This window comes from Anolis carolinensis, unplaced genomic scaffold, assembly GCF_035594765.1.
Source record: "Anolis carolinensis isolate JA03-04 unplaced genomic scaffold, rAnoCar3.1.pri scaffold_9, whole genome shotgun sequence".
NCBI classification, from domain to species: domain Eukaryota; kingdom Metazoa; phylum Chordata; class Lepidosauria; order Squamata; family Dactyloidae; genus Anolis; species Anolis carolinensis.
Genome location: NW_026943820.1, coordinates 13,963,443 through 14,107,621, shown reverse-complemented (window position 1 = coordinate 14,107,621; position 144,179 = coordinate 13,963,443).

Below are 144,179 nucleotides of genomic sequence, written 5' to 3'. Positions count from 1 at the left end.
CAAAATCCATGGAGTTGATCACTACCAGGCGATGTCCAGTTCTTGACTTTTTGCACTCGTTTGCATTTCAGTTGTTATTTCCATCAGTTCCATTTTGTTCTGTGAGAATTTTCCTTCAAACTCCTTATTATTATTATTATTATTATTATTATTATTATTATTATTATTATTAAGTTATTATTATTATTATTATTATTATTATTATTATTATTATTATTATTATTATTTGAAGAAAGTGATGTGATGCAGATAATTACATGGGAAGTCATAGAATCGGTTTGAGGCCCAGATGAATTTTATACAAACCACAAATATGCATTAAGGGCTCTCTTTTGAACACTTTTGTGGGCGTTTGTTGCCAGACCGCCACAGTTTGAAGCTAGATAGCTAGATAGCTTCAAACTGCATTAAATGGTTAGTGTAGATGTAACTCGCTTCAAGAGTTACATTCATGGGGAAAAATAACAAAGATGTCTCTTTGTGCTTGTAGTGACTAAACATACGAATATCTGCCTTCTGTATCAACATCAGTTGTGACTGAAAGTTCTTGACCCATTATGTTCTTTTATTTCAACACAGACAGAAAAGAATTCCAAAGATAGTTCATGTCAACACGATGATGAAATGTTTGCAAATCCAGCACGAACGCCACAGTTTACACGAGTGCGTTCATAATTTTTTCAGCTTGCCTTAGTGGTGGGGAATAAACAGGCTTTGGATTTGATGTCAATTTGAAAGCATGAAACCAGAGGAAATGTAACTGCTTTGATACTTATTAATTATAGATCTTCACAGGAAATGGCATCCTATTTTAGTCACCAGCGAGGTCATTGGCCATCTAGATTAGTGAAATAAAAATGAACATCATAAAAGCGACTTCATCTTTGCACGGTTTATTATCGTGTTGTCTTTGGTGCACATAAAATGGGAGCCTTGGGCAAAATTTGGGAGGATGTAATATTTGACTTTATTCAGGGTTATGTTTCATTTAAATTTATGCATGGCATGGAGAAAATGAATGGAGAAAAGTATTTCTCTCTATCCCCCAATCCCCAGGATAGTAGAACTCTGAGTCACACAAATAAAGTTTATGGCAGGAGATACTGGATAGGTTAAAACATATATTTCTTTACACAGTGCAGAGTCACAATCCAGTGTGATGGTAATGTTCGTTTTCATAAAGGAAGGTTAGATGAGCACGTACTAGGCTGAATGCTGCATTGAACTCCAATGGGAACTTGGAAGTCTGTACACACACCTATGTTGTGCCCCCGAATCACTGAAACACATCTTTCATTTCCTAGTCAGCTTCTGATTTACTCTCTGGTTATTAATCATTGATCATTTGCTCTAGGACCCATTTATTATCTTTTTTTAGCAGTCCAAAATAACTTTTTTGCAGTGCATAATGTAGGACTCTTCTCCAGCATCACATTTCAAATAAATTGATTTTCCCCCCATCAACTTTCTTCATTTTTTGTCTTTCACAGTCATGGATAGAGATTGGAAGAACAATGGCAAGGGCAAACCCAACTTCAGTATTCAGTAATATATCTTGCCTAGTTCCTTCATAGCTGTCCTTCCAAGTCCTAGCCTTATTCTGATTTCTTGACTGCAATCTCCATTCTGATTCATGACTGAGCCAAGGTATGGAAAAGCTTGAACTATTTCAATGTCTTCCTCAACTACTTTATATAAATCATCCATATCCATGATTTTAGTATTCTTAACTTTCAACTGTAAACTTGCCTTTCAACTTTCGTTCCAAGGCTCTATTTTCTGCCAGTAGAATAACATCATCTTCGGGCCCCACCTATCTTCGCGATCATATCTCCCCCTATGCCCCAGTGCGGACCCTTAGATCCTCTGTTGAGGTGCTCTTCTCAATCCCACCGCCGTCCCAAATAAGCTGGTGTGGACGAGAGAAAAGGCCTTTGGAATGCCCTACCCAAAGGGTTGAGATTAGCTCCATCAATAACATCTTTTCATAGGGACCTGAAAACTTGGTGGTTCCAACAGGTATTTGGGAATGACTAATCTGAAGCCCTAGATGCCACTTTAGCCATGAAATAGAAACTTGGGGTTTAAATTGGCTTTTAGAAGCAACTATTCTGTAATCCCTAGACGCCACCCTGGCCACTACATGACTCCTATCCTGCACTTTACCTGCTCCTTTGATTTTGTTACGGTCAGGGCCGGCCCAAGGAAATTTTCAAGTGTAAGCGAAACAGGATTTTGGTGCCCCCCCTCAAAAAAAACCCCAATCACCGAGAAATAAAAGGCAGAAGTGAATAGAATGGATAAAAGAGTTTACCTTACAACCAGAAGTTTATTAACAACATTATGTTCATATAGTAACATTACATAGAATTAACACCAATCTGGCATTTTAATAATTAAATATTTTAATAAACTTTGCAACAATTTTAATTTTTTTGTTATTTCTAGTCTACAAGTACTACACTAAGGTTTCCTGGTCATGATATCTCTTCAGAAGATTTTTCAGACTTCAGACTAGCTTCAGATCAGTTTTGTTTTGGGAGAACGCAGCCCCAGGAGAATAGACACTTCCTTTCTCAGGAAGTGAACTCTTGTCCTTCAGAAGTGCCACGCCAGCGTGGACCATTGTAATGGGAGTGGCAACATAGCCAGCCTATGGCCCCTTCACTTGAGTGGATATTTTAACATCCAGTTTTCCTTAACACAAATCCACATCTTCAGTGTCAGTCCCAGTAATGCCAATACAGGAAGGTGGAAATGGTATTGCTGAAGTCGCAGTGACAAGGTCTTGACTGGTTGATGGTCCTGGTAGAGGCTCTGAGATTGGTATCTTTCCATCATCAGCATGATCTGATTCAGTCAATTTTGTTGTCTCTGGCGTTCCTGTCTGACATGATGGTGAAGTCGTGAAAAACCTTTGCAATGCTTTAGCTTGACTCTTATCTTCTTGGCTATGCTGCAACCTCCTTTTACGATGAAATGCTCCCGATGGCTTCTTCTTGCTTGACATTTTCTGCTAAAAAACCCAACTCGTCATATAAGGAAGGGGAATGACGCAGAACAACTTTCAGCTTATGACAACACAGCAGAAATACAGCCTGCAGCTCCATCCAAGTACAGTAGAGTCTCATTTATCCCACATAAATGGGTCAGCAGAGCGTTGGATAATCAAAAAATGGTGATTAGCATTGAATAGCCTTGCTAGACATGGTTATGGACCAAGCATTTGAGCATTATTCCTAGCAGTGCTATACTTGAGGACTTTTTAAGTACAGCAGAGACTCTACAGTAGAGTCTCTACTGTAGAGTCTCACTTATCCAACATAAATGGGCCAGCAGAACGTTGGATAAGCGAATACGTTGTATAATGAGAGATTAAGAAAAAGCCTATTAAACATCAAAATAGGTTATGAGTTTACAAATTAAGCACCATGTTAGACAACAAATTTGACAGAAAAAGTAGTTCCATGCGTAGTAATGCTATGTAGTAATTACAGTAGAGTCTTACTTATCCAACACTCCCTTATCCAATGTTCAGGATTATCCAACGCATTTTTGTAGTCAATGTTTTCAATATATCGTGAGAGGGCCAGCTAACACCTCCCAACAAAGTATTCCCATCATCAAAGTCTGGTAAATCCTCTGTTTTCTCACGGCCACAGACGATAGAAGCACATACCATATCGCAAAGAACACCACCCTGAAAACAGGGGAATTCCAGACAGGAAACAATCAGGGCCAGCTAACACCTCCCAACAAAAAATTCACTTAGAGAGGAAACAGCCAGGCTGTAAAGCTGCAAGGCCATTACATCCTTATCATTTTTCCTAATTGCAGCATTCATACTTGCATCTAACAGACAAAAAAAAACAACAATTGGAAATATTGTATATTCACAACCTTTAAGAAATAATATCCCCTGATGGCACAGCATGTGAAAGCACTGAGCTGCTGAAATTCTGGACCAAAAGGCCGCAGCAGGTTTGAATTGGGGGACCAGAGTGAGCCCTCACTGTTAGCCCCAGCTTCTGCCAACCCAGACGTTCAAAAACATGCAAATTTGAGTGCATCAATAGGTACTGCTCCAGCGGGAAGGTAACGCCGCTCCATGCAGTCATCTCACATGACCTTGGAGGAGTCTACGGACAACGCTGGCTCTTTGGCTTAGAAATGGAGATGAGCACCAAACCCCAGAATCAGACATGACTGGACTTAATGTCAGGGGAAAACGTTTACCCTTTAGGGTTGTTGTATGTCTTTCGGGCTGTGTGGCCATGTTCCAGAAGTATTCTCTCCTGACGTTTCGCCCACATCTATGGCAGGCATCCTCAGAGGTTGTGAGATATCCATACCATGTCGCCCTAAATGGCTGGGCGCACGTGCGGATCGGCCAGCCGATCTGCGCCTGCGTCCAGCAACTTCAGAGCTTTGCAGTTTGGCGCGGCGGCAGCGGCGGCGCTACGGGGCGCTGTCGAGGCGTCGACAGTGCCCTCTAGTGGCGTGCACCCGAGGTGGCAGGTTAACCAGCCTCATAAGGTAAACCGGCCCTGGCAGTGAACATACCACGTTCACTGGATTGACATCCAGGAAAGCTTAGTCTCAAGGGTGTTTGTTACTGAATTCCTTTATGACTTTTCATAAAGGAATCTCTCACCTTTGACAACTCTTTCTCTGGAGGTTTTTAAGCAGAGGCTGGGTTTTTTCCATGTCAGGATCGACTTGAGAAACTGCAAGTTGCTTCTGGTGTGAAAGAATGGACGGTCTGCAAGGTTGTTGCCCAGGGGATGCCCGGATGTTTTGATGTTTTTACCATCCTTGTGGGAGGCTACTCTCAAGTCCCCACATGGGGAGCTGGAGCTGACAGAGGGAGCTCAACCACTCTCCTTGGCTTTGAACTGCCGACCTGTCAGTCAGAGGCTGGGTGACTATCTGTCATGTGTGCTTTGATTGTATTTTTCTGCATAGCAGGGAGTGTGACTGGTTGGTCCTCGTGGTTTCTTCCAAATCTAGGATTCATTGATTCCATATTTGTATGATGAAGCTTGCTTCAAAGCAACCTGGAAGATACTACATGGTACTGTATTGAGGAAATCTTGAAATAGCTTAAAACAGCACCACTTTTTGAATGCCTTCAGCCACTAAAAAAACCCCTCAAAACAAACAGGGCAGAGCTGGGCCTATCTTTTCCTGCAGTCTCACAAGACTTCAAGAAAGATACAAACCAGATCCTAACATAATTGGGACCACGTGCACAGCCCAGTCCAGCCTGAAAACAACAAGGACAAAGCGAGGGTTGTGAACGTCTGGTGGCCCTGGCCTCACATCGATTCTTCTTGCTCCCTCTTTCCAGACGCGGAGCTGTTAAAATGCTAGAATTCCGCAAGAGCCTTGAAAAGAGGGAGAGAGGCAACTGAGTACATGAAGAATAAATGGAGCCCAGAATGAACTTTAGGCTTTGGTTAAAATAAGTAGCTGTAGGTGTAATAGTTAAACTAGAAATACATGTTGATATTATAAATGTTTCTTTTTATATAACTGTAGCAGAGAAAGTATCTTTTGGCCAGTTGGAAGTGACACATAATCCGTTTTTTTGGTTTCATTTAGTGAACTTAGTGAGGGCAGGCTTTGGCACCCAAATTATGAATTTTGATATCACCTGTTGATAAGTCGAGGGTTCTTCTGTGGAGAAGGGTAAACTCCTGCTACCCGATTTTTCCAGGGAAGTATTCAGAAGCGGTGGCATGTGCAGAGAGTCGAGGGGCTGGTGCATCTTTGAGGTTATCTTGGGATGGACTAGGCTTTCACTTTTTGTCACTCCATTCAAAGTTGATGGCTCCTTATTTCGTAAGAATTAAGATACAGGACATATTGATCTGTGGATAAGTCAACCCAAGTTTTTGGGATGTATTTTTCTTACTAAAAGTACTAGACTTATACATAAGTATATAGGGTAGTTATTGTACAGTAGATCCTCAGTTAACCAGCACCCGTGCGAATTAGCTGTTGAACGAATGTAGTTTCTGGCTGCTTGAGAGTAACTCTTTAAAACAGGCCTAACACTATACCCCGTACCGTACCAAACCCAAAACTCTGTATTGACTTGGTATTACTATGGAAATATAGTAATTAAACACAAATGAAGACAAATAAAGACAAACTTTAAAGATAAAGGTTTCCCCTTGAAATTAAGTCTAGTCATGACCAAATCTAGGGGTTGGTGCTAATTTTCATTTTTAAGCTGAAAAGCCCATGTTGTACATAGATGCCTCCAAGGTCATGTGGTCGTCATGACTGCATGGAGTGGTACCTATTGATCTACTCACATTTGCATGTTTTCAAACTGCTAGGTTGGCAGAAGCTAACAGTGGGAGCTCACCCTGCTCCCTGAATTTGAACCGCCAACCTTTCGGTCAGCAAGTTCAGCAGCTCAGCTGTCAATACAGTATTATTTCTTCCAATTTTTTGCCAGTTCCTTGAGGGTTCTGGTTAACTAGGAATCTACTCTCCATACCTCTTATAAGGGTTAACCTCTGGTTTGCTTTTTTTTCGTGTCAGGAGCAACTTGAGTCGCTTCTGGAGTGAGAGAATTGGCCGTCTGCAAGGACGTTGCCCAGGGGACGCTTGGATGTTTTTGATGTTTTTACCATCCTTGTGGGAGGCTTCTCTCATGTCCCTGCATGGGGCTGGAGCTGATAGAGGGAGCTCATTCGCACTCTCCCCGGGTGGGATTCGAACCTGTCAGCTTTCAGGTCAGCAAGCCAACCTTTAGTCAACTACACCATCTGGGGCTCCTAACTGGTTTGCTAATAAAACTGTGAAAAAAAGTGAAATCCTGTACAGTAGAGTCTCACTTATCCAACATAAACGGGCTGGCAGAACGTTGGATAAGTGAATATGTTGGATAATAAGGAGGGATTAAGGAAAAGCCTATTAAAAATCAAATTAGATTAGGATTTTACAAATTAAGCACCAAAACATCATGTTATACAACAAATTTGACAGAAAAAGTAGTTCAATATACAGTAATGCTACTGTATTTAAGAATTTAGCACCAAAATATCACAATGTACTGAAAAACATTGACTACAAAAATGCGTTGGATAATCCAGAACATTGGATAAGCGAGTGTTGGATAAGTGAGACTACTTATTTGGAAAGCTCTGGTCTACTGCCTATGTATGCAGTGTTTGTAGATGTGGCATTTGTTATACACCTTGAATGTTTGAAGGTTTTATTGTGGTTCCACTTTAGGTGGAAAGAGCATGACAGGGGACCCTTGGGGGAGGGGAGTCTCCTGGGGGCTCTCCTCCTCGCAGACCTTCTTTGGAAGGCGGGCTTTTCCTCCTCGCCCCTTCAGGCACCCCTCCCCCAAGTCCCCCTCCCTTCGCTTTCTTCGTCTCTTTGGGAGCGCGCGGGGGTTTTGTTTTGCCCGGCCGAGCCCTGAGCCTTCCTTCTCTTCGCCTCTCTTTGCGGAGCTGCAGGGAGGAGGCGCCGGCCCTCCACTGGCGGGGAGACCAAGAGGGAGAGGGAACGAAAGAGGCAGAGTTGGGCTGAGGCGGCGCTGAGGAGGAAGGAGGCGCCCCGGGCTTGGCGTGTCTCTCCCCCCCCCCTTCAGCCTCTCCTTTTCTTCAGCCTCAGCGGAGAAGCCTCTTTCCGGAGCTGGAAGGTGGGGGAAGGTCCTGGGAGCCTCGCAACCTGCCAAAGTGAGAGGCAGGGAAGAGGAGAAGGACGGAGGCAGGCGCGCTTCTGGCTCCGCTCTCCACGTTTTCCATCTGTCTTTTCTTCCCTCATTTTCCGCCGCTGTGCAAGTGGTGCCAGACTCCTGAGGGAAGAAGAAGGAGGAGGATCTCGGGAGGGTTTCTTCCAGGTCCCATCTATCTCCTTCCCGGCTTTGTTTTGGAGCTGGGCCCCCGCCTTGAAGATCCTCTCGTTCTCAAAGCCCTCTTCTCCCGCCAACCCAAAGGGGAGATTTTGGGGGGCTCAGAGCCCCGTCAAGCCGCCCCTCGGGTTTGTAAAGTAGGGGGAAAGGCGCTCCCGAGGGTCTGGTTGGGCGCGTTTCCTCCTGCTCTGGTGGATCCCAGCCACTTCAGAGCTTTGTAGTTTGGCGCAGCGGCGGCGGTACGGGGCGCTGTCGAGGCGTCGACAGCGCCCCCTAGCGGCGGCGCCCGAGGCGGCAGCTTAACTGGCCTCGTAAGGTAAACCGGCCCTGGTTACGGTGTTTACTTTTATTAGTTTTACCTGATAGCTATACAGTAGGTTGAAGTGGTGTAATCCTGGCTTAGGTTCCTTGCTATTAGTCACACTTCACCCCTGGCTTATGCCTATTTATTATTATTATTATTATTATTATTATTATTATTAAATACATTAATATCCCGCTGTTCTCACCCCGAATGGGACTCAGAGCAGCTTACATATAATATTATATTATTAGCATAGCACAATACTGGCAATAAATTACCATATTGTACTATATCTATATATTGTAATATTATTAATAATATTACATGTAATATATAATATATAATTAATATTATTATATTGTATTATTAGTATTATATTGTATTACTAAATAATATTAATATTATATGCATATAAATTATTGTAAATTATATTGTAAATATATATTTTTACCACGTGAGTCATTCCCTGGCCCATATTGTCATCTTGTCCGATTTGTATATTATACCCATTGGCTGTAGAATCACCCAAGTGATTGCAATTGCTTTTATTAAGGTATTTATTGTTTAATAATGCTGGGATTTTAAATATGTTTTGCTAATTGTCGTTAATTTCGTTTTTTGGTTTTTTATATTTTATATGATGTATATGTATTGAGCCCCGGTGGCGAAGTGTGTTAAAGCACTGAGCTGCTGAACTTGCAGACCGAAAGGTTGCAGGTTCAAATCCCGGGAGCGGAATGAGCACCCGCTGTTAGCTCCAGCTTCTGCTAACCTAGCAGTTCGAAAACATGCCAATGTGAGTAGATCAATAGGTACCACTCCAGCAGGAAGGTAACGGCACTCCATGCAGTCATGCTGGCCACATGACCTTGGAGATGTCTATGGACAATGCTGGCTCTTCGGCTTAGAAATGGAGATGAGCACCAACCCCCAGAGTCGGTCAGGGGAAACCTTTACCTTTTACTATATATATTAAATGTTTTTATTATGTGTAAACCGTTCTGAGTCCCCATGGGAGATAGAGCGGTATATAAATAAAGTTTGTTGTTGTTGTTGTTGTTGTTGTTCATATTTTAAATTGTTGACATTGGTTCCTCCAATGTTCATGACCCTTTCCTCCAAGTCTAGCCCTGCTTTACATATGATATGTTCAACATACAAGTGAAAGAGATACCCCCCCCCCCCCAGATTTACATATAGTGAAAGACTAACACTTTCTATGTTTTAGAACATTATTCCCCAATCTTAAGTCTCTGATCATTGGTCATGTTGGTTTCAGCTTCTGGAAGTTGGAGTCAAACAGTATGTGGAGCCTCAAATACAAGGACACCTTATGTAGACACAGAAAACAGTTCAGATATAAATATTTGGCTTTGATGTAAAGAGCAACCAATGTACCATCTTGGGAACCAATTCCTGCTATTGCCACAAAACACTGAAGCAAGGAGAAAGCAAGGTTTTGGAAATCAGAAACATAGCATTACAGCACCAGAAATGTTCTCTGAATATTGTACAACTGGGTACTACAAGTGTTCCAGTGACTGAACATTACACATTCTTTCCAGTTCCTCGATTTGGATTGGGAGCGGAGATGCAATTAGAGTCAGAAAAGAAAAAGCTTCTAAGAATATAGTTTAAAATTTAGCAACCAAGGGAAGCAGAGGAATGAAAACCAAGGCATGACAAATTTTTATTGCCTTCATTGCTGCTACATGGAAGAAGGGCTGTAAATGTGTGTCGAAACAGGGGAATTGCATGTCCTATTTTACTGAAGGTAGTCCATTGTCAGAGAGCAGGTCTCTGAGCACATTCTCTGTTTGAATGGCTTCCAGTACAAGCCCTGCTTGAAAGTAAAGACACATAAGAAGAGCTATGAAGTTCCCAACCAACTGGATTAACTAGCAGTCTGGACATTCACCCCAGTTAACCCAGTCTCTGTGTTCTTTATCATAAAGAGATGTGTTCTGTCTCTATTTAAACTACTATATATTTCTAAGTACTTTGAAATGTTATATGCCTGCAAATATCATGCAAATCTGTGCTACTTTTGCCATTGACTATTGTGTTACTTTCCTTCCCCTTCCCTTTCTCCTCTACTTTTGACAATGTACTCTATGCATCCACTGAAAATGGATGTTGAGAAATAGGTCACCACTTTATCCAGTTCTTTGCAATGGAAAACAGAATTACAGGTTTCATTGTCCTTTGTGTGATAGGAAATCTTCACTTGCTGGAGAGTCCTTAGACTAGTATGCAAGAGAATTAATACTTTTCCAAAGGTGGGCCAGAACATACTTGTGGCTCATGCAGAAATGTGCCAGAATGCCCCCAAGGGCTTTTAAAAGACACTACAGAAAAGATGGGCTATGCAAGTAACAATATCTAATGAGAAGATGGAACTATTACATAAAGTACGAAGGTAGTGTTTGATGTGGCCTGAGCTGACCATCTTGGGCAGGGGTCCTCAAACTTTTAAAGCAGAGGGCCGGTCAACAATCCTTCAGACTGTTGAGGGGCCAAATATCATTTGAAAAAAAACAAACGAACAAATTCCTATGCATACTGCATATGTCTTATTTGTAGTGCAAAAACAACAATAACAACAACAACAATGAAAGTAAAATACAATATTTAAAAATAAAAACTATTTTAACCAACACAAACTGATCAGGATTTCAATGGGAAGTGTGGACCTACTTCTGGCCAACGAGATAGTCAAGTCAATTAGGATTGTTGTTGTTGTGTGCCTTCAAGTCATTTCAGATTTTGGGCAAGCCTAAGTCAAAATTTTATTTATTTATTATTTATTTATTTACATTTATATCCTGCCCTTCTCACCCCAAAGGGGACTCAGAGTGGCTTACAATTTATATGTACATACAATATATTATATTATTACCATAGAACAATATTAGCATTATATATTACTATATTGAACTATACCACTATATTGTAATATTATGATTAATATTACATGTAATATATAATATATAATTAATATTATTGTATGGTATTATTAGTATTATATTGTATTACATCATAATATTACCATCAATATTATATGTATATATAATTTACATATATAATTTTATATTTTATCATTGCTTGTATTTTGATTTTGCTGTAAGCCGCCCCAAGTCCCCTTTGGGGGAGATGGAGGCGGGATATAAATAAACTTATTATTATTATTATTATTATTATTATTATTATTATTATTATTATTATATACAATATTATATTATTAAAACTGATATAAAAATATTATATTATAAAACTGAGGGCGGGGCCAGATAAATGACCTTGAAGGGCTGCATCCGGCCCCCGGGCCTTAGTTTGGGGACCCCTGATTTTGGGTATTGGAGTCAACATTAGAACAGGTTCCCAGCCAACTTTGATGAACCCAATAGGGATGACAGAACAATTAGTAACACTTCAGTTTGTGGCAATCTTCCATTTCATTCCTTTTGCACATCAATGCATTGCAGCGCAGCTGATAAATCACCAGCAGTAATAAGATCTACCAACCGAAAGGTGGCCAGTTCAAAGCCCGGTTGGGGTGAGTGCTCGATATCAAGCCCAGCTCACTGTCTACCTAAGTAGTTTGAAAAGAGTTTCTAAGCTATAAGTAGAGAAATTAGGTACCGCAAATTGCGGGGGAGGTATTTTATGACACCATAAAGAACAAGACCAGAAATGTGGTGACCGAAAGGAAGGTGGAAGGAGGTAGAAGGAGGAAGTTCCGGTGGCTCTTCGTCATAGAGGATGAATCAACAGCACCTCCTGTGACTGAATCTGAGTGCAACATCAGCCTTCAAGGCACCAAAAAACTGGACTTCAAGACTACATACCCCCTTCTGTTTGTCTTATTCGTTCTGTCCTGTTTCCAAATGGCATTGAATGTTTGCTGTGTATGTGTACTGTGATCCACCCTGAGTCCCCTTGGGGAGATAGGACGGAGTATAAATAGTAATAATAATAATAATAATAATAATAATAATAATAATAATAATTGTAAAATGCTCATTCAATTGATAAACAACATGTTTTAAAAGACATTGCTAATTACTTTGAGGTGCTGATTTCTATTATCTATCTTTGAAATCTTTCTCTTTTCTAAATGGATAATAGCCTTGCATGGTGCTCTGGACATTGATGAAAATGGAGCTACAAATGTTCTGGAAATAATGGCACATGATGGCTCACCAAGGCTAGCTCCCTCCATCATGCAACAACACTCAGATGAAGGGTATATATTGCATAATGAGTTATACATTACTTTCTACAGGATCCTGGAAAATGTAGTGCACACATAAACCTGTGATATGTGAATGGATGTCACCAACAGGATTCCAGACCAAATCTCGCAGGAACATTTTAGCAGGGGATCTGTACAACAGACTAAACAGTTACTACTTTTTAAAAAAATTCCAGTGGGAATCCTCAGATCATTCTGTAGAATGAGTGAATTCTAATGAACATGATTGGTACAGTAAAATGACCAGAGTGAATTGGGGAAATCCTAACTTGAAAATGTACTCTCTAGATTCCTTGAGTAAGGAATCACTCAAATGGCCAAGGCATAGGAATAATTCAACAAATATAAAGTATAAAAGGTAAAGGTTTTCCCCTGACGTTAAGTCCAGTCATGTCTGACTCTGGGGGTTGGTGCTCATCTCCATTTCTAAGCCGAAGAGCCGGCGTTGTCCGTAGACATCTCCAAGGTCATGTGGCCGGCATGACTGCATGGAGCGCTGTTACCTTCCCGCTGGAACGGTACCTATTGATCTACTCACATTTGCATGTTTTCGAACTGATAGGTTGGCAGGAGCTGGGGCTAACAGCGGGCACTCATTCCGCTCCCGGGATTTGAACCTGGGACCTTTTGGTCCGCAAGTTCAGCAGCTTAGTGCTTTAACACACTTCGCCACCGGGGCTCCTAAATATGAAGCTATATTGATGAGGCTATAGACAATGTCTTTTCTTTCAGAGGAGAGAATAGGTCTCCTGTCTTTTTGGAAGACCCTGCCATTTCACATACCTTCAAAAGGTTCGACAGTTCACTATTAAAATACCTTTTAGTGCCCCCTTTTTTTTTTTTATAAAAACTTAACTGAAATGGTTGAAATTTTATATAAACCAAGGAGCATTTCAGAACACCTTTAACCTCTTTTTAAAGTTATTCTTTAACAGTTAGGGCCCCATCAGTGCATATCTGAGTTGAGAGAGAAAAATATCCACTATTTTTGATCAATTAATTTTACATTTTTTAACCCTGAGTTGCAGATACGGTCATGTTAGAGCAGACCTCTTGAAAGCAAAATGAATTGAAGTCCCATTTTCCAAAGAGTTTATTCCTTTAAAGCCTAAATCCAGTGTTATTCCCAACTATAATGGATTTACTGAACGCAGGTCTCGGCTGATCAAATTCGTAACAATTCAGAGTGTATTCTGTTTGGAGCAACAGCCAAGTTTGGGCCACTGGCTAGATGCAACCCATTCATTCCTTTCTGCCATTTTGTTGAATATTCATCCAATTTACAATCTGATTAGGGTTTCACCATGATTAATACTTTGATATTTTCCAGACATGACAGTTTTGATCCCAGCTTTAGTTCATTCATAAATACATTTATTTTCCTTGCAGATGTTTTAATTTACATATTTGGTTAGGTTCCATGGAAGAAAAGAGGTTAAAGAAAATAAGAACTGACTCATTGTGATAATTGGACTTGGTCTGTAATTTGTCAGAATAGACGCTGAAACCACAATGCTCCTGTGGAAATATTAGCATTTTGATGAAAATACTGAAGTTCTTTCCTGGTAGATTAAAATGCATATATTCAATTATTTAAAACTAAAGTGGTATTCTTTCAATGCCTGTTTACTTTCTGTATTAAATTTGATGTTAAGGTTAAGTCTATTTTTCAGAACTGCATTTCTTTTTTAGTAGAAAATGTTTTAAAGAATACTGAAATTGCTATTTAATGAAGGAGAAATGAATCAGAACAGACTTAACACCCCCTGACATATAAGCCTCAGTTATTAGATATATAAATCATGATTATTAGTACAGTGGGGTGCTATATATTACATATGAAAATCTGCAATGTATATAACTGTTCTTTTTATAAGAACAAGTTACGATGCAGTAGTTAGAGTCTTGAAATTGAATCTGGGGAGATTCAAAGGACTTTATCACACAAAGCTGCTATCACACAGCAATCATGCAATCATGGATAGCACAAACATGTTGGGATAATCCCCCTCACTATCACATATTTTGGCATTTGCACAACTATGCTATTTCACAGAGGAGGAGAATCTTGCCCCCTGACATCACTTCAATCCTAGCATCCTGGTGCAGAAGTATAATAGGCTCATTGCACCAAATGAGTGCGTTTTGGGGGGGGGGGGGGGGTTAACAACAGAGGATGGGATTATTATAGGATGTTGGTTGTTCAGCAATGGAATGTACATGGCATCATGCAAGAGGAACTGTCACTGGTTTGCCACCCAAGTAAGTAAGTAAATAGCTTTATTTTTCTATCCCGCCACCATCTCCCGACAGAGACTCGGGGTGGCAAACACGAGACAAGGGCCCAAAAACAAAAAAGTAGGACAACGCATATTACAATAAATAAAACACAGTAAGATCAACAAAAGAATACATTACATTAATCATAAGAACACATTAAAAGCATAAAATGAGTAAAAACAAAATAAAATGAGATAAAATGAACCACCAGGTTGATGGAGGGGGATGATATGAAGGGGACATTTGAACTAAAGTGCAGTAGTATAGAATCATAGAATAGTAGAGTTGGAAGAGAACTCATGGGCCATCCAGTCCAACCCCCTGCCAAGAAGCAGGAAATTGCATTCAAAGCACCCCCAACAGATGGCCATCCAGCCTCTGCTTAAAAGTCTCCAAAGAAGGAGCCTCCACCACAGTCCGGGGGAGAGAGTTCCACTGTCGAACAGCCCTCACAGTGAGGAAGTTCTTCCTGATGTTCAGGTGGAATCTCCTTTCCTGTAGTTTGAAGCCATTGTTCCGCGTCCTAGTCTGCAGGGCAGCAGAAAACAAGCTTGCTCCCTCCTCCCTATGACTTCCCCTCACATATTTGTACATGGCTATCATGTCTCCTCTTAGCCTTCTCTTCTGCAGGCTAAACATGCCCAGTTCTTTAAGCCTCTCCTCATAGGGCTTGTTCTCCAGACCTTTGATCATTTTAGTTGCCCTCCTCTGGACGCTTTCCAGCTTGTCAACATCTCCCTTCAACTGCGGTGCCCAGAATAGTTATTAAGTGCTTTGGGGCAAACAACACGATGGAAACATACTTGAGAGATTGATGGAGATGGACGTCCGATTATTTATGAAGAAGGGAACAGTGTGTAAAAATATATTTAATTTTGGACATGGGGTCTAAATTATTCAAATGCGCAGCAAAAAAACAACAACAACAGAGTTTTAATTGCTTTTTAAAAGATGCAAGGGTGGGAGCCTGCTACTGTGATAAAGTCCAAAACTAAATTTGTATACTGCCACATTTACTCGATGATCTTGAACAAGTCATGTCTTGAGGCTTGTCTATGCACTAGACTAGAGGTTCTCAACCTGTGGGTTCCCAGATGTTTTGGCCTTCAACTCCCAGAAATCCTAAACTGGCTGGAATGTCTGGTAGTTGTAGGCCAAAACACCTGGGGACCCACAGGTTGAGAACCACTGTCCTAGACTCACAAACCCAGCACTATATGCACGGAGATGCACAGAGACTTCCAGTGACTATCCTAGGTTTGGAGAAGGGTTAATCTGTGTTTGCCCCACTCAATTGATCCCCTTGTTCCTCCTGGTCATGAGGACACCTGTTTTGATATCAGGAAATGTACCAGGTGATAGTCATGTGATTTCACAAAGTTCTGTGGTTGGTGGTGAACAGTGGCAATGACACAAAGAATGAGATGACAGAGATGTGTTCCCTGTCCATTTGGATACCAGCCCTGGATTCAGCTCATACATGTAAATCTGGAGGCCTCTCCAGGCCAGTTTTATATCTGAGTAACCTGCCTAGTGTAGACACAGTCCTAGTAAGGTGATGGACCTGCAGCTTTTGTCAGAAAAGGCCAAAGACCTTATAAAACTTCACTTACCAGGATTCCATAGCATTGAGCCATGGCAATTGAAATTGTGTCAAACTGCATTTTACAGTGTAGCTGTACCTTCAGTTGACATTGCAAATGCACTTGAAGTTTTGCACAGAAAAATCCAGTTTCTGTGCAGACTTCAGCAAATTCTATACAATCCCAAACGGTGAATACTATTGTCCAATATTTTCAGTCCCAAACTGGACATTCTTGCCCAATATCCTCAGTCCCAGACTGTGAATATTCTTGCCCAAGATCTTTAGTCTCAAACTGAATATTCTTGCTCAATATTCACAAACTGTGAATATTCTTTCCCAATATTCTCAGGCATTCCAGAGACTTAGAAAACCTCTTTTTCATCACTCATTTGAAAATTTTCAAATATTCTTTCTACACTCGCTCTCTATATTGCGAGGATGCTACATTATGCCTGGTTGTGCATCTGTGCATTCATGTGCACGCACAATGCCTTTCTATGTTGTCTGTCCTTGATGGTACAGCCATCCATGTGCGTATTGAAAGGGAACCCTGTGGAGCTTTGAATAGCGATTGTGTGCCATTTCTTTTCCTGTTCAAGTCAAACAGGAGATCACCACCAATTCTGTGCTTTAGAGCCAGAAACTGTGATTTGCAATATTTTCATAGTAGAGCAGATTTATACACTTCGGATCTGTAATGCTGCAGTGCTGCTAAGCATAAATGAAAATACATTCTGGCAGGTGCCTAGATATGGATAAATATACACAACACTGCTGTTCCTCCCTTACAAGCAGGGAACCTTAATTCACTTTCTGTGCCATTCATTCATTCATTCCCTCCCACATGCTGCCTATAATTTTCTGCCATTTTGTTTGCATTTCTATTAAGTGGTACTTCGATTCCATTCTTACTCCTTATAAAATAGCACATTAGAAGCCTTGTATTTTTCACACTGTATTGAACAGCAGCCTCCGAAACACCTGGCAAGTCATAATTACATGACTGCTTTAGCGAGAGAGAGAGAAATCAAAGCCTTTTCAATGGAGATAAATGGTAGAGTAGAATAGGCTCTCGGTTTTGTCTGCGTAAAAGAGGTGGACTAAACTTCCAACGGGGAGGCATGGGATAAATGACGACCAAAAATATGATGTTTTTAAGTGGATGGGATGGTAAAACTTCAAAGCATAAGTGAGCAGTATTTAATATTTTGTTTGTATATGTTTGCTGTGAAATCCACAGTGGACTTCCTTTAAGATTTGTCCTATGCTTAAAAAAACAAGAGCAAATCTTATGCAGCTCAAAAAATCATTGTTAAATTATTTTATTATGTTGGAAAGAATAAACATTGGCCACACACATGCACACACACAACAGTAAATAATTTTACATTTTTGTCCCTACTGGATAAGCTTTTTGGCAATTTTTAAAATGGTTTTTACACATTTTGAGACTTTTTTTGTGAATCTTTTTGCTGTGAAATTCTCCTCTCTGCATTGAAAACCTTATAATATTCCATTTAAAAAAGCAAGGAGGATTGGTACAAAAAAAAAAACTGAAATGCAAACAAACCTATGGTGTTCCTCTTTCATCCACAACATTGACTTTCACCTGCATCAGAGTTTATAAAACCTCAAGTTCTTTTGATTCCAAACAGGACAAAACATGCAACTTGAATTAATTATTTGTGTGAAAAACAACCTGGAATGGAATTCTGCTCTGTCTGCCTGGGGCAGGTATAGCTAATTCGGGTATGGGACTAACCATGTCGTAAAACTGCATATTTTTGATCAGATTTCAGGTTACCTTATTTGGTAATTATAACCATAGATTGAATATTTTGCATTGCAATTACAATGTAACCTTTGCTACATAGACTTTTGTGTATATTAAGAGGGCAATGACTGTCCTTTTATATATTAACTAGCTGTGCTCGGCCACGCGTTGCTGTGGCGTTGTCTGGTGGTGTTGGTGAGAAATTGTTGAGGTAGTGGTGGTATTGAATGTCTGTTGTATGGTTGTGTTTATGTTTAGTGTTCATTTGGTTGTTTGTGTACTGTGAAAGTGGTGAGGATAGAGGACACTGTTTATGTTGGATTAGTGAGACTCTACTGTATATTTGTAATCTTATATTATCTGCCTGGAACTGCCCCTTCTACACAGCTGTATAAAATGCACACTGAAGTGAATTATCTGGCAGTGTGGACTCAAGATAATCCACTTCAAAGCAGATGATATAAGATTCTAAATGGGTAATATAGCTGTGTGGAAGGGCCTTCAGTCTACACTGCCATATAATCCAGTTAAAATCAGATAATCTGTATCTTATAGGCAGTGTGGAAGAGGCCTGAGGCCTAACAGTGCCTGTCCCCTGGACTGAGTAGGTTGCTAGGAGACCAAGTGGGTGGAGCTTAGCCCTCTAACTGGCAGCAATTGGATAAAAAACAATTATTCCTTTCCCTCTAATTAGGACTTTATTTTTTCTTTTCTTTTTTTTTTTGTATCAACCTAGAGCCATGGATGATAGGTTGTGTTGTCAAATTTCGAGGTTGGGGGGCCTGTAGTTTTGTTGTTTTGTCCGCTGCCCTGATGCCATCACTCTTTTATATATATAGATTGCTTGTTAACTTGTTAGCAGTTGAGTTCAAGAAGTAACATGTCTTGGGTCAGCAATTATTTTGAAATATGGCAGATATTTGTTTTCCTCCTTGCCCCATACAAGGTGGCTGAATTATTTCTCCACTACCTTTTATACATCTCAGTTGCATCTAGAGAGCAATTAATGCAACTTTATAATTGGCATCTTGCCCCTCCATTTAAGGAAAACCAAACTGTCATGAGGTTTTCATAGATTTCTGAGAACATGGAGAAGAAGAACTAAACAAGTTCCTGGACCACCTCAACAGCATCCACCCAAACATCCAATTCACCATGGAAAAGAAAGTGAAGGAAAACTGTCTTTCTAGATGTCCTAGTCATCCACAAACCCAATCAACAATTGGGCCGCACAGTTTACAGAAAACCTACACATATGGATAGATACCCACATAAAAACTCCATCATCAAAACAGAAGCACAATTGAAGCCCTGGCAGATCGTACAAAAAGAATCTGTGAACCCTATCTCCTCCAAGGTGAACTGAGCCACCTAAACTGGGCTCTACTGGTCAATGGAGACTCCACCACAAACATCAGAAGAGCTTCAAGGCCAAGAGCAAGCCATGAGAGGAAAGACAAAGATCCACCCAGAGGAAAAGTGTTTTTTACCATACATCAAGGGAACCACTGACCACATAGAGAAGCTGATTAAGAAACACAACATACAAATTATCTACAGACCCACTAAGAAAATCCAAAAAAATGCTACATTCAGCAAAGGACAAGAGGGATCCTCTCACCTCTGCAGGAGTCTACCGTATACCATGCAGCTGTGGACAAGTCTACAGAGGGACCACCAAACGCAGCAGCATTGCCCAAACACGAGTCAAAGAACATGAAAGAAACTGCGGACTAGAGAAGTCAGCCATAGCAGAGCACTTGGTGAACCAACCTGGGCACAGTATATTATTTGAGAACACAGAAATGCTAGACCACTCTCACAACCACCATGTCAGACTACACAGAAAAGCCATTGAAATCCACAAGTATTTGGACAATTTCAATAGAAAGGCGGAAACCATGAAAATGAACAAAATCTCGATACCAGTATTTTAAAAACTCTAAAATCAGGACAGTAAATAAAGAACAACACTCTGAAAACAGGGGAATTCTGGGCATGAAACAATTAGGGCCAGCTGACACCTCCCAATAAAGGATTCCCTCAGGCAAGAAGCAGCCAGGCTTTGAAGCTGCAAGGTGGCCAGTTGCAACATTCACACTTGTCTCCAACAAACAAGAGTTCTTTCTCCCACCCTGAACTTTCAACAGATATCTAAATCCCACTTGCCTAGTTTCCAACAGACCTCACAACCTCTATGGATGCCTGCCATAGACGTGGGCAAAACATTCTGGAACATGGCCATACAGGCTGGAAAACTCACAACATCCCAACATAACCTTTGTATTAAAGGGGGAATAGGCACAGAGAGATTTTAACCACCTTGTATGAAGCAAGCAACAGCATTCTTTCTCTGTACAAAATATAACCTGTACCCTCCAAAAATAATGACCAGTACAAATAATGTGACTGGTTCTAGTGAGAATGCATAATGTAACAGTTAATGTATATCAATCAGACAGGCAGGGAAGTCAAACTTTGAATTATAGAACATAAAAGTAAGATCAGAAAACAGTCTATTGGTTCTATTTTTACAAGCATTTTGAAGATATGAACCATAGCTCTGAGTCACTTTGGGTCCAGATTCAAGTTGTCACACCTTCTAAAGGTATTGATTTTCAGACCAAACTATTACATGAATCATTTTGGATTTTCACTCTCCAGACATTAAAGGTTTGAATGATACTAACTCTTATGACTGTTTTTTTATAGATTTATTGTATTTCTTTAAATGCGACTCATGAGTTAATGTTACACACTGCATTGCAGAATACCTATGTGAGATTCTTTGCTATATAAACAACAGGTTGAGCCATTTAGGCTCATATTCACAGTAGAATAAAACCTGAATGCATAGTATCACTGATTGGAAACAAAACGCTTTGTAAGTATAGGCATTAGAGATGTGTGCGAAAAAAAATTCTTCGTTTTCTTTGTGCCATCATTTCGTTTTGACCGTTCATCTACACAAACGAATGATGACATTTTTGTGGGAAATGAGAGGTGACACGAAATTGAAAGCTGCACAGTCATCGTACTTGCTTTCGTTTTGTTTCTGCCATGCAACAATAGGCAGGTATTGGCATAGGGCTTACAGCTGATGTGTACCAATGAGTATATATGAGAGAGAGAAGGATCTGGGAATCTGACCCCAGCCTGGCAGATGGAGATGCCTCCGGGTTAGATTTGATCTGTGCAAAGGGGGTTAATTTAATAATATTATTAATAATAATAGTACTCTGGGGAAGATTCAAATGTTTTAAAAGTTGGTAGTTAAAAAGAGATCAAAATGCCCTCCGTGTGTGGGGATTTCCCCCCCTCCAGCCCAAAAACGGAGGGGGGGGGATGAGCCTCGGAAACCCTCCCATTGCCGCCAATGGCACAAAAATGTTTGTGTTTTTCATTAGCCAGACAAAAATTCGTGTCATATAGGCGGCCCATATTCGTTAGCAGGACTCGAAAATGAGACCACACAAATGAAACTACTCAAAACGAACAGCAATTCCACACGATTTCACAACTCTAATAGGCATAGTATCTTTTCAATATTTATTATTTGATGTTATTCACATTGTGTTTAATGTATTAAGAGAACAACTTGTGAGCCGCTGTATGTTCCTAATAGGTTCCAGGATATCTATGAAAGATTTTACAGTTCATTAATTGTATTCTTGAATTGTTTGAACTAAATAACAACAGTAAGAAGTATGTATTAATATTAACTAATTTTACTAGGCCAGAAAACACTTTGTACAATTGTATTAATATTATCTGACATTTATATTTATTTACAGTAGAGTCTTGCTTATCCAACGTAAATGGGCTGGCAGAACGTTGGATAAGTGAATATGTTGGATAATAAGGAGAGATTAAGGAAAAGCCTATTAAACATCAAATTAGGTTATGATTTTACAAATTAAGCACCAAAACATCATGTTATACAACAAATTTGACAGAAAAAGTACAGTAGAGTCTCACTTATCCAATACTCGCTTATCCAACGTTCTGGATTATCCAACGCATTTTTGTAGTCAATATTTTCAATATATCATGATATTTTGGTGCTAAATTCATAAATACAGTAATTACTACATAGCATTACTGTGGATTGAACTACTTTTTCTGCCAAATTTGTTGTATAACATGATGTTTTGGTGCTTCATTTGTAAAATCATAACCTAATTCGATGTTTAATAGGCTTTTCCTTAAAGCCTCCTTATTATCCAACATATTCGCTTATTCAACATTCTGCCAGCCCATTTATGTTGGATAAGTGAGACTCTACTGTAGTTCAATTCGCAGTAATGCTATGCAGTAATTACTGTATTTACAAATTTAGCACCAAAATATCACAATGTATTGAAAACATTGACTACAAAAATGCATTGGATAATCCAGAACGTTGGATAAGCGAATGTTGGATAAGTGAGACTCTACTGTAGTATGTATTAATATTAGCTAATTTTACTAGGTCAGAAAACACTTTGTACAATTGTATTAATGTTACCCTACCACCACATGAAGACTATAGGTAGACGAAACCGGTTGTGGGTCAGGGGTCTAGTCATCCTTTATGAAGAATAAAAAAACCCAATAAAGTTGACTACATTGTGACTACCATTTCCATTCACCATACTGTGAATGCAACAGTTTGATTGTGATTCTGTAACCACTTATCTGACACTTATATTCATTTATTGTACATAATGTTAGGGAAGGACTCAGCTAAGGATCCTGCCAAAATGCTGGGTTTCCGATAACTGCCCAACAATACCTCATATGCCATTACTTTTTTAAAGCACTCTATGTGTTTCTTATGTTGATGTGGGTAAGCCGTGCATGAAAATTGTATATGAAAGTCATGCAATGGGCTACAAATACAATAAAAATAAAGACAGTCATGTAAGCCACAGATGGAAGAGGACATCAAAGATGCTTCTCTCTTGGTAGTCATTTGGTTTCAGGGCAGCCCCGAGCTCTCACCTTTCACAGGGCTGCATAACAGTTGCAATCTCTTTTTCTAGGTACATAATTGATTAGGGAGAAGAAGAAAAACCCCATATGCCAGTAATGAAACAGCTTCCAGGGCAAAGGTCTAGGCAGCAGCAGTCAATAAACCACTAATGGTCTGGATTGCACATTATAGACAGAGAATCAGTCGTGTTTTATGGCTCAAAAAGTGAACATAGTTGCATATTATAGCAGGGGGCAGCTGAAATCACCGAGTAAAGCAGCAGTGTTCAACAAGTATTTGAGTGCCCCTGTGGTTCCTTGGAAGGTTATCATAACTGACAAACAGTGTTCTGAAATCTTACTTGCCAATCACTACTGATCATCCCTTTTAATGGGTAATTAAAGAGTAGAGCATTTCTAGTGTAGCTTTTTTTTACGTGACAGGAGCAACCGGAATTGCTTCTGGAATGAGAGAATTGGCCGTTTGCAAGGACGTTGCCCAGGGGACCCCCGGATGTTTTGATGTTTTTACCATCCTTGTGGGAGGCTTCTCTCATGTCCCCACATGGAGCTGGAGCTGATAGAGGGAGCTCATCCGCGCTCTCCCCGGGTGGGATTCGAACCTGGCAGCCTTCAGGTCAGCAACCCAACCTTCAAGTCACAAGGCTTTTATCCCCTAGGCCACCGGAGGCTCCTCTAGTGTAGCTGAGGCTGTGTTTTCACTTTGGCAGTGATGTTCAAAAAAGGCCCGGACAGTTTTCAGCATGGTAAGATGGCGCAGAATAGTTCTCTCAAATAACAAACTCAGGCGGATGTATGACGAGCCATAGCTGGAACACAGATATCTATAACTAAGACACACAAAATATTATGTTGTTGTTATTTTTGAAACATCAAATGTGTTATCATATGATAGATTTATTGCCTATATACACAATATAAAGGTACTTATCTCTATATATATCCTACAGCAGAGCCAGTGATTGCCTAATTAAATTGCCAAGAACTTATCCCATTCTGGAATACTACCATATATACTCGAAGATAAGCTGAGTTTTTCAGCCTTTATTTATGAGCTAAAAAAGCCTCACCCAGCTTATAATCGGGTCAAGGTCAAGCCGGCAGCGGAGCCTGGGGGCCCTTGCTTGCAATATATGACATATTTATTTTTCATCTTATCCTCCCTTATCAGTGTTATCTTTCCCAAAACCTCCCTCGCTTTTAACCAAGGGAATATTTTGAAAAGCGAAAGAAGCTCTTGCAAGTCAGGAAGAAGAATACAAACACACACACACACACACACATATATATCCATTAATCTTCGAAGAGCATTTCCCCCTGAAATATTTGTTAATCTCTGCTACAGATATATAGGCATTTTCCCCTGCAAGCCTTTGCAATCCCTATGTACTTTTATATTTGTATCTATCTATCTATCTATCTATCTATCTATCTATCTATCTATCTATCTATCTATCTATCTATCTATCTATATCTTATCTATATACATTAATTTTATATATGAATTTCCCCCTCATATGTTTGCAAGTCTTTGCAAATCCTATAGACCAGGGGTCCTCAAACTTTTGAAGCAGAGGGCCGGTCCACAATTCTTCAGACTATGGAGGGGCCGAATTATCATTTGAAAAAAAATACAAACAAATTTCTATGCATACTACACATGTTTTATTTGTAGTGCAACAATAACAACAACGAAAGAACAATACAATATTTAAAAATGAAAACAATTTTAACCAACATAAACCTATCAGGATTTCAATAGAAAGTGTGGGCCTGCTACTGGCCAATGAGATAGTCAAGTTAATTAGGATTGTTGTTGTTGTGAGCCTTCAAGTCATTTCAGACTTTGGGCCTAAGTCTAAAATTATTTATTTATTCATTTACTACATTTATTTACTACATTTATATCCCGCCCTTCTCGTCCCGAAGGGGACTCAGAGCAGCTGTATGTACATACAATATATTATATTATTATCACAGCACAATATTAGCATTATATATTACTATATTGAACTATACCACTATACTGTAATATTATATGTAATATACAATTAATATTATTATATGGTATTATTATTAGTATTATATTGTATAACGTTATAATATTATTATCAATATTACATGTATATACAATATATTATATTATTTAAAATGATATAAAATATTATATTATAAAACTGAGGGCGGGGGCCAGGTAAATGACCTTGGAGGGCCACATCCGGCCCCCGGGCCTTAGTTTGGGGACCCCTGCTATAGACATATAGATATCTAGAGATTTTAATGTAGCTGTATATCTGTATCCATGTGTATACATTATTTTATATATGAATTTCGCCTCACATGTTTGCAAGTTTTTGCAAATCCTATACAGATATAATTATCTATATACAGAGAGATGTCTAGATAGATATATATGAATATAGATATGTAGGGCTTACAAATATTGCAGGGGAAATGCACACACACATACAGAGATTTCTAGATAGATATAAACATAAATAAAGGGTTTGCAAATATTGCAGGAGGGAAATGCACATATATAGAGAGAGGATTTGCAAGCGTTTCAGGGGGAAATGCATATGTGAAATTAGTATGTATAATTATAGATCTATATCTAGCTCTGCATTGTTTATGTAGGCATTGAATGTTTGCCTGTTACTATGTTGGAAGCTGGTGAAGATGGTTGGAAGCTGATCATGGGGAGTTAGAGCAAGATACAAATGAAGTTTATTATTATTATTATTATTATTATTATTATTATTATTATTATTATTATTATTTTATTGTTAATACCATATTGTTTTTGTTGACCCTACTTTTCCACTTACAGAGCTAGTTTACTGTTTTTCTTTGAAATACAGTAAATATTGAAAAACCTTTCATCTACTGATGCCTCAATATAATTTCATTGGGGTCTATTTTCATTTTGAAATTTACCAGTAGCTGCTGCATTTTCCACCCTCGGCTTATACTTGAGTCAATAAATTTCTCCAGTTTTTTGTGGTAAAATTAGGTGCCTCCGCTTATATTAGGGTCAGCTTATACTCGAGTATATATGGTAAGTTATATTTAAAGGCACAGAGAAGAATCAATCACCTGAAGAAGGTGTTTCAAACACCGAAACAAGGAATACACCCGGGATCCCTTGTTTGTACCTTGGTCACCATGTAGAACTCTCTGACACCACCCAAACTTTGGATGCCACATATGGTCCTTCAAGATCTATATAAGTGACTTTTTAAATCATCATATATTGGACTATTGTGTTTATTTAGAGGAGATTGAGGTCTCCCATTTGAAATCTATATGAAGACGGACATTTATTCAGGATAGAGATAAGTTGTACCTTTATATTGTGTAAATAAGCAATAAATCTGTCGTATGATAAAAATAACAACATAATATTTCGTGTGACTAGCCATAGCTCCAGCTTCTGCCAACATAGCAGTTCAAAAACATGCAAATGTGAGTAGATTAATAGGTACCGCTCGGGCAGGAAAATAACAATGCCCAATGGAGTCATGCCGGCCACATGACCTTGGAGGTGTCTACAGACAATGCTGGCTCTTTGGCTTAGAAATGAAGATGAGCACCAACCCTCAGAGTCGGACATGACTAGACTTAATGTCAAGGGAAACTCTTTACCTTTACCTTGGAAGTCAAATGGGATCTCCAGCAATCAGAATTGTTTCTGTAGTAGGAGTGGGAATAGGTGGTTCTCCAAATGGCTCAACTCCAACTCTTATCAGCCCTAGTCAGAATGGTGAACAGGTGCAAAGGTAGCAAAATAACATCTACTAGCTATGTCCTCTGCCTCTGATATATTCACTAAACGTGTTCCTAGAGACGATACATTCAACATCACTCTGAAGGATGTACTGAATAATGGTTATATTGTAGAAGGTCTGATTAGTTGTCTTCCATAGCTCAGAGATGGATGAAAAATCAGGAAATATAGTGTTCCGAAACCTAACAATCAGGAAATCAAATGTTCGAAAACCACAGGGAGGCATAATAACAGATCCAAGGCCATTCTATTGCATGACAACACCAGTCCCAGGGAAACATACGTTCCCATCAGCTCCAGGATGAGATCAATGCCTCTTGAAAACAGACACCCAAATAATTCATCAGAGGTTCTTGGCAAATGCATTAAACATTGCTGTGAAAATCTGTCCCTCGTTATTAGTGTTTCTCCCTGCCTAAAACAAGCTGCCATCAACACGGCATGTTTTGTAAGCAAAGTCCTTGGCACCGGAGAGAGCAGACACTCTGTGTGCCCAAAGGGTAGACTTTACCAGCTGGCCCCTTTTCCTCATCTGACCCAAACAACCGAATTTTATGATGCCTTTTTATCGCACAACTTTTCTCAAAGTCTTTCCTTGAATACCCTATGCTTTCTATGATAAAGGCAGAGAAAATGGGATTGGCGCCAGCAGCTGGTATCTTTTGGGCATCTGCTAGCATGCCTCCTGTTGATAATGGTCTAGACCCTCATCTCTCTCTCCATCTCTATCTCTCTACATAAATATAAATCTTTCAGCACTCTGAGCTGCATTATGTGGCTGTTTCTAGCTGCCATGTTAATCTCTGCACAATGCCTGTGGCACAGCATCACTAGAGGGTATGATGGAAAAATGAAAAAGCACCTAGAGACTCACTTAGTAAGTGCTGCTTGTAGTAATTCTCAGAGCATTGCTTCTACCTGCTATTACCAGGCAAGCCTGGAGATGCCCATCAACAGAGAATGAGCCAAGCTCCCTCTGCCTCTACTGCCCTGAGTCAGTCCTAATGCTGGTTGTTATATGTCCCAGTATACAAGTGCAAACACAAGGGTTGAATAAAAAGTAATGCCTCCACCTTCGTTACTTGGGTTTGGATGGGAATATTTCAATAAATCAAACACAGAAATAATCCTTAGAATGTGCTCTTTAACTACAGTAGAGTCTCGCTTATCCAACGTAAACGGGCCGGCAGAATGTTGGATAAGCGAATATGTTGGATAATAAGGAGAGATTAAGGAAAAGCTTATTAAACATCAAATTAGTTTATGATTTTACAAATTAAGCACCAAAACATCATGTTATACAACAAATTTGACAGAAAAAGTAGTTCAATACACATTAATGCTATGTAGTAATTACTGTATTTATGAATTTAACACCAAAATATCACGATGTATTGAAAACATTGACTACAAAAATGCATTGGATAATCCAGAACGTTGGATAAGCGAATGTTGGATAAGTGAGACTCTACTGTACCACTATTCACTTTTCCACATAATCACCATACAATTGGATACATTTCTGCCAATGATGAACAAGTTTTCTGAAGCCGTCACAGAAGAAGTCGACACTCTGTTTCTGCAACCAGCGTCTCACAGTGCCCATTGTGCACAAATCTTCCGATAGCGAAGCAAAGCAATAATGTGACCCACACATTCTTGTGAATTACTGATTATGCTTGAAATTTCTCTCTAAGTGATACAACAATCGTCCTGAATCAATCTGTCAACCTTTTGCTTGTGAAACTCGGTGGTTGCTGTCACAGGACATCCAGCTCTTTGTTTGTCACGCAAGTCAGAAGTTCGCACCTCAACATCTTTAAACTTACTCGCCCAACAATGCATAGAACTCACATCAACACAATCACCATAAACAGCTTGCATTCTCTGATGAATCTCCTTTGGGGTGACACCTTCTGCTGTTAAGAATTCATTGTCTGCACATTGCTTAAGTAGCATTGACCGACTGTCTGCGCAGCGTTCCATACTTCGCACTTTAACAACACAACCGTTCAATACTACGTAAGGCTTCCCGCCAAATGGAACTGTAGAGGAGAGTCTACTGAACAAGCCAGTACCTGCCGCAGACCAGAACTGCCATCTGTTGAGGAGTTACGAAGGTGGAGGCATTACTTTTCATTCAACCCTCGTATGATAGATTGCCACAATTCCTTATCAATGGCAAAGTTGCATATGCAAAATCTCCTCATTTCAATATCAGACTCTAGACCATGACAGCACAGCACAAACATCATTGTCATTTAGAGACCACTCATGTTCTTTGTAGATGGAATAGCTGAAGGACAGTTTACCCCAAAGGATGTACATTGATTTGAGACTCAGGACTTTATCACACAAGACAGCCAAACAGCATTGGGTTTTGTGCATCCTGCTTCAGTTTGGCTGTCCCCAGTGATTTTCCCATCACTACCTGTTGACAGGTAAAACAAGTCAACAGCTCCCTATCTTGCTACATTCCTATTACCAATTGTTCCTTTATGCACGACAGAAGAAAAATGACATTAGGATGTGGCATTCTCCTCCACCCCCCTCCCTTCCATTCGTAAGCTGGCTGTTTTCCTTTTTATTATATATACAGGATATGTCAAAATGATGGACCCAATTTCAAAGCAGTATATTTCACAATCTCAACATGTTATAATTACACTAAAAGCTACATACAGTTGAATGAGTTATCAAATTTTATTAATCATTTTGAGCCAAAAAACAAACCTAAAAAATAACTCTGCAAATGGAGAATATCTCATTGGGTCTTATGTTGCGTGGCAGTCCTCTTGCAAATGACTGAGCCAGGCTGTTTGTCACTGAGATGGGCATCTAGCAACAGTCATTTGAAACTCTTTGCCCATCCTTTCAAGAGGTAAGAGTTTCATTCATGGGCAGGTTGAGCTTGGAAAGATATAGCAAAATAAATAGTCCTTTCTCTATGGACTTTATCACACCACACCACTATTATTCTACAATCATGTGAGCATAAATAACACATAGATAGATAAACCCTGGTGGTGCAGTGTTTTAAAGCGCTGAGTTGCTGAACTTGCGGACCGAAAGGTTGCAGATTCAAATCCGGGGGGGGGGGGCAGAGTGAGCACCCGCTGTTAGCCCCAGCTTCTGCCAACCTAGCAGTTCGAAAACATGTAAATATGAGTAGATCAATAAGTACCTCTCCGGCAGAAAGTCATGATCTTGGAGGTGCCTATGGACAACGTGAGCTCTTCGACTTAGAAATGGAGATGAGCAAATCCCCAGAGTTGGTTACGACTGGACTTAATGTCAGGAGAAAATCTTTACCTTTACCTTTACCTTTAACCTAACAAAATTTTGTTCCTGTTTTGAACATGTTTTTTCCTGTTTAATTGTGTGCTGCTTACTTTGAAAGAAGTTTTTCTACTCCAGAAACTTGATTTTTGTGGCTGCCACAAACTTGGTTAAATTGGTTGAAACTCTATGATGAGATATTCATTGAAAAACTACAGCAAAAATGTGCTGCAGGATTTCCCTCCTGGAATAACTAAGTTTTTTGCAATATAATAAATATTTTCCATGTTTTTATGATAAAACCAATTAGGAAATGAGATTTATAACAAAAATCGTGTTATGTAGTGTAATGGATACATACTATTTTGAGCTACTTCAATATTACACCTTTCTTAAGTGGCACAATTGCATCAATCCCCAAATTCATGGTCATGCTTTTGCACACCTTTGTAACCTCACATTCCTGCACTATTGCAGCTATTTCATTTTTCTATTATTATTATTATTATTATTATTATTTGAAACACAACAAGATGAGTCCACAGCAGACACTCTGCTGGCTGTTGTATTGGATCACATGTTGGACACTTCCCAAGTGTCTAGGACTGTGTGATGTACCGGCGAATAATGTGCACAGATCCCAGTCAGGTGGCCTTCTGCAGCTGGCAGGTGGGGATTTTGTCAGCACCGATTGTGTTTAAGTGCAGGCCAAGGTCTTTAGGCACTGCATCCAGTGTGCCGATCACCACTGGGACCACCTTGACTGGCTTGTGCCAGAGTCTTTGCAATTCGATCTTTAAATCCTCATATCATGTCAGCTTTTCCAGTTGTTTCTCCTCAATCCTGCTGTCACCTGGGATTGCTACATCAACAATCCGTACTTTGTCTTTTAACACGATCGTGAGGTCAGGAGTATTGTGCTCCAACACTCTGTCTGTCTGAATTCGGAAGTCCCAGAGTAGCTTGACATGTTCATTCTCTGTCACTTTTTCCGGCTTGTGATCCCACCAGTTCTTTGTCGCAGGCAGATGGTATTTCTGGCACAAATTCCAATGAATCATCTGAGCAACAGTGTTATGCCTCTGCTTGTAGTCAGTCTGTGTGATCTTTCTGCAGCAGCTAAGGATGTGATCTATTGTTTCATCTGCTTCCTATTATTATTGTTATTATTATTATTATTATTATTATTTTATTTATGACACAGCAAACAAGATAGATATGCTGGATTTCGTATCACAAAATCACAAGTCGAACACTTCCCAAGTGTCTAGGACTGTGTGATGTATTTTTGAATGATGCATGCAGATCCCAGCAGGGTGGCCTTTTGCAGTTAGCAGATTGTGATTTTGTCAATGTCTATTGTTTCCAAATGCCGGCTGAGATCTTTTGGCATGGCACCAAATGTGCTCATCACCACTGGGACCACCTGCACTGTTTTCTGCCAGAGTCTTTGAAGTTCAATCTTGAGGTCCTGATAGCAGCTGAGTTTTTCCTGTTGTTTTTCGTCAATGCGACTGTCACCTGGGATGGCGACATCGATGATTCAAACCTTTTTCTTTTCCACAACTGTGATGTCTGGTGTGTTGTGTTCCAGAACTTTGTCAGTTTGGATACAAATTATTATTATTATTATTATTATTATTATTATTATTATTATTATTAATAATAATAATAAATTATTCAAAGAGGTTCAAATTATTATTATTATTATTATTATTATTATTATTATTATTATTATTATTTAGTCCAATTTAACCATTTCAGTTTGGACTCAAATCAATTTAGCAGAAGGATACAAGAGGAAAACAGAGGCGAGGAGAAGAATCTTGCACTTTCAGGAAATTTGGGCAAAAGCAAGCTGCTGCACCCTCTTATAGCTTGTGAATTTCCCTTCATCGATAAGTTTTGCTATCTTGACCACATTTCAGTGTTGCTTGGCTACAAGTGTCCTAGTTTCCATCTGTGAAATATTGAAGAGTATATAACAGGAAGAATCTTTCACATCAACTGATCATTTTTTAACTCAATGTCAGATGTCTGGGACTGAAACCTGACTTTTCTAAAAATAAATCAGGTATTGAGTTCACCTTGCAAGTGCGAACCAATTCAATGTATGTCAAGCGCTAGAGAGGCATGTGCAAAGTAAGCCTGAACCTCCATAATCACAAAAGAATTAGACTCAGGGAAATGTTTCCTTTGAGCGTGAGTGTTTCTGTCAGTTAGGCGGATTATAAATTTAACTTTTCTCTTTCGGTTTATGCCATAATTAATTGTATCAATTTAGAGAAAGAAACATATTTTCCAGAAATCACCATGATTTCCCAAGACTGCTTTAGGAAGCCCTTTAGAGAATGTGCCCTGTTTCAGCAAAGCTTCTACAGGTTGGATGGAACAACAGTTTTGCCAATTCTCTCTCTGTTCACAGCTTTGGTAATGGAATGAAGTAGATTGTCACTGTGCTTATCTGTAATGGAATTGAATATCGCACCTTTATTAGAATAGATACACAAATGGACTTTGATTCAGCTGCCTGTGCACAAACAAATGGGATCAATTTTTATTCCGCTTGCAGAGACAATATGATGTTGGCAGGCTGGGGGAAGACGATAGTGTTGTTGCGACGAAATGCAGAGTTAAATATGTTGGGCTGATAAATATGTGAGTTATTCAGCTGTCGCCAAAGCATACGGCACCTGCATGTTTAAAAACCTCATGAAAGTTCAAGTGAAGCAAATTAACATGGTGTGCGTGCTCTACCGTCTTTATTAATCCGGTAGCTTAGCGCCGCTTGCTCACCTAAGCTTTGCCACAACGGAAGTTGTGCTTTGGAAACAGCTAAATGTTCAAACCCTGAGCAGCCACAAATATAAATGCCAGTTCCTACATTTCATCTCTTTGTCACAGTTCGGCGTGACCAATAAAACCTAATCTGGGTGGGTGCCATAAAGATGAAGGTGAGAGTGACACTGGTAGAGCAGGCAGAACAGTTGCAAATGCTGTATTAATGGAAGTTGGGATGAACCATTCATCTTGCAGGTAGCAGCTTGCTAGTGGAACACCTTCAAAGTCCTTCCATGAAGGCTGGGCATTGGATTTTTCTGGGAAGGGCAGAGTGAAATATGTTCCGGCTCTATTTTTCTTGAGCATAAAGAGTTTTTCCCCCCGACTATGTTCTGTTCTTGCATCTTGGATTATTCTCTGTAAGACTGATTTGAACATCGTCTTCATTGTATTGTCCTCTGAAGATGCCAGCCACAGAGGCAGGTGAAATGTCAGGAGAAAATGCTGCTAGAACACAGCCATACAGTCTGGAAAGCACACAACACCACATTGGCTTCATTGTTTAATGAACACATTCTCCCTCACTTCTCAAAGTAGTAGTGAGCCTGAACCTCTTATCCAAACCATTACTAATTGTTGGAACTTAAAAAGCAGAAGAATGAGGAAGTACTCCATCAAGGACTCGGTGTCACAAATGGACAGTGAAGCGGCAGCTCCCCCTGTGGCCGGAATCGAGCATACCCTCATGAAGCCATAAGCCGGAATGTTAAATTGCCTCTGTGTCTGTCTATATATGTCATACGTCTAATGGGATTGAATGTTTGCCATGTATATGTGCATTGTGATCCGCCCTGAGTCCCCTTCGGAGTGAGAAGGGCGGAATATAAATACTGTAAATAAATAATTTTATTAGTTTCAGCTGTAGATAATTTGCCTTTTCGATAGATCTGGATCCAGACATGCTGACCAATTACAACCAGTTCACCCTTCCTCAACCCATATAGGGAGAAAACCTAGATGATAGATACAGGATCTCATATCCATGTTGGTATGTCACCAGGAAGCAGGACAGAACTATCGGCATCCTTCTCCCACTTCTCCGAAGTGAGGATTTTTTCCTTTCATTGTGTTTTCGAAGGCGTTCAGAGCTGGGATCACTGGGTTGCCTTGAGATTTTCGAGCTATTTGGTGACGTTCCAGAAGCATTCTCTCCTGACGTTTTACCCACATCTATGGCAGGCATCCTCAGTGGTTGTGAAGTCTGTTGGAAACTAGGCAAGTGGGGTTATATATCTGTGGAATGTCCAAGATGGGAGAAAGAACTCTTGTCTGTTTGAGGCGAGTGTGAATGTTGCAATTGGCCACCTTGATTAGCATTGAATGGTCTTTCAAATTCAAAGCCCAGCTGCTTCCTGCCTGGGGGGATCCTTTGTTGGGAGATGTCAGATCATGTCCTTAACTCCCCAAAGTGCTGCAATAGCCCCCCAGTCTATTTTAAAAAATATTTAATATTGTGTAGCCTGCCTGCCCTAGATCTTTCGGCTGAATGCAGGCACTACTGCCAAAGTTGTATCAGATACAATTTAAGAAAACATTATAAATCCATGTACAATATGAGGTTGGGATAGAATCATAGAATAGTAGAGTTGGAAGAGACCTCATGGGGATCCAGTCCAACCCCCTGCCAAGAAGCAGGAAATCGCATTCAAAGCACCCCTGACAGATGGCCAACAGAGGGATAGTGGACAACATTCAAAATCCGAAGGTGTGCTATATCCTGGAAGCAGATCTGTGAGGTTTTTGACTAGGTTTATTTATTTATTTATTTATTTATTTACAGTATTTATATTCCGCCCTTCTCACCCCAAAGGGGACTCAGGGCGAATCACATTGTACAAGGCATAAGGCAAACATTCAATGCCATATACATAGAACAGAGACAGAGACAGACGCAGAGGCAATTTAAACCTTCAAATCTTATCCTTCAAGTCTCTAGATGTATTCTTTGCAGATATAAGGATATCCCAGTTAGTAGCCTATGTCCATATGTATTAGTAGGAATTTTAGTTGAAAAATCAACCCCCAAAACTGATTCATCCTCAAACCATTGTGAGTTCTGTACCTTAACTCATTTCAAGAAAGAATCCAATCCCTTCTCTGGCCAGAAGTGGATCATTCCCTAAGTTGACATTCGTGTTTGTTCCTCTACGCAGAATGGCCCTTGTCTTGTATGAGGTTACCTTATACATGAGTATAAGTTGCTATAAGGTAACTTTTTTGTATAGTTCCCATCTGCTAACTTGGGCCCCTGTTGTGTCTGCCATCCACTGTAGGATGGAAATTTCAATGTCTTCTTTTGGAAGCACTGAAGATTTATTTTAAAACTGCTTTCTTATTTCCTTTTCACCTTCAGACTGCTCCACAAAAAAGTCACTCTAAAACTTTGACAGCAAAATGGAACATTCGTGTTCAGCAAAAATAACTCTCCTCTTAACTGGTCACACCTAGCACTGGTAGCAGCATATTTGGGCCATTTAAAATAGTCTACAGGGGCCCAAGTGTCCTTGGATTCATTTAAGGCAGGAATAACTATGGCTGACTAATAGGTAAGTTTCCCCAGGTCTGTTCGCAATCCCTCTCCTCTCTAGTTAATGAGCATTTTTCCAGAAGAGAAGCCTCCTTTGCAAACTGCCAATTTAAACCAGATGATCCACAGCATGGTGCAAAGCCTGATCCATCCCTCTCTCGGGTTAGTTTGCAAGCACATTGCCAAATTGACAGGGGAGGCTTTTAATCTGGTCTGCATTGGGAAAGGGAAGAAATTTGAATTCTAACTTTAAAAAAAAAACATTCATCCAACTTGTGATCTTTGGAACTATTCGTGGAAGAGCATTTGGGAAGAAACGGCTAGCAACAGATCTTACTCCCCACTTCTCTCCCCACACTTTTTTCAACTATATGTTGCATCAGTGCTCCATCATAATATCACCCCCACAGCACTTTGCCTGCTATGGGATTCATCTTAGAGAAACTAAGTTTGTGAGGCACCTAAAATTCTCTTTGTGGAAGAACTAGTGGATTCCTCTGACGTTCTTCACTGGAAGTCTTGAGCAGATAATTTAAAACCCTCACCAAACTACAAAACCAGAATATATTGGCACGCTCATGTTGAGAAACACTAGCTTTCAGCAGGTTCAAATAGCTTCATTTGGGGGGGGGAAAGTGACCCCATCACACAGTGGTTGTCAAAATGGAAAATCTTTCAGTTTCACATTAAAGCGCAAAGCAATTCACATGTTTTCATGGTCCTTCCTCCCATTCAATAACAACCCAAAACATTGTGTTTTCCCAGCTCAGTTTTCCTTCCACACACATCTGCTCATTATTCCAAGCCATGGAATGAAAAACAATTCCTCTTCCCAACATCACAGCACATCCCATCATCCAATGTTTAAAAGTATATATGGAAAAGAATTCTTGTCCTTAGCATCACTTCCCACCATCCAGTGATATGAAACATATGCAAAAACATGCCAAGTTGGAATGCCAGAAACTTGATAAATCACAGAATTCCCTATATTAGTTGTTGTTTATTCATTCAATTGCTTCCGGCTCCTTGTGACCTCATGAACCAGTCCCCATCAGAGCTCCCTGTCGGCTGTCACCACTCCCAACTCCTTCAAGGTCAAGCCAGTCACGTCAAGAATACCATCCATCCATCTTGCCCTTGGTCGGCCTCTCTTCCCTTTTCCTTCCATTTTCCCCAGCTTCATGATCTTTTCCAAGCTTTCCTGTCTTCCCATAATGTGGCCAAAATACTTCAGCTTTGCCTCTAATATCCTTCCCTCCAGTGAGCAGCCGGGCATTTTTTCCTGGAGGATGGACTGGTTGGATCTTCTTGCGGTCCAAGGCACTCTCAGGATTTTCCTCCAGCACCAGAGTTCAAAAGCATCTATCTTCCTTTGCTCAGCCTTCCTTATGGTCCAGCTCTCGCATCCATAGGTTACTATGGGGAATACCATTGCTTTAACTATGTGGACCTTTGTTGCCAGTGTGATGTCTCTACTCTTCACTATTTTGTCAAGGTTGGCCATTGCTCTCCTCCCAAGAAGTAAATGTCTTCTAATTTCCTGGCTGCAGTCAGCATCTGCAGTGATCTTTGTGCCTAGAAATATAAAGTCTGTCACTGCCTCCATGTTTTCTCCCACTATTTGCCAGTTATCAATCAGTCTGGTTGGCATCATTTTGGTTTTCTTGATATTTAACTGCAACCCAGTTTTTGCACTTTCTTCTTTCATCTTGGTTATAAGGCTCCTCAGCTCCTCCTCGCTTTTAGCTATCAAAGTGGTATCATCTGCATGTCTAAGGTTGTTAATGTTTCTTCCAGCAATTTTAACTCCAGCCTTGGATTCATCAAGTCCCGCACGCCGCATGATGTGTTCTGCGTACAAGTTGAATAGGGATGGTGAGAGGATACAGCCTTGCCGTACTCCTTTCTCAATCTTGAACCAGTCTGTTGTTCCGTGGTCTGTTCTGACTTTGGCTACTTGGCCTTTATACAGATTCTTCAGGAGACAAACAAGGTGACTTGGTATTCCCATACCACCAAGAACATGCCATAGTTTATTATGATCCACACAGTCAAAGGCTTTAGAATATAGGTATCCCCTATATTAGAGGTGCAATAATTTAAACAGTATCAAACTGTTATAATTACACTCCAATGTATATTTTGCTTGCATTTTATCCTGCTTGCATCAATTGTCGGATTTTACATTGTTTTGTATAAATGTTTGTGTGATGTTGTTTCTGTAAATGCATATGACCATTGGTCAGAGGATTAATAAATTGATTTATTGTTATAATTATTTGATGGATGAAAACATAATTTTAGGTTGTGTGCATTCAAGCTTTAACACACAAAGATTCAAAAGTCAATATCAATGAAATACATATGTCTTTAAGGACATCATTCCATTTGGGGGAGAAAGCAGGTAACAGCAGGGGGAATATTCCTCTTGACTTGCATTCTGTGCCTTTTCGTGTTGCTTAAAAATTGAGAATTTAGTCTCCTTCATCATACAGGATAGACTCCTACTGTCTGAACAGCAATCACCCACTTGAGTTGCCATCACACAGGAAAGATTGTGAAATTGTGAGATTTCATCATATAGAAAATTTATATTAAAAAAGAAAACATGACCATCAAGGGTCTGCCTTCGTAGAGTAATGGTGGTAAGAGTAGAGCTGATCACAACTTAAGATCACACACTTGAATGCCCACAAGTAAGCAAGTATCATCTGCATGTCTAAGGTTGTTAATGTTTCTTCCAGCAATTTTAATAAAATAAAATAAAATAATACCTACATGGAGAAATCCAGTAGTTGCCATCATACCTAAATGTATGCATCTTTTCCCACCTAAGCACATAGAAATGTCTGGAGTCGATAGCTAGTAGCTACCCGCCTCCAAAAATGCACCATTTCTAAACACTTTAAAAATGGATGTTAAAGTGTAGAAATGGGGTGAAGTCTGCTTGTGATGAGGTCCTTAGTCAAAATTTCTCATCTTCTCCCACAACTCTTAGAATTCATGCATATTCCTAAACACAAAATTTCTATGCAGGCGAGCATGTGGGAGGGAGGGAGAGAAGTCAAATCTTAATGAATAGGGCCACAGCTGCTTCATCCTCTCTTCATTAAATATGGCTCATGGAGACAGCCTCTTAATAGATTCCATGGTAGACTGTCTTCTGTCCAGGATGTCTTCAGTCTCTCGTTGTCTAGTGGCTAAAGATCAAGAAAATTAAACCTGAAGTGCCGTAACTGATTTGACTCGAAGCAGTTACTTCTCGAAATGCAAGAGTGATAATCTGGCAGTTTTGAGATTTACCTTTGTTCAGTATGAAAGGAATTAGTGGGATCAGATCCCAAGGAACGGGATGAAACAAAGCTATGAATATATTGATGGTGATTATTTTTTTTGCTTCTTTTTTAGTCTGTTCTCCATCCTTTGAAAAGTAACCTTTTTTTATTACTATAACCCCCAGAATACAAAATTCAGCATTACTAGTGATCTTGCTAGATGTGGGATTGTAGGATCTGTGGTTTTCAGATTAACTTTTTTCAAATTCTGTATATAGCTATGACTGCACATGGCTCCATAAATCATTTTTGACTTATGGAGACCCTAAGATGTAAGGGGTTTGGGAGGTAGGTAAAGGTAAAGGTTTTCCCCTGACATTAAGTCTAGTCGTGTCCGACTTTAGGATGTGGTGCCCGGGCTGTGGTGCAGGCGGGAGAGCAAACCAGCTGCAATTAACTGCAATGAATCACTCTGACCAGGAGATCATGAGTTCGAGCCCCGCTCGGAGCCTATGTTTGTTTGTCTTTGTTCTATGTTAAAAGGCATTGAATGTTTGCCTATATGTGTATTGTGATCTGCCCTGAGTCCCCTTCGGGGTGAGAAGGGAGGAATATAAATGCTGTAAATAAATAAATAAATGTGGTGTTCATCTCCATTTCTAAGCTGAAGAGCCAGCATTGTCCATAGACACTTCCAAGGTCATGTCACCAGCATGACTGCATGAAGCGCCGTTATCTTCCCGCCGGAGCGGTATCTATTTATCTACTCACATTGACAAGTTTTTAAACTGCTAGGTTGGCAGAAGCTGGGGCTAACAGCAGCTCAGTGGTTTAATCCGCTGTGCCACCACGGGCTCCATGTAAGGTGTCAATGGGTAGCCTTCTCTAAATTCTGTGGACATCATCATCACTAGTATCCCTATTCAGGGCAGGTTACAACAGTTAAAACAGACATTTAAACATTAAGCCATTTTGAGTCCCAGATTTGGGAGAAAGGCAGGATACAAACAAATAATTAAAATAATTAAAATTCGCAGCACATATTCACAATTTAAATTAAATTAAAGTTAAAAGTAATTGAACCAATTAAAACAAAAAAATAATTAAAACAACACTAAGGGACGCCTCTATCTCTCTGAGTGTGGTCTTCCACCCTAAATCAAATAACAGCCATGGGTGGGATTTTGTCAGGATAATGGATTGTTCACCACACCAGTCATTTATGTGTTGCTCACAGTGTCCCTTACCTCCAATGATATTCAATATTTACATACACTTTACAGATCAGTTTGTGAGTGTGACCCATAACAGCAAAGTCTGCTACTTCTTTTGACACTATTTATCCCTCCCTTCTTTCAAATAACTTGTAGTAACATGAGTGAGCACTAACTTCTTTTGATCCCCCAAATAGAGTGGGACAAGAATTAGGTTAGGATTTGAGATACGTTGGAACTCCCAGTGGCGTGGCGTGTTACAGCGCTTAGATGCTGAACTTGCGGACCAAAAGGTCGCTGGTATGAATCTGGGGAGCGGAGTGAGCACCCACTGTTAGCCCCAGCTTCTGCCAACCTAGCAATTCAAAAACATGCAAATGTGAGTAGATCAATAGATACCACTCCGGCAGGAAGGTAACGGCAGTCCATGCAGTCATGACAGCCACATGACCTTGTAGGTGTCTATGGACAACCCCGGCTCTTTGGCTTAGAAATGGAGATGAACACCAAACCCCAGAGTCGGGCATGACTGGACTTAATGTCAGGGGGAAACCTTTACATTTACCTTACCTTGAGATAGGTTAAGATGGGGGTCAATGAGGGTCACAAAGTCTCACAACAGCCTTGATGACAAATTATGAATTTGAATGCAGGATTTGCTAATCAAACTCTAGAAAGCTAGGCAGTTAAATCACGACATTTGCCAGCTAAATAATATTTTCTTATGGGGATAGGCCTTATTTGAAAGTCTCTTTCATGTATCCTAACCCAATGGCTTCCAATTAAGTATTTAAGGATCCATCTATGGTCAATATCACAGTGTAATGATCTCTAACATATGGGTTCTATGCCCTCTCCCTCCCTTTTCCTTTTGCCAGGAAACGCAGCCCTGAAATTTCATGCCTGATCTACTTTCCTTCTATTTCCTCCATCCCCCTCACTTTCTCAGACACACAGATACAGGCATCAGAGTGGAACATTGCTTTGTCACTGTTCCTCAGCTCTATGTTCCATGGAGATATAATAAACCAAACATTAATCACCAGGAACAGCTCCTATTCTAGTCTTGCTCTGGCTTTAATGAGGTTCCTATACCACTAGATTAGATAGTGTGATTTTCTATGCACTGTGAACCCTTGGAGAGCACCCAGCTTGTTTTTAATTTTGCATTGTGGTCTTTCTGTAAGCCAGGATGAATGATAAAAAGCACACAAACAAAAACAGGTCTTGGGGATCAAGTCCATCTTCGGTTCTGTTCACAAAATCTTCCACTTCCCCTCATGGAGGGGCAAGTCAAAATAGAGTTGATGTTCTCCTTGAACCAATTTTATGGTGTCAACTTAGCCTGAGTGTTTGGCTGCTGGATAAAATAAACCAAGAACAATGCTCAAGTTCAGAATCTAGTTTCCAGTAAATAACAACTCCGGATTATTGAGAGGAAGGCATGAAAACACAATCCAAGAAAGAATAAACTCTGTTTCATACAGCAAGGACAATTGCATCATATGAATTAAGTGTTACCTGGAGATAGGATCAAGAAAAAGGGAGACAAATGTTTTATGGGATTCATCAACAAAAGCATAATTGGCTCAGAATTTTGTTTTTATCAATTTGGAGGACAGAAATTCTGCATATGAGCTCTTCAGCACCGATGTTACCAAACCAGTTCTATGGCTAAAATGGGCCTAAACTATCTGTCTCAGGGTTAACTCAGAGTCTCTCCAAGCAAGAATGAAATCTGAAAGTCCAAGGGTTTAATTTGTGCACAAACTATCTTTATTTTTAAAATCTACATAACACTTTGCATGGCATGTCATGCATCTGATGAAGCAGATTTAAATTTATGGAAGTTTATCTTCTTCTCAAAGGTGTCACAAGATCTATTTGCATACCGCATACTATTATGGGGTTAATGTTACTTGTGATATTATACTTCCAGGTTTGGAAGCTGCCTTTTACTTGGTGAGAAAATCCACAAAAATAGCTGTGTATTTCTGATTTTCTAGGATTTATTGTTAAGTACCCCATCCTCACATTTGCATGTTTTTGAACTGCTAGGTTGGCAGAAGCTGGGGCTAACAGCAGGAGCTCACACCCCCCCCCCCCCCCCCCAGATCTGAACTGGCAACCTTTCAGTCAGCAAGTTCAGCAACTCAGCAGTTTAATCTGCTGCGCCAACCAGGGTCTCCATGCAGTCATGCTAGCCACATGACCTCGGAGGTGTCTACGGACAACGCCAGCTTTTCGGCTTAGAAATGGAGATGAGCACCAACCCCTAGAGTTGGACATAACTGGACTTAATGTCAGGGGAAAACCTTTATCTTTACCTATATGAATCTAGATCAGAGGTGGAGAACCCGCGCCCTTCCCATGTTGTTGAATACAATTTCCTTTTGCCACAGTGGCCAAGGATAATAGGAGTTGGAGTCCAACAGCAGACTTATTGTGTTGCATTGTTTGGAGCTCAGTTTTCTGAAGGACTATATTATTCTGTATCATCTTAGTCCTTAAACATGACCCTAGTCCCAAATGTCCTTGTGTGCAACATGCTTCTCAAAAGATGATGGAGAGGAAAGTCAGTTTCCCAGTGAGGATGTGTGGCCTGGATTAGTGTTCAGCTTCAAGAACTATTAAAAGCTATCAAAAGCATTAAAATGGAGCATTGCGTTTCCAGTGGCCTCTTCCTTGGAAACTCAGAATTTGGAGACTTATCTCCCAATGTTGAGTTCTTGACTTTTGAATAGATAAGTTTCCCCTGCCTGTCTATCTCTTCTAGACTCACAGGACTGGACACCAGGGAGTCCTTTGATGCTTTTATCTATTGAAGGAAACAATACTACTGAGACTATAATTGTTTTATCACTCCTTGTATGCTGAACTGCTACCAAATCTCTTAAACTTCAAATATCAAGGATTGACCCATGGATTTTCTATGTGCAACGTATGTGTTTCACCACTGAACTTTGTGGCAAATAATTTCCCATCAGACTCCGTAATAATATATTCCAATGGATATCTTACAACACCAAAGCAGAACTAGTCTACCTTGTGTCCTTCCCAGCATATGTCACCTTGGCACAAACACATCTCTTCTCTTGCCTTCTGAGATTTACAACTGAAATAGATAGGGAGATTGCTATATTAAACCTTAAAGGAATGGGCTGGCTGAACACTTTATTGTTTTAAGTCTGTTGCATTGGCTTTTAAGCTCCCAATAAATTTAATTTATATAAATATAGGTGTCATGGTAAGTCATAGTCTAGTGCATTAGAAAGCACTCACTAGTCTTTTAAGGACAAAGATGATTAAAATCGAGTTAGCCAGATGAATCATGAGAGTGCCTAATGCACTATGCCAAACATTAAAAGTGAAGTTTCTTGCCCACGGAAGCGCTTTGAGGGACTGCCGTCAGTGTTCCTGCAGCTTACTTGGTAATTGCTAATGGCTACGAGAAACTCTGAAGTTTTTTGCAGAGGGGGAAAGAAAGCTTCTGCTGTCAAAAATGGTAAACTTTGGTGAGCTGTATTTTGCTATGCAAGACAAGTAATGTCCCAACTTTATGACCTTTATTTGTAGCTCTGTCTTCTTCAAGACAACAACGATTCTGATTAATTCGCCCATGCCTAATGGTTACACTTATTGGCAAATTATTTTATTTAAGTCAATGTCATTCTGGATTCCATCAACAGAAGGATAGCCCCCAGAATAAGGGAAGTTGTACTGCCTCTCTATTTTGATTTGGTCAGCAAAGTGGAAGATCTTTTTTCATGTAAGAGACATTCAACAGTGGAATAGATTCCCTTGGAGTGTGGTGGTCTTTAAACCCAAGAACAGAGGTTGGATGGGCATCTTTCTGGGGTGCTTTAATAGCATATTCCTGCATGGAAAGTAGCTAGACTGCATGGTCCTTTGGGTTTCTCCCAGGACTAAGAAGCTATGATTTCACAAATCTATACTTTTCTGGGGCCGGGCTGGTTAGTAGCCAGCTGCAATAAATCACTCTGATCAAGAGGTCATGAGTTTGAAGCCAGCCTGACAATTAAAATAAAAAATAGCCCTGCTCGTTGTTGACCTAAGCAACCCGAAAAATAGTTGCACCTATCAAGTAGGAAATTTAGGTACTACTTATGTGGGGAGGCTAATTTAACTATTTTCTGACACCATAAAAATCATCCAGCAGCGTTTGGAATGAGGAAGTGTCGGCGTCACAGTGGATGATGAAGCAGCTGCTCCCCCTGTGGCCGGAATTGAGCATACCCTCAGGAAGCTGGAGAAGGTTAAATTGCTTCTGTGTCTGTCTTTGTCTCTGTCTCTATGTTCATATGGCATTGAATGTTTGCCATGTATGTGTACATTGTGATCCGCCCTGAGTCCCTTTCGGGGTGAGAAGGGCGTAATACAAATACTGTAAATAAATAAATGAATAAAAATATTTTTGGGTTCTAATTCTCATCCCACAGTTTGTTATGGCTCCATTCAAACATCTTGGTATGGAAGTCTGTTGGAAATTACAATCTTCTTCAAGCCTCCTCTAGTAATTTGTTAATCTATTACTTTGTTTGCTTACTGTTTTGTATGTATGTTCTCGTATGCAGCTTCCTTTGCTCTATGTTTCCTGAGAGGTTGTGGGAGGGGCTGCAGACCACATGATCTGATCTGAGACTGTTCAGACCTCAGACTCCATTTCAGATTCTTCTTAGACTTTGGACTGCTAAGAGAAAACACTTGTTTGATGTTTGCCCTGTGCCATCTGCACACAGAGATTATTTGAAACATATCAGAACCTGGACTGATAAACTATGTACCTGTGTTATGCTGAACACATGAAGGTTGTGAGTAAACCAAATATGTCACAGTACTGTCAAATTATGTTAATTCTTCAATGTAGATGCACCCTGAATAATCAGCAGCAAAAAAACCCATTTTTTTGTGTCTGGAGTGACTTGAGAAACTGCAAGTCGCTTCTGGTGTGAGAGAATTGGCTGTCTGCAAGGACGTTGCCCAGGGGACGCCTGGATGTTCTTTGATGTTTGTACCATCCTTGTGGGAGGCTTCTTTCATTTCCCCACATGGAGAGCTGGAGCTGACAGAGGGAGCTCATCTGTGCTCTCCCCAGATTCGAACCAGCAACCTTCAGGCCAGCAACTCAACCTTTAAATTAGCAGTCCTGCAGGCACAAGGCTTTAACCCATTGTGTTACCAGGGGCAAAAACTAATTATATTCTTCTTTGCTATATTATAAACTGGAACGTATGTGAAAATGTGTTTTGACTCTTGTTTGATCAACTGAAGACATTTCTTTCACACTGTTCAAAATAGGATGTCTTTGAAACTCATAGTTAATTTCTTAACTCTTTTTTCCTTCCCACTACTGAAGTTGCTCACTTTTCTCACGGAGAAAAAAAATCAATGCTTCCTTGTATTTTCTATAGTTTGACAAATGTGTTTTTTTCCTATTTCATACTTGATAACCAGAAGCAACCTTGCCCGAACCCTTATAAAAGCACCTTAGCTGGTATTAAATATAATGTTAGCAGCTCAGAGAGCCATGGAGGCCAAAGGGAGGTCATGCAGAAAGAAAATATGAGCTTTTTACGTGTGACTCTCTTTAAGCACTAACGCCTTTTCAAGACGATTTGGTCTTGGAGGTCAAAACAGAGACGGGCTACATTCAGGGAGTTTCTATGGTATTCTTTCTCTCTTCTATCCAGTCTCCTCATTGCAAAAAAACAAAAAAAGTATTTAATTCAACTAAGTTTTTGTGTTTCATTAAACAGAGAACAGCACTGTCATTGAGGTCAGTTCCAGAGGCAATAAAGACAGGAGCAATTGTGGGATAGCAAAATCTGTAAAGAAAATTGAACTTATTTTTAGTACACCAGTCAGTACACTTAGAAGCAACGGACATGCTTGGGGATGGCTTCTTATGTGCCGAACTTTATGTTTCCCTCCCTCTCCAAGTTTTGATCGGATGCTGAAAATGAATAAAAGGATAGTTGTAAGTTAATCAGATGTCCTGCCTTGATTGCGTTGTTACAGGAAAATTCCTCTGCAGCTGGACTCTCGTCACCATTTTAATACTGAGACTGCAAAGGGGTTTTTTTTGGTGATTTTTTTATACTCCCTTGCTGAGATAATTTTCTATTCACTTCATTTCATTCCTTTTTATCATTTCTGAAAGCTGTGCAAATGTTTTGTCCTGCATTCATCATCACTACTATTATCTCCACCTCCTCTTCCTCCTCCTCCTCTTCCTCCTCCTCCTCCTCCAATATAGACTCCAATATAGGCATTCCACATCTGCGACACAGCTATGTGCCCAAAGTTATGTTTCCTGATGCTACTTCTCGAAATCCGCCTTTTAAGTGAAGCCTTTTTTGTGTGTCATTGGAAAAATGAGATTAAGAAATGAGGTGTGTCCAGATATCTTCCAGTAGCTATTTGTGTTTTACTAGGGGCCCCTGGTGGCACAGTGTGTTAAAGCGCTGAGCTGCTGAACTTGCGGATCAAAAGGTCCCAGGTTCAAATCCCGGGAGCGGAGTGAGAGCCCGCTATTAGCCCCAGCTCCTGCCAACCTAGCAGTTCGAAAACATGCAAATATGAGTAGATCAATAGGTACCGCTCCGGCAGGAAGGTAACAGCGCTCCATGCAGTCATGCTGGCCACATGACCTTGGAGGTGTCTATGAACAATGCCGGCTCTTCGGCTTAGAAATGGAGATGAGCACCAACCCCCAGAGTCGGTCACGACTGGACAACGTCAGGGGAAACCTTTACCTTACCTTACCTATTTGCGTTGCACTAGGCGGCATCCGTGCAGCACATCCCACTACATGAAAATAGTAACATGCATCTCTGCTGATTCCTCCACCCTCCAATGACATGCACATGGACCTGTTGGGGGCAGGAGGACCATGTCACTTAAAAAGAGTCATAGAAGGTATTTTGGTCATTCTGCAGTCAGTAAATAATTTCAACGTCCATGAAAACCCAAAAAGTGGGTTCAATTATTGTAATGTGCTAGCATAATGTCAATCATAGTTAGCCAACAACAGTGAGCATACTCAGTCTTCATTGGGCTGTTATGTGTCTCCCTGGGTTGGAGTACGAGGGTTATCCAGAAAGTAGATTACGTTTTGGAATTAAAAATGAACAAAGCAACTCTGCCACTTGCGTCCTCAACCAAGATTTTGGCAACGATGTGCAGCTGTGGAAAGGGTTGACCGGCTGGTTGAGGATGCAAGCGACAGAGTTTTGTGGGGAAGGAGTTGCCAAGCTCATTCATCGCTATGATAAATGCCTAGATTTGAATGGCGACTATGTTGAGAAGTGGTATTTGGGTGTGGCTTTCAACTGCATATGGTAAATGTTTTCTCCTATACTTTGTTCATTTTTAATTCCAAAACATAATCTACTTTCTGGATAACCCTCGTATAAAGATAAAGGCAAAGTTTTCTACTGACATTAAGTCTAGTTAAGTCTAGTCGTTTCTGACTCTGAGGGTTAGTGCTCATCTCCATTTCTAAGCCAAAGAGCCAGGATTGCCCACAAACACCTCCAAGGTCATGTGGTCGGCATGACTGCATGGAATGTCGTTATCTTCCCCCTATTGAACTACTTACATTTGCATGTTTTCAAACTGCTAGGTTGGCAGAAGTTGGGGCTAACAGTGGGAGCTCACCCCACTCCCCGGATTTGAACCGGCAACCTTTCACTCAGCATGTTCAGCAGCTCAGCGGTTTAATCCGTTGCGCCACTGGGGGCTCCCTAGGAGTTGGACAAATTGAAACAAATGTTTTGTGATTCTCAATGGTTGTGGACTCCATGCTGCTGTGAACACATCCACCTCTCCCTTCCTCAGATCTGAAAGACTTGCTTGTGATCTCAGGGAGTCTCCTTTTGTTACCAGAGCACCTCCAAGCCTGATCCACTGCACCAAGAAGTGGGTGATTCAGCATGAAACTCATACTTGGATCTCTGCTTTGCTTCTAGTAAAGGTAAAGGTTTTCCCCTGACGTTTAGTTGTGTCTGACTCTGGGGGTTGGTGCTCATCTCCATTTCAAGGTCAAAGAGCCGACATTGTCCGTTGACACCTCCAAGGTAGGTCATGTGGCTTGCATGATTGCATGGAATGCTGTTATCTTCCCACTGGAGCAGTACCTATTGATCTTGATTTGCATGTTTTCGAACTGCTAGGTTGGCAGAAGCTGGGGCTAACAGCGGGAGCTCACCCTACTCCCAGATTCAAACAGCCGACCTTTTGGTCAGCAAGTTCAGCAGCTCAGTGGTTTAACCCGCTGCATCACCAGGGGCTCCATTTTGCTTCTAGACCTGCTGAAATACAAATGTGCTCATCAAACGGGTGCTTTGGATATTGTGATGTGGTGTACACTTGAGTGTGCTGATGTGCATTAAAAGCCTTCTTTTGGACTTTCCCTGGCTTTGCTCAGTTTCGGTTTAAAGTTCTTAAATTGCCAGGCAGCACAGTTTCAAACTTCAAGCTGCATTAAATAGTCAGTGTAGATGTGGCTTTGATCTGGTCACTTGATGCTGTGAGTTGTTGTTGTTGTTGTTGTTATGTTTATTATGTTTATTATGTTTATTTATACCCCACTTTTTCTCTCCACACAGAGACTCATCCTTTTCTTCATCCTTCTCCTCTACTAGTTCAAAAGCAGATCACTTCTGTAATCACCTGTCCTCCTCCTCCTACATCCTTCTTCTCAGAAGGCCACTTTTCACTTTGGCACACCAAAGATAAGAGTTTGTAATTCGCTTCCTACCTCACAATCATTCTGATAAGGTCATAAATAACATCCAGGTGACACCCTCTTTTTCAGTCCCTGACTTCCCAGGATTGGCTGAATAGAGACCAAAAATATTTTTGATGTATGCATTGATTGGCTAGTCAATACCAAGTTAGAGTAGCTCAATCAATAAATATTCATCGTGATTGCAATACCAGGATTGACACATGTGGCTTTTCTTTCTCAGTGAAGTCAAAAACATTTCACTTTCTTTCATTCTCTCTCTGTCAAAAAGACACACTTCAGATATTCATCTGGTGGAGGAAAAAAGAGTTGACTTGCAAATACTCCATGTTTATGAATGCATGTTTAAAAGGAAATGAAATATCGGAATCAATTGTTGCCACTGTCTGGTCTTTTTGTGCCTTGTGTATACAGCTAGGCCAATTTGTAAGCATTCTGCCAAATGAGCAAAATTGTTTATGATGCTGTTGGAATTATCACTCTTGTTTCAGCTTGTTATATCTTGTATGGTACGCAAATGTCAAATCATCACCCAGTGAACTTGCCACGTACTGGGTCTTTCAATAATAAATTGCTTCCATTTACTTTGGTTCGGTGGAAAGCGAAACGGTAAGCATAAGGAATACATTTTTGTTTTGCACCTGAAGATAATTATGACTGAATGCTCAACCTCTCCTGCTGCCTAAACACAAATTAAGGAAAGTTACTCCCCAGCATTCTCTTCCACTTGTCCAACATCCCATATCTCTTCCCAACAATCTATTGTAAGACCCCAAGATCCCAACTTCCACCCAGCATCCTATCCTCCTTGCAGCATTCCATCCCATGTTTAAGGGAAAATCTACACTGACTCCTTATCCTGGGCTAGAATTTATTTATTTATTTATTTATTTATTTATTTACGGCTCTTTTATCCCGCCTCTCTCAACCCCGGAGGGGACTCAAGTCAGTTTCACAACATAGGCAATGCCTTTAAAAACATAGTACAATAAAAATAACCGTACCATTAAAACAATTAAAGCATTTAAATCCATACAAGTTAAAATCATGTGATCCATAGACGTAGTCCAGGGCCGTTCCTTAGGTCAATTACACATCTTTCGTATCTAATTATTGCACTAGATTTTCGAAGGCTTGGTCAAAGAGCCACGTCTTTACTTTTTTGCAGAAAGTCAGGAAGGAGGAAGCTGATCTAATCTCTCTCGGGAGGGAGTCCCATAGGCCAGGGGCCACCACCGAGAAAGCTCTGTCTTTCATCTCCGCCAATCATGCCTGCGAATTGGCATGTGTATGCTGGATCACCCTACCTATTCAACTTGTACGCAGAACACATCATGCGACATGCGGAGCTTGATGAATCCAAGACTGGAGTTAAAATTGCTGGAAGAAACATTAACAATCTTAGGTATGCAGATGATACCACTCTGATGGATGAAAGTGAGGAGGAGCTGAGGAGCCTTATCACCAAGGTGAAAGAAGAAAGTGCAAAAGCTGGGTTGCAGTTAAACGTCAAGAAAACCAAGATTATGGCAACCAGACTGATTGATAACTGGCAAATAGAGGGAGAAAAAGAGGGAGTGACAGACTTTATATTTCTAGGCGCGAAGATCACTGCAGATGCTGACTGAGGCCAGGAAATCAGAAGACGTTTAATTCTTGGGAGGGGAGCAATGGCCAACCTTGACAAAATAGTGAAGAGCAGAGACATCACACTGGCAATGAAGGTCCACATAGTGAAAGCAATGGTATTCTCCATAATAACCTATGGATGCAAGAGCTAGACCATAAGGAAGGCTGAATGAAGGAAGATAGATGCTTTTGAACTTTGGTACTGGAGAAAAATCCTGAGAGTGCCTTGGAGCGCAAGAAGATCCAACCAGTCCATCCTCCAGGAAATAATGCCCGGCTGCTCACTGGAGGGAAGGATATTAGAGGCAAAGATGAAGTACTTTGGCCACATCATGAGAAGACAGGAAAGTTTGGTGAAGAGAATGATGCTGGGGGAAAGAGAAGGAAAAAGGAAGAGAGGCCGACCAAGGGCAAGATGGATGGACAGTATCCTTGAAGTGACTGGGTTGACCTTGAAGGAACTGGGGGCGGTGACGGCCAACAGGGAGCTCTGGCGTGGACTGGTCCAGGAGGTCACGAAGAGTCGGAGATGACTGAGTGAATGAACACATGCTGGATCAGGCATGTGTTGACAGCTGGTTGGCTGAGCCAGTCAGGAACCAGAATTCTGATTGGCTGCTGTCTCTAGCTTGGTGCTGAGGCAAACGGTTTTAACTGCCACTTTCATCTCAGAGAGGGAGGAGAGCAACTGAGTGAAAATGGTCAGGGAGAAAATATCTGCCATATTCCCCAAAGCCTGATTATTTATTAGACAAATAAGGCATATTTAAAGACTGTTTAAAGGGACTGGTTATTCCCTATGTTCTCTGTGTGAATTCAGAAAGTGTCGGGTTCTCTTCTCCCAGTTGTGCTGTGGGTCCGTCTTCCAAAGAAAGGCACCAAGACACACGCGGGTAGATTCCAACAGGTTTTTATTGTACCGAATGCCAGAACCTTCTTTTGTCCCACATATATAGGGGCTCCCACATACCAGAGGGTAATTGATGTTTTATGGCCGGCCTGTTTAAGGCTGGCATCTGTTCCTTGTCAGCCAGCCAGAGATGTCAATGATTGGAGATCATGACAGAAAGACTGTTATATATATTGTTGCCCTGTTTGAACTTTTGAACTGAAGTATTGTTACTTGTTATACAATCCTGAGGGACATTTTATTATACTACAGGATTTATCTTGATTCAGAAACCGTAGTAAAGCTTCTATTTATTTATTTCTCCAGCCCTCAACAATAAATACTAGCACATTGCATGGCTTTTTTGACGTTCAATCTAAAACCAATAATAGGTTGGCCATAGATTTGCACTAGAGGACACAGAGAGTCCTAGAGAAAACATATAAATCAAATCCACATAAATTTAACCTACAAATATTGAGAGGCAACTGTAGATTAGCAAGGTTTTTTTTCAAAATGACTATCATAATATCAATTAATTTCCTTTCTAAAAGTAATGTTGAGCTCTGGTTTGAAATGACAATTAGCTATACCCTTCAAGGGCAGTAGTTTATGCAGATTGTACCTAGATTTATACACTCTTTTGTCCTCTTTTTGATATTATAGTAATCTGCTGTTCTGCTGTGATCTGAAAAGCTTGCTTTCTAACCACAATCATTTCGACTTGGGGTAACCTTTACTTAAAGTGAAATACTATAATCTTATAGAGACTCCATTCGTTATACAGATTTCACATGTACCACAATAAAAGCGCACAAAAGCAAACACCAAACACACAAGTTTTCTATTCTAATAGTTTGTGTCTAAAACTTTTTCAAGGTTGGGAAAGTCTGATCCCAAACATTTCACCTTGGAGCCATTTTTTAATTACTGGACCACATCCTGACAGCCTGAGCTCTGCATTCCCTGGCAAAATTCCCTTGCTTTCAATCAAAAGTTTTGCTTGAGCGACAACTAAGCTCTTCAGGATTTGGACTTAATTAAAGGTGTCCCCAAGATAGATGGATATATTCCCAGTGTTTACAGTTTTCAGATTCAGAGAGCTTTCCTAATCTAAAGAAGCACGCAAAAAAGAAAAGACGGAAAAGGGAGGGGAGTAATAAAGAGTTTCAAATATTCAAAACCCAAGCAGGCCTGATTTTGTTTTATTTTATTGTTCGTCATCAGCAAAGGCATGAAAGTTTGGCAGAAGGAGTTGAAGCTGAGAAAAGCTAGGGAAACACACTATAAAAGAAATCAAGGGCTGGGGCAGTTTCCCTTTGCAAACACACATCTAAGAGCTTTGATCTTGAAGGCAGTAAAAACAACCCCAGAGGTAATCTATTCTGGGGTTTATGGGAAGTTATTTAGGATATAGGGAGATAAAACTGAATGAAAGCACCCTCTCATTATTAGAAATCTGTACACTATATTGGCCAGGCTGTGGTGCAGGCTGGTTAGTAGCTAACTGCAATAAATCACTATGACCAAGAGGTAATGAGTTCGAGGCCAGCCCATGTCGGAGTGAGCACCTGACAATTAAAATAAAAAATAGTCCTGCTCCTTGTTGACCTAAGCAACCCGAAAGATTGTTGCATCGATCAAGTTGGAAATTTAGGTACCACTTAAACTAATTTAGGCTTTAACTAATTAATGACACCATAAGGAGCCCCTGGTGGAGTAGTGGGTTAAAGCCTTGTGACTTGAAGGTTGGGTGGCTGACCTGAAGGCTGCCAGGTTCGAATCACACCCGGCGAGAGCGCAGATGAGCTCCCTCTATCAGCTCCAGCTCCATGCGGGGACATGAGAGAAGCCTCCCACAAAAATGGTAAAAACATCAAAACATCAGGGGGTCCCCTAGGCAATGTCCTTGCAGACGGCCAATTCTCTCACACCAGAAGCGACTCAGGTTGCTCCTGACACGAAAAAATACGACACCATAAAAATAATCTAGCAGTGTTTGGAATGAGGAAGTATCCAAGGACTCGGCGTCACAGTGGATGATGAAGCAGCTGCTCCCCCTGTGGCCGGAATCGAGCATACCCTCAAGAAACTGGAGAAGGCTAAATTGCCTCTGTATCTCTGTCTTTGTCTCTATCTCTATGTTCATATGGCATTGAATGTTTGCCAAGTATGTGTACATTGTGATCCGCGCCGAGGAGCGTGGAATATAAATACTGCAAATAATAATAAATATTATGCATGGAGTTAATACAAAATGTCCACCTGAACATTAGGAAGAACTTCCTAACTGACAGAGCTGTTCAGCTGTGAACTCTCTGCCCCAGAGTGTGATGGAGGCTCCTCCTTTGGAGGCTTTTAAGCAGAGGCTGGAAGGCCATCTGTCTGGAGTGCTTTGAATGCATTTTCCTGCTTCTTGGCAGGGGGTTGGACTGGATGGCCCAAGAAGTCTCTTCCAACTCTATGATTCTATGAAATGAGTCACCGGCTTTACAATTGGCTTCCGAAAGTACAAAAGCAACAGTGACCTTTCTCAATAGCCATCGTTTTTACCTTCCAGAGATCTCTCTGAGTTATACTTTATTATGGCATGGGAGGAAGGGGATTCTAAGAAATAATGTCCGTCCAAATCAGTCACTGTCATTCCTGGCCACAGAATTCTATTTATCCCATAGCATTGAGCAATGGCAGTTAAACTAGTGTCAAAGTGGATTAATTCCACAATGCAGATGCACCCCTAGTTCCATGGCAAACCTTTTCTGAACAAATTTTACCAAGAAAACTCTGTAATAGGTCCACATTAGGGTCACCGTAGGTTGGGATTGAAGACACACCACAACAATAACAGTTCCAAGTAGTTAGTTATTGTTACAGTTGAACATTTCATGAAACATCTCTCTCACTTTTTCCATTTACATTAAAAATCCACACATTTGAAAGAGGCAAATGTTATATGATCATGATGTACTAAGTTAGTTGTGCCCTAATTGTTTTGGAAATGATTTTATTGCAAGTAAACTCTTTCTTGTGGCACCGCGGGTTAGTAGCCAACTGCAATAAATCACTACCAAGAGGTCATGAGATCAAAGCCCAGGTCGGATTGAGTGACCAACCATTAAATAGCCCCAGTTCGTTGTTTACCTAAGCAACCCAAAAGACAGTTGCATCTGTCATATGTGGGGAGGCTAATTTAATTAATTTACATCACTATAAAAATGTCCAGCAGCCTGAGTGCTGGAAGATGAGGAAGTACTCCATCAAGGACTCGGTGTCACAGTGGATGATGAAACAGCAGCTCCCCCTGTGGCTGGAATCGAGTATACCCTCATGAAGCCAGAAGCTGGAGAATGTTAAATAGCCTCTGTGTCTTTGTCTGTGTGTGTCGTATGTCGTATAACATTGAATGTTTGCCATGTATATGTACATTGCGATCTGCCCTGAGTCCCCTTTGGGGTGAGAAGGGTGGAATATAAATATTGTAAATAAAATAATTAGTTACTGGAAACAATAAGCTTTTTTTTCTTTTTTCTTTTTTTGCTATCCTTTTTTTTTTGCTATCCCATGCAACCAGATGCTAGGTACAAACAGAAACCTTTGGCCAGTTTCTTTTGGAATTGTGAAACTGGATAAGGTATAGAACGTTAATATATTTTAATGAATTTCTTCCACTTCCAATATTTTGTGAAGCTGCTCAGAGATGCTCTCATGGTACTGAACACAATGATGACCTACATTTCCCATGTGCCCTTTCTGCGCCTGCCTTCACCATATTAAAACTTATGGCAGCAGTTCATATTTTATAAGCAACTAGCTGTGCCCGGCCACGTGTTGCTGTGGCAAAGTGGTGGTAGTATTGGTTGAAAATTGTTGTGTAATTTTTATTTGACTTTATTTGCATTTTTTATTAATTTTATTGTAAGTTATATTTTTATTTATTATATTTTATTATTTTCTTGTATTATTTTTAGTTATTTTCTGTTATTATAGTATTTTATTGTATTAATTTTTAGTGTTTTTATTATTTTTATTGGGTTGCTAGGAGACCAAGTTGGAGGAGCTTAGTCTTCTAACTGGCAGCAATTGGATAAAAGCAATTTTTCCTCTCTCTCTAATTAGGACTTTATTTTTCTTTTCTTTTTGTTGTATCAACCTAGAGGCGTGGATGATGGGTTGTGTTGTCAAATTTCGAGGTTGGGGGGCCTGTAGTTTTGTTGTTTTGTGGGTCGCCGTGATGCCATCACTCTTTTATATATATAGATTTGGTTAGAAAGCCATAGGAGTTCTCTGCCTGTAATGTATATAGTGATTTAAAAATTATTGAAGTGAATCACAACTTTGAGAGAGCCTCATTCCGGCGAATTCGAAGTAGGTGTTGAAAGATTTAAGCACTCTTAAAAAATGTAGAGCCTTCCAATAATTTCCTATCATTCTAAATGCCACTTCAGAGGCCATGACTGTGCTCACTGTCACGCTGCTATGCTTTATGGCAGGAGAAAACACTTGCACACTTGGAGTGATGGATGAGGCTCAAATGGGCACTTTCCCTACCATGTCGCTCTAAAAATGCGCTCACGTATAGACACATCCGTGAGCACGTTCACATGTGTGTGTATTATTAATGGGAAGACTGGACACACACCAAAGTGAAAGAGTAATGAAAAGTAATCCTGCCCATTTCAACATGTCAGGGTTGTCAGAGTATTTGCAGCGCAGCAGTAGTTGGATGGAAGCAGTGGAGCGCAGAACGAAGAGACACTCAGAGACGTTGGTAAAACTATTTACAAAGTTTTACTGTATGCAGCAGTAATCAACACAAACAGACTTGCAGATGACAGACGAACACAGAACTGTTCTGTTCTCCAACAGAACTTGACTCGAACTCTAGGCAGACAGAACTCAACTGAACTGACGCAATCGTTATGCACAAACACTTGTATCTGGATACTCCCTAGTTCCAGCCACACATCAAGGTCATCATAGCTTCTTGGCAATTAACTCTTTCCACAATATGGTACATTCTGGATGATCCAATCAGTTGCAATACAAGCATGGCACAAATTGCATTTAAACACGATCAGTACACAAATCCCATATTAACAAGGGTAACATGTCTTATCTGTATATACATTCTCTTACATTTTCTCTTACTGAGTAAAAATATTCATTTTTTTGTACCCAGTTGCAGAAATTTATTTATTTGCCATATTTATATTTCTCCTTTCTCTAGCCTGAGGGGGGCTCAGGGAGGCTTACAAATGGCACTTATACAGTGCCTTAGGCATAAAACACAGATATGAAATTGAATTATAAAAATTAAAACAGACATAGGTAAAGGTAGGTAAAGGTTTCCCCTGACGTTAAGTTCAGTCGTGTCTGACTGAGGGTTGGTGCTCATCTCCATTTCTAAGCCGAAGAGCCAGTGTAGACACCTCCAAGGTCATGTGGCTGGCATGACTGCATGGAGCGCTGTTACCTTCCCACCAGAGCGGTACCTATTGATCTACTCACATTTGCATATTTTCGAACTGCTAGGTTGGCAGAAGCTGGAGCTAACAGCGGGCACTCACTCCGCTCCCTGGATTTGAACCTGTGACCTTTCAGTGTGAAAGTTCAGCAGCTCAGTGCTTTTACACACTGTGCCACCAGGGGCTCCTAAACAGACATAAAACATAATTAAAATACATTCCAAAATTTTACACTGCACTATTTATCAAAGGCCTGCTCCCAAAGTCAAGTTTTTACTCTCTTCCTAAAGGTTAGGAGGGAGGGGCTGATCTAATATCGCTAGGGAGGGAATTCCACATCCGGGGGGCCATCACTGAGAAGACCCTGTCTCTCATCCACACCAGTCGCACTTGCGAAGGAGGTGGGATCGAGAGCAGGGCCTCCCCAGATGATCTTAAACTCCGAGGTGGTTCATAGGGGGAGATACACTTGGACAGGAGGATGAAATGAGGACTTTGCCCACCCCAAACAAAACTTCTGCCCCCACCCAATTTTCCTTCTATATCCAAATTCTGCAGAGAGTGAGACAATCAATGTAATACCCACATAGAACTTTTCTATTTACTTTCTTCACATTCCCTTGATTACTGTACCTACCCCTTTTCTTTGGATTGTTGTTGTTGAGCACATCTACACAATAGAATTGATGTGGTTTGATATTGGCTTAACTTCTGTAACCCATTTTGATGTAATCATGGGAGGAGGAGCTTTAGAAGGTCTTTAGCACTCTCTGACAAAGGGTCCTGGGGCTTCACCAAAGTACAAATACTAGTATTACATAGCTTTGAGACATGGCAGTTAAGATGATGCCAAATGACATAAAGTATAGGAGCCCTTGGTGGCACAGCGGGTTAAGCCGCTGAGCAGCTGAACTTGCTGATCGAAAGGTCAGTGTTTCGAATCTGGGAAGTGGAGTGAGCTCCCACTGTTAGCCCCAGCTTCTGCCAACCTAGCAGTTCGAAAACATGCCAATGTGAGTAGATCAATAGGTACCGCTCTGGCAGGAAGGTAACAGCTGTCCAATCAGTCATGCTGGCCACATAACCTTGGAGGCGTCTATGGACAATGCAGGCTCTTCGGCTTAGAAATGGAGATGAGCACCAACCCCCAGAGTCAGACATGAGGCGAAGAGAATATGACTTATCCCAGGCCACTCAGTGAGTTTCCATGGCTGAAAATTCAAAATGTTGCTCAACCAGAAGCCCTGTTCAGCATTCAAATCACTACACTGCATTAACTGTTTCTTTAGATGTCTACACCGTAGGTCTAAATTTGCAACGTTAATGGAAGAGATTTGTGACAGAAGGAAAATTTTGTATTTTTCAAAGACCCAGGGCACCAGCCACCATTGTGACCATAGAAGGTTTTTTTAATTGTCTCATTTACTAAGATGAATTAAGTCAAAATATACAACCCACACACAATATAGAAACACTATCCTCTCCTCTACTTTAAGTGGGAGGAATGTCATTTTTCCCAAGTCTCTTATTTCTCATTGAAACATACTAAATGATCTCTTATTCACAGAGAAGGCAATTATAGATTGCCAGCAATCAATCTGATGAAATAATGGGACAAACTGGTTGGTAGCCATAACAATATGCTTGCCTCCAATTGTGAATTTCAGCCCACATACTGCTCCATGTTGCAGTCAAAGTAAAGGTCGGTTGTTTTATTTATTTATTTATTTATTTATTTATTTTGGCTGTGCTGCCTTTGTCAGTAGTGGAGTGGATTCTACATTTTCTTACATCATATTTGCAAAGTGACAACATTCAGATTCAGTTGCAGTTTATGACCCAGAATGTCATAAATACCCGCATGGAAATCGGAGGCATCGCGGGTGGGCAGGCAGGCAGAACAGCAGTATCCATCACAACTTGTCATTTCTGAGCCTCTGGTTATGATCAAACATTATTAAAACTTGAAACTTGCAAAGTATTGATTCCTTTTAGTGCTTGCTGTACATTTAAATAATAGATCATGCACCCGGGCCTTAGAGCAGAGGTCCGTGACACTCAATACTTTATCATTGCTACAGTTATAGATTTTTGCCTTTGTTATATTTGCCTAGTGTAATGTTACACTAGGCTGAGGCTGTAGTTCTGATTTATAGCAGCAGGAGGACAATTGATCATATATTTAGTTTTGATCACTGTTGATGTTGTATAAGATGCTTCACTAATAGCTTTCTCATTAATTGTTACATTGCTTTATTTGAGAAAGAGTGTAGGGACTTTTTTTTTCAAAAAAAGTAGTGACATCACAAGAATCAGTGTCACCCAATGTGGTGGCTCATGGTGTCACCTCAAGAAAGGCAGTCACTTCACAGCTCTGAAAATCGGTGGAGGGAGGATGTGCTGGTACGGCTGTACCAGAAGCTCCGACTTTATTTTCTTGCTGCTAATGTTTGCAGTCATAGGACAGGCTGCCTGTCAATAATCATTAAGTTTGGTTCTGCCCTTTGTTCAGGGCTCTGCGAGGGAAGGAGCCATTTTTGGGTCAGTCTCACTTAAGGAAGCTAAGCTATAGGACATAGACCAGCTCGTCCCATAGAAAAGCTTCATATCTCAATAACATCCAGGGATACAGAACATCTGAGAAATCAGAAACAGGAATTTCAGGGGGAAAGGTCCCAAAAGCTCTGGCTGAGAGCTTACAGCCTCTAAGCCTCACAGCTCCTGAGGGAAACAGCCCTGAAGTTTTCATAGAAACCTCAGAGAGAGAACAGCACCACAGATCCATGGAACCCCAGCTGAAACATCTGCAAGCCTTGGTTGGTAGGTCCACTCGATACCCAGATGCATTTGGAGTCGGTAGTGGGTCCCACATCAGCTAGGCCCATTTAATAGACAGCCTGGGAGAGGTTATAAGAGGGTTTTCACAGTTATCCAAAGCCAATTGCCTGTCCCCTGGGGACAAGACTGAAAGGGCCAACAGTTTTTAAGGAAACCTTGAAGTGTTATTTGACTCCTTGAAGATTTATTATTTGTTCATCAATAAAGACTTTGTTATCTCATTAAAGACTCAAAGGACTATCCTTGTTCAGGAAAATCCTCAACAACCTCTCTTTTGAGGCACCCTGGCTTCCCGCTGGGCATAAAGTATGTGTCCTATACAAAGACAATAGTTACAGGCCCAGTGCGTGACAGAACAGAGGACCTTGGTTGCCTCCCCACTTGCTCCCAGAGTAAAGATGGGAGTAAAGATGCCTAGAACAGTTCTCACCAAACTTTGCTCTTCCAAATGCTTTCAGCTTCAGCTACCACAATTCCTGACTGTTGGCCAAACTGGTTAAACCTTCTGTGGGTTGAAATTCAAACCAGCTGGAGGACAAAATTTTGGGAACCATTGGCCTAAGGCAGGGGTCCCCAAACTACAGCCCAGGGGCCACATGCGGACCATCAAAGCCATTTATCCGACCCCCACAACAGCAGCTCCCTCCTCCTCCACCGAGGAAGTGCTCACCTTCCAAAGCTTTGCTTGTTTATAATGGTATTTTAATTATTATTTAATTAATTATTAATTATTGGGGGTGTTTGGCTAGTGCTTTTGGTGCACAAAGGCAGAAGGGGGTTGGACTAAATAGCACAAGGGGTTTTTTCCAACCTTCTTTGCTATTATTATTATTATTATTATTATTATTATTATTATTATTGACACAAAGACACAGTATAACACAGCAAATGAGATGTATATGGTGGATTTTGAATCACAAAATCACAAGCCGAATACTTCTCAAGTGTTTAGGACTGTGTGATGTATTACTATTGTTGTTGTTTGGAGCCCCCGGTGGTGCAGTGGACTAAAGCCTTGTGACTTGAAGGTTGGGTTGCTGACCTGAAAGCTGCCAGGTTCGAATCCCACTTGGGGAGAATGTGGATGAGTTCCCTCGTTCAGCTCCAGCTCCATGCAGGGACATAAGAGAAGCCTCCAACAAGGATGGTAAAAACATCAAAACATCCAGGCAATGTCCCCTGGGCAACGTCCTAGAAGACGGCCAATTCACACCAGAAGTGACTTGCAGTTTCTCAAGTCGCTCCTGACACAAAAAATTATTATTATTATTATTATTATTATTATTATTATTATTATTATTATTATTATTATTATTAACAACATTGAGGCCAGGTGGCCATCTGTCAGGGTGCTTTGTTTGTGCTTTTGGTGCACAAAGGCAGAAGTGGGTTGAACTAAATGGCCCATGGGGTCTCTTCCAATCCTCTTTATTATTTTTATGATGATGATGAACATTGAGGCTGTATTTGTTCCCGTTTTGGTTTTTTACTTCAAAATAAGGTATGTGCAGTGTGCATAGGTATTTGTTCATAGGTTTTTTTTTAAAAAAACGATAGACCGGCCCTCCAACGGTCTGAGGGACCATGAACTGGCCCCCTGTTTGAAATGTTTGGGGACCCCCAGCCTAAGGCAATCTAAAGTGGAAGTAGACAAACGTCCAAGAGGGAAATTTTCTGGATCAGAATGCATCAGAGACCTCACGGGTCATCAGAAGAGAAAAGAAAAAGAGGAATTGCCTGATCCTTGAGTTGTGAATTTGGAAACACTTCCCCTCAATAAGACTACATATTGTGTTCTAAATTTCTGTTCCTGGTTTGAAAGTGTTATTTCCTGTTATTTCCCCATCAGGAAATGACATTTATAACCCAGGATCAAAAATAGTGTTACAGTGGAGTCTCACTTATCCAAGACTCGCTTATCCAAGGTTCTGGATTATCCAATGCATTTTTGTAGTCAATGTTTTCAATATATCGTGATATTTTGGTGCTAAATTTGTAAATACAGTAATTACAACATAACATTACTGCACATTGAACTACTTTTTCTGTCAAATTTGTTGTATAACATGATGTTTTGGTGCTTCATTTGTAAAATCATAACCTAATTTGATTTTTTTTTCGTGTCAGGAGCGACTTGAGAAACTGCAAGTCGCTTCTGGTGTGAGAGAAATGGTCATCTGCAAGAACATTGCCCAGTGCACACCAGGATGTTTTGATGTTTTTACCATCCTTGTGGGAGGCTTCTCTCATGTCCCCGCATGGAGCTGGAGCTGATAGAGGGAGCTCATCCATGCTCTCCCTGGGTGGGATTCGAACCTGGCAGCTTTCAGATCAGTAACCCAATCTTCAAGTCACAAGGCTTTAATTCACTGAACCACCAGGGGCTCCTACCTAATTTGATGTTTAATAGGCTTTTCCTTAATCCCTCCTTATTATCCAAGATATTCGCTTATCCAAGATTCTGCCGGCCTGTTTAGCTTGGATAAGTGAGACTCTACTGTATATAGTGTTAGCAGTCTTTTTCTGTGAGCTGTAACACTTCTATAAAATAATTATTGTTTGTGTGCATTTGTATGTGGACATGAGGAAATTATTTATTTATTTTTATTATTTATTTCCAATATTTATATCCCGCCCTTCTCACCCGAAGGGACTCAGGGCGGCGTACAAAATTGGCAACAATTCAATGCCTACACATAATTAAAACAGCAATGAAAATCCAATTAAAACAATTAAAACAATATAAAAATATAAAACATATGATTAAAATCCATTCATCCAAAATCCTCGTGCTGTAGCCGTAAATCAGTCCTGCAAATGCATTTTCTAATCCATCCTGTTTGAAACATGGGATACCTGGAACCCACCATCTAGTCTGAATCTGACTGCCTTTGTGACGAATACGTTTTATTCCATGCTCGGTGCTGAGATATTTCATGATCCCATAGGAGCATCTGTGCCATGTCATAAAGACCTTTTGACAAAAGGTTACATTTGTTCTGGTAAAATAAAGGGCAGGAGGTGGGGATCGAATTAAAGTGACCGATTGGTTTGAAAATGGAGGCCAGAACTCTTTGAGTTCTACCACATCATTCTAGTTTTGGCATTTAGGGAATTGCGAATGCAAAATCTGTATTTATACTCAGCTAGAACCAATTGATTTAGAGCTTCCTTTCCCCCCTTAGACAACTTAATTTATATTTTAATTCACAGGAGGTAATTGATTATCACAGAGTAAATACGCTGTAATGAAAACACTATTAAATCACAGTTTAAATGGGAGAAGAAAAGAATTTCCTCCTCTTTTTCATGTGTGTGTGTGACAGAGAGAGAGAGAAAAAAAGAGATGGGGCAGAGAGAACAAGGTTTTACATCCCTGAGCATTTTGAAAGTCATGGATCAAGGTATAAATATTTTATAGTCTAGTATTAAGCACTGTTTGGGGTCCAGGTCTCTCTAGGCTCCAGCCCACCACATTATAGTATATAAAGCAATTTGGCTAGAGTAATGAGCTCAGAGGTAGCTACATGAAAACCATTATAGAAGTAAAGGCGCTGCAGGCGAGTGTTAGATCAGATATAAAGGATGACGACCAATTGCCCAAGAGGATCCTGGTTATCCTATTTGGTCTTGTAATAAGAAAATGGTACAAAGGAAATTCTAACAATGGCTTGCAGAAGGCCAAGTGACAGGTGATGCCTTGTATCCGTGACTGATGTTTCACTGCATCTTTGCGTACATATCGTAGATACTTGTGTTTAAGTCAACTTCATGTATAAGTAGAGGACAGGTTTAGGGGCCCAAATTTGATATGACGCCATGAATAAGTCAAGGGTCATTTGGACATCTTCTTCAATGCGCAAACAACCCTTAAAATCCAGTTCTTTTCATGCTTGGCCTTCCTGATATGGAAAGTCACAAAAGGTGGGAAAATGTTGAGAAAATGATCAAGCTTCATGAAATGGGTAGCATCCAGTAAGGACTTGGAGCCCCCAGATGGCGTAGTGGACTAAGTGACTTGAAGGTTGGGTTGCTGACCTGAAAGCTGCCAGGTTCGAATCCCACCTGGGGAGAGTGTGGATGAGCTCTCTCTATCAGCTCCAGCTCCATGTGGGGACACGAGAGAAGCCTCCCACAAGGATGGTAAAAACATCAAAAACATCCGGGCATCCCCTGGGCAACGTCCTTGCAGACGGCCAATTCTCTCACTCCAGAAGCAACTCCGGTTGCTCCTGACACGAAAAAAAAGAAAAAAGTAAGGACTTTATCCTTTACTGGGAAGTGTGTGTGTGTGTGTGTCGGGGGGGGGGGGTTAGTGTCATGTAATCGTGGCATTTAATCCTATAGCATTGGAAATCACTATATTCCATTATTCATTACTCATCACATATTGTTTGAATTTTATCCTTATCCCACAAGCAAGTGGATTATCTAACCTCTCCCTGTTTTATTTTTAATTGCGGGATCTAACTCTCGCGGTATCGAGATCTGCATTGTTAAAGGCAAAGAAAAATAGTGATCTACTAAAGTACATTTCTTAGTTTAAAATGTAAAATGATCACAAAAAGGATTGAGTGGCTGCATTATGGCAGAGTACTTGGGACTCACTGCTGAGTAGAAGACCACCCACAGGGTAGCCCATTTACCCAGGTCATAGTTTTGATTCCATGCATGTGATTCTGAGAGCTTTTATCCCACTTCAACAGAAAGAAGGAAACCATGAAAATGAACAAAATCTGGCTACCAATATTAAAAAAAACCTCAAAAATCAGAACAGTAAATAAGAAGCAACACTCTGAAAACAGAGGAGTTCCAGACATGACTCAACCAGGGGCAGCTAACGACTTTGAACAAAGGATGCCCCCAGGCAGGAAGAAGCCAGGAGATGAAGCTATTCAATGCTAATTTAGGTGATTAACTACAACATTCACACTGGCCTCCAACTGACAAAGAGTTCTTCTCTCACCCTGGACTTTCCACAGATATATATAAACTTTCCTTGCTTAGTTTTCCATACCTCACAACCTCTCAGGATGCCTGCCATAAATGTGGGTGAAACGTCAGGAGAGAATACTTCTGGAACATGGCCATACAGTCCGGAAAACATACAACAACCCTTATCGTACTTGTTTTTGGACTTTTGAAATGGGATAGTCTGATTCCTGAGTCCAGAAAACAATCTAAAACTGTCTTCTCTGCCTTCCCTTTTTTTGGACTGTTAATGACATTTGACTATTGAATCATGATGGGCGCAGACAGGAAGTCTGCTTATGTCATGAGATGAGCTCTGTCATTTTTCATTGCCTCAATGGCTTAGAATTGGTTGGGGAGGAACAGGAGGGGAGGCATGGAATAAAGTCCTAAGTTACATTATTTTGCTAGTTACACTGTGCTATGTTGTTGTATGCCATTGTGGAGGAAGAGTTTGGCTTATGCAATTACCAAAAGAAGTCTTAGAAATTGTCTTTTTCTATGCACAACTTCTCTGACAAGTGACCAGTGAAAACAGGGGAACAGTTGGGGGAGAATCCAGCTACATGAAAATAGTGGGGCTATTCTCCCAGAAATATCTGGAGTTCCCAGAGGAAGACTTTGGGATTACATCTCTAGGTGCAGATATATCATTTAATGCTCCTCCACTGGTCCCTCATGATTCACCAAATGGCCATATAGTGTGAAGAGAGAGAAGAACCCTGTATGAGCCTGCCTGAGTTTTAAGATCTTTGAGGGATAACTTTCTCTTGGTCCAACCACCATCACGGTTATGCCTGGTCCTTACTTGGGAAAGAGCCTTTTGTTCTTGGCTCATTGGTTATGAAACTCTTCTCCAAGAATGTGTTCTAGAATGGGACAGGAAATAATATTAGACTGTCCGTAAGAACGACCATTAGTGTAAATTATGAAAAGAAAATAGAGAAGCTATTCATCCTAAATAATTTAAATCCACTGTAACTGCTATGGAATCCTAGGATTTGTAGTTTGGTTGGCAATGGTTGGCAATGAGCCTCCGGTGGTGAGGTGTGTTAAAGTGCTGAGCTGCTGAACTTGCAGACCAAAAGGTCCCAGGTTCAAACCTGGGGAGCAGAGTGAGCGGCCGCTGTTAGCTCCAGCTCCTGCCAACCTAGCAGTTCGAAAACATGCCAATGTGAGTAGATCAATAGGTACCACTCTGGCAGGAAGGTAACAGCGCTCCATGCAGTCATGCCGGCCACATGTCCTTGTAGGAATCTACGGACAACGCCGGCTCTTCGGCTTAGAAATGGAGATGAGCACCAACCCCCAGAGTCAGACATGACTGGAATTAACGTCAGGGGAAACCTTTACCTTTTTACCTGGCAATGAAAATAAAAGACCTTGTAAAGCTACAACTCCCACGATTCCATAGCATTGGGTCATGGCAGTTAAAGTGGTGAATGTACTCAAAGTCTCCAGCTGTATTCACACTGCATAATTAATACGGTTTGATACCACTTTAACCACCATGATTCAATCTTATGGAAATGGGAATTGTAATTTTATAAAGTCTTTAGCCTTCCTTGAGTCATGGCAGTTAAAGTGGTATTAAACTGCATTAGTTCAACAGTGTAGATGCATTCATAGTCCTCCAGATATAATGGAACCAAGTCAAATATGGTTTTATGAGCAATATCCAGTACTGTATTTTGAATTCTTCCTGGAAATGGACCAATAGCCAAAGAAAATATTTCAGCAACAACATTAAAAGATGCTTCATGTAACCAATCTTCCTAAAAGTAGCATAGGCTGCAGTGCATAGGTCTTAAGCAATGGACTACAGCATTTTTTTATGTCTGCAACAGATACAATGAGATAACATATCCATAGCAGAGAGAGGATTTTAAATAATAAAACATATAGATTTTTGTATTGATTAAAAAATAGCCAGAGATTAGAAATGTAAAGGAAGATCTGGAAGAAAAACGACAGACCGACCCAATAGTCAATGGCAAGAGGAAAGAAAATCACAGGTGAAAACCACGTGACCCAAAGAAAAGAGATTGCGGACCATTTTTATAATTAAAAATCCAACATGATGGGAAGCAATTCGGTCTGAATAGGTTCTCTATTCTCTTTTCATAACCTGGTTCAAAGTCTTTTTGAAACACACGAATGGTCGTAGTCATGGGCAGTCAAATACTATTTCTTTTTCCACTCAGGGACACCATGACCAAGAGATTCTTCATTGTTGCTTTTACTATCCTTAGCCTTCTCACATATTCTTGATCTTCTTAAGCTACCACTGAGCACTATTTTTTAAAACCCATAACTCGATTCCTTGCGCCGATGAATTAAAGGCCACCTTGATATCTATTTCTTTTAATTATTCTCAGATTTTGAATTGCATACTTCAGCTCATCCATGGGCCTCTTTGTGCTTTTCTGTCCCATTCTTTCACATCTTTCCACTAAGCATTTTGCCTTCACTACATGACCTCTTATTGTGTCATTGGATCCAATTACACAGCCTTTGCTATTTCCATATTTGTGGCTTTTAAAATGCCTTTGGTCCAGCTCCTCTTTCATTTCCTCTAGGACCAGTTTCTCCTTGAGCATCTAAGACATCTGTCCTGCTCTTGAAACATAATCTATTGGTATCAGTTCTTCCAGACACATTTGTAGGCATTGCAAAACTGAAGCACAAAATGAACTTGAAGACGCTGCAACACTACTGGGGAGAAAAAGTCTAACCTACCTTTGAAGCCATCATACCTGAGACTTAGGACTTGTCTACACTAGCTCTTTAACACAAAGTGGGTTAGAAGAGTTCCAAATGACATCCAGGGACCATTTAACCCACATTCTGAGCTTAGGATAGCAGGCTAACCACTGTGCTGCAGAAAATCCTGCGGATCAAACAGTCATCAGTGTGAGCCTGGGTCGGGGTTGAACACCCACTATTCTGCCCACCAAGCAGGCCGAAAGTAGAAATTCAAGTAGATAAATAGGTACCGCTTTTAAGTGGGGAGGTAATAGAGGCACCCTTAAAAGGACATTTATCTATTTACAGTATTTATATTCCACCCTTCTCACCCCAAAGAGGACTCAGGGCGGATTACAATGAACAATATGGCAAACATTCAATGCCATCAGACAAACAACATACAGTATAGACACACACAGAGAGGCATTTAACATTTCCAGCTTCACAATTCCAGCCACAGGGGGAGCTTTGCTTCACCATCCACTAGTGACTGTATTTCCTCATTCCTTTCCGGCATGTTGCTGGCAGTTTTATGGTGTTGTAAATTAGTTAAATTAGCCTCCTGCATAAAGTGTACCCACATTTCCTACTTGACAGATGCAACTGTCTTTCAGGCTGCTTACGTAAACAGCAAACCAGGCTATTTAAAGGTTGGAGGCTTAACCCGACCCGGGCTTCGAACTCATGACATGGACTGGAGGAAGCTCCTCAGCATGAAAGATGGAGCAACAGCATTCCTCATGGCTGGAGTCGAGAACAGCCTCCAAGATGCCGGAAATAAGATGGGGAAAAACTGCCTTCACCTCTGTTGTGTTGTCTGTCCTTGTCTGTTGTGTTGTTAATTGCATAATGGCATACAGTAGAGTCTCACTTATCCAACATTAACGGGCCAGCAGAATGTTGGATAAGTGAATATGTTGGATAATAAGGAGGCATTAAAGAAAAGCCTATTAAACATCAAATTAGGTTATGATTTTACAAATTAAGCACCAAAACATTATGTTATACAACAAATTTGACAGAAAAAGTAGTCCAGTATGCAGTAATGCTATGTAGTAATTACTGTATTTCGAATTTAGCACCAAAATATCACTATGTATTGAAAACATTGACTACAAAAATGCGTTGGATAATCCAGAATGTTGGATAAGCGAGTGTTGGATAAGTGGGACTCTACTGTAATTGGTATTGAATGTTGGCCGTATGTGTGTTCTGTGAACCACTCTGAGTCCCCTTTGTGGAGAGAAGGGTGGGGTATAAATACTGTAAATAAGTAAAAAAAAATCGTGTCAGGAGCAACTTGAGTCGCTTCTGGAGTGAGAGAATTGGCTGTCTGCAAGGACGTTGCCCAGGCGACACCCGGATGTTTTGATGTTTTTACCATCCTTGTGGGAGGCTTCTCTCATGTTCCTGCATGGAGCTGGAGCTGATAGAGGGAGCTCATCCGCACTCTCCCCGGGTGGGATTCGAACCTGGCAGCTTTTCAGGTCAGCAACCCAACCTTCAAGTCACTTAGTCCACTATGCCATCTGGGGGCTCCAATATGTAAATAAAGTTAGGCAATCTCTGGAATTTCAATGACATTCCAGACCAGCCACACACTGAGCAGAGTGTAGACTTCATGACTGGCACTGGCCCACTGTTTACATAGGATGGCGCTTCCATTTCCTGTTCTCGGCACCTTTTTCCTGCACTGTAAGGAAAAAGGAATGGGTGTACCTCACATGTCCCTCACTGTTATTGCTGCAGGATAAGCTCCTAGCAAAGGTCCCCAGCAATAGACAGGAGCTCTCCTGGAGATCTGTGACCACCTTGGCAGCAGCAATGGAAACAAGAAAGGTAAGATTGTATGCGAGTGTTTATGTGCATGCATTTACCTGAAAACAATTTCCTGATATTCACTGGATTTACCCAACAATTTTCACAAATATAAACATTTTGTGCTCTTTCCTCCAGTATTACTTCTACTGATTCACTGGTTCTATTGTTGCCTTTTAGATATTGTTTTATCCACGTGAATGTGAATGACCTTTAGTTATGGCATTAAGAATCAGAAGTAGAAATGGATTCACCCATTCAAAATCTGTTGTTGTAAAGGTAAAGGTTTTCCCCTGGCATTAAGTCCAGTCATGTCTGACTCTGGGTCTTGGTGCTCATCTCCATTTCTAAGCCGAAGAGCCGGCGTTGTCCATAGACACCTCCAAGGTCATGTGGCTGGCATGACTGCATGGAGCGCTGTTACCTTCCCGCCGGAGCGGTACCTATTGATCTACTCACATTGGCATGTTTTCGAACTGTTCGGTTGGCAGAAGCTGAAGCTAATAGCGGGTACTCATTCTGCTCCTGGGATTTGAACCTGGGACCTTTCGGTCTGCAAGTTCAGCAGCTCAGTGCTTTAACACACTGAGCCACCGGGGTTGAATTTAACTTTGCATATTGGTTTGTGTATACGAAATGAAATATTTTTGCGTTAAAACCCAAAGGGAAGGCATTTCTCCCTGCCTTCCTGCCTTGCTGCCAAGTGTCATGTCTCTTTTTGCAGAGGAGTCTTTCAAAATCAGGTGTTACAGGAAAGTTACTTAAGGCTTTGGTTGCTGATGAAAAGCCTGATACCTGGTATCTCTTCTCTAGGTAATTAACCCCTGGCCACTGAATCCCACCAGCCTATTAACTCCTTATAACATCATTGCCTGTACAACGTCCATTACTGTATCCTCACCTCCACCCCAAATCCCATTCCTTTCATTGTATCAACCAAGTTACAGTCGTGTCCAAGGACAAAGGGGGGGGGGGGGCTTTGCCATTAAGCAAACATCCACCCTTTTTATTGTCATTGCAAATGGTCCTTATCTTTGACACTCAGTCTAACAAAACATTAGACACCTGCATTTAACTGTAGCTGCTAAAGTGCAGGCTCTATCAGATTTAATTTAAGATCAACCCGGTTCTTCTCCTCTGTGCTAACAGCTCCGTAGACCCCGTTCGTTCGCTGCTTAATGAAAACCTTGCCACCTCGTTTGGAAATCTGAGCATCAGTGTACATTTTCTGACAGTCGATTCCATTTTAGGTCCCGCACTATTCTTCTCAGATTTTTGTATTCTGTTTTTGTGATAACTTCGGTGGCAATCGTTTTGCTTCTGTTTACTTTCTCCCTGCCTTGCACTCCCTTAAAGCAATCATTGTCATTGCGAATCCAAACACCAATTACAGTCTTGAACACATTGGAATCGGAGCAAGATTGTTCCTGGCCCCTTACTCCTGGCACATTGCTTTAGCTGAGATAGACGTGTTGCGCAAAAGAAAAAGGTTGATAAGTAAATATAAGTGGTCCATACTCTAGTTTTTCTCCTGATCAGGCTAGTGTAATGCACTATGCATGGGGTGTCCCTTGAAAAAGGTCTGAGAGATGCAACGAATGCAAAAGCCAGCCTTGTCATTGTCATTAATACTTTTCAAACTTTAAAAAGCATTCAGAATGTTATTTTATTTTGTTCACAGCGAGACAGAGTATACCACAGAGCAATACGGAGAAAGAAAGTAGACACACAAACCATGGCCACATTGGGTACACAAACAAAGGGAATTACATTTTACTCAGTATTCACACATATATACACATTCACTCATTCATCATCATGCATACATTACCATCTCTTCTTCCTTCTCCTGGAAAAGAGACCCCAAAGTAGGCCAGATTGCATTTCCAGAAAATCTGCCATTCTGCAGTACACCATCTTCCTCCATTTATTGGAAAAGATTACGGGTGGACCAGACTCCGCTGTCTGCCACAATATTGACATAGTAAAATGTTTCTTACAGGAACCCCGGTGGTGAAGTGTGTTAAAGCGCTGAGCTGCTGAACTTGCAGACTGAAAGGTCCCAAGTTCAAATCCCGGGAGCGGCTTGAGCACCCGCTGTTAGCTCCAGCTCCTGCCAACCTAGCAGTTCGAAAACATGCCAATATGAGTAGATCAATAGGTACTGCTCCGGAGGGAAGGTAACAGCTCTCCATGCAGTCATGCCGGTCACATGACCTTGGAAGTGTCTACAGACAACGCTGGCTCTTTGGCTTAGAAATGGAGATGAGCACCAACCCCCAGAGTCAGACATGACTGGACTTAACGTCAGGGGAAACCTTTACCTTTTACTTAAAAGTGTTTCTTATATAGCAATGTTTATTGCTGATGTTGCTCTGAAAGTCATAAAAGAATGAATGACAGGTATTTTCCAGCTAAGACATCTTAACTGCATCAGTTCCTGGACAGATGTTGGCTTTACTTCTTTAACTTATATTTTGTTTTCCTTCTTAAGGAGCATTGTGTTTGCTTCCTTAAAAAGAATCATTGTCTCTGGTAATGTAAACATGTTGTTTTCCACCAAGAGGTAATCATTTCTCTCTGGTCATGTCAGCAGTTCAGCAGTTCTCATCAGCAACTTTTAATTTCAGTTCATGAATTTTCCTTTTGTAGTTTTCCAACTTCATTTCTTAGGATGGCATCTCCAGGCCTCAACCATACACCTTTCATACAATTTCATTTGAACCAAGCATCATATATTCATGACATGACAACATAACACTAGTTTTGCAAAAACATTACACTGGCTTCCACTTTGATTTCAAGGTCAATTCAATTTGAATTGGGACCAGGAGATCTAAAAGACCTCTTTCTTTCATATGACCCTGCCCCGAATTGGAGATTCTCAGTGTTGGTTCTGTTTGATGTCCCAACATTTCATGAAGGTAGGTTCACATATCACTGGGCTTTATTTGTAGCAGCATCCTGACAATAAAACTCCCTAACAAAGAATGTTAGGCTGGCTCCATCTATGTAGAGCTGAAACAGTGCTGTTCTACATGGTCTTATCTATATAGCAGTTTTGAGTTGGCACTTGAGACTGTTTTTTATTTTTTAAAGTATTTTAGTAGGGGGATAAAAAGGTAAAGGTAAAGGTGTCTCCTGACGTTAAATCTAGTCATGTCTGACTCTGGGGGTTGGTGCTCATCTCCATTTCTAAGCCGAAGAGCCGCCGTTGTCCGTAGACACCTCCAAGGTCATGTGGCCGGCATGACTGCATGGAGCGCCGTTCCCTTCCCGCCGGAGCAGTACCTATTGATCTACTCAAATTTGCATGTTTTCGAACTGCTAGGTTGGCAGGAGCTGGAGCTAACAGCGGGCACTCAAGCTGCTCCCGGGATTTGAACCTGGGACCTTTCGGTCTGCAAGTTCAGCAGCTCAGCGCTTTAACACACTGTGCCACTATATTTTAATTCCTTTTGTTTTTATTCTTAACCTTGGAAACCCTTTGGGGCTGGGAAATGATATAAAAATACCATCAATAAAAGCTGCAACTGTTGATTTTTGGCATTTGCTGCACCCACTGCTTGAAAGCCCACCTTGGGAAATTTCAAGATTTCTCTACCTCTGATGGACAGTAGACATGGGACACAAACAAGGATCCATCTTTCATTTAACACTCTGTTCTGCTCCTCCTGTGATAGCCCAAGGAAACTGAAGTGCTGCTGCTTCTTTTCTTTTTCAATTTCCTTTGCCAAAGCCATTTCTCATCTTATCTTCCCTTTGGTATTCTCCTTTGCCCTTTCTTTTTCTTTTTCTTCATTGTGCTAGGCCTTTCGGGGAGGGAGCATAAACAACTGGATACAAAACTGATGAACCTTTTGAGTGAAAGGGTTCATCCACAATAAGACAGGGGAATAAAAAAAATTCTGAAGAAGAAATTTTGTTACAAGAGAAAGAGTCTTTGTGACACATTCACTATTGTCTGGATTCACCACCACCCCCTTCCTCCTCTTCTTCTTCTTGCTGTCGTTGACTGGCATTCATTGAGAATGAAAACCTTCTTTTCTCATTTCCCACCCTTCCAAAGGCACAGAGGCATCTGTCAAATGACAATCCAACAAAGTAGGGAGATGAAGCAGCGCGGCCGTGAAGAAACACTGCTTTTTTTCTTCCTGATCAATGAAATGAGAGTATATTGTGTATTGGGAGAGGGACACAGAGAGAACGAGGGCCAGTTGCTAAATCAAAGGCTCTGTGAGTTGAATTTCGAACACTGCATCACCTTGCATCGAGTTCAAGTTTCTGCCTTCTGTAATTTGCTCAGGCATCACAGGAGACTCTTCAAAGACAGAGGAGGGGTTTTGTTCATAACTTCAGTGCTGCACTCGTGCATGCTTCAGAAAGATCATGTATTTCCAAACCGCTTCTGTGCATGTTGGAATTGCCATTAAAGCTGTAATGATCATCCTGCTTTTTGAGAAGTTTGGAATATGTTCATACTTTTTCCAATGGGGTTTTGTTCACCCTATTAAACCTTTTTTACTCTAATTTCTAAATAAACACTAGGAATGTGCGATCTTCAACAAAACATGCCATAGCACGATGTCCTTTGTGCAAAGACAAAGTTTTTGCAGTTGAATAAACTTTCCCCATATTTTTATGATAGAATCAATTAGGAAATGACATTTATAACCCAGAAACAAATATCATAGTGTAAAATATTAAATTTATTGGAACTCTGGCTCGCTATGGAGGGGAGGGGAAAATCTCTCTGTTGCTGAGCACTTCATTCTGAGACATGTAGTTTAGGGCAGGGCCTTTTGAATTCTCTAGCACAGGGCTCCTCGCCTTTCCAAACTACATTTTCCAGAGTTCTGTGCTTTCCCCAGCAATTTCTGCTTTCTCCCTCTTTTCCAGCATCTTCTAATGGCGAGAGGCCATTAATTTACAGAGGAAAAGAAATGCACTAAATGCAGCCTTTTGGCTTTGCATTCAGTGTTGTTTCCTTGCACTAAATATGAAACTGACTTTGGAAGCTTTCTGAGATTTACAGAACTAAAACAAAAAGTATGGGGTAAGTTTCGATTCTTAAATTTCTGGTGTGGGCCACCATCAATTTGGAAGTACAAATATAATGAATTTGATCCAACTTACAAGGACTAACAAAAAATTGCACATCCCTAGTAAGCACTATTTTACCTTTTCAGCATTTTCTGATTTGCTTGTTTGTGAGAAAGACACAGGGAGCAAGGCATGGAAAATCATTCACACCTAGAACTCTTCCATTTGCTGTGTTCACATTCCCTCTGTGAATCTTTTTTTTTAAAAAAATTATTCTTAATTTCTTCATACAGATAACAAATCAATACACTGCATACCTTAGCCATCTAAAAGATAACATATAAACTGATTACAATATTTATGGCTGGGATACAGGTTCCAATTGTGATTCTCTTTACCACATATCTTAATTAATTGCCCCTTTAAACTCCCCATCCCACCCACCCTTCCCACCCCCATCTGGGATACTTGAATCAATACATTGATTTAATTGTCTGGAAGGCCTGATTTAAAGTTCTGTACCTATCTTTTCCTTCTGTTTTTTCGATTAAACAAGACCATTTCCTATGCCAATCTTAACTGAATATTCAAATATTTATTTTTATTTTCATGGATGAAATCATTAATTAAATATTCAGAGAGATACGACCACCAGGTTTTTAGGTCCCACCTTGTTTTATCTTTCCACCCTCTGGCAATTGTGGCATGTATAGCGGCTATCATAAATTTTAATATATCTGACCATTGGTTGTTCCCCTCCTTTACCTCTATGTTAAGGGACAAAAATCAAACTTTATCCCAATATAGCTTTTGCTCTATTATTTCCTCTATTACTTCTCTAACAGTATTATAGTATTTTTGGATTTCAGAGCAGTTCCACCACATGTGGGAGAAGGTGCCAATCTTCCCGCATTTATGCCAGCATTTGTTAGAAACATTTTTCATAATGTGAGCCAGTTGGTAAGGGGTCCTATACCATTTTGAAATTATTTTCTTTTGTGTTTCTTTTATTCTTAGATGTTTAATTTTTTGGGGTTTTATCAATCCAGGAGTATACTAAGTTTTCATTCAAATTTATATCCTGTTTCCAGGCCTCTACTAAAGTATGTTTTGTATTATAGGATAAGGCTATTAATTCCTTATATATTTCCCCTATAATGCCTTTCTCTTTTTCTATTTTCCAGCCAATTATTCTATCCATTGGGGCATCTGATGTTTCTTTCTTTTTTATTTCATGGGCTCTTTGTGACAGCCCTAACAAAGCTATCAAATATTTTAGGCCACATTTGTCCTTTTTATCTTATTCCATTTTTTAATATCTCCATTAGGTTCCAAGAAGTCTCCTACCTTATTTACTCCATTCTCTTTCAGGGACCTGATTAAATTCTTAAATGTTTTATCTTTGTTTTCCAGGGTTTCTAGCGGAAAGGGATCTATTTTATTTATTTGTAATTTATTTTGCCATCTCTTCCAAACCTACAGTGTTGAGAGGAGGGGGCCATCTCTTAATGTTTTAAGCTTTTTTATCATTTTTTTCTCTCATAAATGAGCCCTTTTTCCATTCATTTAATTCTTTCTCTAATTTCACCCATTTTTTTCCCCTTCCAGTTCCAGTTCTATTAATTTAGCAATATTACATGCCTCATAATACAACCCTCTGTGAATCTTTTAACCCTATTCTTTGGATGCCTAAATTCAGGCCAGAATCTTATATCATGCACAGGCTGAGTAATCTTATGTACATTTAGCTACATTGCATAGGTGCAAAGAATCCCTGCTACTGAATATTGAATATGTGTATGAGACACCAGCCAAAATGCCCTAATGAGCATTGGAATTCCCTACCAGGGTCCCAATACACAACAAGGCCAGTGCACATCACTCTCAATGTGTACCGGTGCTGATGTGCATTGGTTCTATTGCTGGCCAGTCATGTCAATGTCTCCTCTATGTAGTAATGTAACAAGGGGCTGTGGTGGTGCAATGGGTTAAACCCTTGTGCCAGGTGAACTGTTGACCAGAAAATTGGCAGTTCAAATCTGTGAGACAGATGAGCTCCCATCTGTCAGCCCTAGCTTCCCATGAGAGAAGCATCCCGGCAGGATGGTAACACATCCGGGAGTCCCCTGGGCAACATCTGGGCAACATGTAGATGGCCAATTCTTTCACACCGGAAGCAACCCAATTTGTTCTTGACACAAAAAAGTATGTAACATTAGCCTTTTACTGGAAATGGAAGCTATGGGACCTCTTGTAGCATTGGGCTTTCAAGTAAGATCCAACTGAGAGCGATCCCAATGATCTTTCCCCTTACCATCACTTTTCAAAACTATCTTAGGATTTACTGTATTTCACTAATTCAAAGGCACACCTTTTCTCCAGTTTAAATGACTTTTAAAAGAGATTCACCTCTTTCTTTCTAAGCAAAACTGTCTAACCTCTGAGAGGAGGATAAGGAGGGCCTCAGCCACAACAACTCTGCTACGGCCCCATCATTTTGTTTTGAGCCTCAACCAGAGGGCTGTTTACAGATATATTTTGCTAAGCATCACTTTCTGCTTTTGCTACCTCCCCAAATGGGCACATAGTCTTAATAAAAATGTGTTTTTATCCATTATTGTTAATCATTTTAGATGTATTGTTGATTTTTATTGATTGTATTTGGGCATTGAATTTTGCCAGTTGTTGTGAGCCGCCTTGAGTCCCCTCGGGTGAGAAAGGTGGGGTAAAAATGTTGCAAATAAATAATAAAATGGACTCATACAGACAAGGTTTCTTCACACCCCCTCCTCGCCCCACAGGAAAAATTGCACCGCAAAGCCACATTGAAACAAATGCATGAGTGCAGCACGCAGAGGAAAATTGAAAAGATAATCTAAGAAAGTTCTTTTCCTCCTAAAGTTGAAGTTTCAAAAATGGGGTAAGCCTTAGATTCAGTGAAATAAATTATATTCATTTCAAGGTCTGGACAGTGCATCAGCCCATTGTGGATAAACCAAAGATGGGCCTTTCTATATTTATAAGAGTGATTGTCTTTTTTAATCCATGTATAAATCTATGCATTCTTTTAACTTCTGGGATACTGGGAATAAAGTTGGCAGTCAAGTATCACCTAGCATTGAAATACTGTGAAAAAAGATGCATCAGTACAAATCCCCTCTCCATTCCTTTTCAACCACAAGAGATATGATCACAGCTCTCATGCCCTTTTATCTTACAGTCGTACACACTGGGCATGGCTTGACAGGCACATGGAAGAAATAATTTCAATTATTTGAAGATCCTTTTCTATAACCTCTGCCCTTTTCATCCTCCTGTCTTTCTCCTGATGTGTCTTGTCTCCTGATCATCATGGAAAGTCTAATCCTGAAAATCAAACTACAGAAACATGAAAGGGAAGGGGTTCTGATCACAAACAAAACATCTGAGGGCTACTTTGAAAATGCAACACAGCCTGAAGTGAAGCAACAGGGTCAGAACTAAGACTGTAAGGAGAAGTCGTTGATTTGTTTACACTGAATAAGAAAGTGTGGCTGAAATCCTGTCGAATAGATTCAACTAGAGGAGACTTATTGACTGAATAGTGAGTGCAAGGAAGATTTTTTGGGACAGGAAAGGTGTGCTTCTTGCAAACCCTTAGAAGAGCGCCTTCCTTGCAAGCATTTGCAAAATGAAAGAGCGATCCAGGAAGATCGTGGGGAAAGCTGAGTGTAGCACATGCGCAGCTGACGGAAGGGAAGCCAGCCGGGTTCAGGACGCAAGGCAGGTGGGAATGTTGGGGGGGGGGGGGGGGTTTCCAATCTCTTTTATCGCTATGATAACTGCCTAGTTTTCAATTGGGACTATGGTGAGAACTGGTATTTGGGTCTGGCTTTCAACTGAATGTTTTCTCCTATACTTTGTTTAATTTTAATTACAAAACATAATGAACTTTCTGGATAGCCCTTTCCTTGCCCATTTCCAATTTTCTTCTTCCCCTGAAGTCACCAACCTGGGTGGAGAGTTCTAGTTTGGGGTTTTGCCAGCACAAAACCAGAGTGAAGTGATCTGGATCGTGGATTCGGATGGATCCCCCCTCCTTTTCCCCCTTTCCTTAAAGCTTCTGGCAAAAGCAGGAGAGAAGGCTGCGAAGGGGAAGAGCAGAGATCCTGCAATGCTACTCCCTCCTCTTGCAACCCGGTTTAAGCAACCACTCCAGGACAGGGAAAGGGGAAAGGGATTTCTCTCTTGCAACCCGGTTTGAGAGGCCCATAGAAAGCAACCACGGGGAAAGACAAACAAGACTCCCTCCCTTCTGCGATTGGCCACAGGGAGGCAAGGCAAGTCCAGGCTAGTCTGCACCTCCCTCAAACCAAGTTTGGGTGAATTGAAAATGCACTTGCTTTGCTTCCGACAAACATCCGACTCCATTAGAAAAATAGGCATTTGCGGTTCGATATTGCGGGATACAAACAATTGGATAACCCCCTTCAAAAGTCTCTTCGAAAGCTGCAAAACAAACGAATTAGATCCGACATACGCAGGAATCGAATTTTTTGTCCAACCCTAGTAATCAGACTTAGAGAGTCTTATCTTATTAAAGTCTTATTATTATTATCATAAATTACATTTTTATGTAAACATTCAAAAACATTTAACCTATTGACGCCTCAAATAATGTAATTTTATTAGTATCTAGCCCCGGTGGTGAAGTGTGTTAAAGCACTGAGCTGCTGAATTTGCAGACGGAAAGGTCCCAGGTTCAAATCCTGGGAGCAGAGTGAGCGCCTGCTGTTGCTTCAGCTTCTGCCAACCTAGCAGTTCGAAAACATGCCAATGTGAGTAGATCAATAGGTACTGCTCCAGCGGGAAGGTAACGGCGCTCCATGCAGTCATGCTGGCCACATGACCTTGGAGGTGTCTGCGGACAACGCTGGCTCTTCGGCTTAGAAAAGGAGATGAGCACCAACCCCCAGAATCAGACATGACTAGACTTAACGTCAGAGGAAACCCTTTTTTATATTTATTTTTGAAATTGGCCAATAGCTGCTGCATTTCCCACCTTCGTTTTATACTCAAGTCAATAGGTTTTCCCAGTTTTGTAATATAATTAGGTGCTTCGGCTTATATTCAGGCTGGCTTATATTTGAGTATATACGGTATTTTGGATTTTGAACAAAATCAAAATAACATGTGAATTTTTGGAGACGTGGATCCATTTCCCCCCAGTTTTGCAAGAAACCTTTCCATGAAACTATCCTTAAAGTAAACCAAACACCAACACATAATTAGCAAGTAGAGAAGACCAAGACTATTGAGTTTAAAGAATGCAAATAATCTGTCTGTAGCTTAATATTTTTTAAATGTCAACTGGCATTTTGGGTTGCTGTGGGTCTTTTGAGCTGTATGGCCATGTTCCAAAAGCTTTCTCTCCTGATGTTTTACCCACATCTATGACAGGCATCCTCAGAGGTTGCCTGCCATAGATGTGGGCAAAACATCAGGAGAGAAAGCTTCCGGAACATGGCCATACAACCCAAAAGACCCACAGCAACCCAGTGATTCCAGCCATGAAAGCCCTCGACAATAAATTGGCATTCTGTTAGTGACACACATATACACTGAAGTCCAACTTACACTTGTGTATGACTCCTTCATTTTGGTTTTTGTGGATAGTGGAATTCTTTAGATCTCTTGTAGAATAACCAAGATCCTTCCAAATCCTACCACTTTCGTGCTTCTGCTCCACCTTTAATGACTGGTGGACATTGAGTTGAGTAGGATGAAGACACAATGAGACAATGATAAAGTTGTCATCCAAGAACTATTGAAAGTCCTCCAGAGGTCCTGCAAGATAATGTTATTGTTGTGCATCTGGCTATAGCCATGTTGCCAGAGACTTCTCAGACATCCTCCCATGTTCACAAGCCACTCAATAGTCATAGAAAAGAAAAGTCTTGCATGAAGAACTTGAGTCCTCCACAATTTTGACTAGATAATACAACCTTCAAAATCCAATAAAGCAGCAACAATTTCCAGTTGGGCAAGCTCTGTTTGTACAAATTGTGTTCCTTGACTACAAAAACATCACAAAAAAGTTGCAAGAAACTTCTCACGATCTCACATAGCACAGAGAAAATATAACCTGCCCCTTTTAAAAGAATGAGATCAGTAAGAATTTACATCCACAATTAAAGTCATCAATATGTTGTGATAATTGGGATTATGTAAAGACAGTAGAAAATAGATGTCACCAACACAAATCTTCTTCAGATATTTATGAAATGTTGCTGCGGGCTGTTGTAGATGGTTTGTTGCTTTTTCGGTAGATAAGTACTTGGTTTCAGACTATCCCTTTGGGAGATAACAGATGCCTTGTAGATATACTGGCCCCAATAATGTTTGGGGGTTTGAGGGACTGTAAATAAAGAAAAACTATGTATGGTGCAAGTGAAAAAATGTTCCCCTGGAGGCATAGGTTTGTACTTAAATTAATGATAATATCTCCCTAGAGCTATGTGGAGGGGAGAGAGGACATAATTCCAGATATTCTACCCTAGAGAAAGCAACATTTCAGCTGAAAAGGTGGAATCCTACTTTTCCAGCTTAAGAATTAACAAATGAAGAAATCACCAAGCAGAGTAAAGTGTCAGGCTAGGAAAATTAAATATTTTCACTTCATTTTTCAAAAGCCCATCAGCAGTCTAGCTCTGTCCCAAGTCTGTACTGAGTTGGAAGGGATTTTTTAAAACTTTAAAGAACTATATCTGTTTAAAGTGGGTCATTACTATCTGCCGAGGGTTGGTTTCAGGACAATTCCTCTTTGGCAGAAATCAACTTTTGGGGCTGCTCAAGTCCCATTATATACGAGGGTTGAATGAAAAGTAATGCCTCCACCTTTGTTACTTGGGTTTGAATGGGGATATTTTAATAAATCAAACGCAGAAATCATCCTTAGAATGTGCTCCTTAACTACCACTATTCACTTTTCCACATAATCACCAGACAATTGGATACATTTCTGCCAATGATGAACAAGTTTTCTGAAGCCATCATGTAAGAAATTTCCAGAACCGGCGTCTCACAGGACCTATAGTGCACAGATCTTCCAATAGCCAAGCAAAGCAATAATGTGACCCACACGTTCTTGTGAAATGCTGATTATGCTTGAAATTTCTCTCTGAGTGATACGGTGATCGTCCTGAATCAATCTGACAACCTTTTGCTTGTGAAACTCAGTGGTTGCTGTCACAGGATGTCCAACTCTTTGTTTGTCACACACTCAGATGTTCCCACCTAAATCTTTAAATTTACTCACCCAACAACGCACAGTACTCACACCAACACAATCACCATAAACAGCTTGCATTCTCTGATGAATCTCCTTTGGGGTGACACCAGCTGCTGTCAAGAATTCAATGACTGCACATTGCTTAAGTCAGATTGACTGACTGTCTGAGCAGGGTTCCATACTTCGCACTTTAACAACACAACTGTTCAATGCTCAGGCTTCCCACCAAATAGAACTGTAGAGGAGAGTCTACTGAACCACCCAGTACGTGCCGCATACCAGTATGGCCATCTGTTGAGGAGTTATGAAGATGGAGGCATTACTTTTCATTCAACCCTCATATAATGTCATATTAAATGATGTCTCTTTCAGAAAATGGCAAACAACTCAAATCAAAAGCCTGAAGGTCTATGAAATTCAGGCAAAGCCTGCACATCAGTGTAGTACTACTCGGCACATGGCAAAAGCAATGCTTAAACTTTGGACTTTTTCTCCCCAAAATATTTTGAAGCCATGATTGACTGAAACTTTGGATGCAAACCCTTATGGGTACAGAAGGCCAACTGTATCTGCCTTCAAGTCATCCTATGGCAATTCCATGAATGTCATAGGGATTTCTTGGGATCATGAGTGCTAAAAGAAACTATCATGGGACAAAAGAATGAATGCATCTGCAAAAGCTCCTGGAAATAATGATTTGGGGGAGAGCAATAACCCTGACCTGGCCTAGGGTCAGGACTCATTACTTTAAAATAATGTGTTAGCATTAAATTTACTTGTTGTTTACCAACACATGGGTTTTTAATTAATTTTGTTTTGATTTTTAAAAGCCTTAAAATAGACAAAAAAATCAAATATGGTCAACCTCCAAATGACCCTTAAAGAAAGCAACATTTTAATGTAATAAGTCATCATTGCTCATTGCACAAAAACAATTAACATGTTAGTGTCAAGACTAAGTCATGGAGGGAGGAGACATGGCTAGCCCTTTGTTACAGCATTGCATGTTACTGATAATATTGTTACATCTCCCAATTGTGTTTTTCTGAAAGGCATTCTTTCCCTTCTCAAATGCAAAGCCCAGGACAACAAGGGAAATCAATGTTCAGATTCTGAGAAAGATACAGAGTAAAGCTGTTCCTAATTTAAGGAGATCATAGGCTGCAGTGGTGCCTTGGAGTGAAGTGGCCACAAAGATAATAATACATTGCAATAAGATTTGGGAATATCTGGATAATGTGCATCACTTTTTACCCAGATAACAACAATGGCAAGGAAATGCTCCTTCTAAGAGGAGTACTTTATTTCGCAGCTAGTCTATTGGCAGCAGTGGGAGGCTGGTAGGAAGCACTGATGAATTCGTGGGTCAAGATGATTTACACAGAGCTGGTTGAGGAAGCTACCTGGCTTCCAGAATTAATGGCATCATTCCTTTCTGAAATTGAGATCGTATCACTCTGAAGGTTTGACTGCAAGGTAGAACTTTATCATTCCAGCTCCCGCTCCTCTCCACATCACTTTGGTGATCTCCTTTATCTACCATCATGGAGAATGTAGGAGTTAAGAGATTGCAGTTCTTGGGCTTATGAGCAGATAACCTCGTAACAAAACCAAAGAACGCAAACTCAGAAGAATCTGAAATTTGTATCAGGATGTAACTTCTTCACCTTGCTTTTGCCTGGGCTTCACATCTTTGAAGCACCCAGTAACCCAGCAAGATCCATTGCAACCATCATTTGCTACCATGAGTTGACGTCTCATCATCCTTGGTTACTCTTACTTGTTCTGCAGCCAACTACATTGAAGCCTACTTTTGACTTTCCTTGCTCTCTGTTGTTCAGTTAACTTGAGGATTTTCTTCCTTACAGATTTCCATCGAAACTGACACAATCTGAAACTCCAACTTGAAATCCAATTTGGGACCAATTATCTTTTAAATCAACACTTCTTTAAATTTTGCAAAGCAACTATCAGCTCATAAAAATACACTCAAAAATACTACTTTTTTACTTTTACAGTAGAGTCTCACTTATCCAAGCTAAATGGGCCAGCAGAACCTTGGATAAGCGAGTATCTTGGATAATAAGGAGGGATTAAGGAAAAGCCTATTAAACATCAAATTAGGTTATGATTTTACAAATTAAGCACTAAAACATCATGTTATACAACAAATTTGACAGAATATGTAGTTCAATATGGAGTAATGTTATGTTGTAATCACTGTATTTACGAATTTAGCACCAAAATATCATAATATATTGAAAACATTGACTACAAAAATGCTTTGGATAATCCAGAGCCTTGGATAAGTGAGTACTGGATAAGTGAGACTCTACTGTATTATTTATTTACCATATTTATACCCCGCCCTTCTCACCCCGTGGGAGACTCAGAGTGGCTTACATATATAGGCAGCAATTTGGTGCCATGTGAACATACAGCCAACAATAATAAATGTATATATTAAAAGCAACTATCAAAACATATCGAACAATTAAAACCACTTATTACAATCACACTGTCCAAGCCATTCCAATTGTCATTGCACTTTTCCCTGTTTACTTTTTTGCCCCGGTCAATTACTTGCTGAAAGCTTGGTCCCACAACCATGTTTTTAGCTTTTTCCTGAAGGTCAGGAGGGAGGGAGCTGATCTAATTTCACTAGGGAAAGAGTAATATACCATTTATGTATGTTTTAAAATACAATATTCAAGCAGGTTCTAAATCTAAAATAATGTTGAACTGACTTATGAATGGATATGTATTAGAGGTGTGCAAATCTTTGTTTTTAAATCGTAAGTCATTTCTAATTTGTAAGTTTTGTATATACAAATAGATACTAAGAAACATGGGGGGCACGCAAAAAAAAAAAAAACCCTTAAGAATCAAAACTCACCCAATACTTTTTCATTTGAATTCTGTAATACTCGGAAGTCATTTTCAGCACAAGCGAGGTGAAGCCAAAAAGGTTGTCATTCCTCTTTAAATTAAGAAGAGATAGGCTGCCTCTCACCATGGGGAGAGGAAAGTAGGGCGGGATGAGCTGAGTGAACTGGGAAAGAAACTGAGAGAGCAAAGAATTCTGGGAAATGTAGTTTGGGAAGGCAAGGAGCCCTATGGCAGAGAATGCAAAAGGCCCTCCCTAAACTACATCTCCCAGAATTCTGCTTAGTAACAGAAAGTCCCAATTAGGATAGAGGAAAGATTTGTCCCTCCTAGCAGCTGCCAGAGTTCAATAAATTGTTGAATCTGCAAAAAGGAGGACTGGCTGATATTTCAATACTAGTAAGTAAATCTGTACTGGGCTAGGAAGAAATCCCCAAATTGAAGTTCTATTCATTAAAGAGATAGCTGTTGAGGCTTTTTGAAAATGTTTTTGTCAAAAAAAAATTAAATTCCCAAAAACAAGTAGTTGTATGAATATTTCTGAAAGTTGATGGGAATCATCACCTGTTATCTTGTGTCATTGTACAGAAAATTCAAGGAGATAGCTCTTGTAGATACAAAAATGTTGTTTGTAAAAACTTTGAAAATTCCCCAAAACTCCATGGATGAGAGAAACATTCTGAAACTTGATCGGCTAATAGTAGTAAATGTGTTCTATAATCATAGCAAGTTTCATGTCAATAACTCTAACAATAAGGGAGAAAGGAGCCCCTGAGGTTTTCCCATTGGCACAATTACTTAACAAAAAGTAACAAAAAAAGTAGCTAACTCATTACAATACGTCTACTTTTGATAACACTTTAGAAATTATTTTTTCCCCACCTCCTAATTTCGTAATGAGTATTGAAACATTTTTTTCATTGATCACAAAGGCCTATGTATCTATGGCAGTTAAAGTTGTATCAAACTACTACAATTCTGCAGTGTAGACAGTCTGGTAGTCATTAGTAATAAAAATATAGTCTAGAGTAGGGGTCCCCAAACTTTTTAAGCAGAGGGCCAGTCCACAATCCTTCAGACTGTTGAGGGGCCGAATTATCATTTGAAAAAAAAATACAAACAAATTCCTATGCATACTGCACATGTCTTATTTGTAGTGCAACAACAACAACGAAAGAACAATACAATATTTAAAAATGAAAACAATTTTAACCAACATAAACCTATTAGAATTTCAATGGAAAGTGTGGGCCTGCTACTGGCCAATGAGATAGTCAAGTTAATTAGGATTGTTGTTGTGTTGTTGTGTGCCCTCAAGTCATGTCAGACTTTGGCCGAGCCTAAGTCTAAAATTAATTATTTATTTATTGCATTTATTTACTACATTTATATCCCACCCTTCTCACCCCAAAGGGGACTCAGAGCAGCTGTATGTACATACAATATATTATATTATTAGCATAACACAATATTAGCATTATATATTACTATATTGAACTATACCACTATACTATTATATAATATGTAATATATAACATATAATTAATATTATTCCATGGTATTACTATTAGTATTATATTGTATAACATAAGATTATTATCAATATTATATGTATATACAATATATTATATTATTAAAACTGATATAAAATATTATATTATAAAACTGAGGGCTGGGGCCAGGTAAATGACCTTGGAGGGCCGCATCTGGCCCCCGGGCCTTAGTTTGGGGACCCCTGGTCTAGAGAGTGTTTTGGGGTAATTGTGGTCAATAAAAAGTTTTTGATTTAAAAAATTGAATTTAGGAAGCAGTGGAGAGGATTCACAAAAATGATCCCAAGGGTTTTATGCAACACACCATGTCAAGAGTCAGACTCCAATTTGAGAGCAAAACAGAGTTTATTCAAGAGATAGCCCAAAAAATAGGCACAAACACAAAAGATGGCTTTAAACACTTAACTTTCAATGTTTAAAGGCAGTCCAAACAAAAATATATCAAAATGTATGCTTTAGCAACCAAACCGGATTTAACCAAGCAAATAGTTCAGATAAAACAAAAGGTGCTTCAATTCAGCTCTAAACAAACTAAGTTGGCTTGGGAAAACAGCCAAAGCAAAACAGAGACTTGGAAACTCCCCAAAAAACTCCCAAGAGTCACAAGCACAAAGCTCTAAACAGAAACTAAAACCGAGCTTGCAAACAGAGTCAGAGCCAGTGCAAAAGGGAAGAGATGGTTCCAAACCCTTTCTGTTGCAAGCAAGCAGGCTTTGGAGATTTAAAGGGGTAATGCACAAAAGACGTTGTCAAACCGGTCCGGAGTCAAAATAGCAGAAACAGCAGCAAACTGCTTCAGGAGTGCAGGTAATGCCAGAAGCTCAAGGGACAAGGCGAAGAGACGTCATCAGATTGATCCAGGGTCAGGGCAGGAGACAGCAGCAGGGTCCAGAAGCAAGCCAGAAGTCAAGAGCTGAGGGTAGACTAATCAGAGGGCGAAGACAGAAACAGGGTTGAATTCCAGTCCAGGGTCAGAGGCTGTAGTCATCAATCCAAGGTCCACGAATTGGCACAAAGAGCCAAGACAACAAAGGCAACCACAGCTAAAAATAGTAATAACAGTGCAGTCCAGGAAAACCCACACAGTTCCAGCCCTCCGTTGCAGAGCAACCCAGGTAAACTTACATCTGAAGCAAAGTCCCAGTCCAGTCTTCTTAACACGTACAGGAATCCCAATGGCGCCCAGCAACACCTTGCCACACGCAAAGTGAAGTGACCAAACATTCCCAATTTATCCCAATTCTCCCTGGGTGTCCAAACACCAACAACCAAAGAGCAGGTGTCCCAAATCCTTAATCAGAGTCAGAACTCCACACAGCTAAGGCTCATGGATCGGGCGTGCCTAATTCATCAGAATTACAATCATCCTGCCCATACCCAACACCATGCACACCTGAGGATCCATCCTCCCTCCTCCAAGCAGACCAAGTGGGATCTGCTCCTGAAGATACCCAAGGTTCAGCAGTATCCATGGGCCCCAATTCCCCAGGCATCTCCGGTGCCCGTGCCCAGTCAGTGCCCACTTCCTCAGCCACCACCTCTTCACCAGCATCCATTTCTTCCACAAACTCCCCATCTGAATCTTCCTCAGAAGACTCCCCATTGAGGTCCCTAATTCTCTTCCTGTACAAATCCTCCAAGGAGCCCTCGTCGCGAGGGTTTTTCCTTCCTCTCCTGATCCCACCACCATCATCCACAGTCTCCGAAGGCGCAGTCACAATACACCAACTTCACTTTCCACCACATTATTTTATTTAGTTATATATATTTAATGTGTTATGTAGTTTAACGCTAAAATAAACTGAAAATAAATTGAGTTGTACACCCTCAGTGGCCCCATTTGGGTTTTATGATCTGTTGTTTTAAATTCGGCCCAGTTCAAAGCCAGGAACATGGCTCTCACATTGAACCCTCTTCTCTCAGGTAAATATTCCCAGGTCCTTGTAATGCTACTCTGATCTTTATTAGATCTGATCCAGTGAAAGCATTCCCCTCTATTACTTTGTTTTCCCAATGCTATTGCCTTGGAAATGAACTTGTACTTAGATGCATACAATGTTTTCTGCAATATGCATCCACATCTTTACACGGCTGTTCAGGAAGCCTCGTTGGCATCTTGTATAATATTACAAAATGTTGCTTTGAAACTGTCTGTCAGCGTCCTTACAGTTGTGTGACAAGTTAATTGCACAGAAGTACTATTTTGTGTCTGTTATTCATTTCTGCAACGGAACGTGCTGGAGCAACAGCCAAGCTCTATTTGCTGTGCGGTAAATGAAATGAAATAAAAGGGTAATTGTGCCATTTCGGAGAAACAATTTCCCCCCCAAAAATAAAACAATGGATATACACATATATATATATTCAAATCCAACATTTTTCATGGGGCAAAGGAACAAACAATTTTATGCCCATAGTGTGTGTACACAAATGCACTTTTCCTTTCTATCTCTCTGTTATGGTTGAGCCTTCTGGCTCCGGTACTGGGAGACGGGGTCGTAAGACTCCTCGAGAGTCAGACTCTTTTGAGGAGCGTGAAAGGAAACGGCTCCAGGACTTATTTGCAGAACCAACTGATGAAGACTCATTTGAGGGTTTTACCGAGGGAATGGAGGAAGAGATGGTTAGCTCAGAGGAGGATGACATGGAGTGGACTCGTGTGAGGGAGGATTTGGGTGTCACCGGCACTGATAGAATGGGAGGCGATTGGCGGGTTGCAGGATCAGACCCATGGACGGGCTGGAGGGATGGAGCGGGATCCGCAGCTGGGGATGCTGTGGGGCGTAGTCAAAGGTGTTTTAGCTCTGATGAGGATGATGATGATGAGGCACCTGGAATTAGGATAGCAGCTGACAGCGATGAGGAGTTATGAACTGGGATAAAATGGGGTTTAGGATCAATGGCTAATTGCGTTGGGCAAGGTAATCTGGACGAACGCTTGGGCTCTTGTTGGGGAACTTCCTGAAGACGGGTGTGATTCGTTGCTGGATACGTAAGTTACCAAGGACACTGGGCATAGACGGCGGGAGGAACTGTGTGGGGTTTTTCTGTGCAACTTGTGTTTAATCTTGATAGATTGGACCTCCGTCGTCTTTTTGATGGACATTAATTACCTACTCTGGATTGACGCTGGACTGACTGACTGACTACGACCTTGGACTATCCCTTCTGTGGCTATCGGTGGAACTCGTGGAACTTAGACGCCCGCACTTGGCTTTCGACCTCGGACCGGACTGGGACCCTGCTGACCGCCGTGATCCTGATTGATGTGCCTGGACCCGGATTTCGCTCGTTGCACGGAGGAGTAACAGCCTAAGTTACTCATCTGTAGCTTTTTGGTAGCAGAGAGAAATCTGCTGCCAGCGTTTGATGTTCATTTTGACCTTTGTTTACCAACTTTTGTTTGTTTAAACTGCCAGGCTGAAGTAAGCATTTTTGAGTTAGTCCGGATTAAACTCCTGTTTAATCTGGTTTATTCCTTCGAACCGTTTTAGTTCAAACGGAGCTGTTTCTGTTACTTTTCACACTGAAGACAAGTGTTTGCCTAGTCCTTTGTTTTCTACGGGCATTTTTGTGTTCTGTAACTTTAATAAACTGTGTTGTACTCTATTTGGTGGCGTTCTGTCTATGACACTCTCACTGTTCCTTCTTTTTCAGTCTGACAAATTACCAGCATCGGGGAAATCCTATGAAGTAGATAAACCAATATATTCACTCTCCTAGACTTCCCCCGTGAATTTCAGTTTTGCTTCGCATTGCAAATCTAAATAAATCATGATATGATAATGTGATTGAAACACATGCCTGAGCTTAAATATATAAACTGGTTGTGCAGAGCCTGGAAGAAATGCATTACAAATAATGATGTTACCTTTGGGTTTGCTTTGGGTTTCTTTTTATAGGATTCAAATATGGTTACAAGAAAACTAGGAGCATAATGATGTGATTTTATTGAAGCCAAAATTCTTTTTCTTTTTCTGTAATTCTTACTCAGTATTTGTAAAATATTTGGGTGGATTATTTGCGGAGATGTGATCCCTTTTGGGACATATTTCTATTTTTAATGTTTTGATTTTTAAAAAAAGATATACTCTTTATTATTTCTGCATACATTAATTTAAATGAAACTTAGTGATGTAAATTAGGGGCCCTTGGTGGCACAGTGTGTTAAAGCGCTGAGCTGCTGAACTTACAGACCAAAAGGTCCCAGGTTCAAATCCCGGGAACGGAGTGAGGGCCCGCTGTTAGCCTCAGCTCCTGCCAACCTAGCAGTTCGAAAACATGCAAATGTAAGTAGATCAATAGGTACTGCTCCGGAAGGAAGGTAACGGCGCTCCATGCAGTCATGCCGGCCACATGACCTTGTAGGTGTCTATGGATAACACCGGCTCTTCAGCTTAGAAATGGAGATGAGCACCAACCCCCAGAGTCGATCACGACTGGACTTAACGTCAGGGGAAACCTTTACCTTTACCTTTTAGTAAAGTAAGTTAGATAGTAACGATAAAGAAGAAAAAAGTGAAAAGAGGAAGGATAGAGGAGAAAAAGGGGAAAAAGGAAAAGGGAAAAGAAAAAATAAATAAAAATAGAGTGTTTTGATTTTTTTTTAAAAGACCATCTAGACTGCCCCCACCCTTGCATAGTACAAATGAATGTACAACCCAGTGTGTATCTGCAACTATGAGCAATAGCATATGTGAAGGCATTTATTTCAGTGCATTTTTGCAGTACAGTTTGGAAAGATATTCAAAAAGCTCCTTTCTTAATGAGCAAACAAACGCCAGAGGATTGCAAAGTGTGGGAATGCCATAGTTTTATGGCTGTCGTAGTTCATGGCTCATGATACAGCAGAGGAAAGAGACTGTTAAAGATATGTTCATATATGAGAACACTTGTCCCAGGTGGATGGAAAAGAGAGATCTTTAGACTTGCCGATGTTTCTCTCAGTTCTAGAGCGCAGCCAAAACAACACACAGGTTCCCTGAACAGCTCCAACAATGCTGAAAGCACATTCCCTTTGGGGCACGTTTTGCTCACAGCAGGTAACTCATTTGCTCATTTTTACATCCTCACTTACATGGCCCTTGCTTGTTCTTACTCTCTTTCAATAAATGCATCTCATAAGGGAGACAAAACTCTGCATTGAAAGCATGAATGATACAATAGCTTGCAGAACTCCTAAAGTGGGGCCGGGCTGTGGCGCAGGCTGGTTAGCAGCTAGCTGCAATAAATCACTTTGACCATGAGGTCATGAATTCGAGGCCAGTCCATGTTGGGGTGAGCATCCAACAATTAAAATAAAAAATACCCGCTGCTTGTTGTTGACTTAAGCAACCCAAAAGATAGTTGCATCTCTCAAGTAGGAAGTTTAGGTACCACTTATATATGGGGAGGCTAATTTATGACACCATAAAAATCATCTAGCTGCTGTTGGAATGAGGAAGTTGCCGTCGCAGTGGATGATGAAGCAGCTGCTCTCCCTGTGGCCAGAATCAAGCATACCCTCAGGAAGCTGGAAGCTGGAGAAGGTTTAAGTTGCCTCTGCGTCTATCTCTGTCTCTGTTCTGTGTTTATATGGCATTGAATGTTTGCCTTGTATGTGTACAATGTGATCTGCCCTGAGTCCCCTTCAGGGTGAGAAGGGCGGAATATAAATACTGTAAATAAATAAATAAATAAATAAATAAGTGGTGGGGATGCACAGGACATCTCTGCTCCTGCAGATATACTGTATATACTCAAGTATAAACCGAGTTTTTCAGCCCTTTTTAGAGCTGAAAAAGCCCCCCTCAGCTTATACTCGAGTGAGGGTCCTGGCAGGCTTATATTTGGATCAGCTTATACTCGAGTACATAAGTAGTCGGAGTTGAACAGACTTATCTTAAATTACAGTTTTATGTAAATATTCAAAAACATTTAACCTACTTATGCCTCAATTAATGTAATTTCATTGGTATCTATTTTTATTTTTGAAATTTACCAGTAGTTGCTACATTTCCCACCCTTGTCTTATACTCAAGTCAGTAAGTTTTTCCTTTTTTGTGGAAAAAATTAGGTCGCTTGGCTTATATTTGGGTCAGCTTATACCCAAGTATATACGGTATATCCAAAGCTAGCCACACTTTGGCGTACATAGGCTATCAAGTGCATAACATATTCAGACTGGCAATTGGTGGAAGTGGGACAGTGAATGTATTCTGGGATTTAATTGAAACCTCATAGAAGCTCATAGGACCCTATTTACTTGAATCTAATGTTCACCTTTTTTGGCTAAATGACCTCACCAAAATTAGGGTGCACATTAGAGTCACATAATACAGGAATCTTAGTGCTGAGCCTAAGCAAAAGGGGAAGCTGCTTCAGGAGCACTTGGAGCTCCTACTTGAGGGATGTCATCTCTATTTGAATGGCCATGGCTCAATGCTATGCAATCCTGGGGTTTGTAATTTGGTAAGGCATCAGCATTCTTTGGCAGAAAAGTCTCAAAACCTTGCCAAAGGACAGTCTCATAATTCCATAGCATTAAACCAAGGCAATTAAAGTGGATGCATTCTACATCATAGATGCAGCCGAAGATTTTCTTTTTCATTGCTGGAATCTTTGATGCTTTAATGCTTTAATGATCATGGGTGAATGGAAATAATAAAGAAGCTTGTCTGTTAAAGAATAGATAGGCGGTCAGAAATAGAGTGAAGTTATAAGGAGGTGATGAGTAGAGGAAAACTTTATAGATTTGTGGGACCTATGACTGTGGAAGGAGTTCAGTGAAAAGTCTTATTCTGTTTGAAATGGGTGCTACATGTGGGATTTATTTAAAACTGTTACGATAAATCCTGATTGTTGTTATTTCTAGAACTCTGAATGTTTTGATTTAATAACAATGTTACAATTTTTTTTTAAAAAAAATCTGTTTCTGGTTTTAAAGTATTCTTTCCTGTTTAATTGTGCAGTACTGACTTCGACAGTAGTTGATATAGTCCGAAAACTTTGTTTTTGTGGCTGCCACAAAATATGTTGAATTGGTTGAGATGCTATGAGATATTCATTGAAAAACGATAGCACTATGTACTGCAGAATGTCTTGCAAAAGCAAAGTTTTTGCGGTTTAAAAAACCTTTTCCATGTTTTTTTTATGACAGAACCAATTAAGAAATGACCTTTATGATCCAAGAACAAAAATCGAGTTACATAGGGTAATCAACAAGTAAAACTGGTTCCATTTTACTATGCTGAACCCAATTAACAATACAGCTACTTGTCCAGTATAGAAGTCATCTATAAAAAGATTTTTAAAAAGAATCTCAAGGGTAAAGGTGGTTGATGGGAGTCCAAGAGCTGGAACTATGGGATCATCCTGAATAAGGATTCCATCGCTGCTAGTTCTGATAAAACGCTTTGATCTTAAGCTTAGTACTAATCCCGAAGGATCTGGCCCATTTGAATTCGAGAGAGGAGACTAAGGGCCAGTGAGAGCAAAAATCACAACTTTTATTAAAGCACCACAACACGGATGCAGAAATGTACCATCGTCTCAGGGAACATAGTCTTTACGGAAGAATTCAGAGGTGTTTCAACCCGCAAAAATCAATTTTCCGATGGCATTGATCGAACTGAAACTACAATTGCTGGCCACACTTTTGCGGTTCAGGAAATTGGTCTTCTTGATGTGTTTTGCTTAATATCTCCATCAACATAAATCTGCTCCATGTTGTAAATAATACAAGAGAGCAATATAGGGCAGATTAAAGAGGAAATAGTGCAACAATATGAATGTCTACATGTATAAAATATTAAGTGCCTGGGGAGGTGGGGAGAAATATTTCCTGTAAAAAAAAAAACCCTTTTCAGTTTCAGGGAAACCAGCACTTTTTGCCAAAAATATAAATCAGACAGCAGGAGACAAAAACTATTATAGATTCACTATGTGGAAAAAAATGACTTCATTTCAATTGGTTTTAGCATTGTGGACGAATGCCCAATCGTTTGAAACAGATCTGGTTTAGTCAACCTTATCGTCTGCAGCAGAAGATATTATGGAACGTATTAGTTACAAGGTCAGCATCACAAGGTCAAAAACATGTGCCGTCATGTTCTTCAACATTGCAGGGTTTTCAAATGCAGGATAAATAATGTGGCGTGTCGCCAGCTCATCAAATGAGGGATGGCGTTTTCGAAAGAAGACGGCAAACAAACAGCCAAGCTGTCGATTAAACAACAAAACAGAAAGGCAAAATCATCATAACCCACATTTCATAGGTAATTGAGGGGATTGTAAAGATGGATCACAGCAGGGACCGAAATGCTGGCACAGTTGGAAAGCCCTTGATTGTCAAAATCTGTTTTATGCTGGTTTGCCTCTCCAATGGTCTCACAGATAGATGAGCAATCCTCAAGCCAGAGCATCCAGCAGAATTTCCTTGGCTCTTTAGCTCCATGGTGACTGATTTCTACTGGACTGACCTTTATAAATCAGCTAGGATTTGGTAAGCTTAGGAATAATGGATTGGCTAGATATAGGTTGGGCGACTGCTCCTAAAGACTACTGTTTCCCAGTCAGATAAGGTTGCAAAACATGGATTCATGTGCTAATAAAAACACATTGTATATGTCTATTTACCCCAGGGAAGGTGGGAATTGCTATGCGGTGTCTGGCTCTGTTTCTGCAGAAGTAAACATAAAGAAGATGATACCCTCCTGATCATATTTTCTTTGTGCATCTGGCAGCTGGATTCTGCATGGCTATGGAGACTGCCTTGGTGCCTTCCTCTTTACCATAGTGAGTTGGTCCGATCATGGGGCAAGTTTATGCATTGTTGGAAATGTACACATTGAATATTAAAAATAACTCCATTGAGGAAGAACAAGAGAATGACTGCACAAATTCCTGGGTGTGGTTTCCTCATCATCATGCACAAACTTTGCCATCCTACAAGTAGACCGGGAGTTGCGTTTCCACGAGTAGACCGGGAGTTGCGTTTTCACTCCTGTTCAAGTTTGGACTGCGTTTCAGATCCACCACGAATTACCTTGCCTAGCCTCGAATCATTGTCTGGACTTTACTTCAAGAATCTCCCGGTGAATCCTTGCTCTTTCCCCACTCAAACTTCCAAAGAGTTTGAGTGTGTTTCGGTTATTGGATTGTAGACTTTGGACTAATACTGGACATTTGGACTATTTTTGATCTTTCCTAAAAGGACAATTGCTTGACTATATACTCTGCATACTTTTGTTTTATTCTTTTATTGCATTAATAAAGATATTAGATTGTTCATTGGCCTCCGTGTTGGTTTCCAGTGCTCACGCAGCCTAGGGGTGTTATACCCAGTACCCTTAGATCTCCTATCTTATTTCTGTATCCATTCTTTGTTCTTTATTCTGAGACAGATATAATGCCCTTTTTGCTCGTCTGATTTTTTTAATATTATAACTTTGCATTTCTCATTTTTTAAAATAATTTTTTTATTAATTCCCAATCTGTTTGTTTTTTTGGTTTGCCCTGAGTATTTGATAATAGGTATGTTAGTTTATCCATATTCATAATTTCCAAAATTTTATTAAACCAAGAATTTATGTCAGGTCTATTTTTTGTCCTCCATTTTTTTGCGTATATCTTTGCATATGCTTTTAGAAGCATTTTCTGAAGGAGAGGAAGGAAAAATGAAGCTAAAAGAGTGAAAGCCCCCAAATATGTGCACATGCACCCCACCCACCTTTCCTCGGGTCTCCAACTCCCAGTCAGTCCCACTAAATACAAAGAATCAGGAAACTAAAGGAAAATCAAAAAGATTCAACTGTGATGCTGAATGGGGAAAAGGAGCCGAGATTGGCTCCTGCTTGCTTTCATTTTGTGCAGGTTTTCATACTGGGAGGGCTCTTACCGTTACGTATTCCCAAAGTACCAAAAGTACCGAAGGAAATGGGAGAAATGAAATCCATGCACATGCCTAGTAGGCATCTGCTATTTCACAGATCTTCAGGACTTCTCCAGAACTTGTTTGGATTTTTGCCATTTTATATAAGGAGCATTATTTTACTATGCCATTGTGTATAACTGGACTCCACATGTGTTCTTGGAACCATGGCAGTGGATGCTGAGGGCTCACTGTTTGCCATGTAAAGGCATAGTCATGGGTGAGCATTCCACAAGTATGAATTGTGTCTCTTATGATATTTTCCTTTAGTTTCCATATTTCTAGCCTCACAGAGAAGACATTGAACATTGATCATACTTCGAATTCTTGCTTTTGATATGCTTACATTCTTTGTCACTTGGCTTGTCCCTTTTCTCTTGATGCCTATATTTCTAAATGCTCAGTAGAAAACTCAAATTATTGCAATGCTATAAATTTGGGAAATTAAGGGAATTTCATGGGAGATAAGAAGAATTTTTATTTTAAGGATAATACCCTCATTCTGTAAACCTGTATCCTCATAGCTACACTTCTACTGCCATACTTTCTAGTGGATTCTGGGAACTGAAGTGCAGTAGGAACCAGATATTTCTCCAGTCACTGCTCTGATTAAAATCTTCTGCAAAAAAAGAAAGAAAGAAAGAAAATATAAGTTGAACAAAACATTTCCCTGGACCACAGCTGTTTGTTGCGAGAGTCAAGATAACAAGAAAGAACAGCAAGTTTAATGAAGTGAGTCAGAAACCTTGATTATAAGGCATAAAACTAAATAGCAATGATCCAAATTCACTTTCTTTAAATAAAAGAAAGAAAAGGCTCGTGCTCAACAGGTACTAACAGAAATAGTTACTTGATCTACTGTAAAAGGAAATCTTTGGGGCAGATATTTTTTAATAGCAAGGAATGCCTTGCTTGGAAGCCAGACGTGATGAAAGTACGACATATATCTTTTGGAATTCTCATTAATGAGGTGGCGTAGGTATTGACTTAGCTTTTATGGGGTTTCAGATAAAGAAAACCAGAGAAGTAGAAGTGCCAACAGCCCAAGTAATGGGGCTATATACATCTTTTAGGGGCGGGGGGGAACCAAGAATAGGAACAAACAACTATATCATGTTAAACAAAGTTCTGGCTGATTTGGCCTTTCTTCCTGCAGATATCGTGAACCTCCAGGGGCTTTCAAATTCCACTTTTGCCAATTGCATATAGATAGTTCTTCCCAATTTCTTATAACAGTAAGAGCAGAACTCTCTATATCATGATCCCAGAGCACTTCTACTTCTCTGGTTTTCTCCATTGACTCCCTGAGGTATCCTCATACAGAATAAACTTTGTTCACTGAGGCAAATTTTCCCAGAGAAATGGAGCTACACTCCCTTTTCCCAGGCCCTGATTCTAGAAACCAGAGTTTGAATCATTACTCACCCATGCAAACTCAAGAATGGCCTTGGTTAAATAAAACTTGCTCAGCCTCAGAGGAAGGCAAAGTCACATTCTCCATGAGCAAATATTTCAAAAAAACAAAAAACAAAACCATTATAGTATTGCCTTGGGGTAGCCAAAGGTCAAGAGGGCCGTGTTGTAACGCAGCTGGCTAGTAGCCAGCAGCAATAAATCACCACTGACCATGGTTTGAAGCCTGGGTCGGGGTTAAAGCTCTCAGCCATTAATAGCCCAGCTTGCTGTCAACCTAAGCAGCTTGAAAGCAGATGTGATTGTAAGTAGAAAATTCTAGGTACTGCTTAATGCGGGGAGGCTAATTTAACTTAATTTATGACACCATGAAACTGCCGACGACATGCAAAGAATATGAGGAAGTACTACCATCAAAAGGACTCAGCATCACAGTAGATGATGAAGTGGCAGCTCTCCCTGTGACCAGAATCGAGCATACCCTCATGAAGCTGGGAAGTTGGAAAAATGTTAAATAGCCTCTATTTGTCTGTTTGTATATGTTGTATGTCTGATAATGGCATTGAATGTTTGGCATGTATATGTGCATTGTAATCCACCCTGAGTCCCTTTCAGGGTGAGAAGGGTGGAATATAAATGCTGTAAATAAATAAAAATAAGCGTTATCTTGCAACATCCTTGCCAGGGAAGCACATCTGCTACCAAGCTATTTACTCTCCTTATCTGAATATGTGTCTGGAAAACTAATTGAAACTGAATCCAGATGAGACAGAGTTGTTTGCCTCTACCTTGGGGTGAGGGTATGTCAACCAATTCTCGATGAAGTTACATTCCTTCTAAAAGACTGTGTTCACAGCTTGGAAGAGCTTTTGGATCCATCCCTCCAATGTCCACCCAGGTAGATGAGTCAGCCAGGAGTGCATACTATCAGCTTTGCTAACTGCACCCCTTCCTAGACCTAAAGATGTAAGGTAGTGTATGCACTGGTAACATCAAGGTTGGACTTCTGAAATGTGAATAATAATAATTTATTTATTTGACCACTCATATGACCATTTCAAAATACAATACAAATAAACACGAGGCAAAAAGGAGGAGAAGGCAGCAGCTGATCTTCTGTTTACAACCAGAGTCCTATTTTCCTGATTCCTCTTTCTGGAAATGTGCTCTTTTCTTGATAGCTTTCAGGATAAAAAGGCTTACTCTGATTATGGTGGATCTTGCTTGTCCTTGCAAGAGGAATGTCAGAAGATCATTTCTGTTGGGGGACCTGAAATTGGATAGTAATGGATGTAAATATCTGTATCGGAGTTCAGTATATGCTGGACAGTCAATCAAAAAAAGTTCGATATCTTCCACTATTTGATCTCCCCAGACACAAAATCTTTCACTTCTTGGGATGTTGCTGTAGCGACCAGTTTGCATCATAATACCGATTTGTTCAAACCTAGCCCTGGTATATATTCTTCTTAGGGTTTTTTTTTTCATGTCAGGAGCAACCGGAGTTGCTTCTGGAGTGAGAGAATTGGCCGTCTGCAAGGACGTTGCCCAGGGGATGCCCAGATGTTTTGATGTTTTTACCATCCTTGTGGGAGGCTTCTCTCATGTCCCCGCATGGAGCTGGAGCTGATAGAGGGAGCTCATCCACACTCTCCCCAGGTGGGATTCGAACCTGGCAGCTTTCAAGTCAGCAACCCAACCTTCAAGTCACTTAGTCCACTACACCATCTGGTGGCTCTTCTTAGGGGTAACGGAACTGGAATAGTCAGATAGTGTTCTAAATGCATGTTCATTTTGTGAGAAGCTAAAAACTTTGTGGAAGAGGACCTACTTATGCTTGCTAGGTCCAATTGAGCATAGATATCACGAATGCGTTGCATAAGCACTTGTTTTGCCCTGGATCCTAGATTGTTCAGAAATTGTAAAGGAAGCCAGTGATTATGCTTTTTGCTTTTGATTTTTGGTGTGTTTCTTTGCCAAGTACTTTTGCATTTTTATATCGCCATTTGTTCAGATTTATTTATTTTCTTTTTTATATAAATATGGACACTTCAGCTTTGTTTTTGGTTTTTGGTTTTTGGTTTTTGGTTTCTCTCTCTCTCTCTCTCTCTCCCTTTTAGATCCTTTTTTCATCTCAGTTTTCCTACTTTCTATACAATCAAATATTCTCACTCTTTCGATGTTAATTTACTCTATCTTATAAGGTAAAACTTCAATAAAAATATATACTAAAAAAAAAGAAATTGTAAAGGAAGGCCAATTTTAGCCATCTCATCGTTTAAGGTCACCCATGATGACTTGTAGACATGCTGGTCTTGATCCTCTAAACATTGACAAAGAGGTCTACTGGAATTCATCTGATTTATTTTTGAATTGTCTCATTAAAAATTGAGCTTTTACGGGGAGCATTACTAGCTCTGCCCTTACTGCAGCAGTCAGCGTTGTTCTGGAAAGGCCCAGTACATTATGCTACCTTTTCACCAAATTTGGAAATGCCAATTAGTTCAAGACATGGCAGTTGAACTGGTCATGGGAACCTCTAGGAGTGAACATATTACATTTATACTAAAATCACACCACTGGTTACCAATTAATTTCTGAACAAAGTGTTGGCACGCCAAGAAGCCTAACATAAAGTACAAAGTGTTGATTATGACCTTTCATGTCCTACATGGTTTTGGTCCAGATTACTAACAGGCCACCTTTTCCTATATAATCCACCCCTTCGGACTCTTAGGTCCATTGGGAGCATTGATTTCAACCGTCCAGAACCCAACTGGCACCTGGCACTCAGAGAATTTTTCCATCAGCTGAAATAGCAAGAAGACATATATGCCATTAAAACAGTAAAAGCCGACAATGGAAATGTGCCCACTCCAACAAGGAAGGTCTTGTGTGGGGATCTTTCTAAAACAATCTCAAAGTGAGACAGTTTGAGCCAATAGTGGGAAAAGGGGCTGGCGAGGATGTGATCAGCATATGGCAAAACTGGATGGCATAGTGCTGGATATTATAAAAGACAATTAGGAAGATTATTTTAATTTGGAGGCTTCTGTGACTGTGCTGTGGCTTGGACGATGGGATAAAGTTAAATATATTGGAGGCTCCTTTTTTCTTCCCATCTCCCCTATTTTTTTTTCAGTACATGCAAGCAGTACCTCCATGAACTCTCCTGAAATTGTATCTAAAGGCAACCCCAAAGGAGTTGTCACTGCCTGTTTGGAAGCAAAAGGCAGCAGCCTGAGTCACAGCATATGAAAGCTAAAAAGGAAAAGGGAGGAAGGGGAGGGGGAAAGAAGAGAAAACAAAAAATTGGAAAAGCAGTCTGATTCAAGTTCAGTCAGCCATCCTTCCACTAAAATTTACCACAGCTTGAATGTGATGTGCCCAGGCTAGCAATATTTGCCGGAGGCTTGACAATCTGTCAGAAAACAATGCTAGTCTCTTGTGCCACTTACATGCTTATATAAAATAAATCATGTGACAGCGCTACTAGGCTTGGGATAACTTGTTGGGTTTAAAAATCTCTCAGCAAACGAACTAATGCAGAAGGATAAACTGAGGCCGTGCTGTTTTAACTCTTTAGTGGAGCAGCCAAAGAACAGAAGAAAGCAAAGTCAGCTTTGCTGTTTCAAACAGAAGGTCTATGTCTTCTGGCATTTGGTCTCCATAGTTTCCACCATAAATACATCTCACAGGTGGGCAGTCAAATCATTCTGATCTCATAGTAGAAATGGCATTATGATCAATATTGACATTTGTGTGTTCAACACAACAATCCCCATCAGGAGAATCCAAAAGGCAAGACTGCTTTGTTGATCCATAAGAAAAATCATGTCCAGTTGTTTCCTTCACCAACAATGGCAGGTCTTTTGAAAAAATCAATGGTTCTTAGAGCATTTTGCCCTGGCAGCACAGAAAATTCAGGCAAGATTAATTTCTGAAATTGCAGTCGACTGTCCTGGGGATGCTTTTAACAATAGTAACTATTTATATCCAAGGTATTCCCTGCTTAAGTTTTAATAATATGAATTTACTTGATTTTACATGTTTTTGGATTATGCAGGTGCCTAGTCCATGCATTATCTTATGTTATCACCATTGATATACAGTAGAGTCTCACTTATCCAAGACTCGCTTATCCAAGGTTCTGGATTATCCAAGGCATTTTTGTAGTCAATGTTTTCAATATATCATGATATTTTGGTGCTAAATTTGTAAATACAGTAATTACAACATAACATTACTGTGTATTGAACTACTTTTTCTGTCAAATTTGTTGTATAAGCAGGTTTTGGTGCTTAATTTGTAAAATCATAAGCTAATTTGATGTTTAATAGGCTTTTCCTTAATTCCTCCTTATTATCCAAGATATTATCCTTATTATCCAAGATATTTGCTTATCCAAGGTTCTGCCAGTCCGTTTAGCTTGGATAAGGGAGACTCTACTGTATGTAGCATTTTAATGATTTATATAGGAATTTAATGGTGTATTTTATATTGTATTTAATACTCTGGTTTTCATGTATTTATTTATTTGCCTTATATGTGAAAGACCTATGGTCTAAGCATTGAATAAAAAAAACATTATTAGACCATTCAAACCACCCTCCAATAGGAATAATTCACAAAAAGATATTGTGGCTGAAAAATTACTCCCATTTAGCTTATGAAAATGTTTCAAGTACGGTCAGAGAAAACAGGGAATTCTGAGGTTGAGGAGGAGAGCAGGAAGTCAAAACTGTCGCTAACAACAAAACACATTCCCACACTCCAAATTATGTGACCCCGACTTCACAATTTCATCAAACTGTTGGAAGAAACATTATCCAATACAAGTGCATTATCTGTCAGCGGGGATGATGGGTAGCAGAGTGAAATCCAAAAAATTCACCATCCCGGTTCACCTCCTTCTCTCCAGACTGTTTCCCCATGTGGAAAACAGCACTGGATAAACTCACTCCAGCAGACGAATTCCAACTGTTGATTAAACTTTATTTACATGATCTATATACAAATAGAGTCAATTCAGTCCTTTCCTCCATGAGTGCTTGCCGAAAGCACCCATGCACACACACAGCACATTGCTCATCGCTGTTCTCTGTTCTACATAGGAAAACTCCTCCGCATTCCACAGGAAACAAGATAGTAAGTCCCGGTCAAAACACACTTGACCCCATTGGTCCTGTGATACATCAATCATAGCAGACTCTCATTAACTCCATAATTGCTGAATCCAGATTGATTTTAACATTTCACAATACACAATACCCTGACAATTCCCCTCCGAAATGTTCAAATCAATTCTCTACATACTTTAACACTCTACACATTTAATATGTACTGATTAGTCCCAGATTATTTCTGAATTCTTCATGTTTGGCGACAGGTAAAGCTTTTGTTAAGATATCTGATATGTTAACTTCTGTAGGACAAAATTCCAATCTGATTAATTTTTGTTGAACTAGTTGTTTCACTTTGTTAAACTTTACTCCAATATACTTTGTTCTGTTTTTCAAATTCTCTGCCTCTACCATGGCAATACATGCTTGTGAGTCTTCTTTCACACAGATTGGAGTTTCACACTCTTCTCCCAAATCCAGCAAAAGCTGCCTCAGCCATTGTAATTCGTTTACTGCTTCAGCTAGTGCAGCAAACTCGGCTTCAGTTGTGCTTAATGCCACACAACTTTGTTTTCTGGTTCTCCATGCTATCATGCTTCCTGCATATTTAATCACTATGCCTGTCACTGATTTACTTTCTTTCTCAGTGGCAAAAGAACTGTCTGCAAAACATTCAATTCTTTCTTCACCACTACCTAAGACTAAACCTTGATCAATTGTTCCCTTCAAATACCTAACAACTCTTTTTAGTGCAATCCAATCCATCATCCTAGGTTTGGAAACTCTCCGACTAAGAAAATTCACTGCGAAACTAATATCTGGCCTTGTATGATTTGCAATGTACATTAAGCTCCCAATGACAGAATGATACACCTCTGGTTTCTCAAACAATTTATCTGACTCTAGACTAACGAAATCAGTTGTCATTGGAGTGGAAACAGTTTTTGCATTGATTAAATTACATTTTTCAATCACTTGCTCAATTTTCTTTTTCTGACTCAAGATTATTGTACCTTCTTCAGATCTACTAACCTCTAGACCTACGTAGTTCTTCAGGTGACCTAAATCTTTCATTCTGAACCTATTTCCAAGTTCCCTCTCAACCTTTTTAATTGTATCTGGTTTTTGAGCTACAACACATAAGTCATCCACATAAAGAAGAAGGCCTACCCATTCATCTTTGGTACCTCTAGTGTAAACACATGCATCTGCAATGCTCCTATTAAACCCAAGTTTACACAATTCATCATGTACACACATATTCCAAAGTCTCGCTGATTGCTTCAGCCCGTATAACGCTTTTCTAAGAAGGCAAACTTTGTTACCTTTAACACAAAAACCTGGCGCTTGTTCCATATATATTTGTTCCTGCAAAGGAGCATTAAGGTAAGCTGTCTCAAAATCAAAATGCTGTACTTGCATTTGCTTCTTGGCTGCTAGCGTTAGCATCAGTCTTAAACTTTCTGGCTTGGCAGTAGGAGCAAATGTTTCATCATAATTCTCAAACCTGGATTGAGTAAACCCTTTGGCCACTAGCCTTGCTTTGTACTTAATCTCTCCATCTGGAAGAATCTTTTTCTTATAAACCCATTTGCATCCGACAACCTTTTGATTTCTGGGCCTATCTACAACTTCAAAAACCTTTTGATGTTTCAAGGAATTGAACTCGTTATTCATTGCCTCTCTCCAGTCTTCTGCATTGAGACTGTCCATGGCCTGGCTAAAACTCTCTGGTTCATCATCATGCTGTGTATTCATTTCTACTTGAAACATTTTGGGACCACCATATCTATCAGGTGGCTTTCGAACTCTTTTGCTTCTCCTTAAAACAATATTGTCTGATCCACTAAATTCCTCATCACTGGATTGAGGCCTTGCTTTTCTATATCTCTTTCTCTCTTTTAGTCTTGTGTGGGGCGAGGGAACATCTTGAACACTTTCACTGTCTGAGAGTGATTCTTCTTCTCTCTCTGAACCACTATCTGTGTCCTCCCCTTCATTTTCAATGTCTTCATGACTAGTTTGTATGAATACTTCCTTGTTACAATGTATTTTCTCCCATCCACTATGGGTCTCAAAATTAGCACTTCTGGAGAGTACCACATTTCCACCCCCACCATAAAATCTGTACTTGTTGCCCATATATCCCACAAATCTCAGCCTTCTCCATTTGGGCTGACCTTTTCGTCTCTGTTGGGCTGGAACTAATACCTGGGCGAATTGGCCAAAAATTCGTAGGTGTTTTAAATTTGGAGATCTTCCATACAATGCAAAAAATGGGGTCTGTTTAATGGCTGAGCACCACACCCTATTGAGAACATGATTCGCTGTTAGAAAAGCCTCTCCCCAGAGGCTATTAGGTGCTTCAGAATCTCTTAACATGCAATCTTTCATAACTTGGAGTACCCCTATTCTTCTTTCTGCAAGCCCATTTTCAGCTGGTGTGTAGGGATTGGTGGTCTTATGTTGTATGCCCATTTCTCTAAGCCAGTGTTGGAAGTTATTTCCACAAAATTCACCCCCTCTATCAGTAACCAGACACGATACTTTGAAAGGAAATGCCCGTTCTATCATATTCACCCATTGTCTAAATTTTTCAAAAGCCTCACTCTTATTTTTTAACAAGAAGACAAAACCATACCTAGTAAAATGATCCACTATCACAAAAATATATCTTGATTTCCCTTCACTTTCTGGATAAGGGCCTCCCAGGTCTGCATGTACAACTTCAAATGGTCTTTTTACTCTGAGCTTACTTTCCTATTCAACCGGAAAGGATTTTACTTTAGCCTGTTTACAAATGGGACAATCTAAAAACTTGTTACACTTTAACATTCGTAAATCTGGGCAAACCTTTGTCAATTGTTCCAAACCACGAAAACTTACATGACCCATCACTCTATGTAAGTAATGTGCACAGGAATTGTGAAGTGGTACATTTAAATTGTTAGTCACAAAATCTTTTCCACTTTCATGGTTCCTCTCTGGATCTCCGTCATTAGCTGTGGCCATGAACACATGGGGCTTAGTTGTTGTTGACAAATTCCTTGCCCCTCTGTTCCCACGAGAACTTCTAGCCTTGTTGTTTGGGCAACTCCTGGCAAAATGCCCCGCCTTGTTGCAGACAAAACACCGCCGTGTTTTGACCTGATGTACTGCAACCTCCTCACGATTCCCAGGAACACCATCAGGACCAAAGCCGGCCACTTGCGCCCCCTCCTGGTCGCACTGCGCCATTGTCTGCTTCTGGGCTTGTTCAAATGCCCTCCGGTCCACTTCTTCTTGGATTCTCCCACAAACTGAATCCAAAGTTAAATCCTGGACTCTCACATTCTGGAAAGAATGCACCAGAAAGTCCCAATCCTCAGACAAGCTGCACAGTACCAGATAACACTTCTGTGCTTCAGAATATTGTAGGCCTCTTTCCTCAGCTCCAATCAATAATTGCTTTACATTGTCCAAATGTTTTCTGACATCTTGGCCCTGAACAAGTTTTGCTGAAAACAGCCTCTTAGTCCAAATCATTTGAGACATGCAAGTCTCCCTCTGATGGACATTTCTTAGAGCTTGCCAAATCTCCTCAGGAGTGTCCTTATTTCTCACATGGACAAGTTGGTTTGGTTGAAGGCACAGTATCAAATATGCTTTGGCTTTCCTCCTGTGCTCAGCATTTTGATCTGTTTCTTCTAGGGTATTCTCCAAATCTTCTGATGCCAGCAAAGACCGCATCATTACTGACCACGAAGCATAATTTTCATCAGATAGCTTTTCCATGCTGGAAATGAAGCTTTTCCCAGCCATCTCAGCCATCAAGATTCAACACCCCAAGCTCCCGGTGAATCAGCTGCCTCCGTGACCCTTGGTCCCCGAGATTAAGCCGTACTGCCACTTACTCAAGTGCAGACTCAGGCGGTCACAATCTTCTCCTGCAGCTTCACTGGAGCTCTCTTTCGAGTCCCCTCCGTCTCTGGAATCCTTCTCACGGCCGCACAGTTGCTGAAAGCTCACCAGCCATCAGCATCTCCATCTACTGTGCAGCAGGAAGCGTGGAGGCCTGGGCCCATAACCCAATGTCAGCGGGGATGATGGGTAGCAGAGTGAAATCCAAAAAATTCACCATCCCGGTTCACCTCCTCTCCAGACTGTTTCCCCGTGTGGAAAACAGCACTGGATAAACTCACTCCAGCAGACGAAGTCCAACTGTTGATTAAACTTTATTTACATGATCTATATACAAATAGAGTCAATTCAGTCCTTTCCTCCATGAGTGCTTGCCGAAAGCACCCATGCACACACACAGCACATTGCTCATCGCTGTTCTCTGTTCTACACAGGAAAACTCCTCCGCATTCCACAGGAAACAAGATAGTAAGTCCCGGTCAAAACACACTTGACCCCATTGGTCCTGTGATACATCAATCATAGCAGACTCTCATTAACTCCATAATTGCTGAATCCAGATTGATTTTAACATTTCACAATACACAATACCCTGACATTATCTATATGTGCTATATTTTGGAGCAACCTTGTTAAAGGTTAACATCCAAAGGATTGGAGTACCATTGTGCAAGGAGGTCCAAGATATCTCCTGGTACAATGTCTGAAGAAATACTTACCTTGGCATGACCTGTGGTTACATTGGCAGAAGTTATCATGAAGTTTCTGGCCTTAGTCTTTTCAAGTAAAAATAAAATACAAGGAGCATGATGGAAAGCAGAAGTATTCACTGACACCACTTTCCTATAGTATGATCACTACTATTATCATTACCATTGTTATCATCCATTGCAAAAGTTCCCTCAAGCAAAAGCCTCAAAGAGCCTTTCTTTTCCTTAACCCATCAATCAGGTATGATTGGATGAAATATCTTACCTGTGCTGCTTTTATCCAAGGCCTCATTTTGCATTTGACAGTCCAAATGGTCATGATCATTGAAAACTACATCATTATTTTATGCATTCTCTAAAACAATGACCCCTGTTTGTATTATTTAGACTGGCTTAACCAAAATCGCATCCATTATGGCTTTTGTTTGCAAAATGTTATGCTGGAATTGCACTTTCATGCTTCAACATAGCTCTAAGAGTTGACAGATGAAAATAGATGCTCTTGTTTTATGTTTTGCAAGTAAAGGTTCATCATACAGTTGTCAACAAGTGAAGAAGATAAGCTACTACTGGGGGAGAAAGAGTTGGGGAGGATCATAGCAGGTGAGAAAGGGAAGGTTAAGAGCATAGCTCCATTTTCCTTGTATCTCCTACTGTTATGCAGGTGTGTGGTGAAATATATGCTATGTGAGTGGAGAAGAGAAATAAAGGCATGGGAAATGGCAACTTGCTCTTGCAGTCCTATGCTGCATCTCAGCACCGGAGGTAGTATCTATCTGGATACTCATAGCTGAGAGACAACCACTGGAGAATGTTCTTAGCTTCACAGTGAGCCTCCCATGGTCCTTTAGTAGGCAATTCTAGGAAACAGATTGGATACAGCCTTTTTGCCTTAATAATAATAATAATAATAATAATAATAATAATAATAATAATAAGGAAACCGATGAAACCATTGATCATATCCTCAGCTGCTATAAGAAAATTGCACAGACAGACTACAAACAGAGGCACAACCATATGGCCCAAATGATTCATTGGAACTTATGCCTCAAGTACCACCTCCCAGCAGTAAAGAACTGGTGGGATCACAAACCTGCAAAAGTATTGGGAAATGAGCACGCAAAGATACTGTGGGACTTCCGAATCCAGACTGACAAAGTTCTGGAACACAACACACCAGACATCACAGTTGTGGAAAAGAAAAAGGTTTGGATCATTAATGTTGCCATCCCAGGTGACAGTCGGATTGATGAAAAACAACAGGAAAAACTCAGTCGCTATTAGGACCTCAAGATTGAACTTCAAAGACTCTGGCGGAAACCAGTGCAGGTGGTCCTGGTGGTGATCGGCACATTGGGTGCCGTGCCAAAAGATTTCAGCCGGCATTTGGAAACAATAAACATTGACAAAATTACGATCTGCCAACTGCAAAAGGCCACCCTACTGGGATCTGCACGTATCATCCGAAAATACATCACACAGTCCTAGACACTTGGGAAGTGTTCAACTTGTGATTTTGTGATACGAAATCCAGCATATCTATCTTGTTTGCTGTGTCAGACTATGTCGTTGTGTCAATAATAATAATAATAATAATAACAAGAACAACAAGAACAAGAACTTTATTCTTATATCCCGCTCCCATCTCCCCAAGGGGACCCGGGGTGGCTCACATGGGGACAAGCCCGACATCAACATACATTAAAATATGATCATAATTTAACCAATATTAAAACAATAAAAACATTATAAACAACATAGAACAGCATAAAAACATATCAAATCAATAGAGTCTAAAAAATTGGTAAAAATTGTACAGACTCTACGCAAGGCGATCAAGGAAGACCAGTAGGTCTCCTTACAGATAACTGTGAGGGACATTGATAAAGTGCAACAGTTGTGGAAACTAAGTATCTAACTGGAGCTATTTACTCGAAAGTGAAGTAGCCACTCTAGTAGAGAAGGAAGGACAAAGAGACCTCCAATCTTTGCTTCTTAGTCTATCTAGCTATCCAGCCACCTATCTACCATACTTATAAGTGTGTGTGTTTGTGTGTCTGTCTGTCTTCAAGTTACCTCTCAACTTATGACAACCCTACTGATTTCAGAACATTTTCTTATGTGCATTCATAATTGGTAGAATTAATGCAATTTGACACAAATTCAGTTGCCATGACTCCTTGCTATGGAATCGTGTGAACTGTAGTTTTACAAGACCTTTAGACTTTTCTGCCGAAAAGTGTGGGTGCCTCACCAAAATACAATAATTCTGCATTATAGATATGCCTTTAGGTAAAGATAAAGGTTCTCCCTGACGTTAGGTCCAGTAGTGTTCGACTCTGGGTGTTGATGCTCATCTCCATTTCTAAGCTGTAGAGCCGGCGTTGTCCATAGACATCTCCAGGTCATGTGGCCAGCATGACTGCATGGAGCGCCATTACCTTCCCGCCGGAGTGGTACCTATTGATTTACTCACATTGGCATGTTTTTGGACTGCTGGTTGGTCAGGAGCTGGGGCTAACAGCAGGCGCTCATTCCGCTCCCGGGATTTGAACCTGGGACCTTTTGGTCCGCAAGTTCAGCAACTCAGCGCTTTAACACACTGCGCCACCAGGGGCCCCTAGATATGCCCTTAGCCAGGAATAATTCACTGTTGGTTTTGCCAGTTCCTTTCTTTGAAATAATGCCTTCAGCACCTGGTATGCATTGGTGGTCTTATATGTTGTGAAAAGCAAATGCAATACACATCCAAACAAACCAAAGCATGAGATGTTTTGACATATAGAATCATTTGTACCAACAAAAGTGGGCCAAGGCTGTTAAAGTGAAGGAGCACTTAACTTGAGCCAGTATTCTGTATCAGCTATTTAGTCAAATTGTTGCTTTTATTTTATTGTTGCTTTTATTGTTGTTTTTATTTTTTTTATTGTTATGTTAAAGCCAAGTGTATTGTTTTAATCTATTTTTGTAAACCGCTCCGAGCCAAACTGGGAGTAGCGGTATATAAGTTTAATAAATAAATAAATAAATAAATAAAATATACTTACTGTATATACTCGAGTATAAGCCTAGTTTTTCAGCCCTTTTTTAGGACTGAAAAAAACCTCCTCGGCTTATACTCGGGTGAGGGTCCTGGTGGGCTTATATTCAGGTCGGCTTATACTCAAGTATATATGGTATATTTATTATTTTTCTCTATTATTATTGATATTACTATATTTATTATTTTACTCATTTATTATTTTACTCTATTATTGTAGTTACTTCTACATTTATTTTACTCTATTTTTATTATTATTAATACATTTATTATTTTACTCTATTTATTAATACATTTATTATTTTACTCTATTTATTATTACATTTATTATTTCACTCTATTATTATTAAAAGTATACATAAGCACATTTACATTGAAGAAGATGAAAATAACGATTTAATCAGAGTTGAACAGTCAAATCTTAAATTACAGTTTAATGTAAAGATTCAAAAACATTTAAACTACTGATGCCTCAATTAATGTAATTTTATTGGTATCTCAGCTAATACTGGAGTCAATGTTTTCCCAGTTTTTTTGGTGGTAAAATTAGGTGACTCGGCTTGTATTCAGGTCGGCTTATACTTGAGTATATACGGTAACTAAATAAGTTGGCCACCTCCAAAACCAAATTAATGAGAGAAGCAATGTCTACGTTTCCTTCCCTTCCCTTTGCAACAACACCTTCTTGGATCTTGACAGTTGCTGGAAATAGCAGTGCAGAGCTGAACAGGGACAATATATATTAGATTTTGATAGCCACAGATAATTTTAGGGAAGGAAATCCTGTTTCCAGATTTCATGAAAGCTACCCTTGCTCTCACCTATGGTTTAGGGAGACTATGAATCAAAATAACAATTCTGTCAAAGAATAATTGACGAGAGCTCACAAGTAGCTTCAGATGAAAAGGCACCCTGCCTTGAGAGCATTGCGCTTTCTTCTTCCTCATTATGAAAGAAAAATGATACAGATTCAGCTGTTGTTCTGCCGTTGCCTCCATTGCTATTCAGCTCTGTTCAGGCCAAACAGCTGCACTGGGAAGCCGAAGAAAGACTCAAAACAATAGCAGCAAAAGCAGAGAATGCAGCCATGCCTGTCATTAGTCTAGGATCCCTGGAGGATCACTCCATATGGATCCATGCACCGAGAGCAGAATTATCGGTCTGTGTAGCCGTGTACTCTTCGCGGAGAGAGCTGGCAAATTTGTGTTGGATTGATTAGATGCATAATTGTAGACTCTCTGTGATCTAAGGAGGAAGAAGTCATTTGTCATTGAAGACATGCCCACAATTGGACAGAGTCAAACCGTCTGCTGCTCTTGCCGTTTCGAGCTGTGCTGGAGCCTGCCACATAAATTTAAAAAACTGTATTTTTGACCTCACTGCACAGAATGCGGTTTAATAATCACCTGGTCGAAAACAAAAACCAGTACCTGGCATTCTGCAACATTCTGTTATGACCAAAGGCTCTCTAAAATATTATTTTTATATATTTTATTTAAGCATTTATACCTCACTCTTCCAAAAGGTCTCAGGTTCAAATCCTGGGAGCGAAATGAGCACCTGCTGTTAGCCCCAGCTCCTGCCAACCTATTTATTTATTTATTTATTTATTTACAGTATTTATATTCCGCCCTTCTCACCCCGAAGGGGACTCAGGGCGGATTACAATGAACACATATATGGCAAACATTCAATGCCAACAGACAAACAACATACATTAGACAGACTCAGAGGCATTTTTAACATTTTTCCAGCTTCACGATTCCGGCCACAGGGGGAGCTGTTGCTTCACCGTCCAGTAGTGTCTGTACTTCCTCATTCCTTTCCTCGTGTTTTGCTGGCAGTTTTATGGTGTTGTAAATTAGCCTCCCGCATAAAGCGTCCCTAAATTTCCCTAATTGACAGGTGCAACTGTCTTTCGGGGCTGCATAGGTCAACAGCAAGCCGGGGCTATTAATGGTTGGAGGCGCAACCCAACCCAGGCTTCGAACTCATGACCACTCGGTCAGTAGTGATTTATAGCAGCTGGTTACTAGTCAGCTGCGCCACAGCCCGGCCCTAGCAGTTCGAAAACATGCAAATGTGAGTAGATCAATAGGTACCACCCCAGCGGCCACATGGCCTTGGAGATGTCTATGGACAACGCCGGCTCTTTGGCTTGGAAATGGAGATGAGCACCAACCCCCAGAGTCGGTCACGACTGGACTTAACGTCAGGGGAAACCCTTACCTTTTACCTACCTCACTCTTCAGCCACAAAAGCTCTGGAATCTCATCAAGATCCCAGGTCCAGCAGACCAATTGAATCAATTTTTGAATAGTGAGACATCACATATGTAAATCTCATAGTATCTTAAGAGTTTGAAGGGAGCATAAGGTCATCTAATCCAACACCCCTGTCACGTAAGAATACCCAAGCACTCCTGAAAGACTCACATCCAACCTTTCTTTAAAAACTTCAGAAAATGGAGAGTCCACTACCTTTAAAGCATAGGTTCTCAACCTGTGGATCTCCAGGTGTTTTGGCCTACAACTCCCAGAAATCCCAGCCAGTTTACCAGCTGTTAGGATATCTAGGAGTTGAAGATCAAAACATCTGGGGACCCACAGGTTGAGAACCACTGCTTTAGAGGCAGTCTGTTCCGGCTCTTACAGCATTCTTCCTGAAGTTTCGGCAGTACTGTATCTCATTTCTTGCCATCTGAATCCATTGATTCACGTTTTAGCCTTTGGCACAGTGGAAAACAAGCTAGCTCCATCTTCTGAATGGCATCCCTTCAGATATTTGAAGAAAGATAGACTTCTCAATCTTCTTCACCCTAAACATATCCAGTCATTTCTCATAGATTCAGTGAGTCTCCTCTAGCTGGGAGTAACAATAAGATTTAAATCTATGGTGCAATTATTCCAATTTAACTGTCATGGAAACATCTAATAGAATCCTGAAATTTGCAGGCAATTGGATGGATGGGAGTGTGGGTGAATAGAAACATCAATGAATCAATGAATGAATATTATGGTTCCTGATTACAAGGAGAAGCCTATACATCGAGCATAGTAGGTTTTGGGAGCCCTCCTCACTACACATGTTTTATCAATTTCATTGACATTGACTAATGTTCTATTGGGAAAGATTAAATGTGTGGGAAAGAATACTGAGCAGTCATACAATGCTGTATTCGCCAATAGGTTGCTGTGAGCTTGCCACATAACGTTACCTATTATGGAATCGTTTCTACAGGAGTGACAGATGTGGACCATAGATTCAGTCATATCGGTTGTAACGCCTCTAGGCTGCGTGAGCATTGGAAACCAACACGGAGGCCAATAAACAATCTAATATCTTTATTAATGCAATAAAAGAATAAAACAAAAGTATGCAGAGTATATAGTCAAGCAATTGTCCTTATAGGAAAGATCAAAAATAGTCCAAATAAATGAAGATATATGTCCAGTATTAGAGTCCAAAGTCTACAATCCAATAACCGAAACACACTCAAACTCTTTGGAAGTTTGAGTGGGGAAAGAGCAAGGATTCACCGGGAGATTCTTGAAGTTAAGTCCAGACAAGGATTCGAGGCTAGGCAAGGTAATTCATGGTGGATCTGAAACGTAGTCCAAACTTGAACAGGAGTGAAAACGCAACTCCCGGTCTACTCGTGAGTAAGCTCACCGAAAGGCCGCTTAGGAGCTCAGGAACAAGCTTCTTGGATTAGTCACATTGACACCGCGATAGGGAGAGCTCAGTGCAGAACTTTTATGGAAGTTCAAGAGTTCCCCCCAATGGGTGTTTAACTCCCCTATTGTTCCCAGAGAAAGTAGCTGTGTCAACATGCCTGCCTCCCCGATGCTTCCCATGGGAAACGGGTTAATTAAAATCCTCTCTCTCCGCTAATCTTGCACTTCGTCTCAAAGACTCCTTATGGGAGCGATGTGTTTCGAGGAAAGACTTCCTATCAAACACAACACTTTTCGGGGAACCAGGCTCTGTTTCAAGGGCGTCCGTACCTTGCTTTGTCACCAAAATGTCAACAGGGAACATCTAGAATGGAACAGAATCTTGCTGAGATGGGAAAAAACCCATGTCCTCTTCGGTTTGATCTATGATGGCCGCGGGGTCATGGAGCAAGGGTCCCTGAGACATCACATTGTATGTTCAGGCTTTCTGGTTGGTGGCCTATTATGCATCATTTGCAATTCACTGTGTTTCATTAAACCTTTGCTTCTTAGTTTTGGATACATAAAGTTATGCTTCAATGACTGTGATATTGAATTTAGGGCAGCATTTTAATAGCTATCATGCCATTGTAAAGTTTTAGGCTATAACTCCCAGAATCCCTCTGCTGACATTTATTTATTTATTTACAGTGTTTATATTCCGCCCTTCTCACCCCGAAGGGGACTCAGGGCGGATCACATTGTACACATATGAGGCAAACATTCAATGCCTTAACATAGAACAAAGACAAAGACAAACGCAGGCTCCGAGCTAGCCTCGAACTCATGACCTATTGGTCAGAGTGATTTGATGTAGCTGGCTGCAGCTGGCTGCTCACCAACCTGTGCCACAGGCTCATTGGGAATTGCAATCTGGCACAGTATTTTTTCCCGAAGCTTTCATATCAGCCTTTTTGACTGCCAGTTTTGACAACATAAAGCTTGGAAATGTTGTTTGTGATTACATATCCCAGAATCTGCCAGCCAGCATGGTCATTGGCTACCTGGCAGAGGGATTTGTAACCAGAAAGTTACTATAACAAATTCTGTTTCTAACTTCTGCAGTGACAAGGCAATCCATAAATTTGCTTTTTTTTCTGTTTTCTTCTCCACTAATGCAACCAGGAGGCCTTCCTGGACTGATCAATGAATCACAACAGTTCCACTGCACAGCCCAGGAGATCTTCCATGAAAAAAGGATGCAAACAAACCCAGGGCTCATTGCAGGCAGAAGGCCTCTCCTGCTTATCTTTTTATTGATTTTGCTTTATGGCACCTGAGTCATTAATCTCATTTTATTGACTGTTCCCTTCAGAATACAGTGAAGAGCTGTTAGTTTATAATGATGGCTACAAGAACTCCCATTAGTTGAATTTACATTTGCTCCACTTCCCTTAAATTGCAAAAAAGGGATCATTACCTTTGAAATATTTACACAGGAGCACTACAGTTTTTCATAACATGACCCAGTGCAAGATTTCCTGCTTCTTTCGGTAAAGAAGTTTAGCACTTGGGTGACCACAACTAGATTGCTTTTAAACTCATAACATGTGTTGCACTAGTAGTAGTTGCACTTTTAGGATCCCTGAAATACAGCATTGTCCAAAATACATTAGTACAAGTAGGAGCCCCAGTGGTTTAAACCCTTGTGCCAGCAGGACTGATGACCTGAAGATTGGGTTGCTGACCTAAAGGTTGCCTATTTGAATCTAACCCAGGGAGAGCACGCATGAGCTCCCTCTATCAGCACCATCTTTATGCCTCCCACAAGGATGGTAAAACATCAAAAACATCCGGGCGTCCCCTGGGCAACGTCCTTGCAGATGGCCAATTATCTCACACCAGAAGCAACTTGCAGTTTCTCAAGTTGCTCCTGACACAAGAAAAAAAATGGTTCAAGTGTATATGGTCACATCAAGATTATTTTTTCATCACTATGAGTTCAGATGCAAGATATTATGATACTTATGATAAGTCTCTGGCAAGCACATCACTGCTCTCTCTCTATGTTCCACATACAGAACCTAATTGGATTGTCTGTTGACTCTTTCTTCAACACTTCCAATGGGCTCACTGAGTCTTTGTTGACTCTTTCTTCACCAGTGCCAATGGTATGGCAAATGCAATTGCAAGAGGAGAATTACAGGAGAATTTAGGATATCACACTGGCCATCTGTCTGATACAACTCCATTGTCCAATGCTGTATAGATATCTCTCAATAGCCTTTGGCATCTGCCCCATTCTACTTAATACAGCTGCAGGTAACAAATGATATTATCATTATTATTATCATTACTAGTACTATTGGTCAGGCCCTGTTTGTATCCATTGCACTGGTAACATGATGGAGAGCAAAGGTAAAAATTAACTGATGATTAACTGTAGAACTGCAAAGTTTGGGGCAGTAAAGAAATGTTATGGAATTCTCAATGAAACAGGTGTCATCATCATCATCATCATCTGATGACAATCCACTACTCATTACACCCGCGTAGTAATGTCGACAGACTTTACCTGCCCAGAAAATCAGGAGGCAGAGAGAGGGCTTCTGCAAGTGAAACAAATGGTAGAGGAAGAGAAACATGCCCTGGCAGATTATGTGAAAGGCAGTCAAGAACCAAGATTGAGGGAAGTCAATAGTAGTAAACTGCTTCAAGTGCAAAAGACATAGAGTGAATACTGTAAAAACACAATCCAGAGCAGAAGAGAAAATTGGCAAAAGAAGGCTCACCATGGACAGTTCCTGGGAAAAATCGAGAGTCAAATTGACAAAGAAAAAACATGGCTGTGGCTCACAAATGGAACTTTGAAAAAGGAGATGGAGGGCCAAATTCTGGCAGCCCAAGAACAAGCAATAAAAACCAATGCCATCAGAGCCAAAATTGAAAAGTCGACAACAGATCCCAAATGTAGACTCTGCAAGGAAGCAGATGAAACTATAGATCCCATTCTCAGCTGCTGCAAGAAGATCGCACAGACAGACTACAAGCAGAGACATAACACCATTGCTCAGATTGGAACTTGTGCCACAAATACCATCTGCCTGCGACAAAGAACTGGTGGGATCGCAAGCTGGAAAAAGTTACAGAGAATGAGTATGTCAAGCTACTCTGGGACTTCCGAATTCAGACAGAGTTTTGGAGCACAATACTCCTGACCTCACAATCGTGTTAAAAAACAGAGTATGGATTGTCGATGTTGCAATCCCAGGGGACAGCAGGATTTAAAAGAAACAACTAGAAAAGCTGGCACGATATGAGGATTTAAAGATCGAATTGCAAAGACTGTGGCACAAGCCAGTCAAGGTGGTCCCAGTGGTGATCGGCATACTGGCTGCAGTGCCTAAAGACCTTGGCCTGCACTTGAACACAATCAGCGCTGACAAAATCCCCACCTGCCAGCTGCAGAAGGCCACCTTACTGGGATCTGCACACATTATTCGCTGATACATTACACAGTCCTAGACACTTGGGAAGTGTCCGACATGTGATCCAATCCAACAGCCAGCAGAGTGTCTGCTGTGGACTCATCTTGTGTTTCAAATAGTAATAATAATAATAATAATAATAATAATAATAATAATAATATACTTTATATTCTGCTCTATCTCCCTGAAGGGACTCAGAGCAGATTACAGGTACAAATATTTGGCAAACATTCAATGCCATTATACAATTGACAGAGACAGACAATAAATACATAAACAGAGGCATGCTTCCCTCTTTCACTTCTGGCATCTGGAGGCAGTGCTCGACTTGGCCATTGGGAGGTGCTATTGTTTCATTCTGCCATGCTGAGGAGCCTGTCAATTGAATCCGCAGCATGTTTTCAGGGACACTTTTTACCTCCCCACTAAAGCGGTACTTATTATCTTCTCACATTGCTGTTTTTGAACTGCTAGGTAGGCAGAAGCTAGACTTACGGCGGGAGCTCACCCCACCTGTGGCTTGAACTGTCAACCTTCCAGTCGGTAAGATCTTTTGTAGCTGGTGGTTAACCTGCTGTGCTAGCCATGGCCCTGTACTTAAAAAGAGCACCGATTTATTTGAAATACCAAAATGTAGCATTCTACATTATATCAGTATTTCTCAGAAAACAATAGATGGAAAGGAGAGGAAAATCTAGAACAATGGAACTAGGCCTGAATGTATGTTAGGAGACAGAGGCAATATTCCTTATAAATGATTTCATAGCTTTTCACCATAACTTGTGGATACATTGTATTTTGGGTCTATTCACAGCATTTAAAGCCATCATGACACTGGCTGAGTATCTGAGTTGTAGTCCCTAAGGCAATTTTCTTAAGTCTTCTATTCAGGTGTGGCAGGGCATCCATCTCTACATTTCTTGTTGTTGTGTGTGTTCAAGTTGTTTCTGACTTATGGCGTCCCCTAAGGCAGTGGTTCTCAACCTTTAGGTCCCCAGGTGTTTTGGCCTACAACTTCCAAAAATCCCAGCCAGTTTACCAGCTGTTAGGATTTCTGGGAGTTGAAGGCAAAAATATCAGGGGACCGCAGGTTGAGATTCACTAGGTAAAGGTAAAGGTTTCCCCTGACATTAAGTCCAGTCATGTCTCACTCTGGGGGTTGGTGCTCATCTCCATTTCTAAGCCGAAGAGCCGGCGTTTTCCGTAGACACCTCCAAGGTCATGTGGCCGGCATGACTTCATGACTTCCCGCCGGAGCGGTATCTATTGATCTACTCACATTGGAATGTTTTTGAACTGCTAGGTTGGCAGAAGCTGGAGCTAACAGCAGGCGCTCACTCTGCTCCTGGGATTTGAACCTGGGACCTTTCAGTCTGCAAGTTCAGCAGCTCAGTGCTTTAACACACTTCACCACTGGGGCTCCCAGAGAACCACTGCCCTAAGGCATTTCCTTGCCAAGATTTCTTTGGAGGCAATTCACCATTTCTTTCCTCTAAGGCTGGGATAATGTGGCCTATCTATGGTTAGCCAATGAGATTCTGTAATCTGAACCTTAGTCTCCAGAGTCTTAATCCAACACTCGAACCACTATGCCACACTACACCAAACTGTTTCTATGTTTCTACCCCTTTTGTTGATGTTTGGCCGATTGATTTTATCTTCTCCATGGAAATTTAACAGCACCTTTTCTATTGGAAATCACTTCTGAAAACTGAGAGCATGTCTCCAATCCAATGTTCCTAAGGAAAAGAAAAAAACGCCTAGCAATTCCTCAGGTGCGTCCTTTGGCTCCTCACCAGCCTTCACAGAGCAATTTCCAAAGCTTTCACAAAGTGAAGGCAGTTGGAATAATGTTTGAATAGCCACAGTGGGTTCTTCACTTCTAATGTAAACTCAGCTTCTCAACTGGTAGCGCAAATATGTTTGCCAGTGGATTGGATGCTGGCTTAGTGAGCAAAACATCACTTAGTCTTACCTCTGTCTTTCCATCCTGCAATTGGCAGTTCTGATTGAGGTAGTATTTTCACACCTCTGGAAATGCACAGCAAAGCAAAGCAGAACTTGCCTTGAGAATTCACATTTTTTAGGCTTATAAGATGGTTTGGAGAAATGGAATGCACACAGCATAATGCATGCATTTAAAATATGAATGGTTTAAATGTGCAAAATTGAAAAATGTGAACTTTATTCAATCGGGAAAAAGCTGTACATTAGGTTAAGTGATAAAAATGTGTCAATTAAGAAAAACTGCAAACATGTATCCACAGATTTATCTGTAAAAATTCACCTTGTCTACTGTTTGAGATTTTCTACCCTTCCAAGTTGGTGTTTTCTTAGGCTGGATCTACACTGCCATATAAAATACAGATTATCTGCTTTGAGCTGGATTACATGGCAGCGTAGACTCATATAATCCCATTCAAAGCAGATAATTTGGATTGTCTGTTTTGATAATCTGGATTATATGGCAGTGTAGATCCAGCCTTAGACTAACACTATCTGCTGAAGCCTCTCCTAGCTTGTGTGGTTTTCCTCATTGATACCCTTTCCCATCTTAAGCACCTTCCGATGCTGCTTGGTCACCCATTAATATCTGTAAAATTTAGCAGGTGATACTGTTGGCAGACTGCAAACAAGAGGGCTTGCTTCTTCCTCTCAATTTGTAAATATTGGATGTTTTCTTTTTCCCCCATCCATATGAGATTTTTGAGCAAGACCAATGAGTGCTCAGCCTCTAGCAGGAGGACTGATAGCAATGCTGCTAAAAGGCCAGTTCGCTGCTAGAGAACTAGTACTTCGTCTATTGCTGATGGAGGAAGAGAATAGTATTTTGCTGTCAGCTGCCAGGAGGACACACAGAAATTAGTGACTGGAATCTGGAGCCTAGTGGAAGAAAATTACTCTGCTCAGAGTTCAGAACACTTTTTGGCTGTTTCAGACACTTCTTTGATCATTCAAGTAGCATCAGCAAACCAGGCATCACCATCTCTAGCTTTCTCTTCTCTTTTCTTGGCATTCAGGAGGATAGGGAGGGAAAGAGCTGCTGAGAATCAAAGAGCATGTTATCTTTTGTCATCCTCCACTTGTTCAACTGTGATCTTCCCCTATTTCCTCCATGGGGAGAAGATATGAATCAGAGAGCGTTTGAAACTGAATATACAGGAGAAAGAAATGTAATTGTTTTTTTCCAATCAGCAGTTGAGGATTTCCCAGTTGAGAACAGGAGAGGCATTCTGAGCATTTCTTACAGTGAACACTTAGAAAAACTATATTTAAATTTATTTATTACAACAGCATTTATATCCCACCCTTCTCACCCGAGAGGGGATTCATAATTGAAACCATAAAAAGTTCTATGTCTTTCAGGATTCAGTGGAGATGCTACAGCCTAAACAGAAACATGGCTTGCAATAAACAAAAATGAAGTACTGTATATACTCGAGTATAAGCCTAGTTTTTCAGCCCCTTTTTTAAGACTGAAAAAGCCCCCCTCGGCTTATACTCGGGTGAGGGTCCTAGTTGGCTTATATTTGGGTCAGCTTATACTCGAGAATATATGGTACATTTATTATTTTTCTCTATTATTATTGGTATTATTACATTTATTATTTTTTCTATTATAGTTGCTACTATTACATTTATTTTACCCTATTTTTATTATTATTATTAATACATTAATTATTTCACTCTGATATTATTATTATTATTGCATTTTTTATTTTACTCTATTTATTATTACATGTATTATTTTCCTGTATTTATTATTATTATTATTATTACATGTATTATTTTATTCTATTATTATTGAAAGGATACATAAGCACATTTACATTGAAGAAGATGAGAATAATGATTTGATCAGAATTGGACTGTCTTAAATTAGAGCTTTATGTAAATATTCAAAAACATTTAACCTACTGATGCCTCAATTAATGTAATTTTATTGGTATCTATTTTTATTTCTGAAATTTACCACCCTCGGCTTATACTGGAGTCAATGTTTTCCCAGTTTTTTGTGGTAAAATTAGGTGCCTTGGCTTATATTCGGGTCAGCTTATACTCGAGTATGTACGGTATCTGTGTTTTCAAAATCTCTTTTTGTGTGTGTCACTAAAAACTGGCAAGGAAGCTCCAGGCCTATCAGCCTTATGAACCAAAATGACCACATGCAAAAAACAGAATTGGTCACATTGTACCAACAGCAACAGAAAGGTAAGCTATTTTTTCTACATTACAGATAGAAAATTTCTGTGGTAATCTAGCTATTGCAGGATAAAATAAGTATTTTCATGCAAACTTTGCCTAGAATGCAGAAATGGCAAGATGTTCAGGTTTAGAACAAAAGTGGTATTTTGTGCACAAAAGCACTATGTAAAGAAACACATACAATAGTACTCATTCTGATGATTTTGGACAAATAACCTCCATCTTGGAACAGCAGGAGCTTTATGCCAAAATCACAATTTTTGCACAAAATACCATTCTGTACAGAATAAAATTGCTGCTTCCTGAAACATTTTTTTTCCTGTGCAAAAATGTTGTATTTTGTAAGAAATATACACAGTTGATCAAAAACAACCATACGGATTTCTGGGGGAAAATATTTTACCAAACCCCTCAATATTTGCATTTTTGCAGAAATAAGTGTATTTGTATACAATATAATTATCCAAACACTTGGAGAATTTGACCTGGAATCAAGCAACGAAGCAAGATTTGACTTACCCAATTTTGTGAGGCCAACAATTTGTTCAATGAGATACATCCTTCAGGCAAACAAAGTAGTGATAATACAAATGATGTTACCTTATGGCCAATACAAGAGCCAAACAGACTACATAAAAATAAAGAGAGTCCATTCTCACCAAAAACAAGACTAGGAGTCACCCACAATTATTCTAAATTCACATTATTCACAGAAGAAGGAAGAGAAAACATTTTCCATACAAGTATGGGTATTGATGTAGGAGGTATTTTTGGACTGAACTTCAAATATCGGACAATGTAGAAATGTATGGGGGTAGAGAGAATACTCTTTTAAAACATATTCCACTCTATTTGAAACTGTAGGCTCCAATCTAAAATACAGGCTGGGGAATTTGCCCATCACTACAATATTATTTGTTTCTGCTCAAGCATAACATCAGAAATGAGTCCTTGTTTTGCAACCAGATGGTGAGTTCTATAGCTTTTATATACATCTGGAACTCACACAGACGGCCATGTGCCACTTCGTACAAGTGAAGAATGGGCAGAAATGCCAGGCACAATTTCTTTGATGTCCTTATGCTTTAGCTCCATGATTCCCCCCCCCCCAACACATAAAAAATACATATCTCTCTGTGCCCTTTTTTCTAATTAATTGCATTTTATGCACATCTTTTTCTGTTGGATCTGTTTCAGACACATGGTGCCACTGACAAAATAATGTTTGTGACATTTTAGAAATAGGCATATGTTTCTAAGTATTTTTGCTGTTGTTTTGTTCTGCAAAATGCACTGCAAGCCCAGAAATATGTGGATTTCCACTTATAAATGACATCTATCACTGTGCTCACTTCTGGGAGATGCAGATTGGGTAGATCTGTAACAACAACCAAAACATATCCCTAAACAGAAGGAATGAATTCCTTACACTTCCCTGCTGTGAACTGAAGACACACATTCTCTGTTGGCACTACTCCCTCCTATGAAATTTTGTTAGTTTATCAAAATACCTCCCCAGAACATCTGAAATGTTTCCTGGGGAGGAACTCTCCTCTCAATGTTGCTATGATTTTTTCTATGTCAGTAGCCAAATCTACTTCTGGACAGTGCCCAAGGTTAGCCTGGGCCTTCTAGATAAACATACCATGAAAAGGCAGATGGGATTTCACACTTTTTCTGCTTTGCTATAAAGGCCAGCACTTTACATTAGGACATAAATTCGAGCCATCCTGAGCACTGCCCTTTTCCTAGCAGTTTGTAGCGAGGGATAGAATGAAATAAAATGTATCCCGCATGACTTTCAACAATTGAGGTTCCCCATTCTCCAAAAATGAAATAATTTTGAGGAGAAATAAATACACAAAATAGTTTGCATTTTAATGCAATACATTGTGACATGAAAATACTTGTTGGAACCAATATGACTAAAGTGTGCTTTCCCCCTCTTCTCTCTTATCATCACACATTACTTTCAAAGTAACACTACAGTTGAAATTTGGCATTGTGTGAATTTTTGCAGAGTTTGGCAGCAGCATAATATGTCTCACCTCTCATGTCATGATGGTTCTCCAAAGGTCCATCTAGGGCCAAAGCCAGATGCTTCTCTAATGCCTTCTCCCCACTTTCTACCAGAGACTAGATGGCCACAGAAGCTAAGTAGTGTTATAGCTCAGCCATCATGGCCTATATTTCATCAGGAGATGGATTTGGAAACAGATTATACTATGGATCATACTATGGAGACATTCCAGACCCAGAACGAAGCCCCTTGGCCTTGCAACTGCCAGATGTTATAGTGCCAGAGGATTCGCTAATTGAAGAGCATTCCGAGGCCTCGCCAATCTTGCCTACACCAGATGGTGTTGATTTGGGCGAAGATAGGCCTTTTAATTGGAGGGAGGCTTTTACAAGAGATAGGAGCAGGAGAGAGGGTGTGCGAAGACCTAAAAGGTTAGCTCTCAGACTCGATAATGGCTAACTTTCCCATGTGAAGTTTTGTGGGTCCTGTACTCCCTTAATCTTGCAACCTTGGGATCTCCTTAAAGGTGTTCCTCTTTGTGTTCCTCATTGCGGTGTCAACTTTACTTTCCTTGGAAGAGGTTCCAGTATTCAGCTCCTAGCCTTGTTTTTCCAGCCTTGCATTCGTGACAGGTTTCCAGTTCCAGGCAAACCGCACCGCACCCATGACTTCCAAGTAGACCTTGCCTTGTTCACCTTGCTTTCCTTGTTCCCGAGTCAAGACTTTCCCAGCTGAGCCACACTGCGTCAGTGACTCTTGTGTAGACCTTGCCTCGTTTACCGTGTTATTCCTGTTCTTGAAACGGAACTCTCTGAGTGAATTACAGTTTGCAGATTTGCAGTGTTTTGGTCCTGTTTCCTGGTTATTGGACTAACTTTGGTTTCTTGGTGGAACTAACGAGTTTCACTTGTGGATTACAATTGGGACATTGCTGAACTTGTTCTGAACTGATAAAGACTCTACCTTAAAGACTATTTCTTATACTGACTTTTTACGCTAACTGCATATATATATATATATATATATATATATATATATATATATATATACACACACACACACACACACCTTAATAAACTGCTTGCGTGTGATACTGGTTCCTGTCTGGTTTTCAGGGTGCTCCCATAACCTTGGGGTGTAACAAGTGGTCAGTCCGGGGTGGCTTTTAATTGTAGGTCACTAGAGAATTCCAGACTTCCCAACACCCTCTGTTCTGTCACGCGCTGGGCCTGTGACTGACTGTCTGTTATATAGGACATACGCTTTACGCCCAGCGGGAAGCCAGGGGCCTAAAGAAGGGTCGTTGAGGAATTTTCCTGAAAAGATGGCCTTGAAGTCTTTAAAGAAATAACAAAGTCTTTATTGATGAACAAATAATAAATCTTCAAGGAGTCTTGTCCCACAGGACAGGCGATTGGCTTTGAATAACTGTGGAAACCCTCTTATAACCCCTCCCAGGCTATCTGTTATCTGGGCCTAGCTGGTCTGGGACCCACTGCCAACTCCCAAGTGCGTCTGGTTGTCGAGTGGACCTACCAGCTGAGGCTTTCAGATGTTTCTGTGCTGTAGTTCTGTATCCTGGGACGGTCAATATCCCTGGTATACTTTAACCCTGGTGCTCTTTATCCCCGGTGGTCTTGAAATAGGAAGCCTTTTACGGGACGAGCTGGTGTATGTCCTACAGCTGAGCTTCCCAAGAGAGACTAACTTATAAATGGCTCCTTCCCTCCCAGAGCCCTGAACAGGGGGCGGAACCAAACTTAATGGTGATTGACAGGTGGCCTGTCCTATGGCTGCAAACATTTGCAGCAAGAAAGTAAAATAGAAGGTTCTGGTACAGCTGTACCAGCACACCCTCTCCTCAAAGAAATACACAGGAATCTATCCAACTTAAGCTATTGCAAATCACTATTAGGGATAGAAAAAACATTTTAAAAATGATTGAAATACACATTTTTCAAATGTTGAGGACATTTGAAAAGAGGTATCCTGGACTGAGTCCTAGCAGTTTGGATTCTGCACAAAATTCACATAGGATGGTTTTGCACAGGCTTTCTGTATAGGAAGCAACATTTTTGCACAAAAAAATAACATTTCTAGGCAGCATGAAGTAGAACCATCTTGAAGAAATAATTTTCAAGACACTGCAAGAGTTGTACATTCTTGATTATTTTCTGAACAGAAAAGGCTTATTCCTGCTCAAGAAAAAGATCTGTTTTTGTTGAAATCAAGCATGTGTGAATTTTTCACACAAGAAGTCCTGAATTGTGAAATGGTTTGAAAACTATGTGGGACTGAGTTCAATCAACTCTCAGTCTCCTTTAGGAATCTTAAAAGGTTAAAAAGAACCTTCACTTACTAGAAAGGTCTCTGTCTAAAGATATATCCAGTCATACCTTGGTTTCATATAGTCACGATTTTAACAATATTCCCTCTTTTGCTTCATTCTGTCTTCGATTGTATTCCTATTGCTTTGCCAAGAGTTTGCTACAAGTAATAGAATCATGCAGTTAAAAAGGACTTGAGAGGGCATTTAGTCCAAAAGTTTGCTCACCATATCAAATAGGATTTACATGAGAGTAAGACAATGAAATCAATGGGACTTACTTCGGAGTATGTATAGGTAATATTAAAATGTTAGTGCTCCATCTTGCATGCACAGTCTGTTGGGGCTTTGTACTAATTTAGGGCTAATCTTATGATTATTTTGAATGTGTAGACTAGCTGTCAGATACATTAGTGAGAAACATAATAAGGCAAGAGGCAGAATTTTTAGGTACCAGTCTGTCTTCTGGCTAAAATAGCTGTACTGATAGAGTGTCATCCTAAACCAGCAGGTTTTCTGGATGGAGCTCTAAGCTATTGCAGTCTGCAAACTTCCAAAGGTATTTCCACCAACAGGGAAAAAACCTTCCAAAAGTCCTCTGAGGTCAATTCTATTCAGTGCATTACCACAGAAAGGAACAGATCTTTGAAGTTGGAGAAAAACAGCAACACTTGCACTACGAAACACTGAAATTTTGAACTCTTGAAACATTTCAGTCCATTGCTTGAGAAAAAACCATTTTGTCATATGTGGCTTGAATGATATTTTAAAAGGAAATATTTTTTTCCCTTATTTCATTGAACAATAGATTCTTTCCCCCTCTCAAGGAAAATATCCACAGTGCCTCCCACTCAGATAACAAAGTTTTCTGACTAACCTTGTCATGCCAGCATTGTTGGGATATTGTGACATTGCTGTTGCAAATATGGTTGCATTTTCCATTACTAGCTCAGATTTCTTTTCTGCTGTAGAACACTGTCACTCTTTGGAACAAGGAAAAGCAATGTGATGTGTTGGGGAACACAGGAGATGAAACGTGATGTTCTGTGATAAGCAAGAACTCGTTTTGACAAAATATCCCACAGAGCTGAAATACAAAACAAAGCAAGAGAGCAGTTGCATTCAGGTGGACAAGTGCAGGTGGAGAAGTGGCTGAGAGTTGAAAAGTACCTTTGAGGACATCAAGACCAAAGAATCTCACATACTGATCCTATAGATGTCTGGGACATCAATTCCCATAATTTCTGACTCCTGAACCATGTTGGCTGGGAATTCTGGGAGTTGGAAATATCTGCAAGTGTCAAAGGTTGAAAAGCACCAAACCACTGCTCTGTGCATCTTTGATAAATAGCCGTCCATCTCCAACTTCAATAAATCTTACAAAGGAAATGGGCTTGGGTTTGGGATTGAATAATCCAACTAAATCCTTTTCCAAGTTAAAGGGGAGAGGGTGGCTTTCAGAATTTAGATTGATAAGATGTCTTTCTCAAAGCCATGATATGAAAAAAGGGGGTGAGAAAGGAAGAGTTACCCAAGGAAAGGTAATGGCAGGGATTGCAGTTTCATGAAGGGAGGAGCCAAATGGCAACTGGGAAGAAGACCTGCCAATGGATTATGCTCTGGCAGATCTCTCCCTTCTTCTTCATTCACACAGTCGTTTCCGACTCTTCGTGACCCCATGGACCAGTCCACACCAGAGCTTCCATGTCGGCCGTCACCGCCCCCAGTTCCTTCAAGTTCATGCCAGTCACTTCAAGGATACCATCCATCCATCTTGCCCTTGGTCGGCCTCTCTTCCTTTTTCCCTCCTTTTTCCCCAGCATCATGATCTTTTCCAAGCTTTCCTGCCTTCTCATGATGTGGCTAAAATACTTCATCTTTGCATCTAGTATCCTTCCCTCCAGTGAGCAGCCAGGCATTATTTCCTGTACTATGGACTGGTTGGATCTTCTTGTGGTCCAAGGCACTCTCAGGATTTTCCTCCAGCACCAAAGTTCAAAAGCATCTATCTTCCTTCGCTCAGCTTTCCTTATGGTCCAGCTCTCGCATTCATAGGTTACTATGGGGAATACCATTGATCCCTTAGATGTGGTCAAATAGAAATAGAAAGTTATCTTATTTTTTTACTTTAAAATAAAATGTCATCACAGACCAAATGTGGAACTTGGTAGTAACACAGAGAGTCCACAATACACCCTCCATCCTTATCCCTTCATTAAGTTTTATTGCCAAAATGATCGTAGCTATAGCCCTGAAGTTTGAACAGAGAGATAGTTCATAAATTTCCCGACTTCCATCCCAGTTAAAGTGACTGTCCTTGTAGAAAGCAGTGTTCCAGCCATCACGGTATCTGATCATCACTTTGTAAAGCCCTAATCTCTCATCCATGACAGAAGCTTCATGGGCCACCTTGATGTACGGATCAGTTTCAACTGCCTTGGACCTTTAATTGAAAGCTAGAGCAGTGGCAAAGGTGACAAGTTCATTTGGTTCTCTGCTTGCACTTTGAGAGATGCATTTGAAGGCAGGTGTTTATTTAGGTTCCACAGAAAGATGGGAAAAAGAAGAGTGTTGCGTCTCTTAGTGCCGAAAGAGGCAAATAAAACATTAGGCCTTGCCATCTCTTTAAAATGACTGCAACAAACCATAGAAATGAGATCATGGAACAGCCAGATAAATACAGGGATGGGCAAAAAGATGTGGCAACAAACTTTTCAAAGATATGAAAAGTGAGGCAGCGCCATCTTTTCCAATACACAGAATATATCACTGTGCAGAAGAAGTAAGAAAGGAAGGAAGGAAGGAAGGAAGGAAGGAAGGAAGGAAGAGAAGATGGGAAGAAAAAAAGTAAGGAACCCTGTTTCACATTTATATCACTCCTATACTACCAAAAGGTCCCAGGTTCAAATCCTGGGAACGGAATGAGCGCCCCAGCTCCTGCCAACCTAGCAGTTCGAAAACATGCAAATGTGAGTAGATCAATAGGTACCGCTCCGGCGGGAAGGTAACAGCGCTCCATGCAGTCGTGCCAGCCACATGACCTGGAGGTGTCTATGGACAATGCCGACTCTTCGGCTTAGAAATGGAGATGAGCACCAACCCCCAGAGTTGGTGACGACTGGATTTAACGTCAGGGGAAACCTTTACCTTATACTACCTTAATCGCATAGTATGAAATCCTGGAATTTGTAGTTTCATTAAAAATTCTAATGCTATATTATAAAAGAGTGGGTTAGGGAATTCTGATCCACACACCAAACTAAAGACCCCGGGATTCTGTAGAATGGAGACATGAGAATTAAAACAGCACAGAACTGTTATAAGTTTGCATTTTGGATGCACCCAAAGAAATAAGCAAATGATGAACTACAATCTGACATCTAGGACATCAAGAAAAATTCTTTCCCGATGTACTGTTTATTATAAAGAGAAATGTTTCTGGTCTAGGGTTGGGGGAAGATTCAAAATATGCAGATGCTACTGATGTGCTACAGTAGTTTCACATCTCTCCTGTTACCTTACCAATGACTCTTTTTCATTCTGCCTTAATATGGAGAGCAGCTCTAAGATCTGTGAAGTTGAATTATTACTGATGAACTTTAATGTGGACTAGTCAGGGCTGAATGCCTGGAAGGAGAAGTTTTGTAAAAATGGACAATGATGTCTTCCAGTAGTTATGATTGCTATGACTGTTTGTGTTTGTGTGTGTGTGTGCGTGTGTGTGTGTGTGTGTGTGTATGTGTGTGTGTTTGTGTGTTTGTTGTCACTGATGTCTATTGAATGGGTTCATAAAGCAGTCTGCCCACCATGAACCCTAAAGATAAGGAAGGGATATAAGTCCATGAATGATGGCTTTCATGGAACTAGAAAGAAGGATTATGACAACAAAACATGTCCTGAAGTATTTGGGATGGATTCACCTCAGAGCATCAAGGACAAACATTAATTCCTGTGAAGTAGATAAATGGGGTAAGAAGTAATCCAGAAGAGATTTGTTTATTTGCTCTTCAATGATATATCATGCAGCAATAATAAGACAGTAAACTCTGTGTTCTTTCGATACAAAAATAAATTGTAGCTTTACTTCTCCCTCTCTATCCTTTTTATTTTTAAAAAATCCTCTTGGTATTGAAATCATTTTGTAGCCTTTGAGGTGTCGCACCTCAGGTTAGCTTCACCTTGCTAAATACACCAGGCTGGACACAGGTTGAAGTCTTTTGTAGTTTATTAGGAAATAGGAAATAAATAGTTCTTAAAAAGCAAAAGTAAAGTTCCAAAAGATTGTTGCAAAACAAGACTAGAAAGAATCATCCAAGAAAACATTAGGCATAAAACAAGGTTCCATTAATGCATGACAAAGTCCCACGAACATGAACACACAAAGGCTGCAAGATAATCCGGGAAAGCAAGAGCTTGCTTCTTGCCTTGAACGAGAAGTTGCTTTGACAAAGATTTCACTCTCAGCACACTCTTGTTACAATCCAGGCAGCAAGAGCACCGAAAACCAACACTGAGGCCAATAATCTTTTAATGTCTTTATTAAAGCAAATAGTAATCTAAAAATGAATTGGTGGAAAAGTTGAGCAAGCAATAGCCCTTTAAGAAAAGGTATAAGATTGTCCAGAAATGTCAAGGAATATGTCCAGTATTAGAGTCCAAAGTCCAGATACTGAAACACACTCAAACCGAAACATTGTTTGAGTGGGGAATCAATTTGACAAGCAAGCAACACAAACAGGGATCAAATGTTCATGAATAGTTCTTAGAAGTAAGGCAGGAACTTGAGAGCGTAAAAATAAAACTTGGTACATGAAACAACAGAGAAGTAGACTCAAGTAGTCTACTCGTGAGTAATGGCGACAGCTGGCCGCCTGAGTCAAGAGGCTGGGAACTTGAGGCGATGAACTTTCTTAACGTTGGGTAACGTTGACACCGCAGGGAAACTACTGTGAGCAAGGCTTTTATTGAAGTGCACAGTCTTCCCCCCAAGGTGCCTTCCTCTCCAAAGTTCCCAAGGGAAAGGCTTCTAGCAAGAGTCTCCACCCTCAGCCAAGCAGGCGCTTCTCCTCAGTGATTGTTTCTGAGATCTTTGTTCATTTAGATAGCGTCTTCTGTTGAAGGACATGGATTCTGGAGAGCTTAGGACATCTGGCGAGGAAGTGGAATTATCTTCCGCATTTTCCCTTTCAATTAGAGCTGGCTGTGAATTGTCAACAACTGACAGCTGCAAATTTGTCGGGTCAAGCTGACTTGGAGAAATATCAACATATTCTTCATCCTGGTCGAAGATGAACCCAAGGTGGCTGGGATCTAACAACTCTTTTAATACTCTTTTCCTAGCATGAAAGCATTTCTTTGGCCTCTGACCTCTCTCTTATTTGCTATTCTAACACTTATGCGAACCCAGAATTCCAAACGGCCAGCTCGATCTAGAGATTCCGTTTCATCAAGGCCAGACAGCTCATTAGTGTTAGCGTCTGTCTGTATGTTATCAGACTGGGAGCTGTCCTCCCTTCCTGAGTCAATTTGCACCTGGCTAGCTTCGGTATCAACACCATTCCCTGCCGTGGGAAAGCCTCCCTGTTCCTCATCATCCACAGCAGGAACACTCTGAACCTGAATCCCATAATTCCCTCAGAGTCATCTTGAACCTAGATCCCATCATCTTGAATCTGAATCCCATAATCCCCATCAGAGTCACTCTGAGGCTCCAGCTGAGTCACAACATGAGGTTCAATCAAATCTGATATAGCCATTAGGGTGAAGACAATTGGCATTGTTTTGATAGAAAAGAGCAGGCCGCCAACGTTCAGATAGCTTCTACCTGAGTCATATTAGACTTATAGGTCACACATAGTGCACATTGGAAACAGACAGGTAATTATAATTAGAAAAGATATGATGGAAAGCTAAATGTATATTTCTATATGAGACATTGCAGTTAAGTATGTCCTCCTGAAAAGGTAACATCAAAGACCAAGGAACCAGCAGGTTCTCAAAACCAAGCTAAATAGCAATGGACTCCTGGAACTCTACTCTTACATTTAGATGCGTTCTGTATTCTGCAGTGAATGGTGTAATGAGTAAAGTTGCAATTGCAGTGAATAAGTGGCTCCGCGGTATATGAAAAACACAATTAACTTAAGAAAATGTTGCTGACATAAAACGAACCATCAAAAAACAATTCGTTGTGAAGCACAGCACCTCTCTCTCTTCCCCTTCCCCCCACTAATACATATGGAGGATGAAAACCCAAAACATTTTTCAAGTCTTATCAAACTTGTAAATTGAAAAATCAATAAGCAATGTACCTTGCATAGTAATACTGTTGGAGCGATGAAAGGTTATTCTGAAATATGAGTGGGGGAAAACATTTATAAGCAATTTACCAACCACATCCTTCCAAAAGTTCTTATGAATTCTCATGGCAGGAGGCAGGACCTGAAATCTCGCAGGGAACATTTTGCTGAGAAAATTGTTGGGTTTTACCCCCTTTTTTCTCACATTTCCAAAAGAGACAACCTCTCTCTGAATATTTCCCAAATTTTCTTTTAAAGTCTTCCTTCCCTTCCATCCTCCTCCCTTTCTTCCTTCCTCTTCTGTCTATCCCACAGTATGTTATGGAGAATGGAAACCAGTGGTCAGGCATTGTAACTGTCTCTTGGAGTAGGGTGGCAAATCCACAAACATCTTCCTCTTTTACCCAGGAGGAAGAGCCTGCTCATTTCTGCTAGATGGTGGCATATTGTCTGTCCATCTGAAGGTGCATCTAATCTACGCTGTAGAATTAATGCAGTTTGACACCTCAGAATCCTGGGAGTTGTGGTTTGGTAAGACACCAGCATCCTTTGACAGAGAAGGCTAAAAACTTTGTAAAATTGCAATGCCCGTGATTCCATATCATTGAGCCATACAGTTAAAATAGCATCAAACAACATTCATTCTACTCTACAAATGCACCCGCAGTACATTTTCACTTTTATTAAAAAAAAACAAAACCACAAATTATACTATCATCCAATTGCACAATAGAGCTAAACTACAATAGATGTTGGTTTGTTGCATCAACGTTTAATGATCATAAGCCACAGAAAAGTTGCTTTGTGTCTATTATTCACTTCAAACTAGCTGTGTGTTCATGTAAATATGCATATAGGGAAAAGTTTTTGCGAAGATACATTTAACAGGAAATCTCAGTTCAACAGTGTGTTGTGACTCAGCCTTTGCCTTTGTGTGACTCTGATGTGCCTTTGTGTGATTCTGATGAGGATTCTGGGTTATATGTGCACAATGATGGGATTCAGGATGAATTTGAAGATGTCTCTGATGCTGTGGGAAATGAAGAGCAGGGAGTTGTTCCCATGGGAAGAAATGAGGAGGTTATTTCTGATGACAGATTTCAGGTGCAAGAAGCAGAAAGGGAGGGTAGCTCTTTGCCTCCGCCTGGCAACACTAACGTGTCAGTGACCTTCACTCTGAGGCCACGTCTCTCAATCGGGCTTCGAGACTGGAATTCAGAGGGCTGCGTAGAAGTCTTTGAATAGCTAACAAACGGGAGGTCAAAGGGCAAAGGAATGCCTTTATGTCATGCTGTTAAAACAGTCTGCTGAAAGGGAGATCTCGGTCAATGAAACTTCATCACTTGATCAAGAAGCAAGTCTGCTTTCCTGTGCCAAGTTTGCTTTCCTGGATTCTCTTGTGGGTATATTCTGGTTGCTGGGACTTGTGGCTTCTATGAAAAGAACCTTGTTTCATGCTCTATGTTTCTATGGACTTATTGCTTACAGCCTTGTTTTGGAACTGAAATTTTACCTTTTATGAACTATTTTTTGCCTATTTTCTACAAAAGACTACATTCTATGTGTGGCTTGGTGTCTTTAGCAAGGTGAAGGTAATCTGAGGCGTGACACAGTGGTGGATGGATCCATTGTTGTGTGATGCTGGATCCATGCTTGTCTTATAGTCATTGCTCGCAAAATCTCCCTGGACTGTTGCATGAAATCTCTCTCAACATGAAACTTCTATCAAGGATAAGAGCCTGCATGGCACACAAACAACCCAGAACACCTGCAAGAAGACCAGTTACAACCCCAAAGATGGAATTGTTGCTTTGACTGCAACTGATCCACTAGTTGCCATTGCCTTAACTTTGAAAAAAATCTATTTGTCTCGTTTTTGCACTGACGATTAAAACTTTCATGGAGCTTAACAAACACTTGACAGGCTGTCTCCACATGCCGAGACAGCCTGTCTTGATGAGGATGAGTAATTTAGCAAAATGCCTTCACATCCCTAACTTGGAGCAGGGAAATAAATAAATAAAATCAGAGGTAAAAAGTGAAAGAGGCTGCACACTGCAGTCACTCCTAATGGTAAGCTTCATTTACAAGAAAACACAGGTGAACTTCTACTCTTTTGGAGAGCGGTGGATGAATGGTAATATCTCCCTCTCAGCCACTGCCAATTCAGTTTAGTCATATCATACTCAAATCTTCATTATTCATCCATAAAGCAGTTTAGATACTATGTAAACCATGGTTACTACTAACCATCATTTAGAAGTAGTCACAGAAGTGGTACTAACCATCACAAAGAAACAATAATAACTTCAGGATTGTTGTATGTTTTCCGGGCTGTATGGCCATGTTCCAGAAGTATTCTCTCCTGACGTTTTGCCCACATCTATGGCAGGCATCCTGAGAGGTTGTGAGGTATGGGGAAACTAAGCAAGGAAGGTTTATATATATCTGTGGAAAGTCCAGGGTGAGAAAAGAACTTTTGTCAGTTGGAGGCCAGTGTGAATGTTGTAGTTAATCACCTTAATTAGCATTGAATAGCTTCATCTCCTGGCTTCTTCCTGACCTGGAGGAATCCTTTGTTCAGAGTCATTAGCTGCCCCTGGTTGATTCATGTCTGGAACTCCTCTGTTTTCAGAGTGTTGCTTCTTATTTACTGTTCTGATTTTTTAAGTTTTTTTTAATACTGGTAGCCAGATTTTGTTCATTTTCATGGTTTCCTCCTTTTTGTTGAAGTTGTCCACATGCTTGTGAATTTCAGTGGCTTCTCTGTGTAGTCTGACATGATAGCTGTTGGAGTGGTCAAGCATTTCTGTGTTCTCAGCGTGAGAAAACAGAGGAGTTCCAGACATGAATCAACCAGGGGCAGCTAATGACTCTGAACAAAGGATGCCCCCAGGCAGGAAGAAGCCAGGAGATGAAGCTATTCAATGCTAATTAAGGTGATTAACTACAACATTCACACTGGCCTCCAACTGACAAGAGTTCTTCTTTCACCCTGGACTTTCCACAGATATATATAAACCTTCCTGGCTTAGTTTCTCCATATCTCACAATCTCTGAGGATGCCTGCCATAGATGTGGGTGAAATGTCAGGAGAGAATACTTCTGGAAATACAGCCCGGAAAACATACAACAACCCTGTGATTGCGGCCATGAAAGCCTTCGACAACACATTGAATCATAACTTCACATTGGTCTTGAAATATTCCTTTCAATTGCATTACTAGTTCCAAAGCAGAGTCCAAAGAAATCAGCTTCTAACGCCAACCTTAGGGTCTATCTACACTGTATAATGCATGCAGTTTGATACCACTTTAACTACCATGGCTCAATGCTATGGAATCCTGTGAGCTGTAATTTGGTGAAGCATCAGCCTTCTTGTCAGAGAAGGCTAAAAACTTTAAAACTACAACTCCAATTATTGTATAATATGAAACCATGGCAGTTAAAGTGGTGTCAAACTGCATGAATTTTACGGTGAAAATGCACCCGTAGTCTTATAAAATCCAGATTATTTTGGGAAGAAGGAGAGAGGCACCATTTTAATGCTTCACCTATGAACTAGACTAATTTATAAGCCATTACTGGAGGTTTCTGTTCATTTTCTCCTATAAATTATCCTCTTCTTTCTACGGTTTCATTGTATCTCATCATAAAAAGATTGCTTAGGCAATGTACATCTTGGCATGGATGGCCGTGTTTCCCTCCTCCCTGTGCCCGCACATAGTGAACCCACCAGCGATTAACCCATTGATCCCAACTGAACTTGCTTTGGTCAGCCATTGTGGCACTTAAAATGAAGGGCGAAACAAGAGAGTCCAGCTGGAAAGGGGGTGATTAAAAGTTCAGAACTTTAACAACATTGTAGAAATTTGTTTGTAGTGTAGGAGGTATGTGTAAGAGAGGGAGGGAGAGAGAGAAGGGAAGGAAGAAAGCCATGTTACCGAAGTAAGAACAATCTAATTTCTCAGGCAGCAACAAGGACCAACCTTAACATCCTGACAGTAAAATAAATTGTCAAAAATATGTAGGGAATGTAATTTGTCAGTATTTTTCCTCTCTCAAAGGAATCAATGAGTAATTTTAGTAATTTTCTTCTTGCTGCAAGAAACACTTTGAAAGCCTCATAAGATTATTCACAGTTTAAACTCATTCTGTGCAAAATAACCATGTGCAAATTTTCTTTTTCTGTAGAAGCAGCAGGATTTTCTGTCCATGGATAAAATAGTTTAATGCAGAACTATTATTTCTAGGACATTACATGTTGTTTTCTGAGCAGAAAAAAATGTAATTGGGGATTCAGTCTGTGTAAACTTTTCTGCACAGGAATTGTACTTTGGTATTAAGATATTATTTTCCACGAAGAACATTTTGTTTCTTGTGTGAATAGTTTTCAAAACAAGTGTGGTTTTTGAATAAGACTATTTCCACATTAAATATTTGACACATTATTTGCAGGTTATTCCAATGTTATGTGGTGGCACAGTGTGTTAACGCGCTGAGCAACTGAACTTACAGACCAAAAGGTCCCAAGTTCAAATCCCGGGAGCAGAGAGAGCGCCTGCTGTTAGCCCCAGCTCCTGCCAACCTAGCAGTTCGAAAACATGCAAATGTGAGTAGATCAATAAGTATTGCTCTGGCAGGAAGGTAACAGCGCTCCATGCAGTCATGCCGGCCACATGACCTGGAGATGTCTATGGAGAATGCCGGCTCTTCGGCTTAGAAATGGAGATGAGCACCAACCCCCAGAGTCAGACATGACTGGACTTAACGTCAGGGGAAACCTTTACCTTTTTTTATTTCCACATTATATATTTGACACATTATTTGCAGGTTATTCCAATGTTATGTGGTGGCACAGTGTGTTAACGCGCTGAGCAACTGAACTTACAGACCAAAAGGTCCCAGGTTCAAATCCCGGGAGCGGAGAGAGCACCCGCTGTTAGCCCCAGCTCCTGCCAACCTAGCAGTTTGAAAACATGCCAATGTGAGTAGATCAATAGGTACCGCTCTGGCAGGAAGGTAACAGCACTCCATGCAGTCATGCCAGCCACATGAAGACGGCTCTTCGGCTTAGAAATGGAGATGAGCACCAACCCCCAGAGTCAGACACGACTGGACTTAACGTCAGGGGAAACCTTTACCTTTTTTATTTCCACATTATATATTTGACACATTATTTGCATGTTATTCCAGTGTTCTAATTGGTATGTCATCAGATGATTTGGAATGAGGTTTAGAATATTTCATACATCATTAACTTAAATTGAAATCTTTAGAAGGTTTACTGCATTTTCAATGGTGAATAAAAAGTTTTCTTCAGAATGGTTCTACATCATCTTTCTGACTTTCTAAGCTCCCTTCTAGATATTGGGGATTGGGTCTGAGATCCTTTGCATGCAAAAGAAACAATGTACAGTTATGGTCTGTAAGGTGAAAGAAGCATTGTATTCTTGGGTCGACAATTGAGAAACTACAGAAAAGCTTTGAGATTCAAGAGAGTAATTAATGACACGGAGCTTGGACCATTGAAAGAGAGGACATCACTTCAGGTAAGCACAAACTGATTCAAAGTGGTATTGATTTTTGAGCACAATGTCTTCTCCTTAGCACCCTTCTGCCCCCTTTTCCATTCTAAATGTTGCAAAGCAGTCACATAGGCATTCATCCACATCTGACAGACAAATGTGTCTCTCTGATTCATGGTGGGCAAATGATGGCATGGCCCATTTTTTATTTCTAATGCACACGCAACAGAGCACAGGAGATCCCGCATTTGCCAAAGAGTTCCTGTAAGCCTGTGAGTGCCTCTTCCGAGAAATCCATAGCTTCATTCAGCATGATTCAGTCACAATAGGTGCTTTCTGTGTGGCAAGTGATGGCAACAAAAGTCAAACCGATGCATGGCAGAACCTAAAAGGTTCAATGTCAGCTATTCATGGGGCCTTCCCCTAAGACCTGCCTTTAAGTAAATTTAAATCATCTATATATATAAAAGAGTAATGAAATTTCGGCCTAGGACAAAACAACAAAACTGCACATCCCAGAAACACTAAACTTGGCAGCACAACCCCTCATCCATGCCTCTACGTTCATACAACAAAAAGAAAAGAAATATAAAGTCCTAATTAGAGGGAGAGGAATAATAGATTTTATCCAATTGCTGCCAGTTAGAAGGCTAAGCTCCGCCCACTTGGTCTCCTAGCAACCCACTCAGCCCAGGGGTCAGGCAGAGTTAGACCTCACTTAGCCCTCTTCCACACTGCCTATAAAATACAGATTATCTGATTTTAACTGGATTATATGGCAGTGTAGACTCAAGGCTCTTCTACGCAGCTATATAACCCATTTATAATGGACTTAATGTCAGGGGAAACCTTTACCCTTTACCTTAACTACCACCAATTCCTCAATATGTTGTCGAAGGCTTTCATGGCCGGGATCACAGGGTTGTTGTATGTCTTTCGGGCTGTGTGGCCATGTTCCAGAAGCATTCTCTCCTGACGTTTCGCCCACATCTATGGCAGGCATCCTCAGAGGTTGTGAGGTATGGAGAAAACTAAGCAAAACTGGTCTTTGCTTAGTTTTCTCCATACCTCACAACCTCTGAGGATGCCTGCCATAGATGTGGGCGAAACGTCAGGAGAGAATGCTTCTGGAACATGGCCACACAGCCCGAAAGACATACAACAACTCTGCAATTCCTCAATACTTTATTTCCCATACCACCATACTTCGCCACAGCAACGCGTGGCCGGGCACAGCTAGTAGCTAATATTATTTAAAGGTAAACTAGCCTGATCCAAAGATTAAGCTAAAATCTAATGGAAGAAATGTAGTCTTCTTCACCATTGACCAATATTTGAAAGGCACATTCCTTATCTCTGATTTAATATCTTCATCTTAATAATGTCTTTGTCTTTGTCTCTGTCCATATGTCATATGGCATTGAAGGTTTGCCATGTATGTGTACATTGTGATCCACCCTGCCGAGTGCCCTTTGAGGTGAGAAGGGTGGAATAGAAATACTGTAAATAAATAATAATAATAAATTAATTAATATATCCTTTGTTGTCCTTTGGTGATCTTTGTTGTCCACTGTGGTCTTGTGTTATATTTCTTTTAAGAATTTTGTGTTTTGTTGTTCTGTTTTAATCCTATTATACTCCTCCTCAAGTTGCAAGGAGCTGCAGATTGAAGTGCCATGATATTGCCTTTCTTCATGGACATGCTCTTTATTCTGTGAAGTTGTATTGTAGAGTCGATATATTACTCTGCTGTGATTGTTATGTATTTTATATTGTTGTATTTTATATTGTGTCTTTTATACTGTGTATTTTATACCACTGTATTTTATTGTATGTTGTTGGACCCAGCCCCAGGTGAGCCACCCCGAGTCCCCTCGGGGAGATAGGGCAGGATATAAAAATAAAGTTATTATTATTATTATTATTATTATTATTATTATTATTATTATTTTATTATGACACAGCAAACAAGATAGATATGCTGGATTTCATATCACAAAATCACAAGTCGAACACTTCCCAAGTGTCTAGGACTGTGTGATGTATTTTTGGATGATGCCTGCAGATCCCAGCAGGGTGGCATTTTGCGGCTGGCAGATCGTAATTTTGTCAATGTCTATTGTTTCCAAATGCCGGCTGAGATATTATTATTATTATTATTATTATTATTATTATTATTATTATTATTATTATTATTATTATGGAAAGGTGGGTAATAAATATCATCATCATCAAAGATAGGAAACAGAGCAAGTTACAGAGGGACACTGAAGGACAAGAAAGGATGAATTAAATCTGGTAACGAATGGTGCCTTTCAAATATTGGTCAGTGGTGAAGATTTGTAGAACCTGCATTCTAACATCTGATAGGACATCCATTCTGAATCACTAAACTAAATCAAAAGCAAATATGATTACCATAGGACTGATGGGATTAGGTGCATTCTTTTCATCTAGATTTATCTCCAGAATCAAGAATTGTGTAGTTTTTGTTGTGGTTGCTGGATGCTTTCAAGTCAATTCTGACATGTGGTGATCCTATGATGACAAACTTGCCATGGAGTTGGCAAGATTTCTTCAGATGGGATTTGCTAGTGGCTTTAATCTGATGTTGGGACAAAATGACTTGCCCAAAGCCACTGAATAGGTTTCCATTGCTGTGCAGGAATTCAAATCAAGCTCTCCCAAAGTCCCAATCCAACACATAGTCCAATAGTCCAATTCTACATTAGCTCTCAGTTTTTTTTCAAATCAGAAGTGCTACATTAGTAATGCTCCTTTATTTTGTTATTTAGATTTAGATTTTGTAACAAATTACAACTTTCTCATAGAATCATAGAATAGTAGAGTTGGAAGAGACCTCATGGGCCATCCAGTCCAACCCCCTGCCAAGAAGCAGGAAATCGCATTCATAGCACCCCCGACAGATGGCCATCCAGCCTCTGCTTAAAAGCCTCCAAAGAAGGAGCCTCCACCACAGTCCGGGGCAGAGAGTTCCACTGCCTCACAGCCCTCACAGTCAGGAAGTTTTTCCTGATGTTCAGGTGGAATCTCCTTTCCTGTAGTTTGAAGCCATTGTTCCGTGTCCTAGTCTGCAGGGCAGCAGAAAACAAGCTTGCTCCCTCCTCCCTATGACTTCCCCTCACATATTTGTACATGGCTATCATGTCTCCTCTCAGCCTTCTCTTCTGCAGGCTAAACATGCCCAGTTCTTTAAGCCTCTCCTCATAGGGCTTGTTCTCCAGACCCTTGATCATTTTAGTTGCCCTCTTCTGGACGCTTTCCAGCTTGTCAACATCTCCCTTCAATTGCGGTGCCCAGAATTGGACACAGTATTCCAGGTGCGGTCTGACCAAGGCAGAATAGAGGGGAGCATGACTTCCCTGGATCTAGACGCTATACCCCTATTGATGCAGGCCAGAATCCCGTTGGCTTTCTTAGCAGCTGCATCACATTGCTGGCTCATGTTTAACTTGTTGTCCACAAAGACTCCAAGATCTTTTTCACATGTACTGCTGTCTAGCCAGGTGTCCCCCATTCTGTATCTGAATTATTTATATCTGGATTTTGAATGAACTGCAGAACCAGACTTCCCAATTTCAGAGGTTTTTGTTCTTATGGTTCAGCTACAACTGTCCGAACTCTCTATGGCGCCGTTGCTTCACAGATGTCAATCTTCACTTGCCAAAACCTCAGAAAGGAGGATGGGGAACCACAAAATTATTCTCTTCCTCCTGCAAGAAAAGAAAGTCCTGAGAGTGAGAGAACCTTGTGATGCTCTTCATAAGAGAATGAGAGAAATTGTTTTGCAAATGAAGCAAAAACTGCTTGAATGAAGCACATTTTTGCCAATGAAGCAAAATCGCAGAATTGTGCAAAATGACAAAAGCTGCTATGATGTGGTCTTCAGTATCGGAAACAGTGGGCAAACTTTCGACAACAATCAGCCAATTGCTCTGTACTTGCTGTGTAGAAAGTAAATCTTCAACTATCTTGTCCTTGCATGTAAGGACAAACAATTTGCATAGACTTTTTTCCCCATTTCTAGAATAATGAAAATGTACATAGTTTTTATGTAGTACAGTAGAGTCTCACTTATCCAAGCTAAATTGGCCGGCAGAAGCTTGGATAAGCGAATATCTTGGATAATAAGGAGGGATTAAGGAAACGCCTATTAAACATCAGATTAGGTTATGATTTTACAAATTAAGCACCAAAACATCATGTTATACAACAAATTTGACAGAAAAAGTAGTTCAATACGCAGTAATGTTATGTTGTAATTACTGTATTTATGAATTTAGCACCAAAATATCACGATATATTGAAAACATTGACTACAAAAATGGCTTGGATAATCCAGAAGCTTGGATAAGTGAGATTCTACTGTATTTTCACATTCTGAAATGTTTCAGGGGAATTATTCTATGCAGAGCTACATGTGGATGGGTGCATGCGTAGAAATGGTGGCAAGTGAAAAAATGTTGGGTTTTTTAAAAAATTAATACAAAACCCCAACATGTTTCTCAAGTTTTGGGGGCAAAAAAAGGCATTTTGTGCCAAACACCATTTCTAAACACACAAAATCATTTTCTGCTTCCATGGCACATAAAGGAGAAGAAGGATCATCCTTGGAAATACTGTTATTTAAATTGTAATTTAGGAGTAGCATAAGATGACAAAATATGGAGCCATGTCCCAATAAGATAACAGAAAGTGATAAATCTACTCACCCCAAATAAAGGCATCCAAGTTACTTTTTGCAAAGAAAAGCTACTCAAGAATAGTAGACAGATGAGTATGTGATGCGAACCTGCTGCCCTAAATGTGTTTTATAAATGATAAATCAAAACTTCAAAATAACACTTCCATTATGCATGCTGGCTTATTTCAGTACCTCATGAATCTGAATCATCTTTCCTCTTTTTTGTTGTTAAAAGGGGGGGGGGGGCTTTATACAAAATGTAGTGTCAGAGAATCATAATGGTAGAAAGAAGATGATTTGGAAATTGGGCACATGTTTTGACCAAAGAAGAACTCTGGGGAAAGGCTCTGCTAGTAATTTATGAAGCCCCCCATGCTCACTTGAAATCAATTTGGCCGATTTCTTGAGAAATAATTTATGAGCACCTGACAGGTAAGTGAGGCATCTAAAGCTGGTCTTGTAAACCCAAACATGAGACTCAGTGTGAAGCATTTTCCAAAGATATCTTAGTTGGTGATAGCTAAACATCTCTCTTAAAGCATCAACCTAGAAAAGTATGGGACAAGATCCTGTACTGAGATATATCAAAAAGTTCTTCCAAAGTGCCTGCTTCTTGACTCCCACGTGACTTATTTATTATTTATTTTATTTACAGTATTTATATTCTGCCCTTCTCACCCCGAAGGGGACTCAGGGTGGATCACATTGTACACATATAAGGCAAACATTCAATGCCATATAACATAGAACATAGAACAGCGACAGAGACAGACGCATAGAATCATAGAATCATAGAATCATAGAATAGTAGAGTTGGAAGAGACCACATGGGCCATCCAGTCCAACCCCCTGCTAAGAAGCAGGAAATCGCATTCAAAGCACCCCCGACAGATGGCCATCCAGCCTCTGCTTAAAAGCCTCCAAAGAAGGAGCCTCCACCACGGCCCCGGGGAGAGAGTTCCATTGTCGAACAGCTCTCACAGTGAGGAAGTTCTTCCTGATGTTCAGGTGGAATCTCCTTTCCTGTAGTTTGAAGCCATTGTTCCGTGTCCTAGTCTGCATGGCAGCAGAAAACAAGCTTGCTCCCTCCTCCCTATGACTTCCCCTCACGTATTTGTACATGCCTATCATGTCTCCTCTCTGCCTTCTCTTCTGCAGGCTAAACATGCCCAGCTCTTTAAGCCGCTCCTCATAGGGCTTGTTCTCCAGACCCTTAATCATTTTAGTCGCCCTCCTCTGGACGCTTTCCAGCTTGTCAACATCTCCCTTCAACTGTGGTGCCCAAAATTGGACACAGTATTCCAGGTGTGGTCTGACCAAGGCAGAATAGAGGGGGAGCATAACTTCCCTGGATCTAGACGCTATTCCCCTATTGATGCAGGCCAGAATCCCATTGGCTTTTTTAGCAGCCGCATCACATTGTTGGCTCATGTTTAACTTGTTGTCCACGAGGACTCCAAGGTCTTTTTCGCACACACTGCTGTCAAGCCAGGCGTCCCCCATTCTGTATCTTTGATTTCCATTTTTTCTGCCGAAGTGAAGTATCTTGCATTTGTCCCTGTTTAACTTCATTTTGTTAGTTTTGGCCCATCTCTCTAGTCTGTCAAGATCGTTTTGAATTCTGCTCCTGTCTTCTGGAGTGTTAGCTATCCCTCCCAGTTTTGTGTCGTCTGTAAACTTGATGATCGTGCCTTCTAACCCTTTGTCTAAGTCGTTAATAAAGATGTTGAACAGAACCGGGCCCAGGACAGAGCCCTGCGGCACTCCACTTGTCACTTCTTTCCATGATGAAGACGACGCATTGGTGAGCACCCTTTGGGTTCGTTCGCTTAGCCAATTACAGATCCACCTAACCGTAGTTTTGTCTAGCCCACATTTTACTAGTTTGTTTGCCAGAAGGTCGTGGGGGACTTTGTCGAAGGCCTTACTGAAATCCAGGTACGCTACATCCACAGCATTCCCTGTATCGACCCAACTCGTAACTCTATCGAAAAA